The sequence below is a fragment of the Clupea harengus genome, unplaced genomic scaffold (genome assembly GCF_900700415.2).
Source record: "Clupea harengus unplaced genomic scaffold, Ch_v2.0.2, whole genome shotgun sequence".
Taxonomy (NCBI): domain Eukaryota; kingdom Metazoa; phylum Chordata; class Actinopteri; order Clupeiformes; family Clupeidae; genus Clupea; species Clupea harengus.
The window spans coordinates 1-124879 of record NW_024879633.1 but is presented as its reverse complement, the minus strand read 5'-3'; the positions used below and the strand labels follow the sequence as shown (position 1 = coordinate 124879).

General features: G+C 41.3%; 1 pseudogene; it reads left to right on the top strand.

Moving 5' to 3' along the window:
* Nucleotides 1–11933: 11933 nt before the first annotated feature.
* Nucleotides 11934–61481, top strand: LOC122129335 (annotated as a pseudogene).
* The last annotated feature ends 63398 nt before the right edge of the window (nucleotides 61482–124879 follow it).

Genomic DNA, 124879 nt, shown 5'->3' with positions numbered 1-124879 from the left:
AGTATGCCAGCACACAGACTAAAAGTAAGAAATATTGCCACTCTTGTATTAAACCTAAACATTGACATTGCTGAGTCTTCACTCGTAGCTTCTTCTGCTGTATTTCAATCTGAAAATATAAAGAAAAAACATTTATACTTTTCATTGAAGGTCCCTTTTCCAGTGTCTACTGATATAGCTGTATGGTTGACCAGGTGAAGGCAGTAAAGCAATCATTGACAGAGTGATGTTCTTTTCTAATCCTACCACTGCTACTATCTAACCCTCTGCTCTATCTAACCCTAATGTATATCTAAACAATACCGCCTGTGCTCTATCTAATCCTAACGTATATATCTAAACAATACTGCCTGTTGTTGTTTCCTTTGTTTTCTCTTTTCCAAACAATTATAATTATCCAACAATCTTCTTAATAGCAGCAGCTTAATAGTAGCAGTCTTCATTATAAGGCACATCTACTGTGGTTAAGGATGTTATGCTTCCTCTTTACGCTAGTATGTATCTGCACGGCTCACAGTTCAGCCTTTCACAAACATTGGCTAAGTAAATATTCCTGAAGACTGTCCATAACCATTTGAACATGAACATATGCAGATAACATTTGTATTTATTACAACTTCAGTCAAAATTGTTCCCCGTTCTTTTTTGTTTGTTTGTTTCCGTCCATTAGTGCTCCCCTTTACTTATTTGTGTAAAGGAGCGGGGGCACCACTGTGTGACCAACTCTTGTGCTTACATGCAGTGGTGGAATGTAACGAAGTATTTTTACTTCGTTACTTACTTAAGTAATTTTTACGTATCTGTACTTTACTTAAGTAAAAATAATAGTGCATACTTTTTACTTTTACTCCATTACATTTTTTAGCTATTATCTATACTTTTACTCCGCTACATTTCTACAATATGTGTTACATTTTATGAACACAGTTTCGCCAAAATGTTGCCTACACAAAACTATGGATTGCGTTGCTGTTTTGGAAGTTTAAACCAATCAGGTGGCTCTACTCCAATGATATCAGAGTGCGCGTTTGCCAGCAGCACTAGCGGTAGCTTTGCCTGTTATACCTGAACATTCAACAGACAGCCTGACTACTGCCTATTCAACATGGATCCAGAGTCGGCCTGAACTGAGCCCTCTGATATGAGCCACCCTTGGCCCTATTTAAAAGATATGTTCGAGTTCAAAGGCCCCAAGAATGACTCCTGGAGGTTTCAATGCGTTTCCTGTCTCCCTCAAAAAAAGGAGTTGCTAGCCTTCAATAATTCGCCCTCAAATTTAAAGTAGCATATCGAGGTAAGCAGAGTGATTGCTATGCTAAGTTAATGTCCCTGACTTTTGAATATATGTATTCTACTGAAATGCATGTTGACATACAGCAATAGCATCAAAAAACATGATTGTATCTTCATTATATATTTAACGTAGTGGTAAGATAAAGCTGGTAGGTTAGCTATGTCAAGCTAGCGTGCCTTGTTCTGTCCAGTTTTACAATTACATTTGTTTTTCATGTTCCATGTTTCCCTTTTTTACACAATTAAATAAAAGATTTAAAGATATCACATGGTGTCTTTATTGGTTTGGCTTAATGGTATTAACTTTGCAAATAATCCCTGGTAGATAACTTGTCATCCGCAGAATTGTAAGATATAGTGTGAACAGTATTACAGATGGTAGGCACAATAAGTACACCAACCTTTCCAATTAACAAATGTTGTTGCTTATAATTATTACTAGTGACATCTGTAGAGGCATTTATTACCAGTAGCTATTTCTTTATCAAAATGGCACAGCCTAGACATTGAGAGACAACCCATTGCGTGAGTACTTTTACTTTTAATACTTAAAGTAAATTTAAAAGTAAGTACTTTTTACTTTTACTTAAGTAGGATTGTTGATGTAGTACTTTTACTTTTATTTTCCTGGGTACTTGTACTTTTACTTAAGTACTAAACTTCAGTACTTCTTCCACCACTGCTTACATGTTCCCACCACTGTGTGACCAACTCTTGTGCTTACATGTGTGTTCCACCCACAAGTGTCTCTGGTTGTGTTTTTCTCAGAGACACTGTGACAACAGTCTCTGGGCCTCATTTACTAACATTGCGACCGCAGCGCAATCAGCGCCTTTGCCAAAGCGCATATAGCGCACAGTATTTTTCATCGTATCTATCAAACAAGAACCTCGTCTGAAAGTGTCGACGCCTTACCAGCGCCTAATCCCGCCCATTAGTGTTAGTAGCAGGGGCGTAACTATAGGGGTGCAGAAGGTGCGGCTGCACCTGGGCCCGTGGGGTGTCGGGCCCGTAGCCGGGCACAAAGATTTACACACATCGCCCAACCTTAGTATAGCGTCAAATTTTCTCAGACATGCTTATGTTCACAGTAAAGCTGTAGTGTAAAATGCTAAATATACACTTGAAAAGGCAAAGTTATCTCAGTCATGGTTGTTATTATTTTTAGCAATGTATAACAAAATCATATGCTTATCCTACATACACTATAGAAACTATCAAAAAAACGAATCAATTAAATGAATAAGTTCTTATTTTCTTTGGTATTTTTGTGATTAGCATTGATGATTGCTGGGTAATATGTACAGTATGTTGTCCAATGTCAAGTCTCTATTTGATCATGTGACAATACAATACGCTATAGTTAAACCAATACGGCTTTTTAACTAGCCCGTCAACTAGTCGCGAGCCCACGGAGTCAGCAGGGATCAGCATCGCTGCTTCTGCCCTCAGTGGTGTGTCAGCAACCATGCAACAGGTAACTTACGGCTATTGTGATAGATATACATTTCAAGACAAGTTATAGCCTACATACATTATGGTAGGGCAGGATTACTAGGCTACAAGTTGGGTAAATAGTGGTCGCTATTATTATTACTTTCTAACTATTTTTACGGTAAGAAACGGAAATAAATAAGGTTGATTAATTAAACACTATTTATATCGATAACAAACACCTTTGATTAGCGTTTTTTTTAGACGCGGTTGCAGAAGTAGGGAACGCTACAAAATTATTATTTTTTTTTTTTTTTTTTTTGCGTTCGCTAGGGGGGCCCGTCATAATATCTTGCACCTGGGCCCGTCGTTACTACGTTACGCCACTGGTTATACCCTTATTTATACCACAGTCAACCAAATACACAGTTAGCTTGCATGTACTGCATTACTTACATTCACTGCAGACTGCAGCACTTGACCACAGGCAGGCTCAACACTTAAAGAACTGCCGTCACAGGATCTGCAGGGGAAAACACTTGAAATGACTTAAATATTCTATATTATAAATTCACAAGACAATATTAAATGATTACATTGTTTTGTATACTCTTCTTTGTACTAACCGAGTTGGGATTTTGGTGTAGATAAATAGATTTAGCTGTATTGGCTTTAAAATGTAAAAATAATTCGGTGTACACACACACACACACACACAAGTAATAAATACAATGTCTATAACTTCCAGTAAATCAGATCCAGGGACTTTCACCAGACATGATCCCGATAGTTAGAGAGAGGAAGTGTCTCTACCACCTCTAGTGACTCTCACTACAGTACTAAATACCTGAAACTATTGCTGTATCCTGCGTCTTTACTTGTAGCTTCTGCTGCGTTCAATCTGAAAATGTAAAGAAAATCGATTTCTACTTTTCATTGAAGGTTCCCTCTTCAGTGTTGTCTGATATAGCTGTGTGGTTGACCAGGTGAAGGCAGTAAAGCAATCATTGACAGAGTGATGTTCTTTTCTAATCTCTCCAATGCTAAGAACTTGTATTTTAGTTGTATGCATGTTAACCACTATAGCTTGGATTTAGATTGTTAAATGCTGCTCAAATAGATAGATGCAATGCATGCAATTAATTAGAGTTTTTTTGGTAATTGCTTGATAGCCAATAAAATATAACTGGCTTACAATACAATATTTTTTGACTGATAATGCCAGCCATGCATACCAACATAAATCTTGTTTTCAATAAATTAAGATTCCAAATATGACCACTCCAAATGTGATAACACATTTCCAAGATGTACTCTATATGGCTGTGTGAGGCAGGAACTGGAATGCATTAATGTCTTAAATGAGATATGAAAAGAAGATTATTAATAATGCATACAAATTTACAAAATCATGAATAGAGTGTGTAACTTACAGTTTATCAGGTCCAGGCACTTTTACAGATAAGGATCCCCTTAACGTGCAGTATGATGCACTTGGCTCAAGAGACAAAAGTCACCTCACAAGAAGAAAACTGTGGCCTCAATAAAAAGGAGGAAGTCTGCAAATGTACATAAGACCCCTGACTTTAAGGGAGTGGCTTTTGCAAAACTAGAAACCCAAAGCAATGCAATATAACTTGTACAATATGTTGTGCAATATGTTGTACAATATGTTCTTCTACAATATGCTCCCAAAACTGTTTACAAAATACAAAATTGAGTTTCTGTGTGATATGTCAGATATTAATCACTTTATAAATTAATCTATCTTGAAGAGGTGCTTACTGGAGATTCACACCGGATATAGTTGTATGGCTGCGTTCTCACCCACAAAAGGGAGATGCCCCTGTTTACAGGCCCATGTTTTTGAGCACACAGAAACTGGTTTTGTTAGATGACAAATATTTTTTGTATTAAAAGTATGTACATACTACAGTTTCATATTATCAAGACCGAGAGAGAGAGACAGAAAAATAAAAAATAAAAGACAACAAACCAGTAAAAAAAATTTGTTTCATAAATTTGCATCAAGGATATTTTACGACTCAAAGTGTGACGGTCCCAATGCGACCACACATGAAATACACTCTTCTAGCCAGATCCATGACCGCTGACGCACACACATTGCACTTGCATACAATCACGCACGCACACACACACATGGATATACATACGCAACTATTTCTCCCATTCTCCATGACCGCTAACGCACACACATTACACTTGCATACAATCGCGCACACACACACACGCACGCACACGGATATACATACGCAACTATTTCTCCCATTCTCTCTCTTCCTCTCACACACACACATACATGGAGATGCATACGGAAAGGAGGCTAGGACAACAATCGTGGTTTCAAACATTTATTGAGTAAACCGAGAAACTCGTGGAATGGATTACCAGCTGTTTGGGTGCTCGTGTTTGATTGTCGGTGCAACGGCTAAAGGCCCGCGCATACTTCTACAACAGCGTAAATCGTTGTGTAAATCGTTGTGTAATTGTTTGTGTAAATTGCTCGTTTCAATTCATAGTTCCTAAAAGGGTTGCGCGTGTTGCAAAGCAATTCACCGCCAGAACAATAGGTGGAGTAACGTTTTTTGTCGAAGACGACATAGAGAATGACGTCTTTGTGTGTGGGAGTCATTGGTTTGTTTATGTACCAGGTCTTGTTGTCCACACACACAGTGAAGGATGGCAACCGACAGATGATGGAGTTGTTGATCATTGGGGTCACCTCTCCCGACGACCAGCCGGGCCATGTTCGACAAATATTTAGAAATCATACAAGGGCTCAGGTCGGGCTCGGACGTCGGGGTATTAATTGCAGCGGGACAATGGAAAAAAAACGTTGTGTTTTAAGGCAGCTGCTATGGATTATACACTAAATAAATTGCGAAATGAAACAAAAACGCATCACAGTTTAAGTTTTAATAGTATTGATTGATTCACATCGATATGAATGGATGACATGACTAACTATGAGTAACGTTTTTTGTCGAAAACGACATAGAGAATGACGTCTTTGTGTGTGGAAGTCGTTGGTTTGTTTATTTACCAGGTCTTGTTGTCCACACACACAGTGAATGATGGCAACCGAGATCATTGGGGTTGTATAAATGTTCATATCTCCTCACCTCTTCCAACTGGACCCGACCAGCCAGGCCGTCTTCGACAAATATTTAGAAATCATACTAGGGCTCAGGTCAGCCATCAGCACGATAGGGCATTGAACATTTCATATTTAAAATATTGTAATAAGAAGTGAAGTCAACATGCCTGCTTCACATGATGTAGAAGTTCGTTTATTGACACATATTTTAAGGACAGCCACAGCGCTTTAAAACGACGTGTTTATAAGTTACATACAAAAGTGAAAGATAAAAGGCGAGAGAATTGCCAAGTGTACCTTCTCATTATGTAGGCTATGTGTGTTAACTCCACTTCCCAGGTAGGCTACACCTGGTGATTCTCTCGCCTTCTATCTTTCACCTTCGAATAATTTAACTTATAAACATGTCGTTTTAAAGCGCTGTGGCCGTCATTAAAAGATGTATCAATAAACGAACTTCTGCATCATGTGATCTGTCTTTTTCGCCACTGCTATTGAATTGCCAACTGATGGAGATAATTACCAAACACTGTTAATGACTTTATAATATACGAATCAAGTGCCTTGTTTTAATAAGTATCTTATATGCTTTTCTCTTAACAGTGACATGGCTTTTCTGTGTTCCTGTGTATATGTGTAATTTTGATTAACTGGCGCCACTGATTGTTTTCTCGACCCTGAGAAAACACAAGAAGCTCGGACGAGAACCTTCTTTTGAAGAGGTTTAGAGGCTTAGCAGAATTCTGTTCTTTTTGTGAATTTTGTGAATGTCTTATGGAATTGAATTGATGAAGTTTGTGAATGACTTATGGGTTCTTGAACTTTTGAAAAGTAATAAACCAAAAAAAGCTGAAAACTTTACTCTGACGGAGTCTTTGGTCATACCCACGGATAGACGGTAACCCGAGGCTCGGTCCATCACAATTGGTGGCAGCGGTGGGATCGGCCAACAGAAACAGGAGTGAGTGGATTTTTTTTTTTAACATAGTTCCCCGTCCCTGATTGCTTCATCTGTTTGCGGCTTTTGCCTTTTGGACGTCATGGGGCCTAAAAAGCCACGAGCGGCAGCAGCAGAAGCCCTCGGAGGAGAAGAGACTGGCGTAGAGCCAGAATTATCCCGGGTGTCTGAAGATGTCTCCCTTCAGGAGCTCAGAGACATGTTCCGGAAACATCTCTCCATGCAGTAGGCCAGAGATGATTGGCAGGAGCAAGAGGCGGCACGGCAGGAGGCCCGGTGGAAGACAATGCAACATCAGTTTGGTTTACTACAACGCAAAGTGCATGAGCGGACTACTCCAGATCTTGAAGTGGAACCCGGTTTGGGCGGAAGCAACAGATTTGGGCTACCACCAGAGCCACAGCGGCTGAGCAGCCGAGTCCGTGGTCAGGTGAGAATTGAGAGGGAGCCCCGACTGAACGAGACTGATGACATTGAGCATTATTTAATAACCTTTGAGAGAATAGCAGAGGCGTGTCAGTGGCCTACAGCTGACTGGGCAGTCTGGTTAGTGGCCCTTCTGACGGGCAATCCTAGGGCAGCATATGTGAACATGGATAGGGAAGAGTCATTGGATTATGAAAAAGTGAAGGCGGCCATACTGGACAAATACAACATTAATCAAGAAACCTACCGGTTGCAGTTTAGGGAAACAGAGGTGAGAGAAGATGAGACCCCAAAGGAACTGTACGTACGATTGAAAGACTTATATCAGAAATGGGTGCAGCCCCAACAACACACTAAAGAGGAGATTGCTGAGGTATTTGTTTTGGAACAGTTCCTTCGGATGGTTTCTCCAGATCTCCAAATATGGATAAAGGAGCGTAACCCCAGTTCCGCCGCTGATGCTGCTTCCCTGGCAGATGTCTTTGTGGCAGCCCGGCACAAAGCACAGGCCTGGACGTATGGCCAATGGCGAGAAAGTAGAGCCTTCAGGAAGCCCTACCGGCCTCCTCAGCCGCCCAGGAGGACCGACAGTGAGGGTAAGTTTGCCGGTGATAGGGGTGGTCCGGCCAAGCAGAGCCCTGCTTTTAGGTCTAGTGGCCCCAGGATTCTTGTGTGTTTTCAGTGTGGACAGAAAGGCCATGCAAAACCGCAATGCCCCAATAATCCAGCTAACCAAGCTAATGTCTGCTATATAACCTGTACAATATGTTGTGCAATATGTTATTCTACAATATGCTCCCAAAACTGTTTACAAATTACAAAATTGAGTTTCTGTGATATGTCAGATATGAATCACTTTATAAATGAATTCTTACTGGAGATGCTACCAACACCAGATATAGTTTTATGGCTGCGTTCTCACCCACAAGAGGGAGATTCCCCTGTTTACAGGCCCTGCTCTTAAAGCCACATCCACATGACATGTTTTTGAGCACACACCGAAACTGGTTTTGTTAGATGCCAAATTTATTAAAAGTACATCATATGTACATGCTACAGTTTCATATTATCAAGACAGAGAGAGAGAGAGAGACAGAAAAATGAAAAAGACAGCAAACCAGTAAAAAAAAAAAAACATTTGTTTCATACATTTGCATCAAGCTTATTTTACGACTCAAAGGCACAAGAGAAATACAAGAGAAATAGCAAGAATATAAACTCATTCTGATGTCTGAACAGTGTTGAGCTCTATGCCTGTGGGTGCCTCTGTGCTCAGTCTGATGTCTGAACAGTGTTGAGCTCTATGCCTGTGGGTGCCTCTGTGCGTGGGACACCCCTGCAGACTAGCACACAGAGCAGAGAGTCTGCAACCACCCGAAAACTCATAATGCAGAAACACGTAGAGCCAATCTGAAAGACATTTATCCATAGATAAGTAAGCGATAAACCATACCATACACTGTACGGGGCGTATAGGAACCAAAGAGTTCCCATTGCCACTGCAAGCACATGTAGACCTGTCCCACAGAAACATGATGCTGTATCAGTTAGCACACATGTAAGGACTGATGCAACAACAGCCACTGCCAACAGGAGACCAGCCATGACTACAAACAGGAGTAGTTCGAATGAGAGAAACACGGTGCAGATCCAGATGGCAAAACAGATTGTAATGGAGCAAAGTGGAGAGGAGAGGCGAGTGAAGCAGTGAGGATGTCTGAGAGGCAGAATGCTCTCTAGCGCCACCAGCTGGTGGAAACACAAACCACATAGCTTTGTCCCAATAAATGCAGCAACAGGAAATCTTGGCAAAGCATACCTAAGGTCTAATGCCAATATGAATGGAATGAGGAAAAACTCCACAACTCCACTGAGGAGGAGGAAGATGATGAAGATGGAGACTCTGCCGCCACCACGCACGTGTACTAACAACACACGGAGAGCCCAAGCCAGAGCAGGTATGCCAGCACACAGACCAAAAATAAGAAATATTGCCTCTCTTGTATGATACCAAAAAATTGACATTGCTGAGTCTTCACTTGTAGCTTCTTCTGCTGTGTTCAATCTGAAAATATAAAGAAAAAACATTTTTACTTTTCCCTGAAGGTTCCTTCTTCAGTGTCTACTGATATAGCCGTGTGGTTGACCAGGTGAAGGCAGTAAAGAAATCATTGACAGTGTGATGTTCTTTTCTAATCCTACCACTGCATCTGCATGTATCTAACCCTATGATCTATCTAACCCTAAGGTATATCTAAACAATATGGCCTGCACTCTATCTAATCCTAACGTATATATCTAAACAATACTGCCTGTGCTCTATCTAACCCTAACGTATATATATATATATATATATATATATATATATATATATATATATATAACAGTACTGCCTGTTGTTGTTTCTTTGTTTTCTCTTTTCCAAACAATTATAATTATCCAACAATCTTCTTAATAGCAGCAACTAAGGTCTTCATTATAAGGCACAACTACTGTGGTTAAGGATGTTATGCTTCCTCTTTACGCTAGTATGTATCTGCACGGTTCACAGTTCAGCCTTTCACAAACATTGGCTGAGTAAATAGTCCTGAAGACTGTCCATAACCATTTGAACATGAACATATGCAGATCACGTTTGCATTTAATACAACTTCAGTCAAAATTGTTTCCATCCATTAGTACTCCCCGTTAATTATTTGTGTAAAGGAGTGGGGGGCACCACTGTGTGACCAACTCTTGTGCTTACATGTGTGTTCCAGCACCACTGTGTGACCAACTCTTGTGCTTACATGTGTGTTCCAGCACCACTGTGTGACCAACTCTTGTGCTTACATGTGTGTTCCAGCCACAAGTGTCTCTGGTTGTGTGTTTCTCAGAGACAGTGTGACAACAGTCTCTGTGTCATAGCCTTTGAAATTTGGTGCATTTGTATTTGAATACTTGGCTCATCATAATAGCAGAGACTGACACAACAGCCCAGTGACAGGAAGGATCATGTAAAATCCCATCTGTGTCCTCAGCACTTTTCAAACCAGACTGACACCCAGGAGCTCATGTACATTGCAGTTGAGTTGCTGCAGTAGGTCTCTGCATTGGGTGTTCCCTGTCATTCATTATTCCTCCTTTGTGAAACATTTGTTATATTTAAATTATTATACGGCTCCTCAGAATGTTCCAAAGAGTTCAGTTGATTTGAATGGAACCGCTGTACGTCAGGGTCCTGTTTGTCTCGTCAGGATTTATTTCTTGTTAATGACCGCCGGACTATACATTATCCCTTACTTATACCACAGTCAACCAAATACACAGCTTGCATGTACTGCATAACTTACATTTACTGCATGTGAAGAGACTGCAATCCTGAGCAGAGCGACAGTTCAACACCCACCTGACCACAGGCAGGCTCAACACTTTAAGAACTGCTGTCACAGGATCTGCAGAAGAAAACACTTGAAATGACTTAAATATTCTATATTAGATTTTCACTACACAATATTAAATGATTACATTATTTTGAATACTCTTTTTGTACTAACAGAATTCGGATTTTGGTATAGATAAATAGATTTAGCTGTATTGGCTTTAAAATGTAAAAAATAATCAGGTGTACACACACACACACACAAATAATAAATACAATGCCTATAACTTCCAGTATATCAGATCCAGGGACTTTCACCAGACATGATCCCGATAGTTAGAGAGAGGAAGTGTCTCTACCACCACTATTGACTGACACTACAGAACTAAATACCTGAAACTTGCTGTATGCTGCGTCTTTACTTGTAGCTTCTGCTGCTGCTTTCAATCTTAAATAAATCTTGTTTTCAATAAATTAAGATTCCAAATATGACAACTTTTTAAACACATTTCCAAGATGTACTCTATATGGCTATGTGAGGCAAGAACTGGAATGCATTCATGTCTTAAATGAGATATGAAAAAAAGATTATTAATAATGCATACAAATTTACAAAACAATGAATAGATTGTGTAACTTACAGTATATCAGGTCCAGGCACTTTCACAGCAAAGGATCCCCTTAATGTGTCGTGTGATGCACTTGGCTCAAAAGACAAAAGTCACCTCACACGAAGCAAACTGTGGACTCAATAAAAAGGAGGAAGTGTGCAAATCTACTTAAGGCCTCTGACTTTTAATACGTGAAAATCTACAGGAAGTGGCTTTTGCAAAACTAGAAACCCAAAGGTTGCTCTACCACCTCTATTGACTGACACTACAGTACTAAATACCTGGAACTTGCTGTATCCTGTGTCTTTACTTGTAGCTTCTGCTGCTTTCAATCTGAAAATGTAAAGAAAATCGATTTATACTTTTCATTGAAGGTTCCTTCTTCAGTGTCTACTGATATAGCTGTGTGGTTGACCAGGTGAAGGCAGTAAAGCAATCATTGACAGAGTGATGTTCTTTTCTAAACTCTCCAATGCTAAGAGCTTGTAGTTTAGTTGTATGCATTTTTCTGTGTACATTTTACCCTCAATAGCTCAGGTGAGTGACCGTGGAGTTGCCACGGTGAGTCGGTACATTGGGCACTCATGTGTTGTACATTTTTGGTTTCATAAGTTTTCAATATAGCAAGATTTGATCAGTGCTTTAGTTGTTGGTGTAGTTCGACGTTACCTAAGTAAGTTAGCTGGCTAGTTTTAGACAAATTATGAGATGGCACATGATCATGAAGTGATCATGGGGGCGACAATGGTACAGGAGGTAGATAAGTCGTTTAGTAATCAGAAGGTTGTTAGTTCAATTCCCTGTCGAAGCGTCCTTGAGCAAGACACTGAACCCCTGTTGTGCAGTGTGCCATCAGTGTAAATGTAAAAATGTGTATACATCCTTGTAAGTCGCTTTGGATAAAAGCGTCTGCTAAATGACTAAATGTAAATGTAATGAAGTTCACTGAAGTGTTTGCTGTTTGCCATTAACACTTCCAGCCCCACGGCTTTTTTTTGACTATGTTAGGTAGTCTGCCATGCCTGATATTTTTGTATATTTCACCTAACTAAAAACCATGAGCAAAAGTGGCATTTATGATTATATTCTAGAACACCTCAGCAATAATAAAATGAGAGTAAAAGGAATGTAGTAAAAAACGTTTTTATTAAAATGAAATCTAAAGACACTAAAATTAAATCTAGTTTTAGAGGTGCTCAGACTTTGTAAAAAAACACATTGTTAATATTTTGGAAGTTTTCTTTTTTACTCTGAGCCCTGTAAACATAGGTGTTTGATAAACTCACCTATGTGGAGCATTCAGAAAGTGTGTGTGGTTTCAATACTAATTTTAAGTAATATACAATGTAACACTTTTCTTCACTTAGACCACTATGCATATTGATGAGAAAAGGTGTGAACATTCTGGGACACCTCGGTCAAGAACAATGGCCATGACGTAATGGGCCTGGAATGTCTTTGTTCCTACAAGTTTACTTGACACATCATGAGCCAATAGTGATCACTGAATTACCATCTCCTTATCATATGAATAGTTGTCATTTGCTAATGGGAGGGTCGAAACCTCACTCAGAGGCTGAAATTTGCAAGGGATTCGTAATATTGTCCTTACAAAGTGATTATTTATATTTTAGTTTCAAACTTTACATATTTTAAAAGAAAAGGGTTCAAGGTTGCTGTGGGTGTTAGTTTTATGTTTCTAGGACAAAAACTCGCAGAGATTTTTAAATATATTAATCAAAATACCAAAAGGTTCCCCACGGGGCACCTTGGGGCTTGAAGAGTTAATATAATGGTCTTGCTCCTATAATGTATAAACACGTAGGTTACAGGGTGGGTGTGAGAGAGAGAGAGAGAGAGAGAGCGAGAGCGAGAATGGTGATGCACACGGATATATCAGATTTAGCGACCGGAGCAAAGTTATGTTGCTGTAACGTTGAACTCTGTGCAATTAATACAATACAATACTTAATAGGCTAATTGATACAATATCTCCTCGTTTGAGTGTGGTTGTTTGAGTGCAATGGGAGTGTATGGTCGTTATTGTCTATAAAGCAGTGTTTCTCAAACTTTTTCAGACCAAGGACCACTTAGCCAAATATAAAAAAATTCGCGGACCATTTAACTAAATATCCCCGGAACACCATGCCTCCTACCCAAGACCTGGCGCCAGACAATTGTTAGCGCACACATGATTTTCGCGGGTGGGCTCTCCTTTTTTACGTACCAGTAGGCTAGTTATAGATGACAATGCGCAAGGCAAAGCATCTGTAACCCTGCTCCATGCGTGACTTGGTTATGTTACAAACTATAGTTCGCTCACAGCCTCATACTCCCATCACACAGTCAGACAGGCCAATGTATCACAAAACACAACGATGCGCATACCGACCGCAGTATTTCACTACCAACCGTAGGCTAGCCCACTGGCATTAATACAGCCATCCTAGTAGTCAACTTTTCATTATTAAGAGCTGTTATTATCCAACGTCACACAACACAGAATATAGTTATCATCTTGCTGTCTTAGCGGGAGAAAAACACGCTGTTTCGAATGCATCTCCGCGGCGAGATAATGCCCAATGAGGCTGAACCATCTCGCCGTTGCCCTTTCTCCTTGTCTGTCAGTGTTACATGGTACATTCAGCTGGCCCATTCAGCTATTATGATCCAAACATTGATTTAAATTGAGCTTTAAATGTGTGTTAAGGTGTTTGATACACTGCTGTACTGTGTGTGAACTTTGAATGTTTGATTCAGGTTTTTGATAACATATGACATAGATAGAGCACAGCGTGAGAATAAGAATTTACATCTGTTCAGCAGTGATGGTAATATTTCTTTATTTGTTACATGGTAAAAATCCAAGTAGTTGGCTTTTCGAGAATGTTAAATGCTTAAATGGTTTTAATGTGCCTTAGATATTTAATTCATTCAGCCAATACGATGTTTATGACAAAGTCATCAGTTGTCTAGTTATTCTGCCTTAATCCATGATCTGAGGATTGATTGTTTGAGTCTATAGATATTTAGTTCAGGGGAAATCGCGGGTTTCTCTCTCTGTCTTTTGGAGATTGTCGAGTAAACAGCATTCTTTTGGATGAAGGAAACTCTGAATGACTTTGTGGTTATTTCTCACTAGTTCAGAGGTACAACATCAGAGGCTTTCTCATTTAATTTTCTTTTCATAGTTCCTGTCTTAAGCCACCAATCCATGACCTTGTTAATATATTAGGCATCTTTATTAGATTAGGCTACTACTGGCTGTGTTCTCTTCGTTCTGAGTTGTATGTTAGAAATGTCGCAATAATTTACTTTTGGCCGTCGCGGACGATTACGGGCCACTGGCGGACCACACTTCATCAATTCAATTCAATTTTATTTACATAGCGCCATAACAATACAATTGTCTCTAGGCGCTTTACAGAGCCCAGAGCCTGAACCCCCTTAGTACAAGCACAATGGCAACACGGGCAAGAAAAAACTCCCTGTTAGTCAGGAAGGAACCTTAAGCAGAACCACGGCACATAAGGGGGTACCCATCTGCTTGAGGTCGGCCGGGTGGAGATAGGAAGGGGGGATGGGGGGAGGCTTGTGTGGCAGAAGGGGATGGGAAACAACAGGTGTTGTACACCTACCAAATGCAGGATATGTACATCATATATATACAGACATCCGGTGGTAAATACATGATACAAACAAGACCAGTTTAGTAGGTATACACTGTGCTCAAAGGTTTACTGTTACAGGGGTAAGGGGAGTAGGAGCAGAGAAACATGTTGATGGTGGCATTATTATATATTGTATATAAATGCTAGCATAGGGTATGAGGTAGAGTAAGTGTACGGCAGTGCGTGGCGGTGGGTGCAATTGGCCGAGGGTTTCTACGGGTAGACCGGGTGGAGAGACTACAGCAGCGTCCCATAGCTAAGATGGTCTGGATTAGGAGAGAAAGAAAAAGAACAGAGTGAGTGGGTAGAGTTTGGCTGTCATCATATTTGATAGAATGAAGAACAAATCAGTTGTGGATACTATCACCGAGTTCGAAAGGTATTGGTCAGGTAATAGCCGATTAACAGCTGATTTGCTTTCTGATTTGACAGTACTGCTGTGTGTTTTAAGCAAATAAAATGTGGACTGTTTACAAGCGGGCACCTGCTATCGTTGATTATACAGTAAATACGTTGTGAAATGAAACAAAAACACATCACAGTTAAAGTTGTATTAGTATTGATTGATTCACATCGATATGAATGGATGACATGACTAACAAGTGGTGGGAAATGAATATGAAAGTATTTGTTCGGTGAATTAGCACGTTCTGTCCAAACAGTCACAGTCAACGTTTTTGTCAACACAGTAGCACCACATAAGTATCGTCATTTGAACGTCCTTATACATTTTTAAGGAGGGGTTGTAAAGGTGCTCATATCTTCGGACCTCTTCTGTTATGTTTGTTCATAATCAACAAGAATAAGCTTGTGAGACAGTCTGCAGGATATTCATAAATAAACGTGTCATTAGTATGAACAGTTGAGACCAATTTATTGTCTCTTTCGACTTCCGGGTCAGGACATGGGAGGGAGGGAGGGCTGAGGCCAGCGGGATCTCAAGCATGCGCAAAGACGCAAAGTCCAGTTCCTAATCCAATTCACCGTTACATGCCGCGATAGTCGAATTATCAACTGGATCGGATCGAATTATCCAGGGGTGTTAATCGGATCGTAGTCGGACCGCACATAGTCGAACAAAGGTGTTTACATGAAACGGATATTTGATTTCAGTCCGACTAAGCCAGTTATTCGAATGCATGTAACCACGGTCAGTAAACTGTTCTCTGGGGGGGGACCCCGAATCTATATCATATCATATCAGGCCCAACCATATAACCTCCACTATAGGCTTTTTACAATTTGTTCTTCCTGTGATGATGATCAGAAATGGCTACACTTAAGTTTCTTTTCACATCTACGATTACTTAGCAAGCCAGTTTGACAGTTTTGATTGCATGAGATTATAACAATTTAGTTTTGAAGTGTGATCCTGTTGTAAAGTTGCTAATGTAGCCTATTGCGGCCAGGGTTGGATAGCCTATTGTTTATTCTTGTCTTAAATTGGACATGTTTGAATTCTACATCTTCAAACGCCTATTTTGTGTAATTGAGTGAGAGTCTATATCACCACCTCACCCACTCTCCCCACCCGCATGCTTCAAGATCGCTAGTCAGAAGTTAAGGCCGTGAGTAGGTGACTGTAACACAGTGTTATCTATGTTGAGTCCAAATGGTTCTCATACGTGGCAATGTCCAAATCTGAAGAAAAAACCCATAATGCTCAATGGTTGCACGGGGATACGTTATCCACTACCCCCCTGTTCAAGACACCATTAACATTTTCTCAGTTATTGGAGCATACCAGTTTAAATGCTTGCCTCAAAAGTAAATCCCACCAGTCAATTTATCATTTCATCTGTCAGTTTAGTATGAAATGTTGGCAAGTGTATTTACCACACGATGCAGTCCTGAAATACTCTTGAATTAATACAATATATAAACATAATATGCATTGATGATACTACTACTACTATTAAACGAAAAGCATGTGGCTCATCCGCACAGCAGCACTGCTGCTGAAATAAATCTTAGGGGAAACACTGTTGGTCTAATGACATTCATGATGTTTCTGTGCTTTTCTATGGTATTTCTGCAGCATGATGGTTTCCTCTTGAATTTGACATAGCCTAACTAGCTTATTAGAAAAGGAATAGAAAAGGTTATTAATTTTCACTTAATAATTAAGCCCAACCTGTGGACTAATGGACGTGACTGTGTACGTGTAGTAGGCCATTGGTCATGGCCGTTAAGGGTCCATGAAAAGTCGATGAAAATGGGTGGGAACCCTGGGTACATGTTATGTTGATCTTGATTCCAATCTTTATGTCACTTTTCCTTTAATGTGCATATTTTGAGTTTAATTACCGGAGCAATTTTGATGGTTTCATTGCGTTACTATGGTTGCATGACATGACATGGCTGTCCAAGGCAATGGCAGCAGTTGTCATGGAGAAAATATTTACATGCTTTCTAAATTAAATTAGCATTTGTGTACAAGATAGGCAGAGGCCTATATGAAGATTATTTCTGTGTGGAAATCGATTTTTATACAGGGAGAATAATGTTGAGTCTTAACCGTTATCACATGCGCTTGAATACGCAAATAAATATTCATACATAATATATATACAATGTTTGCACTAAAACAGTAGGGGTGGGAATCTCTTGGCACCTCACGATTCGATTCTAAACCGATTATCGATTCTAAACCGATAAAACGATTATCGATGCATCTCGATTTTTAAAACATTTGAGTTTGCTACTCAGAGGTTGCTAATCACTTCCTACTTTGTGTTTAATAATTAAAGAAAATCAACAGATGAATTACCTTCTCTATTTTTTGATTAGAGAAAAAGCTTTTCGTTGTCACAATTATGACTTTCTATGAACAATGCAATAATCGATGCAGCTTGCATGTAAAAAAAAAAACAAAAAAAAAAAACAGGGAGTTTTCCACTCTCTTCTAATATTTTTTTTTATTGGGATGGACAGTTGAAGGAATCCAACTTTGTTCAAATTATTAAATAGCCTTCCTTCTTAGCCTTACTAACACGTGTTCTCTGCAGCTAGAGAGGTCAAATACAATGGAGAGGACACTGTTCCTTTGCCTCTTATGAGCACTACACCCCTCCTACATCTGTAATGCCTCTTATGTTTGACCCCTCATTTAGCAAGTATATTTCTTGATTGCTAAACTTCTGTTTTTGTCAGCCTACTTGTCAGTCAGCGGTTGATTCCATTTAATTGTGCTGCAAATTATCCGGTGAGTGACAGAAGCACAGCGCATAATTTGACTTTTAGCAGAAGCTCTGCGGCTGCCAGTTTTCTTGTCATAGACCGGCGCCTGTCCACTGTACTACCACACCTGCATGATGTATGCACAAGGAATAAACCTGAATCTATGGACGCAATTTAAAAAAAAAATCATTTAAAATGAAGGGCAGAAGGACATTTGCGCAACTAAGGTCAAATTAAGTCAATTGTAGTCAATGAACACACTTAACCTAAGAATAGCTGTTCCATTATTTGTCAGATAGCTTGATGGCGGTTTCGTGGTAGCTGTAGTTACTTGATAAATGAATACCAGCACCATATGATTAATTAAAGCCTATATAAATGAATTTACCAGCCTCACATGATTAATTAAGTGTTTTGTAATACATCAGAGATGCTTTTATCAATCCATTTCTAATGTATGAAACCTTGGCCTGGAGGAGGGATCATCAGGTGGTCCCCAACCTTCTTAGAGTGTTTCGACCCTTAACCACAACACTCTCCAGTTGGCGGGTCAGCAGTGCTTGGCCAAGTCACTGCCCCCCTCCTTCAGGCTTCCAGCTAGTGTCCTCTCTCTTATGCCAGAGCCAAATGGAGGCTCTCTCTGCCGCTTCGCCCAACCTACGAACGGCTGTTTTCCTCTCGTGGCCTCTTAGTCCAACCCTTGTCATCAGATTCCAAGCTGATTGAGCTGGGAATCCTCGACAACCCACTTCCACTGTCATCAGCCATGTTGTCCACCCCTTGTCCCGGCAGTCCTGGACAAGTTGTTGGTACTTTGTTTTCTTTCTCTCTGCCGCCTCCTCACAGTTCTCTTCCCATGGGACTGTTAATTCCACCAGGATGATCTTCTTACCCTCTAGAGACCACATGATAATGTCTGGTCTCAGAGTTGTGGACAGTACCGCCTCTGGGAAGTGGAGTTTGCTCCCCAGGTCGACCTCCAATCCCCATCCCTGGGCTGACTGCAGGAGATTTTGCTTGGCTTGGCCTTAGATGACTGGTCTCTGACCCTCTTTTACAAAGGTGATGGTACTCAACAGTGGTTTTGTTTTGGCTGGACGTTTCTTTCTCCTCTCTTGCTCCGGGATGTCTGCGAGCTGTGCCAACACTTTGTCATGGCGCCACCTATACCTCCCCTGGGTCAATGCTGTTTTGCACCCTGATAGGATGTGCGCCATGGTTCCTTTACCGCCACACAACCTGTTAAAGTAACACTATGCAACAATTTGACACTTTTTGAGGTATGGTTTTATAGGCAACTAGTTTTGGTACTGTCCTCAAATTCATTTTGATAGCATATGGTCATGTGAAGGACAGATAAACACCTGTTTCTTTCCCACTAGCCATCCAGGATATGCCCTATGTAGTTCTGTATACCAGGCTGGAATATCCTGCAAAAATGGAACAAAAGCTTTCACAACATGACATTGCCAGCTTTACTGCCAAAAGACACCAGTTAGTGTGTTAGGAAGCTTCTATCAGTGTCAACTGGCCTGTTGATGGTGTTTGCAAGGTTTTTGCATGCCTTTTTGGTAGATAGCGTGCTAGTTTCGAAACAGAACTCCTTATTGCTGCTTTAAAGACTATATTTCAGCTTATGTTCTTCTTGTATTTATTCAGTGACGGTAACCTCAATAACTTCACTTTGTAAACTATCATTTATTTGGTTGTTGTTTGCTTCATTCACCGCATAACATCTGGTAAATCTGTCTGCTTTTGAAAATGGACTCTCTCTCCATTCACACTTTATCTGCCAGAGTTACTGTTCCATGTTTCATAACAGTTTGTATTGATAATGCTTTGGCACTCACATCAAGCAATAATGAAGTTGCATAAAACCCGCTACCTAAACGTCCGCCTACTTCTTTGTGTCTGGTTATCATGCCCCAGCACACATAAGGTGCTGTACAAGTAAGCCACCACATCATTGCCATGCTTCTCAATAGCAAAGATGACAACTGAGACCCACCTAATCTAGGCAAAAATGCTTGAGTGGAATGATTTAATCATCATTGAAACTACAAGCCACATTAACTCACACGGTTCTGGTCACGTTTCCCTAGCCTATCACATCATGCAGAAACATGGTAAGAACTTAGCGCAGACAGTGCTTGTGACCATGTCAGCGTAGCCATTGATATTCGTGACACACATTTTCTCTCGATTGCTTAACCAAAGATTCATAAGCGTTGCTGAAACAGACCCATTGTTAAGTCTGTGAAGATGCGCCTTTTTCCCAAAACCACAGGGTTAAACTTGATGGGATATAATTTATACCATATATTGAAGATTCAGTCTTAGGTTTTAGTCAGTCAAGATCCAGGTTTTAATCTTATACAGTGGTGGCCAACCAAGGGAGACAAAGCCTGAACGTCCACTCATGGCTTCACCTCAGACTCGTCTAACTTATTCCTTGAGGAACAGTCTGTTAAATACACTGATATTCAAGGGGTGTTACCGTCTATTCAAATGGGCCATGGGTGCAGGGTTCTTTGTCTCCACCTGGGGGGGAAGGTGAGAGTCTATCACACCTCACTCCCCAGGTCAGCCCAAGAGTATATTCACCCAGGAACTGTTTACATGCTAGTTAAATCCAAATAAAAGTAACAATTATAACTAGGTATAATATCATTGAATTATTGACTATGGCATATTCTTATGACCTATGCCGGTCCCTTCAAACTCATGTAACATGTTCTTAAACATTGGGCCTCATTCTCGAACATTTTCTGAAGTTTCTTCTGAAATGTTTCTTACAGACTTCGGAAAAACAACGTAAGAAAAAGACCTCCGCCGGATTCATGAACGCTTGAAAATGTGTTCCTACGCAGCAGAAGTGTTCTGAGCTGTGCTCCCCCGGAAGAGTTTTCTTAAATTGAAAGCGCGTTCTCGTGCACCTGGATTTGCATACATACACGCTCCGCCAGCTCCTTATAAGGGCACACAACCGTAGTGACGTGTGCAGTCGGAATCGACTGAATCTACACAAAAGCAACTTGTAAACGAGTCATGTCAAAGCGGAAAACGAGCACTTACACTAAACGCAGATCTAACTTCAGAGGTGGAGGTACTGTTGCAGGATGTAGATGTGTCCATTCAATTCCACTATAGCTATATCAACGCGATTGAGTTTAGTGCTTATTTATTTATTCACTTACATTTGCAGTGTTCGTGTAGACCTTTTATTTATTTTAGGACATCACGATGCCTCGTAGAATCATGACTATAAATGTGAAACATAATTGTTAATGATACAAATATTCCCCTTATTTATTATTATTATAATCCGAGGATGTCTGTAGAGCTGATGTGAACGCAATCACCAACGATTTCTCACAAATTCAGCCCTAACACGGAGAGTTTTCTTAAATGCGATTCCTCAAAAAACCTTTTTAAGGAATCGCATTTGAGAAAACTCTGGCCGATTTACGACTGCTATTTCACCGCAAGTGGAGTTCAGAAGAAATTCCTTCTTAAATTCTTCTCAACTGCGTTCGAGAATGAGGCCCATTGTTTTACATGTTCCATCAGATTTAACATTCAGCTATTACTACTTACTATATGTCACGGCTATGAAATTTAATTTTTTATAGCCCCAATTATCTGCAACAGTAACAGTATGTTTTTCTAGACTTTATATATGAAATATTATAAGCTTAGTAAGCAACCTGGAATAGCCTAGTGTTTTGAAACTGTTTGCCTAGCTATTTTCTGTTTCTGTGTAACACTGTTACCTGGTCATTACAGGGTTTTAAAATGTCTAAATGGGCGCTCATACAAAATAAAGTAACTTCTCTGTAAAAAGGATTTTTGAGAGCAATGTAGCTTTAAGAGCAACACATAGCATTCCAAAGCCCTGTCCTCCACTTTGACCTGAAGTGAAGAGGGAGCCCCACATGCCTAGCAAATATGGTGTGTATGCGGAAACATCTATGGAGCACTACACACAATGACATATGGGGGCGCTATGGGCTCCCCAGGCCACACTTGCAGCCAAGCCTCGGGACCTGAGTAGCGGTGGCAAGTTTATTGGAGTTCAATAGCAACTGTATATCCAGGTGATCTTGAGATTTGATTTGTCCTTTTGCAGGTGTAGTAACTCAGTGGGACTCTCAGCTCCACCATTGACAGCCCTGATCTCCCCGGAGCCTGTTCGTCACTCGCGTATCCCAGACCTCCCCTTGGACAGCAGTTTACTGTTTGAGTTCTTGCTCTTTCTCTACCTGTTGGTGGCTCTATTTGTGCAGTACATCAACATCTACAGAACTGTGTGGTGGTATCCCTACAGCCAGCCTGCTGCTTCTACCTCACTGGTGAGGCCACATACATTAGCAACATATTCTTATTCTGTGATACAGGTATTGCTAAATGTAGTTAGCGCTGCCTCGAAGAATCACCCACGGCAACGTGAGTGATATCTGCATTTATTTCTCCTCTCAGCAGTCACTTGTCTTTTGCGTGTGTTCGCAGAACTTCCACTTAATGGATTACCATTTGGCTGTCTTCATCACAGTTATGCTAGCCAGGAGACTGGTGTGGACTATCATCTCAGAGGTCTGTATGAAAACACAACCTGTTGACTTCTGAACAGCACATTCATAGTTTTTGGCATTGTGATTTTACCTTACAACAACCATAATAAAGTCATTACTAGTAATTATTTGGTTGCCCAAAATGAAAACAATCAAAATGACTGTGATTTTTGTTTGGGTGAGCAGGCTTCATTTTGACCTGTTGTTCTCTGAGAGGTCTGAGATCAGTTATTATTTATATAAGTAATAAACCGTTAATTAAAAAAATGAATCCTTTATTTCCATTTTTAATATGCACTACTAGTACTTTAATTGTTTATCCCATTTTTGTATGATGTTTAATCAAACACAAGAATATAAACAACACATTTAACAACATAATTTTATTTAGTTCCAGTGTTCTGTGTGATTCTGATTGAAACTGGTTAAAGAATTGTGAACATTATTTAAATACATGACTGCCTTACACTAAATAAAAAATATGTCAGTTTTTTCAAAACTGCGTAGACAAACATTGCCCAATCTTCACCAAATTTGTCACAGATTATCTTCAGACTAAGACTCATTAAAGATATTACATGGATTTTTACCATAACAGCACTTCAGAATCGGTGGCGATATAGACCGATAAATGTAGATGACGCATTGGCCCCTGGTTCGTACGTCTGTGGCACTGCCACATTGGTCTGGGCAGAAATCAATGGAAGTCACAAAATATAGTCTAAACTGGAAATTGGTGGAAAAATGGGCTGCATGGGGTTTGTACAAATCGTAGCATCTTCTAGACGTATAGGAATTACCTTTTTAAGAGAAGCATTTATTATATTTTTGTTATCTCGGTTAAATGTGATTTATTTGGTGGTAGTCCTCACGTCAGCCTGTAATTTAAAATAAGTTGTATAAAATAAGTGATCAGACTAACTAAGAATTAGATTGTGTTTGCCTACAGGATCGTGTTTTATTTACACACACACACCAACCCCACACACACCACACACACACACACAACACACATAATAAACACGATCCCATCCCCTGTATCTCGGGAGGCCTACGTCCTACATAACAGCACCACCAACACCACATCCTCCAAAATGATCATACAGTTGAATCACCACTTTGTAAACTGTTTCAACATAGACTGAACATTATAATAATCACGAAGGGGGAGATATTGCGTACTGTTGCATTAGACCTGCATTAGTTTTCACTAAGTGTACTTAGTGTACTCAAACTGAGTATGTTTCTGTTGGTAAATTGCATCCTAAAACTTGTACAGTGCTGCTTCGAAAGTATGTGAACCCTTGAGCAGTTTAGAGTTTTCCTGTTGTTGTTCTGACTCATTAAGCACCCAAATGTGTTTCACCGAATCTGTTACCTACTTGACTTTACCAATGCAGCTGGGGTTCACCTTACTTTTGCACATACACTATTCCATGTTTCATGTATATTTTTTGGCTACTCACACAATTCCCTCCAAACAAGTAATGCAATTAATAAACATGAACCTGACATTTCATGTATGTAGAACTTGTGGTGATAAAATAGGAAATCATTGGTAAAACCACAGAAAACTCTAAATGCTCAAGGGGTTCACATACTTTCCAAGCAGCAGTATTGTTGACGGTAATTATGAAAAATATATTATTTTTTGAAAAAATATTGGGAGAGAGTTATGTTCTGTTATTGGAATAGGTATTCTGGCCGGTTTGCCTAGCCACATTGGCATTTCTGCCACTTTAAAAGCTACTTTGGATTACACAATGTCAGCTTCAACAGTTTTTCAGGCCTCAAAAAAGTGTCCAGAAGATGGCGCTGTGGTAATACATTTCTAAGTTAGTACACAATAACATTAATAGTGCATTCCTGTGGATCTGTGCTGGTTTCTCCTTTTCCCCCATCCTTAAAATATACTGACTGAATTAATTAATTAAATTTAATTAAATTTAATTAAATTAAATTAAATTGAATTAAAGGAAAAACTCCCTGTTAGTCAGGAAAGAACCTTAAGCAGAACCACGGCACTTAGGGGGACCCATCTGCTTGAGGTCGGCCGGGTGGAGATAGGAAGGGGGGATGGGGAGGGTTGTGTGGCAGAAGAGGAAGGGAAGCAACAAGTATTGTGCACAGCATGCATGTGGTAGATGTACATAATATATATACAAACATATCATATGGTATATACATGATGCATACAAAAACAGCCTAGGGTATACACTGTGCTCATAGGGGTAAGGAGAGTAGGAACAGAAAAAACATGTCGGTGGTGGCAATAATATATATTGCATATAAATGCTAGCATAGGGTATGGGGTAGAGTAAGTGTACGGTGGTGATGGGTGCATGTGGGCCGAGGGTTTCTACAGGTAGATCAGGTGGAGAAACTACAGCAGCGTCCCACAGCGAAGATAGTCCTAGACTAGGAGAGAAAAAAGAAGACAGAGTGAGTGGGGTAGAGTTTGGCTGTCCCATATGTAGATGAGGAGGAGTGGTGGTGAGGAGCAATGTTTCCACATCCATCAGCAATTGGATCCATGCTATAAGGGGAGAGAGACATTTTTGTTAGTAGACATCAATTTGGGAAACAGATAAAGATATACTTTTAGGTAGTCAATTAACAGTAGGCGATATGGCCATTTTAACACTATTAAGCAGCAACAATGGAGGATTGCTAATCGCTAATGAGATGCTAGCGGCTAAACCTAGTGAAACCCTCTTGAAATTTGTTACTTTGACACTATGAACAACTAGTGAGTCAACAACTTTCCTACACAGTCAAACATCAAGCAAGGGCACACACAAGACAAAGCAAGATGGCAATAAGCTACTTACTTGTTCGTCAGACAGTAGTAACGGGCGGCTTCAGGCAAACCTACATAACGCAGTAATATGCCTACGGACCCCTGGTATGGATATGGCACGGAGGCGATTCTCCATATTAAACGTCATTGTAGCCCCCCAATTTTTTTTAAGATAAAAGTGCGGTCCCTAACCCTGTAGTACAATTCCTACATAATGCCACTTTAATATAGGCATTAGCAATGTGATATCAAATATTATAATCCAGTATGCCGAAAAAATTGTTAAAAACAGTAAGATTTTGATTGCAACAAATTGCATAACCGATTTACAAGGCCTATGAAATACAAATGACAAAATACTATTTATTTCAAATGTATCTTTTACATACAGTACCTGTATTAGAGATACTGGCCATCCCTGGTATATTCACATATCACCTTTTATGATAAGGGATCACCTACGTAACCAATAAACTGTCTAGCCTTTTTGAATTGCTTCAAATGAACCCATCTGATTTGTGAAAGTCCACATCAGATGTTATCCAATCACCTGTGACAGACCCATACTGATTTGTGATAACATTGACAAATGAAGTAACTGCAGCTCCCATTGACCTCCCCATTGCTGGTTTGCTGGTCAGACACGTTCACATATCCCACCCAACAGACTTAAGCAGGCAATGCAGTGTCTATGTTTATACAGTGGGGAAAATAAGTATTTGAACCCCTGCCGATTTCGCAGTTTGGCCACTTGCAAAGAAATGTGTGATCTATAATTGTAATGGTAGGTGTATTTTAACAGTGAGAAATAGAATATCAACAAACAAATCCAGAAAACTGCATTTTATAACATTTATGACTTTATTTGTATTTGATGCAGAAAATAAGTATTTGAACCCCCAAGCAAACAGCAAGAATTTTGGCTCCCAATGACCAGTTATGTGCCCAAGAAGCACACAGATTAGTCCTCATTAGGCCTAACAAGGTACACCTGATCTCAACTGGTGACGTGTATAAAAGAAACCTGTCCAAAGAATCATACTTCACACCTTCAACCTCACCACCATGGGCAAGATCAAAGAGTTGACCAAGGACGTCAGAGATAAGATTGTAGACCTGCACAAGGCTGGAATGGGCTACAAAAACCATCGGCAAGCAGCTTGGTGAGAAGCAGATACAACTATTGGTGCGATTATTCGTAAATGGAAGCAACCCCAAACAACAGTCAATCGCTCTAGGTCTGGGGCTCCATGCAAGATATCCCCTCTTGCGGTATCAGTGATCATCCAAAAGGTGCCGAATAACCCAGAACTACACAGGGGGAGCTTGTGAATGATCTCAAGGCAGCTGTGACCAACAGTCACCAAGAAAACCATTGGCAACACACTACGCCGTAATGGTTTGAAGTACTTGCAGCACTCGCAAGGTCCCCCTGCTCAAGGAAGCACATGTACAGGGCCGTCTGAAGTTTGCCAATGAACACTTGAATGATTCTAAGGAGGATTGGGAGACAGGATGTGGTCAGATGAGACCAAAATCAAGCTCTTTGGCATCAACTCGACTTGCCGCGTTTGGAGGGGAAAGAATGGTGAATATGACCCAAGAACACTATCCCCCACCGTCAAGCATGTAGGTGGAAACATTAATGCTTTGGGGCTGTTTCTCTGCCAAGGGTACAGGACGACTCCACTGCATCGAGGGGACTATGGATGGGGCCATGTACCATGGAATATTGGGCTCATTCCCTCATTCCCTCCCATTGAAAACACAACCTTAAGGATTTGGAGAGGATCTGCAAAGAGGCGTGGACCAAAATCCCTCCTGAGATGTGTGTAAACCTGTTGACCAACTACAAGAAAAGTCTGACATCTGTGCTTGCCAACAAGGGTTATTCCACCAAGTACTAAGTCATGTTTTGCTAGGGGTTCAAATACTTATTTTCTGCATCAAATGCAAATTAAGTCATAAATGTTATAAAATGCAGTTTTCTGGGTTTTTTGGTTGATATTCTGTTTCTCACTGTTAAAATACACCTACTATTACAATTATAGATCACACACTTCTTTGCAAGTGGCCAAACTTGCGAAATCGGCAGGGGTTCAAATACTTATTTTCCCCACTGTATGTCTGTGGGTGGCAAAGCTGCCAAACAGGATGTCACTACCTTTCATATCTTTGGTCTAAAATCATTTGAATTTGAAGTCATGCCTTGTTTGATCTTAAGGCCTGGACATGTTGCCATTTCCTGTTTTGTTGTTATATTCAACGGATAAGTCGCCAATCCGGAAATTAAGCTATGGCTCTTCTTTTTACTTGGTGAAATGACTCAAGACTCTGTCTTGAGGGAGGCCAGCCACAACTACTCAATTTCAAAGCTTCAAGTCCTTTTGTGATCCTGATCATGTCCTGTTCTGAAAGCGTATTCCATGCCAAAGGCAATTAACAGGACATTATGCCATAGTTTGGTAATTCTTTGATGCATCAACACTAAAACGGGTAACCCTATCTTGAGGCACTCCAAAATAAATTAATTCTGCCATTTTACCACTAGGGGGCACCAGAATAGGCAAAAATGCATGTGTTTATGAAAATTGGCAGACCAAGGTAAATACAGCTGACATAGTGGAGCTGTGCAGGTCCCCTGACATAGTGGAGTTTCACAGGTCCCAGCTGACATAGTGGAGTTTCACAGGTCCCAGCTGACATAGTGGAGTTTCACAGGTCCCAGCTGACATAGTGGAGTTTCTCAGGTCCCCTGACATAGTGGAGTTTCTCAGGTCCCCTGACATAGTGGAGTTTCTCAGGTCCCCTGACATAGTGGAGTTTCGCAGGTCCCAGCTGACATAGTGGAGCTGTGCAGGACCCCTGAGTGTTTCTACCTTTTTGGGGTCAAGCAGCATAACAGCGTTGGCAGTGTGTCTTTACTTTTTCTTATTAATCGTCATCTTCTGGCTAGGGTGTCTATGGCAGCACCTAGAACCATATGGCAATTTGTTTTTTTTGACACACTGATTGGGCACAGTCCCAAGATTCTTTTCATCATGTTTCATGCCGGCGCCTAAACAAATAATTTTTGTGTCTGCTAATCCGCGTGTCCCGTGTATTAGATTTTATTAAAAGATTTTAGATGTTTTTTTTATAGGCCTCATATTTTGTCCAATCTTTCCCCCAAGTTGGCACAGATGTTCTTTGGACCCAGCCTCTCAAAAGTTATTTGTTAGCTTTTCGATTTATAAAAGCATTTGTCCTTTATAGTCAATCAGACTTGGCAGCAAGGCCGCCAAACAGGAAGTGAGATCTCAGCAAGCGTTTTATGACTCTACACCAAACTTGATGGACTCTGCACCCGTTCCTGAGGTTGTGCAAAGAGATGCACATCACTTGGGGATGCTGCAATAAGCACAAATGTGGTTTTCCTAATACTTTTTGAGGTGTTTTTGTTGTTTGCTGATATTTTAGAAGAGCCCAAGGACAATGACAATGCATTTCTATAAACATTTATGTTACTCAATACTTTGAAGCAAAACTTCAAGTCAGCGGATTCATTTTTTTTCTTTGCTAAAATGCGATCAGTTTTTCAAGTTCAGTTTTTTCACTTGGCGGTGGTAATGCTGGCTTCACCACATTACCCATGGCCATATCTGAAATCCATGTGAAATGAAAGTACAAACTTCATCACTGCAATTCCAGATAAACATTAAATTGTCTGTGCTGGAAGTATTTGTAGTTTTTATGCAATGGTTGGTCAAGGTACTTTTTATGGATTTTCCCACCAAGTTGCCATATTGTTCACATGAACATTTTACCCGCTCCTTAACTTACCTGCCTAAATAAAAAAGTCAAAGTCAAAGTAGCTTTATTGTCAATTTCTTCACATGTTAAGACATACAAAGGAATCGATAGGACGTTTCCCACTCTCCCACGGTGAAACATATAAAAGTGCACAGGCACAACAGATAAGACAAGACATTTCCTAATACTAAGTAAACATAAAGATTCACGTACAGTTGTTATAAATACTATATATATATATATATATATAAATACTATAAATACTATATATATATATAAATAATATAAATACGTAATACAATTTTAAACAAGTGAATACAAGTGATTAAAGTGCAGAGTCTTGAGTTATTTTTTAGGGGGGGCGGGGGGATTTTCAGCTTCCTGTCAGACTGGAGGATATGGCTGGGGGGAGTGAGGGGAGAGAATTTAGCTTCCTGACAGCCTGGTGTATGAAGCCATTTCTGAGTCTGGTGGTGCGGCAACGGAGGCTCCTATACCTTCTTCCAGAGGGTAGGAGGCTGAACAGACTGTGTGCAGGGTGGCTGGTGTCATTCACAATCGAGGTAGCTTTCCGGGTGAGGCGGGTGGTGTAAATGTCTTGCAAGGAAGGGAGTGGGGCACCAATGATCTTACCAGCTGTGTTCACTATGCGTTGCAGTGCTTTCCTGCTGTGTTCAGTGCAGCTACTGCCCCACACAGTGATGCAGCTGGACAGGATGCTTTCAATGGTGCCCCGGTAGAATGTGTTCAGGATGGGTATGGGAGCTCTCGCTCTCTTGAGCTTGCGGAGGAAGTAGAGGCGCCGCTGGGCTTTCTTCGTCAGTGATGCAGAGTTGGTTGCCCAGGAGAGGTCCTCACTGATGTGCACCCCCAGGAATTTGGTGCTGCTCACTCGCTCCACAGCAGCACCATCGATGGTCAGTGGTGGGTGTACAGTGTGGCTTTTCCTGAAGTCAACCACAATCTCCTTTGTTTTGATGACATTCAGCAAGAGGTTGTTGTCTCTGCACCACGTGGTCAAAAGGTTGACCTCCTTCCTGTAGTGGGTCTCATCGTTCTTGGTGATGAGACCCACCAAAGTTGTGTCGTCCGCAAACTTCACCATGTGATTGGTGCTGTAGGTTGTTGTGCAGTCGTGAGTCAGCAGGGTGAAGAGCAGGGGACTGAGCACACAGCCTTGTGGGGCCCCTGTGCTGAGTGTGATGCTGCTCGAGGTGTTGTTGCCGACTCGTACTGCTTGTGGCCTCTCACTGAGGAAGTCCAGAATCCAATTGCAAAGGGGCTTTTTAGTAAGGGCTAGTAGTTATGAACCCTGTTGTAGACTTGTCAGATAAATAACGGCTGTAGAAGTGGATTGACTCTGATGGTGTGCAGAGATCTAATTGCATATTGAAAGTAATTAGGTGATGAGCTGGTATGATATGATAGGTTCGAGTTCTAAACCGTATGGTAAAGCAAGATCAATGGTGTGGATGCAGTAATGAGTGGCCTTGTTTTCATGTTAGGAGATGAGTCTATCAGTGATTGGAATGCTATTGTTTTCATTGTCCATGTGGATGTTCAAATCTCCCACTGTAAGAATTGTATTGGAGTTATCAGAGTAGAACTTTGAACTTCAAATAATTTAAACTTAAATTCAGGTCTTGGGGAAATTCCTAAGTTGGCATGGTAAATGAAAACGGCCTGTACTGTGGGGCATCTGGCAGTTACTTTACTTGGAGGGGTAGCGTCATTCAAGGCTAAACATTGCTCTGGTTTGTGGGGCATCTGGCAGTCACTTGACTTGGAGGGGTAGACTCATTCAAGGGCTAAACATTGCTCTGGTTTTAGCCATGTTTCAGTTAGAAAAGGTATTTAAATTTGGTTGTCGGTTATCAACTCATCAACCAGTGCAGCCTCTGATGTTAAAGACCGTATATTGATGAGGCCCAACTTTAGGTTTGTACTGGTAGGTTTTTGTAATAGTGAAGTTTTTATCTTTTTGTCTGATTTGATCTTTATTACTGTGACCTAGTCATTTTCCTAAATGTTTAGTAACACCCCTATACTGTTTGTATGTGGGTAAGTATGGGCAACAATTATATTGGGACAGCAGATATATGGGCAGTAGTTCTGCCTCCTGGTGTTCATTTTGGTTTGTCCGCAACCTGCCTCGGCTAGGTAATGTGTTAGATTTCAGGAATGCTCTCTCTCAGCAGAAGCCCAAAGCTTCCTCCAGTTTGTTTGCCAGTTGTCAGTAAAGCCAGTACATCGTTGCATGAAAACCATTCTAATAGCCAGCAATTGAGTGATGATAATATGCTATACATCGCATCACCATGGTTACTTGGTATGGGACCAGAACATTCTACGGAGTCTGACATTTATCTATGCTTAGAATTTGCAGTCAGTTTTAGGAAGGATTTGATGTTAGCTCTAACTCCAGGAATACAGTTGACATTGGCCGTTGGTGTTTCCAACTTTATAGAACCATCAACTAGCAGAACTTTCTCATCAGCATTGGTGTTGCTAATGGAATGCGTTGCAAGTGTGTTGCGGACCTTGATTTATGTCGACTAAGTGATCCATTTCATGTATCCTCATCTCCACACTAGCCAGTAACTTACATTTGTCACCAATTATGACTGCTGAAGGATCCTGATTAGTTACTACAACAACATGTATATAAATATATATAAACTTAGATGAGGCAAGTAGACCTATGTAAGTCTTCATTCAAGTTAATTCTGGCATTCTGAAAATGGATTGATGCTCTAGTTCCAAAAATTGGAGCATTCTATTTCTCTACGAATTAATGAAAACTTTTATTCTTTTAGCCTTTAAAATGGGTTTTTAGCTTGCATTGAGTTTGCATTTAGGCTGTGCTCATAAGAAACCTCTTTTTCTGATGGAAATCACATGACCAAAACATTTTTACTGTTGTAATGCAGTTGAGAGCGTCTTTTCTTAACACAACAACTTATTTTAATGCTAGTTAATGTTAAGAATTTACATTTTTTTTGCTTGCAACTAGCAATAAACACAAGCTCTAACCAAAACATTTTAGGACCCATCCACAAATGAATAATGGTGATTCACACCATCGGCACATTATCACATTCGGCACATTACTACCTCTTGTTGTTGCTGCCTTCCCCGTGGACTGCAAAAACCTTATAAAGTTGCGTTTCCGACCGTGACAAATGCTGACAACCTGAGTGAGGGTAGCGACATCGATGCAGTACAGCAGTTACTTTGTGGATGAGAACAATGAATTGGAAGATTCAATTTTAGACCCAGATAATGATGTGACTGCTGTTCATCTGACCAAGGCTCCGTAAATGAGACATGATTGAGAAAGAGAACGAGATTTCGGTGATTTTGTAGTGGCCCCTTTCTTACAGCTCTACAATATATTTTTGTAATTTATTTTTGTTTATTGATTAAAAAAAAGGGCTATGATTTCCAATATTTTGCCAAAATGTTTAAGCTCTCAATGGTTTTTATTTTATGTTTTTATCTGCTACAGTCTGCTGAGTAATAAAGGTTTTTAGTGAACGTTCTGTCAAGTTTTTCAGAAAACTCTCAGGTTCATTGTTTTCAAAGAATGCCTTTGGTTTTGGGAATGCTTTTTTAGAAGGCGTATAACTTGAAGCCTAGCAAGCTATGTATGGCAAACTACAGATTTGATTTCCAGATAACACTATGGGAAAAAAATGCTTAACAATATGACTGCATATGTGACTAGCTAGGGCCTTAACCTCTGTTCTAGGCTCGTTCTAGTAAAAGTGAAATCTTTTGAATTTTTGGCCAGGAAGCGGCACGTTTCCTCTTTCTGTCCTCTGTTTGTTGCCTTCAGATACTGATTGTTGTAACCTGAATATTAAGAAGGTAGCTAGCACCATCTTTCTTCTCCATGTTTCTATGGGTGGTCATGTGTCTAAGATGAAGTTGCTTCCACTCATTGATTGTCCCCAACCTAACAAAACTCTTCAGACTGAAATACACCACTAATGAAGGCTGGATTTTGCAGAGGCTGACCAAAAAGTAGATATAAGCCACTCATTGTGGTTCTTAAGATTCTCTGGAAGAGCATTTCAACTTTATCTTCCATTATATAGTCTGGAACGGCACATTTCCTCTGCTTGTTGCCTCCACATACTGACCGTCAGTGCCAGCTACATACTGTACTTAATATTCAGGTACCATCATCCTTATTCATGTTTCTATGGGTGGTCATTTTACCACTCTCCTGCATCACTCCTGCAAGGCTACCATGCAATGTTTGTAGAATATTCTGGAGAAATAGGATCTGTAGAGAATCATTCTGTGAAGTATATGTTTCCCTTTATAAAGGTTTTAAAGGGTGTTTGTCTGTTTTTTGATTTTGTATTTTGGGCATAGGCTTCTCAGACCAGCCCCTGTTCTCTGGTCCGGTATGTGTTGGTCATCGCCGCTCGTCTCAGCCTGCTGACCCTCTGTGGCTGGGTGCTGTGCTGGACCCTAGTAAACCTGTTCAAGAACCACTCGGTGCTCAACCTGCTTTTCCTGGGCTATCCGTGAGTTAGCCTGTCTACTACTACTACTACTACTACTACTACTACTACTACTCTCATTTACTACTGCTCACTGCTTATGGATCACTTACATACATTGATTGCCAGCCTGCTTACATGTCACTCTGTTAATGTGTGCTAGCCTGATTCACAGGTTCATATCCTTCACTTAACCTTACGATGGTAACCTTATACATACATACATATACATACATAAGTACAATAAAATCCCCACTATGCTTAAAAAAAAAAAAAGAGCATTGTTTTGAATACTGGCTGCTCACTTTCCCCATTTCTACACCCACTGGCGATGTTTGTATGTAAGCATATATGTCACTGTGTATACCCCTGACTGATGTATATATACAGTGGGGAAAATAAGTATTTGAACCCCTGCCGATTTCGCAAGTTTGGCCACTTGCAAAGAAATGTGTGATCTATAATTGTAATGGTAGGTGTATTTTAACAGTGAGAAATAGAATATCAACAAACCAATCCAGGAAAACTGCATTTTATAACATTTATGACTTTATTTGTATTTGATGCAGAAAATAAGTATTTGACCCCCAAGCAAACAGCAAGAATTCTGGCTCCAAATGACCAGTTATGTGCCCAAGAAGCACACAGATTAGTCCTCATTAGGCCTAACAAGGTACACCTGATCTCAACTTGTGACGTGTATAAAAGAAACCTGTCCAAAGAAGGGGGAGCTTGTGAATGATCTCAAGGCAGCTGGGACCACAGTCACCAAGAAAACCATTGGCAACACACTACGCCGTAATGGTTTGAAGTACTGCAGCACTCGCAAGGTCCCCCTGCTCAAGGAAGCACATGTACAGGGCCGTCTGAAGTTTGCCAATGAACACTTAAATGATTCTAAGGAGGATTGGGAGACAGGATGTGGTCAGATGAGACCAAAATCAAGCTCTTTGGCATCAACTTGACTTGCCGTGTTTGGAGGGGGAAGAATGCTAAATATGACACCATCCCCACCGTCAAGCATGGAGGTGGAAACATTATGCTTTGGGGCGGTTTCTCTGCCAAGGGTACAGGACGACTCCACTGCATCGAGGGGACTATGGATGGGGCCATGTAACGTGGAATATTGGGCTTGAACCTCATTCCCTCATTCCCTCCCATTGAAAACGCAACCTTAAGGATTTGGAGAGGATCTGCAAAGAGGAGTGGACCAAAATCCCTCCTTAGATGTGTGTAAACCTGGTGACCAACTACAAGAAAAGTCTGACGTCTGTGCTTGCCAACAAGGGTTATTCCACCAAGTACTAAGTCATGTTTTGCTAGGGGTTCAAATACTTATTTTCTGCATCAAATGCAAATTAAGTCATAAATGTTATAAAATGCAGTTTTCTGGATTTTTTTGTTGATATTCTGTTTCTCACTGTTAAAATACACCTACTAATACAATTATAGATCACACATTTCTTTGCAAGTGGTCAAACTTGCGAAATCGACAGGGGTTCAAATACTTATTTTCCCCACTGTATGTCACTGTGTATACCCCTGACTGATGTATGTACAACTGAACTTGAAATTATTCATACTTTTTAACTTTCAAGACCTTATTATGATTTGGTTAGAGGTTAATGAATGTCTGTAGGCCATCTTCCACTGCAGGAACTCACAGGCTGTTTTTAGGGTGGCTTGCACCTTTGTGTGTGTTCTGACCGAACTGCCCCTGTTGGACCTCTTTCAGGGCCATTTTTTGCGGAGAAATAGGTACCTACTCTGGGGGTAGGTGCGGCCCTGAAACTGCTGGGTGGTACTTGGAGTGACGGTTGACACTTATTGGTTAAAGGTGATTGGAGTGAAAGACAACAAGACATCATATTTTTAGATTTATTTTTGGGCTTTTTGCCTTTAATTGGATAGGAAAGTGAAGAGAGACAGGGATGAGCTGGAGAGATTGAGAGTGGGATCCGGAAATGACCACGAGTCAGACTCGAACGTGGGTCCCCGTGGGCGTTTAGGCTCATCCATGGTACGGGGCTGCTGCTTGCGCCACAGCTCCCCCACAACAGGCATCATATTTAAAACCAGCAAGTATTTTGAGAATTTTGTACCAGACCTTACGTAGTGAATACAGCAAGGGAATTTTAGCTTACAGAGGTAATGTTGAGGTTACTGTTACCAGTGTAGGAAATTTACATATTTTTTAGGGGGCAATTTTTGCCCCCACTGACTTAAATCCAGGGGCATTTCAAATAAAATTGGGGGCACTTTTTGAAACTTGTGAAATAACATTTAACTATGTTCAAAATAATAAACATACTTATTTAGGCTTAGAGTATATGGGGATTGTCATCAAAAGGCAATAATAAGACTATTAAGCAGTAGGCTACTCTACAAATTCAAAGTGTTTTCTTAGATTTTTTTAACAAAAAACTAACAGAAAACATAAATCAGACAATCATATTCAATTGTATTCTTATTTCTTTGTGGTTATTAACAATTATAAGTTTTGTCTTTCTTTTTTATAATAATAACTTATTATATTTCTTGATTTTTTTGTTACCTTTAATCATCTCCCTACCATAGTACAGGAAATACCGATGACTAGTTAGCTAGCTTGCAAGCAAGCCTTAACGCACTATCAGAGCTAGCTAACGTTTAACTAGCTGACTATTAACTAGCTAAACCGAACTAAATAATTAAAAAATATATTATTACTAGTTATCATTCACCGTAGGCGATGGCGTGTTGCTTAGTGCCTGGTGACAAAAGGCCATGTATTTCTTTATGTTTTCGCTCCCCTTGATCAAGTCAGTGTGCCTGTGCTGGATTGACAACGATTTGGCAACTCGTTGTCCACAAATCCGACATGCCCTGAAAAAAAATTGCGTCTTTTTTTTGTATCTGTGACTGAGCAGAGGCTTTTGCTACTCTCAACACTTCAGTCATCAGTTTTACTAGACTTGTCAGCAGCCTTTTATACAGTGAACCATGACATCCTCCTCTGTGCTGTCCGTACTGGGATTTTTGGGGAAAGCACACAGTTGATTTGAATCGTACATCAGTGGACATTAATTCAGTGTTTCTTGGCAGGGACAAGTATCAAAATCTCATCACCTCTCCACTGGTGTACTTCTGGGATCGGTACTTGGACCCCTCCTATTTTTTTTTTATCTCCACCACTTCCTTAGGTGAGATCATCTGTTCCATGGGTTCTTCTATCACTGTTAGGTGGATGATACTCAACTGTACTTGTCCTTCCCCTGGTTATTTTTTAACTAGACTCAAATCAGAAAATCAGTTTTAATGGGCCTGTCTGCATGTGTTGTGAGACTGGCTGATCAGAAATAATTTCTGAATAATCTGCAACAAAGAGGACACATGTAACTTCTCTGCTGGTCACCCTTCACTGGCTCCCTGTACTTGCAAGAATTAAATTCAAACCCCCTCACACTCGCCTATAAGACAGCCACTGGATTGCCGCCAGCTTATTTAAATGGCTCAGCACTGTTCGCATTCTCGACCACTTCGCTCCTCTGATGAGCGTTTGTTGTCTCAGCAGCAAGAGATTGGTGGTGGATTGATGATTGATTGATACATGAATGGTGGATTGAACATGAATCGCACAAATCTATGTGTATTCTAGCAGTACAACATCTACAAACTATTGGCTTCAAACTCCTAAATCCTGAAATTGTGGGCATCTTGGTTTTCTACCATTTTAGTTCTTCTTACTGTAGGTGGAAGACCTCAAATTAGCCAGCTAGCTAAAAGCCAGCAGACCTGCCTTGCAAAGACCAACAGCAGCACAACTGACACTGATAAAAAATAGCCAATGTATTTTGGCAATATATTAGCTTGAAACATGCTATAAACACTGTTCTTACACTTCCGTAGGGCTTCTGACCTGAAGCTCAAAACTACAAAGGAGTGTTTGTCTGTCCTTCACATGAGCATATGCCGTCAAAATTAAGTTCAGGTATTATGAAAATGAGTTACTTACAAAAACATACCTCAAAAACACATAGTGTCTTGGCTTGTTAAGATTTTGGACATGTTGATATTTTGGATTTGAATTAATGCTACTCATCATAATAGAAAAAAAGCACAACTCATTTTCACTAGCCTACTGGGTTGCATTATGTAGCCTAAGTTTTTTTATACCAGCCCAATGAAGATATATATTTTGTTTAGAAAGGTTTTGAAACTATTTTAAATGGGCCTGTATAGTTTTGTAATTCTGACTAAACAAGCTGAAAAATGGGCCTTGTTTACAAGCATGTGAAGACCACCGAATTGCCGTTAATATATGTTGATTATATTTGGGGAGCTTGGAAATAATTATAATATATATTAATATAAAACAAAATATTTTTATATTGTGTTCTATCATATAATATGGAAAAATATTTCCAATGATCTTTCTACGTGGTATGCTCCAAAAGTGAAACAGTGCAAGGTAGTGGATGGGTTGAGATGAATGGGTTGAACTTGTGATTTCGGTAATTGATTCATAGTGGTTTATGTAGAAAAATGAAACTGAAATCATTGACTGGAGTATGGAATTCTTAGACTGTTTTGTTTAACTAATTGGTTGGTTCATTTATTGGCAGGTTCGGTGTACGTTCCACTGTGTTGCTTCCACCAGGAAAGCCGGGGAGGTGGTGTGGCATCTCCAGCTGACTGCAGCCTCTCTGAAAGGGAAAGTGTTGAGTTTGGGGCCCTGCTCAGGCCAAGAGACTTCATGTCACTCCTGCGGGAGAACCTGCGTGAGCAGTTTAGTAGCCCTGCCCCTGTACCCACCCACAGTTGCCCACACTCCCTGAGCTCATCCGCACCGAGGTAGAAGAGCTGAAGACCAACTTCAACCGCCGCATCAAGGAGGTGCTCTTCAACTCGCTCTTCAGTGCCTACTATGTGGCCTTCCTGCCCCTCTGCTTTGTCAAAGTGAGTTTGATGTGGTGGTGGGTGTTCTCTTTTTACTGTGCACAGTCTTCCTATGTCTACTTCCTAGTTATGTGTCTGTATGCACCCTCCTGACTTCTGCTCTCTCTTTGCTAGAGTACCCAGTACTATGACATGCGCTGGTCATGTGAGCACCTCATCATGGTGTGGATCAATGCCTTTGTGATGCTGATGAGTCAGCTGTTACCACCTAGTTACTGTGACCTGCTGCATCGTTCGGCTGCACACCTGGGCCGATGGCAGCGTCTAGAGCACGGCTCCTACAGCAACGCTCCTCAACACCTGTGAGTTCTGCCCTCTCGCACATCCACATTCTATCCCTTTGTCTTTGTACCTTCATTTAATGGAATCTACACTCTTTTGGCGGGATCCAACATCCCCTGACATGGGTCTTTTCAATGTCTCCATTTGGCTAGCTTTCTATGCCAGCAAACTGATCCAACATCCCCTGACATGGGTCTTTTCAATGTCTCCATTTGGCTAGCTTTCTATGCCAGCAAACTGTGAAATGACTGGTACGGTGCAGAGACGTTTGCAGAGCATGAGCTTTATATTACAGGATAATGACCGGTGACACCTCAAACGCCATTATCTTGCTTTATGATTAAGGATAATGACCGGTGACACCTCAAACGCCATTATTGTGCTTATAGCTGTGTGTCCATTTGTATTCACATTTGACTACGAAATTTTGACAGAAATTAATTGAAAAAAAAACTGAAAAATAATAACTGAATGCTAAACTAGATGGTCTTATTTAGTGCCCACAAGTCTGTTCATGATGTAATTCATCGATGCTAGTGTGTAGATAGAGCCATTATAGTTGGTAGATCTCCACGGTTGAGGGAGGCCCTCTTCCAGAGACAGTGGAGCTCACTCCAGGACCAGAAGGAGGGTGGAGGGAGGGGAGCACACAACTGCGCACCAGCCGTAGACCTCCCATTCTAGAGGAATTGCCAACCATATCATTTGGGTATAGAAGGCAAAAGTGCAAAATCTGTTAAAATGTAGTGAACTGAAACAGCTCTCAAAATCCATACAAATTGCCTGATGAGATTAGAGGGTCAAGGTGTCAAGGCCACATTCATTATACGTTATCTTAAATGCATGTTGATGGTTGTTAGGCCTTTAGTGGCTATTGTAAGCACACTATAAGCACACAATCAGGCATCAAACGAACAAATGATCAAACTTTGTGTGCAACTGACAGTTACAAGCGGCGTGCACTTGTAGATGAGCTGATGAAACGTTGTATGTAATAATGAGGCAGTTTAGCATAACAATTGGGATTTATTAAGGCCGTCACACATGGCAAGCAACGGTGATGGACATGCAAGAATCTAAAGCCCAATTTATGGTTGTCCGTTTACAGAGAGCCCTCTCCGACATTGCAAACCCTCTCCGACATTGCAAACCCTCTCCGAGCATCTCTCTGTGGCCTGATGTGCACCTCCCAAATTTTTTAACTATCCGACTCCGTCAATCCGTCAGTACATCGCTGCTTACCTTGTGGGTAGTAGTATTCCAGCACTAAATAGCTGGCTCAGACACCTCACAAATCCCTTCAGAGATATTTTTCAGTTACAATAACGGGATTTTTACATTGCACAGTGTCTATTTCTCAGTAACTTAAACAAAATCCAAGCAAAAAAAAGTCAAACAAACAACCTTTATGTACAAATACGACCATCCGCCATCTTTTAAAAAAAATTACCTTTCAACACCCACAACCTTCAGAGAACCATAAATGAAAACGAGTCCATCGAGGCAACTGCGTGACCGCGGAGTAACGGAGTCGTAGAAGTATATTTCGGCCTTAAGGCAATGGTAAAATTCTGTGTGTTGCAGGTTGGTAACACTTGGTATTTTGACAATTTGATTTTTATAATTTTATTTAATGGTGTAATTCAGGGGTTTTCAACTGGTTTTGTCCCTAGGGACCACCATTCTGACAAAGTAATCCGCGGCCCACTGATGTGCCTGCGTGCGTGCGTGCATATGGATAGAAGGAAGTTTTAACATTTGGTTTTCCATGTTGGTTATATTTAAAAACCTCAAACCAAGTCTAGACAGATCTACTTAAAAACCTCAAACAAATCTAGATAAACATATTCCCACTGTGTAAAAAAACAACAAAAACGGTTGTTTTTCAGTGCTTAAGAATTGAAAACAAAATTTAATTGCAGTTTGTAGTTGTACTGCATCTCAGACTTAACCATATGTACATCAATATACATAACAGTCATGACTTAATGTACAGACATGTAGCTGACATGTTGAGAAAACGTTAAAATATAACTGATGGAGTAACGGTGATCAATAACAATCATGTCTGCTGCTGGCAAAATAAGATGCTCTGCAATTGTATGGGGCTCTTTGCATTTTGCAATCCTAAGAGCGACCAGATATGATGCTTTCAGTGCATCATCACTTATTTTTGGACTCTCAAGAAAACGTGATGCGTCTCCATATGCCGCAATAGTTTCGACAGCTTCATTTGACAGTAATGTTGAACACACGAAACACACTCGACTGGACTTCAAAAGTACACATAGGCTATGCTTAACTGCTTGTCAACTTCGCGGACGAGACTGTACGTTCTGAATAATGTATTATTTTAGTCATAGTTTTCTTATTTTAGATATTTTTCACAATATGCAAGAGTAATTTGGAAACGTGTTGAAATATCAAAGCGAATTTATTTTAAAAAAAAAACAATGGTGAACTTATGCATTCGTTGACCCCCTGCAAGGCCGTCGCGTACCACCAGGGGGCCGCGGACCCCCGGTTGAAAACCCCTGGTGTAATTGAAATATTAGTGGACCTTAGGCATATCAATTGCTGGATGAGCAGTAATGGCTGAAATGGGTGAGTAGAAATCTTCAGTATGTTACATCTCAATCAGCCAATAGCCTACATAGATAAATGACAGCTAGTTATAGTACTAGATAGATTTTCATTTATAATTTATTTTTTCTTCTTCTTTGTTTTAAATATAATTACAATGCCAGACAGATGTGCAGACAGACTGTTGCTACACCTTCAAACATAATATCTCCTCACAAACGTACTAAACCACAAACGTAATACAAATCTGCACTTTAGTTCTTCCACTCAGTTCCTACAAACATAATAATTATTACATTTGTAGGAAGTTATGACGTTTGTTGAAAGGTAACATTTCTGGAGTACATCAAATGTAATAAATCACTAATATAGTGAATCAGTTCACTCAGTTATAAGAGTATGTTTGTCAAACATCCTCAACATCTAATGATATTTCCTTTCTTTGAACTCATTCATTTCCGATTGATTGTGTGTTGTGTGTACTATGTCCAGATTATAGTTAGGGGTCAAGCAGCAAAGTTCAGAAATCACATATTGATATTGTCAGTTTTCAAATGTAATGCATCACTACCTGATAACATTCTGCAGCGCAGCCAGAATGGACGAATGTCTGAATTCATTGTGTGGTTTATAATCATACAGAAAGTTTCCTCTGCCATGTGTTGACATTCTGTCTTCACCAGTCTGACTAGTGCTTGGTTTAAGGAAGAACACACCCCAGCAGTCCCCCCTTTCTCTCCTTCCCTCACTCCCCCCTTTTCCATCCAGGAGGCTGAGGTGAGGAGGCTTTTTTAAAAAAACAAAATAAAATTGAGGTTAACAATGCTACATCATACCTTGTTACCCTCACTACTGGTACACCACAAAGCTGTATGTTCTCTCCTCTGCTTTTCTCCATCTATACCAATGAGTTCACATCACACCACAAAATATTCAAGTACACAGACTACACCACTATCCTTGGATTTATCAATAAAAGTGATGAGACTCCACTGCCAAGATGTGTATTGAGCTGTACATTGGTGCAGCAACAACTACCTCTGACTCAATGCTTCAAAAACAATGGAAATAGCTGTAGACCTCAGGACGAGGACAAACATATCTTTGACCAACCCATAAACCTGATGGACTCCTTCAAATTCCTCTGCAATTACATCAGTAACACTCTAAAATGGAACATCAACACCAACCACATCAAAAAGGCCCCAGCAAAGACTGTACTACCTCAGGCAACTGAAGAAGTATCCACCTCTTGGTCGCGTTGGTCCACTTCTATAAAGCCATCATAGAGAGCATCCTCACGTCATCTCTCACTCAGTGTGTTTACATGATGGTATAATTCGAATCTTTGCTTAGTCGGACTATGCTTTCTTTCGAGGGTAGGTGCTATTATCCCAATATACATGCAGTGAATAAATCGAATCATTGGCCGAAAGCCATGTCATATCCGATACGATAGGTGGCCGCTGTTTTTATTACAACTAGTGGTGATACAGCCCTTTCCGCTTGACCTCTTCACCACTACCAATAACAACAACAGTTGATTGAGCATGAATCGCGTCTGTTCATCGGTCCAGAAATGCGTGTTGCCTCTTGGTTGTTTTGTTTGTTTGTTTGTTTCTGCCAGGCCGATGTGTTTATAAGTTACATTATTCAAAGGTGAAAGATAAAAGGCGAGAGAAACGCACGCACATTCACACACGCGCCGCAAATAATGGGTTTACAGCCTAAACGCATTGCCCTTCTGCCAGTTGCATAAAATTGTTTTAGTACTTCTTCGCTGTCGATTTCCAAATCTGTGTGAATATTCATGAGAGCAAGTCCCAGTCAGTCTTTTCGTAGAAACGAACTCATTTAGCTGTTTCCAGCTCGGTATCTGCATCGTCAACGCTGGGCATTAGTTGTCTGTACTCCGATTTGATAGTTTCCCCATTTAATAAATATGCGTTCATGATATATTTTTCTTTCTTCTCGCGTAGCAGAAGGTACGCACAGTGCTACGGCTGCATGCCGCCACTGGAACTCTGTGCAATTAATACAATACATATAGGCTAATTGATACAATATCTCCTCGTTTGAGTTGTGGTTGTTTGAGTGCAATGGGAGTGTAATATCGATTTGTCTATAAAGGTATTTAGGTAAAGGTATTTACGGGAAAATATCTCGATCCACCTGTCACGTCTCTGTCTTTTAGAGGGCAGCGCCAAATAAACTGAACACAACTAAACTCACCGCGTGCCTCGCGGCCACAATACCAAATTTCATCATATTTGATAGAATGAAAGGACATATTAGTTGTGAATAGTATCACCGAGTTTGATAGGTTTGGTCAGGTAATAGCCCGAGTGACAGCTGATTTGCTTTCTGATTTAACAGTACTTATTCGTGGTTTTTTCAGCCCAGATAACTGAACACAACTAAACTCACGCGTGCCTCGCGGGCACAATACCAAATTTCATCATAATTTTGATAAAATGAAGGACAAATTAGTTGTGAATAGTATAACCAAGTTTTGACAGGTATTGGTCAGGGAGACGGCCCAGTGTTCCGAAAGCCCGATATTCCGAAATCTCAATATTCCGAAAAATAGTCCCCCTGGCAAAATTTTAGAAATATTTTAAGTGGCACAAAACACTCAAAGCATTTCGTTTGCACAGCAGAGCGGAGACGCTCACCGGGCTATCACGCATATAACTTTTCCTAGGCAATATTTGTTAACTAGCCTACTCTGGTTTTGAATATGGGGTAGGCTACCACTCATGCGAAGGAAATCACCGGCAGATTGTCGCAGGACATTATGCAGATCTTGTCAAGCACTGACAAAGCATGCATGCGTTGGCAATCATACAATATTTTTGTATCATCGCGATGCAAATGCATGTGTGTATAATAATATTTCTGAATTCAAGTTAATGCTTGTGAAATAAATGATTGTGTGATCCATTGGGATGTGCATGTGGGCAATAGTGGTTCACGTTGCTGTACTCACAATTTCGAACAGCGGGCTGTCGGAAAAATGGGCTTTCGGAACATTGCCATGGAACCTTGGTCAGGTAATAGCCGAGTGACAGCTGATTTGACAGTACTGCTGTTGTTTTAAAGCAAATAAAATGTGGAACGTCCTTATACGTGTTTAAGGAGGGGTTGTAAAGGTGCTCATATCTTCGGACCTCTTCTGTTATGTTTGTTCATAATCAAACAAGAATAAGCTTGTGAGACAGTCTGCAGGATATTCATAAAAAACCGTGTCATTAGTATGAACAGTTGAGACAACTTACTCCCTCTTTCGTCTTCCGGGTCACAACCTGGCAGGGAGAGAGGAGCATGCGCAAAGACGCAAAGTCCAGTTCCTTATCCCAATTCACCGTTACATGCCGCAATAGTCGAACTATCACTGGATCGGATCGAGTTATCCAGGGGTGTTAGTCCGACTTATGTGCGGTCCGACTACGATCCGACTAAGGTGCTTACATGAAACGGATAATTGCGATTTCAGTCCGACTAAGGCAGTTATTCGAATCCATGTAACCACGGTCACTGTCTGGCATGGGCACTCAGACAGTCGCACCAAGAGGAAACTGGAGATGAATGTCACTAAAGCAGGGGTCTTCAACCTTTTTCAGCCCAAGGACCCCTTGGCTGAGAGAGACACTGAGCAGGGACCCCCACCCCCGCCGCCCCAATTTAGGCCTGATAGTTCAATATATTTTGATCTGGAACTAAGTGTCAGTCACACACACACACACAAACACACTCCCCTACACATGTTTGAACATAATTATACATCATTTGTAACACACAACTTTATTCTGTTTATTATTGACATTTTTTCTCCCTTATAGTTAGCCATTACTCTGTATTCAATGAGGGAGGGACAAAGAATTGAGTAGCTTGAGAAGCTTAAGTATGGATGAAATATCTCATACCTAGTGAGAGATCTGACGTTTAAGAATTCATCATTCATGACTTTGGCAACAACATTCTCCCTATGAAGCATGCAGTGCGTCATGCATGGCTCTTGCACCGTCTGTGCGCATCGCGACACATTTTGGCGAGGGTATATCATGTTCACGGAAAAAATTGTCGATCACTTTGAAAATCTCGGAACTTTTTTGTACGTCCATGCAGCTGCTTACAGAATATAAATTCCTCCTGCATCTCATTTTGTTCGACAACCACACAAACGCTAAAAGCTGAGGGTCGTTTGACACGTCTGTGGATCATCTAATTGTAGTGCAAAATAATCTGCTTTCGGGAGTTTCGCGACTAGTTGTGCCCTCACATTCAGCTGCCAATTCATCAATAGGGCGGGCAAAGGGATGCTTTTCCTTTCCCAAACATTGTTTTCACATATTACTAGCTGCTGGCAGTATTAGACTTTTCCGCAATTATGTATGGCGTTTTGGTCTGAGCGACACGTAATGCAACTTGATAAGAGGGTTTTAAAGCTAGCTCGCCAACTTTGGCTGATTTGTCTGCTGGCCCTCAAAATATTTGAAACGGGCCTGGAAATATTAAATGTTTGTTTCTTTCAAGTGAACATGTGTTAAGTATAAGTGTTGTTGCAGCTTTGATGGCGTCATACTTTCGTTTTGACAGCACGGAAGAGCAAACCACGCACACTGGTAGTTCGTCACCATCGGTCTCTTTGTAAGGTGAAGCCAAACTTCAGATAATTATTTGAATATTTACGCGTTTTCTCCAGTTTGCGCTTCTGGGTATTAAGGCATGTTGGAATCCTCTGAAGGTAGATCATCTGAACCGCCATCAGTGCTGTATGACGTGGAGCTTTTGTTCCGAGAAATTACAAAACGATCCATCATTTTTTAAATTTTATTGTAATGGCAGGTAACGTGTTTTTGGCAAGAGCTAAAAGTGTATATGTTGCCATGGTGATGAAATGATCGCGTGAAGATTCATGGGTAGCCTATGTATTATTTTATAAACGAATAGAAAGCAATTGTTACGATCTGTTTATGTTTATGTAGCCTATTGGACGTTTTTAAATTTTTGGAAGAGGGAAAAAATGCTTCAGATGGAATTAATTTGGCGGACCCCCTGCAGTACCTCCGCGGACCCCCTGGGGGTCGCGGACCCCCGGTTGAAGACCTCTGCACTAAAGCCTCCAACATAATTGGTTGTGACCTTCCCCCAGGCAACTCACTGTATGTAAAGCGCACTGGGCAGCTAAAATAACCAGTGACTCCTCACACCCAGCCCACCACCTCTTCCAGCTTCTCCCTCTGGAAGGTGCTACATATTAACCAAAACAACACTAGCTTCTTTTCCTACAGCAGTTCAGAACATCCAACACCTCTTGGTAGCCCCCCCCCCCAAATACACCCATATACTGACCTGAATGCACTGTATGCACTGACTGAACTCAGACTGGACTTGTTTGCATTGGTACATCAATCATTGTAACTTTCTGCCTGTTGGGATACTTGAGTGTTTCCTTTTATGTGCTGTTGTAATGGTTTAAGGTGTTTATATACTTGTTTCTCTCTCTTTCTTTTTGCACTGGAACTGAGTTACTGTCCTGTGCCAAAACTATTACCACCAATAAAATTATCTATTTGGGGAATTCATCACTACAGGGCCTGGCGTGGACAGACTACCATCAGCATAAGGGAGTTAAGCCTGACTAGCATTGGATAGGTTGGCAGGTATAAGATTCTCTTTTTTTTTTTTTTGACCCTGTCAAACATCTAAAATGTGTGCCGGAGCGCCTTTTGTATCAATCTTTTTTTTTTTTTTTTTGTCAAAAGAAAATGGTTAATAACACCTTTGCGTCCAACGGTAGTCTTTCAACAGGCCACAAACATTAAGTGCATCTCTGATCTCCTCCACCAACTTAGTTTTTACAATAAAGCTTTCATAGTGATGTAAAACTTGACAGCTGGTACATTTCATAAACAACTTGTATTCTAGCCCTTCTAGAATGGGGTAAAATAAATGCTGTGGCACACATATTTAAAATTACAAACATTTGCACTATTCCAAAAGTATTTATTGTGAAAATGCATAGTAAGATGACGGGTCAATTTGATGTCATGTTAATCCTTACATGTCATGTTAATCCTTACAGTTTCTTTTCTTAAGAGGTGTATCTCCTTGAAAAAGTTCCCACACAATAGACTTGCTACAATGTAACATTTCCATAAAACACAGATGCACTAACCACACAGATATATTCCTCTCAATGTAGTGAGACAATAGTCCAGCCAAACCCTCAAATCCAGTGAGAAGAATCTCGTGCAGACACACACACACACACACACACAGCAACAAGTTTGCAGCTTGGCCTCTATAAACTGGACATAGCCTAATATGCACAACACACAATCAATCTAAAAATGAAAGAATGGAAAGAAATTGATTATATGGACTGCAAATTTAATTAATGATGATTTTTGACAAACGTTTGACAAATCACTGAGAAAAGTTTTTGAAAGAGAATCACAACTTTGTATATTCAGATAACCAAAAAATAATCTGAAATATAGTGTGGACATTGATCTGAAATATAGTGTGGACATTGATTATGTTGCAAATGACTTCCAGCTGGAAATGGTTGATTTTGAATGGAATAGTGAGCAAAATGAATAGATACCGGTGGAGTACTACAACTCTATTTAACATAAAATCATCGCTAGACCATATCCACAGCACTTGACTGGAGCCAGTATTCTCCTACAAACAAACAGACCCATTGCATTGCTCCAAATTATGCAAGACTATTTAAAGAAGGACCAGTCAAGCTGTAATGCTGTGAAGTTTGTAATAGCTGCTGATAGGTGAAAATTCACCTAGTTACCTCAGGACTCCGGAGCTGCATTTTAAGTATATTTATTAGACAAACAACAATTGCAATCGGGCTCACTCCCAGCACAAGGCTGAAAGTGAAGCAATGATAAACACATCGCATGAGGTTTATATATAGACAGAAGTTGAGCGTTCAGTAGGGGATAACCACGTGGTGGATCTCTGACGCTCGAGGCAAGGATGGAAGTTTTTCACAAGATTGGAAGAAGCACAGTTCGTCCCTTCTAATCACTTCTGGTCTAAACATGCTCTTGTACATATGCTAAGTGGCACCTAATAATCTAGTTACACACACGCACACAGAAACACAGAAAAGCCACGTTCCTGCTTTCATAAGCACATGATTCATACAAGGAATATATTAATACAAGGCACTTGATTCATATATTCTTAAGTAACAGTGTTTGGAAATTATCTCCATCACTGCAAATGGAGGATTATTTGATGAACAGAAATCATTATTTCTAACTTTGACCAAAGTCTTGAGTATATTTTTGATTGATTTTGTACCTTATTTGATGGTTAAAAAATATGAGATTTCCTGAAATATTTCATTGCCTGGGTGTTCCAAACTTTCAAAGGGAAGTGTATAATTTCACTATGTTAGTCCATGTCTAGCTTGATGTAATAAAACAATTACCTCCCCACAAACATAATAATTTCCTGCAAAGGTAATTAATTATTACGTTTGTGGTGGGCAACCGTTATTTCGTTTGTGGGAAGCTATTACGTTTGTAGGTGTAATCATACTTTGGGGACAAACAGACAGATAACATACTTGGGTACAGACAGGCAAAACAGACTGATAACATACTTGGATAGGTAAAACAGGTAGACAGATAGACAGCATTCTTGGTTAAGAAAAAGGTAGTGGTGAGGGTAAAGGAAATTTAAAAAGTGTCCATCAAGCAATTTCTATCTTTTAGATAGATGGATTAAAATAGCTATTTGCTTTTTTGGATCAGAGGAAATTGCTACGTTGTAGAAATGTAGGCCTACATATTGTTCACATATTGGCCATTCATGTTACCATTTTCATAGATAATGTTTTCCCGAGGACAGCAGAAAATAGTAGTGCTCGTGCTATGTCTGTGGTGGAGAGAAAGAAACTCAAGGAGGACATAGGGACATTAGCTCTGCCCCAACCTTTGTAGCTTGACATGGAGAAGCGTTACCCACGTGACCTCCTCATGACCCCCGAGCAGCTTGAACCACTTCTGGTGATCGTTGGACCAGACCTGACAAAACATTCTACTGCTTGCCAAAAGCCTATGGAGCCAAAGCAGCGGCTTGCTGTCATTTTAAGGTAAGCTCTCAAAACCATCTACATACATTAGGCAATGATAGTAGGATATTTAGTTGAGAACATTCAGGTGTGTTGGAATGAGGATAAAATAATTTGGGGTGACATTGTTCCAGTGAGGTAATGCGGTATGGGTATCCTTCGTTGGCTCAAGTAGCGCCTTGACTGGCCTGTCCCTCATTTCCTTCTGCTTAGCCAACACTTCCAGAACCAGTAAAATGTGTTACTACAGTGGGGAAAATAAGTATTTGAACCCCTGCCGATTTCGCGAGTTTGCCCACTTGCAAAGAAATGTGTGATCTATAATTGTAATGGTAGGTCTATTTTAACAGTGAGAGACAGAATATCAACAAAAACATCCAGAAAATTGCATTTTATAACATTTATGAATTGGATTTGCGGCAAATAAGTATTTGAACCCCTAGCAAAACATGACTTAGTACTTGGTGGAGAAACCCTTGTTGGCAAGCACAGACGTCAGACTGTTCTTCTAGTTGGTCACCAGGTTTACACACATCTCAGGAGGGATTTTTGGTCCACTCCTCTTTGCAGATCTTCTCCAAATCCTTAAGGTTGCGTTTTCAATGGGAGGGAATGAGGTTCAAGCCCAATAGTCTACGGTACATGGCCCCATCCATAGTCCCCTTGATGTGGTGGAGTCATCCTGTACCCTTGGCAGAGAAACAGCCCCAAAGCATAATGTTTCCACCTTCATGCTTGACGCTGGGGATGGTGTTCTTGGGGTCATATTCAGCATTCTTCCCCCTCCAAACGCAGCAAGTCGAGTTGATGCCAAAGAGCTAGATTTTGGTCTCATCTGACCACATCCTGTCTCCCAATCCTCCTTAGAATCATTCAAGTGTTCATTGGCAAACTTCAGACGGCCCTGTACATGTGCTTCCTTGAGCAGGGGGACCTTGCGAGCGCTGCAGGACTTCAAACCATTACAGCGTAGTGTGTTGCCAATGGTTTTCTTGGTGACTGGGGTCCCAGCTGCCTTGAGATCTTTCACCAGCTCCCCCCGTGTAGTTCTGGGGTGATCCCGCATGTTTCGGATGATCACCGATACCGCACGAGGCGAGATCTTGCATGGAGCCCCAGACCGAGGGCGATTGACAGTTATTTGGTTTTTGTATCCATTTGCTAATAATTGCACCAATAGTTGTCTGCTTCTCACCCAGCTGCTTGCCGATGGTTTTGTAGCCCATTCCAGCTTTGTGCAGGTCTACAATCTTATCTCTGACGTCCTGGACAACTCTTTTGTCTTGCCCATGGTGGTGAGGTTGAAGGTGTGTAGTATGATTCTTTGGACAGGTTTCTTTTATACACGTCACCAGTTGAGATCAGGTGTACCTTGTATGGCCTAATGAGGACTAATCTGTGTGCCTCATGGGCACATAACTGGTCTGTGGGAGCCAGAATTCTTGCTGTTTGGTAGGGGTTCAAAATACTTATTTGCTGCAACAAATACAAATAAATTCATAAACCGTTATAAAATGCAGTTTTGTTGATATTCTGTTTCTCACTGTTAAAATAGACCTACCATTACAATTATAGATCACGCATTTCTTTGCAAGTGGCCAAACTTGCGAAATCGGCAGGGGGTCAAATACTTATTTTCCCCACTGTATGTGTTACACTGCAGCCCAGGGGAGAGGCTCTCCAGCTGGGTGATCTGGCTAAGCAGAAAGCTCCACTGCAGACTATGATGTCTTCTTTGAAGTCCACACTTACCGTCTTCTTCCTGGACCACCCTGTTTTTCTTTTTCTCTCCTCTCCCTTCTCTTTATCTGCTTGTACATTCTTTTCCTCAGATATAAATTAGATCAAATTAGTGTGTGAAAAGGAAAAGTATCTTTGCTTGCTCTGAAAGGCAAAGGTCAGTGCACCCCAATAATGTTGTAATATTTTTAAAGGTTCCTTGGGACAGAGGGCTCTTTTCAAGCCTTACCATCTGCTACAGGATGGGAGAGTCCATGGTGGAGTCCATTTTGTGTGAAAGAGGCCTACTCCGCAGTGGCAAGGCAGCTTCTGGCCTCCAAGATGTTCTCACCTACAGCAGAGGATTAGTAGAAGGTTGCCGAGAAGTTCCAGACCAGGTGAAGCAATAGATGGGAAGCACAGTTAGTAGTTATTATCTGAATTCTATTAAAAGCAAATAGTTGATGCAGACGACTGGTGTTATGTGGTCCATGTGGGGAAGGATGGCCAAATAAGTCATGGTTTGTCAGAAGCCAACTCCCCAAATCTGAAGACTTGGACCCCTAATCCCATTTGTGATAGTTGGGGATGTGGTGTTTCCTTTTATATAAAAATAATATATATATAAGGAAATCTCCTGTGATCATACCTGGGCCATATCCTTGAAAGTGGGTAGAAGACCTTCAAAACTCAACAACCTTATGCCTGTTCCACAAGTATCTGCAGCAGCAGCAAAGTCCCATCCAGGTATGGGTGGAGGGAAGGAGAGAACCTGTATGGCAATGTAGTGCCACCATTGCCTGTCTCTTGCCACACTAAGAAAAACTATGAATAAAAAAATAATGTCTATGTGGTTTGGTATGTATTTATTTGTATGCTGTTTACATGCACACAATTAGTTTTCCAGGTCTTTCTTAGTTTCTTGGTTGAATATATTCTTATTAAAAAGTGTTTATATCCATTTCTTACATCCAACTTGGCCATGTTTCATTTGCATATTGTATACAAGGTTTTTGGATATGCTCAGGCGTGGACAAGCATTTTTTGTATTGTTCCTCAGGCCTATTTGAGTCGTCAGTATTATTTAAAATATTCCTTCTCACAAAGTGATGTAGGAATGTATTTAATGCATTTCAGTGAAACACTACTTAAAATAGCATATTACAGGTGATCATTATATGCAGTTACATTTTGTACTGTACTTTAGTTCCTTCATATCACTTCATATCAGTGTCATCACTAGCATAGTGTGTATTGCAGAATACTTAATCTATACAACAGTAGAAACAGAACTGAAGGTCAAAGTGGAACACGGGTATCAAGTGAACCAATTTCTCATTTGATATGCAAAAAGGTGGAACTAACGAACCGAACGTGTAGAGATATATCTGTTCTGCCACCTTGTGGATGACTTGTCTACCCCAAGGCAGGAGAATAGCACACACATAATGTCACATACGCAGATAACCAGGCCAGTTTAGCGGTGTTGCTATACTTACAAGATTAGTTAGCATAATCACAAGTTTTCATTGCAAATTAGACCGCTAGCTGACTTGGATCAGCCAAGGTGCATTAGCACAAATATCCTAGGTATGTAAAACCTGAATGTTATCGTAATTTCCATTTGAGGTTACAGATTTGACTATTGTTTTGGTTATGAATGCTATTCAATTTAGTCACCTGCCATTGGGTGCTGTGTCATCGCTTGTTCTGTGTGGTTATAATATTCAGAAATGGTCATTTCAGATATGACCGAAGAACTAACCAAGGTCACCAAAGATCTTGGTAAGCCATATAATCGTGCTTGATGCAAATTAATTACTTTATCTTTCAAGCTGTACTTCCTTTGAAGGCTAGGCAGTGTGTATATCAAGTCGGGCAAGTTCAATTTGGGGCATTTACAAAGGAGAACCTGGTGGTGGAAAGAATAAGGTCCTTTTATGATCCCTTTTGTCACAATGCAAGGTGTTTCAAAAATAAGTCACTTGAATCCCCAGCATTTAATAGCTAGTGTGTCTCAACATGACAAAAGCCAATGTCTTGTCCTACAGTACTTTTTGGTGAAAGTTTTTGTCTTTTGTAAGCGGGAAAACCCAAATTATTGGATAGAGGATGATGTCAAGCAATCAGTCATATCACAAATGACTTCCACAATTTAAGCTAGACATTTAGTCCTTCTCGAGAATGTCATGTATCAAACACATCACACGCTGAACTGATTGGTTGTCACGTTCTAATTTGCATAAAGTTGGGGATTTGACAACTTAATTTCGCTTGCTTTGTCTGATTCATTCAGATTTCACCTAATCGGAGCGCATTTCGCCCCATACAGCCTGAATAAGAGCCAATCAAAATGTGCTGTAATGTAAGGGTACCGTAAGTCTTGAGACGATGGAAAGCATAGTAAACAGACTCAGTGCCAGGGTCATGAAACCAGAATGCTTACTAGAGTCATCTATGGCTTAGCGATATAGTCGTAAACATTATCACAATAAAATGTTTCATATTAATCCATATAGATAATTATTAATCAGAAAGATAGTTGTGCCAACATAAGTCAAATTTTCTGAATGGTCATGTATAATACTAATAGATCCAAACAAATCCCCATCCATAGTGATCTATGGGAAGCTGCCATTAGTTTAACTGAATTAAACTGAGTATAGGGGCTACTGTAGAGTTTAGCTGCAACCATTGGAGAGACATGCCGGCTCCAGACGCTATTTGCGAGTGGTCTGATATTTTATGAAGTTCAACAGCCGATATCTATGAATCTACTCTAAAGTTCAAGTTCAAAGTTCAAAGTACTTTATTTGTCATTGTCACAAAAACAACGAGACAGTAGAGGTAGCAACAGACAGCTAAAAATTTAAGTTGCTGTGGACATTAACTGCCACAGCTAAATAATAATAGATAACAATGAATAAATAGATAAATAAATATCCCTGAGTAAATTAAAAAAGAAATATATACATTGAGGTGCATCAATAGTTGCAGGGTGGAGTGTTAAGAGTGCAGTCTATGGGGCCGGGCCGGGCCGGGCCGGGCCAGGGGGGAGGTGGGGTGGTTTTGGGTGAGCTGTTGAGAAGCCTTATTGCACGAGGGTAAAAGCTCTTTGCCATTCTGGAGGTGCGTGCTTTTGTTGATCTGAACCTTTTCCCTGACTGGAGTAGCGGGAACAGATAATGGGCAGGGTGGGAAGGGTCCGTGAGGATGCGATTTGAACGCTGCAGGCATCGGGAGGAGGAGATGGAATAGATGTCGGGCAGCTCTGCTCCGATGATCCTGCCTGCTGTTTTAATCAGCCTCTGGATGGCTGCCTGCTCCGCCTTTGTGCAGCTGGAGAACCATACGTTCAGGCAGTATGTCATCACACTCTCTATAGCGCAGCGGTAGAAGTTGCTCAGTAGTCTCTGAGGAAGGTGTTCTTTCCTTAACTTCCGGAGGTAGAAGAGGCGTTGCTGGGCTTTCCCCAAGACGGAAGCTGTGTTGTTGTCCCAGGACAACTCCTCCGTCAGCGTTAGACCCAGAAACTTAAAAGAGGTGACTCGCTCAACCTCTTCCCCGTTGATGTAGAGTGGGAGATGGTGATTGTGCTGAGCAGACTTCCGGAAGTCAATGATCATCTCTTTTGTTTTCTTTAAGTTGAGACTGAGGTTGTGCTCAGAACACCAGGCTGCCAGGTTTCCCACTTCTTGCCTGTAGGCAGCCTCATCGTTGTTGGAGATGAGGCCAAGCACTGTTGTGTCATCTGCAAATTTAAAGATGTAGTTGGATGGGCAAGAGGGAGTACAGTCATGGGTGTAGAGAGTGTATAATAGTGGGCTAAGCACGCAACCTTGTGGGGCGCCAGTGCTGATGGTCAAATTCGAAGAGTGGTGCTTCCCCAGTTGTACTCTCTGTGTGCGATTGGTCAGGAAGTCCAATACCCAGTTACACAGTGTAGCACTGAGGTTTAAGTCCTGAAGTTTGGAGATCAGTTTGCCTGGAAGGATCGTATTGAAAGCAGAACTGTAGTCTATAAATAGAATACGGATGTAAGTGTTCTTTAGCTCCAGGTGCTCCAGTGCAGTGTGAAGCAGCAGGGCTACTGCATCCTCTGTAGATCTGTTCGCTTTGTAGGCAAATTGGTGTTGGTCAAAGGAAGCTGGTGTGATGCCTCTTACTCTGTGTAGCTATACATGCTATATGTTGTTATTTTCAGAACAATATGGGCTATCAAGACGTGCAGTAATTTGATATATTACCTGCATAATATACTTGCTTTATAATAGTCCCTTGTGAAAGAAAAAAGGTAATAATCATTTGGATTCTTATAAAATGTTTATATAACACTGACACAAGAGATATCTTTTCATATATATGTAGAGAGGAATGTGTGTATATCATGAAAAAATACATGTCTATGTATATATAAAATAATATCCATTACGCCAGAATTTCAAAACTGGATTTCTCCACAATACTTTGTCACAAAGATAACTGTCTAGCATCATTGGAAAGGGTGTGTCCTGCCATTTATTGTGATGTTACCCTTCAAGACCATAAAACCATTGGGACTTCAATGGAGATGCGCGGAACTGGCAAAGAAGTGAAAAAATATGATGTATTTCAAAACCATGATTTCTGTGTGACTAGTTTCGTTGCAACTGCAGTCTCTTTCCTTTGATGTGTTCTACTTGTATGTAGCAGAAGAGTATAAATGAGAAGAGAGAGCATAACACTTTTATGGGGTTCCCCTTTTTTATTGTCATAGGTCATCCCCAACAATTTAACAATCGCCAATTTCTTCCCCGCCACTTTTGAACTGAAAATAAAATCTCACTACAATAAAAGGCTTCTCATACAAAGCACTTCATCACCAGTTGATAGATGATTTTAATTGATACACAAAAAAACTAAACTAATCGACAGTGTGGTTTATCCAGTTTCATGATGATTGGAGGGCAGCTTAATTTCGCAACGCATCAAGACTGACTGACTGAGACGTAGGCCACTGGTTACGGCCCTTTTTGCTCTTTGGGGTGTCGGGAGAGCTGGAGAGTTTGAATGACTAATTGTTGAAAAAAACTACTGAGTTATGGATACTGAAATGGAATGACTGATAGGTTTGGCCTAGGTAATTGGATTATACCATGCTTTGTTTTATATTGAGAATTTTATGTTGATCTGTTCTGCTAAGGTAATTGGATTACAATGTGACAAGTTTGCTTCATACTCAGAACTTTATGTTTACTTGTTTGTCTGTTTGGATAAAACTACATAATTGTGACCTTATTATTTATGAATGTGACGTGTTATGTTGAATTAGAAGCATGCTCTCAGTTGACTTGGGGAGAAGGCCACAGGCTGAATGATGCATGCACTACAGAACTGAAATAACTCTTTACCCAACAAAACCATGTCCGCGCAACAACGCATATAGGGCTACGTAAGACAACCGACTGATTTCCGTGTATAGGGATCAAATTTAGGATGAATGGTAAATGCAATGGTGTTCTAGTTTCTACATTTGCTATGTTGAAAAAAGAAAAAAAAAAGATCTCCATTTACTAAACCCCCATACATAGCAAGTGAAATAAATGAAACCGTAAACATTCATTGTTACATTTATTTCACTTGACGAGGTTTCAGTAAATGTTCGTTGTGGATGAATTCCTGAATCCTTTGTTCAGGTGACTTCTGGTGTTGGTTGACGCTAATCTACTTGTCCAAATCTTGTCCCAAGTAGACAGACCTCTACACTAGACTCAGAACGTCGACTCTTTTGCTCTCCTGTCCACTATATTGTAAATCTGTTGTTTGAATTCTCAACCTTTCTCAAATTTTATTCACTCTATACTGCACTATAAAATTCCTACGTGCGCCACAAATTGAAGTGTACAAGCAATATGCACTACAATTTATACAGAATGCAGTTAAAGGTAGAGCCTCTGACTTGTTCCAGTTCACTTTGTATCCAGAGAGCTTGGAGAACTGGTTAATGGTTAATCCACTCATAACATCAGTTTCTGCACAGTCACTGATTTTGACTCCTGAGAGACTAAAGTTTCTACGCATCACCTCTACCAGCGCTCGACTAGCTAGCGAGAGTCCTACTTCTTGATGTGTCCCTCTACCCAGCATCAAATAATAAGAGATTACCCTGTTCGTTTGTACTGCTGTTTCTGGTTGCTTATACAAGATCTCTATCCATTTTATGAATGCTTATCCAAATCCATTGGCTCCCAGCACACTGTAAAAATACCTCCATTTAACTCTGTTGAATGCCTTTTCTTTGTAATTTCTTTCTTAGTGTTTCTTGGCCAAAGCAATTATTTTGTCCTGTTGTTCTTCCTCAGTAGTGGCTTCTTTGCAGCAATTCAACCATGAAGGCCTGATTCATGCAGTCTCCTCTGAACAGTTGATGTTGAGATATGTCTGCTACTTGAAATCTGTGAAGCGTTTATGTGGCTCTAATTTGAGGTGCTGTTAATTGCCAGTTTCTGAGGCTGGCAACTGTAAGGAACTTTCCTGGGGTGGTCCTCATGAGAGCCAGTTTCATCATAGTGTTTGATGGTTTTTGTGACTGCACTTGAGGATACATTCAAAGTTCATGAAATGTTCTGGATTGTCTGAACTTAATGTCTTAAAGTAATGATGGACTGTCGTTTTACTTAGTTGAGTGGTTCCTGCCATAATATGGATCAGTACAGTAGTCGTAGTAGAAGTAATAGGGCTATTCACTGTATACCAACCCTACCTCTGCACAACACAATTGATGGTCCCAAACACATTAAGAAGGCAAGAAATTCCACAAATGAACTCTTGACAAGGCACACTTGTTAGTTGAAAACCATTCCAGGTGACTACCTAATGAATCTGAGTGAGAGAATTGCCAAGAGTGTGCAAAGCTGTCATCAAAGCAAAAGGTGGTTACTTAGTCTAAAGTATGAAACATTTCTGGCTTGTTTCACACCTTTTTGTTTACTATATAACTCCATATGTGTTCTTTTCATAGTTTTGATGTCTTCAGTATTAATCTACAATGTATAAAATAATAAAAATAAAGAAAAACCATTGACTGAGAAGGTGTGTCCAAATGTTTGACTGGTACTGTAAAAGAGAGGTGGTTACTTTGTCTATTCTGTTGGCCAGAATCTTTTATAAGATTTTACAATCTGTAAAAGCTTCCGCCCTCATTAGCCAGATACAATAATAAGCACATTTACGTTTTGGCTCATATCTCCGCATCGGCATGGGTTAGAACAGGGGTTAGAACAAAGCCTCCTCTTTTCTCTGATTGCTTATCATTTCCTAAATCAAATGCTAAGCTATTCATTTGAAATTGGGTGTGTACTTATGCTAACATGTCCTGAGGTACCTCGCTCAACAGAAATGGCTGCCATTGGGCAATCAAATTTCAGCAGTCTATAGTTGCAGTGTGCTTCATGAAATTGAATATGCTCATTCATATTGGCTCATAGAAACTATAGGTGACGCTGCAAAATGTCAAGAACTGTTACTGTACAGTGTTTGAAATTGTGTGGTCTATTTGACTACATTTCCCACAATTACACCTCTTAATTCTCCTGTTGAAGTTGCTAAACCACTGCTAATTTAGCTTAATTTACTTCTAATGTAATATAGTTTATAATAATAATATTTATTATTATTAATATTTTTTTATTATTATGGGTCCAACCCTTGAACCCTATTTTCTTTTTTAGCAAAGCTGCAGGAACCCTATTGCTTTTGTTCTCATTATTATTATTATTATTATTGATTTTCTCTGCTCCTCTGCATTGTTATATGTCGGAGGTCCTCAGTTCGAATCCCAACAGGGCTCGGCCTTCTGAACGACTGTTATCAGGTCACCCACACTGCTGCGTTAGTGAGATTTGTTACTTTTGGGAAGCGTTTTTCTCAAATGTCGTCAATTGCCCAAGTTTTACCTCCATATCCCACTTGAATCCCAAGTGTGGGATGATATATCATCAATTTTCCGTACCAAATCTCAAATATGTATCAAATTGTGCAAAAAGTATCAATTTCGAGTCTGCACTTGCTTGGACCCTGTCCGTTGCCGCTAGTAGTTGTAGTTGTATTCTCTTTTTTTTTAAATGTTGAAAACCTTAAGGCCTAGAAACACCAAACTTGGCAAGTGGGTTGGTTCCACCTACTACTCAGGGCACATCAAATGACACTCATTGGCCTCAAGATAGCGCTGTAATTATGAAGGTTACATTTTTGTAATTATCTCAAACAGCTTCGCCTTCAGTCAAAATTCTTCCATTATTTCAATTTCTCAAGTCTCTTCACAAAAAAACTAATGGGAGACTGTTCGTCCAATTCTCACTAAATTAAACACTAACCTATGCCCAGGAAAACCAAAATTGGCAGGTGGGTTAAAAATTCCACACACTACTCAGGCACTTGAAATGACACACATTGACATCAAGGTGGCACTGTAATAATCTATTTCACGTTTTCGCAAATATCTTGAAAACTGCTTTGCTCAGAGTCTAAATTCTTTCATCATTGTAATCTCTCAAGTCATCTCATCTGCTCCTCTGCTCTTAAAGACTTTTTTACTTTCTCTCAATGTTCTTGCTGACATGAAGTTACAATGACTTTCTGTTAAGTTAAATGACCGGACTACATGCGGAATTATATGATTATTATATAATAAACTCAAAATCATTTGGCTTTATTTGTTTTAAAATGTTGAAAGCTATCTTGTGAACTCACTGTCATTTGATAGAAATGTCTTTACTTAAAATTTGCTTCTTAAATATTTGACGACTTTATTTTTTTGCAGTTGGTCGGAGAACACCATCTGGCCTCAGGGGGTGCTGGTGCGCCACAGTCGATGCTTGTATAAAGCAGTGGGGCCCTACAATGTGGCGCTTCCCTCTGATGTGTCCCACGCCAGGTTTTATGTGAGTTATCCCTGAGATTGTCTCTGAGTTTTAGGAGTTTTTTTGTGACATACCCCTGAAATTATCCCTCATCATTCATTAATAGACTACAGAAATCTCCTGTCATCATATCTGGTTGATTCGATACGAAATGACACGCAGGCACATAGAAAAAAAATTAAAATATCCAAACAATAACTATTGTTATTTCTTCTGTTGTAGAGTTTAAACTGCTTCCCATGAGTTTTACTTTTTAACCATAGACATAGCTCCATATATATTATTGTCTTTCACTTACAATAATATAAATTACCTTTCTGATTGCTTAAATATGTATGTTTAGCAAAAATGTTCTCTTAAATTTGGCTCTCTTGATCTATTTTGCATTTTTCTGTCTGCAGTTTCTCTTTCATAAGCCGCTGCGGATTCTCAACCTACTGATTGGGATTGAATCCAGTGTGATCCTGTACCAGCTGTACTCCCTGTTACGTTCAGAACGATGGAACCACACACTTTCTCTTGGTCTCATTCTTTTCTGCAACTATTACGTCCTCTTCAAGCTGCTCCGGGATCGGATTGTGCTGGGCAAGGCCTATTCTTACCCACTCAGCAGTAACAGCCTAAGCCTTAAGTCCCAGTGATGACCTGACCTGCAGTTATCCCAGGCTAACTGCCCTCCTTCCATAACCATCCTATGGGGTGTCTGGACTTGAGATGGAGTTAAGGAGAAAGGAAGGTTGTGTGGGGAAGCTTCCACAGAGAAGACTGTGAACTTGTGTGTTTTGATACGGTTCTATTTTCATAAAATGTTTATATCTATTTAAAATGATATATTTTATTTTGTATACTGTTACAAGATGGGGCATTATGACGTTATGTTATGATACTGCCCCCTTATGCAGGGGGGTTCTCCTCCTCGTATGCATGGAGATGATGCTGGGAATTGGGGAAGGGAATTCAGTCCTTTGTGGCATCAACAAACATTTATCGCCAAAGTTTCTTACAGGCCATCAGCATTAGCATGTCTTTGGCTCAGCTGACCAATCAAAGGAAAGGTTTTTTTTTTTGGTGGAAGAGCCAATCATTCATTGCCATCTCCTTTATTTATGAATGCTGTACACATTTCATGTGTTGCTGTTTATTACGAGTTTTTGTACTATCTATTATTTGTCCGCTGTGCTAACTAGGAACAGTTTTGTGTTATGTTTTTTATATATATATATATATATATATATATATATATATATATATATATATATATAATCTTTTTTTTTCATTTTTTTTTATTATTATTATTATTTTTTTGTTATGCCTAGCTTCCTTCCATTGCTTTCTTTCATCTTCAATTTTAGTGTTATGTCTGTTTGTTTTCACCTCAAGGAAACTTGGTGCCAAATCCCAGGTTTGGCTGTTTGGGAGTAGGAATTCACAGTCTGGAGAATTTGACAGGAAGCCATTGTTCCCAGAGCCAATAAACACTTCAACTGCCATTGTTCGTGTCTTTATTGTATGTGTATGTAGTGTATTGAAGTGTATGTATGCCTACAATGATTTACCTGAATTGACAATGAATACAATGAATTGACATTTGACCTTTTTGAAGGTACTGTCATTTCAGTCAGGACTACTCTCATCTAGTAACAATTTATTAGTGTATTGAGAAGCATACAACAATTATCTTTGGCAGAATGGGTTAGTTCAGAGCAACTAACTGCTCCTGCTGCACCTCATACTGCTAAGCATAGGTGTATAGTACAGTGGCTTTAACCACAATTAATTAAGAAATGTCTTATTAACTCCAGTCAGGGGCGGACTGGGGGAAAAAAGTGGCCCGGGAGTTACTGTCAATACACTGCGCGCGGCCCACTCAGTACACGGCGCGCTGCCCACTCAATACACGGCGCGTTGCCCATTCAATGCATCGCACGTATCGACCAGTCAGTGGCCTACTTGGAAAAATACCCATACACTTAACATTATTTTGGATGATTACAAAGAAATCACATCATATATCTTCTTTTTTTAATAACATTTGGATCCACCAATTTGCCTGGGTGGACACATGGAATAAAATGATACTGGCTATTGTAACACTCCAAGGTAGGTATAGTTTGCTAGATGAATAGGCTTAACTCTGGGCTAGTATCAGATGGTTATACGTATAACTACAGAACATTAAGGAATGAATATCCACACAATAAAGAAACTGGAATCAGAGGGTAGAATTAGTATGAACTATATTGTAGAAATGAACAGAATAGAACATACGATGGGGTGTGAACATCAGTGGTATCAGTAGTGTTGCATGCTGGGTGTGTGATTGTGTGTGTGTGTGTAGGGGTGTTGAAGGTGCATAACAAAACAATAAGTTAAGTAACAGAACCTAAACTAACTCTGCTGGCCCGGGTGCATTATAGTCAAATGATAATAAAAAACAATATCAGTATACTCATGTGTTATTATGACCTCACTATCTAATCTAGATAACATATTAACATTGTTTATAATGTTAGTGTTGTGTGTAACACGGTGATTTTAGCATAACAAGCTAGCTGGTTAACTTATTTTACATAAATTATTAGAAATTATAAGATTGCCCTCTTTACAACTACCACCATGGATAGCTTGCTCATCGATTGTAAACAAGTGACTACGGCTAACATGTTAAAATAGATCATATCGATGATGACAACAGCGCCAGCTTGCTTATTTTACCAGATCATAACGGTCTCAATTTTGGACATTTATCTACCTAACGTTAGCTAGGCTAGTTGGTAGTGAACGTTACCTCATCTGTGAAAGGCAAGCTAACATTGGACAAGTCAACGCCACAACTTACCTTGTATCACTGTCACTGTCACGCTAAATAACAGTCGTAAATGGCCCAGAGTTTTCTTAAATGCAATTCCTCAAAACCACCAGATGCCCCACGAGCCGCTCCATGTTAGAAGTGTTAGAAGGGCTGACGGCACACGTCACTACGGTTGCGTGCCCTGGCGGGGTGTGTATGCAAATCCAGGTGCGTTTAATTTAAGAATCCTCATCCTCAATCCGCACAGCTGAGAACACTTCGGCTGTGTAAGAACCCATTTTCAGGTGTTCATTAATAAGGTGGAGATCGTTTCTTACGTTGAATTTCTGAAGTCCGTAAGAACACATTTCAGAAGACACTTCAGAACATTTTCGAAAAATAGGCACCATGAGTGTGAATACAGATCGCGAGGAGGAGTATAAAAATCAGTCAGTGATTTGAGTTTACATAGTTAATAGAGGAAATTATACGTGTTCTGAGTAGTATGGAAAATAGTTGAAGGTGCCGGCGGTGTAAGAGGGTGGGCCGGTTGGTGATGGAAATGTGCCGGTATTTTGGACCATCCCAACCTCGTCGGCCCACCGGGGATTCCCCCGGTATCCCCGATGGCCAGTCCGCCCCTGACTCCAGTTACGAAGTTCCAGTGACAATTCTGGCACTCATGAAAGTTTTCTTATCTGGGATTCGTTCTTAGCTAAGAACAGGATTTAAGAACGCGGAAAAGCAGTTGTAGATAGGCCAGGTTGGAGTGCGCCCATTTTTTTTAAGGGCTGAATTTGTGAGAAATCGTTGGTGATTGCCTTCACATCAATTCTACAGACATCCTCCGATTTTAATAATTGTAATAATAATAGATACGAGAATATTTGTATCATTTACAATTACATTTCACATTTATAGTCATGATTCTACGAGGCATCGTGATGTCCTATAATAAATAAAAGCACTACACGAACACTGCAAATGGCAGTGAGTAAATAAATAAGCACTAAACTCAATCGCCTGGATATAGCCATAGTGGAATAGAATGGGCACTTTTGCGTTCTGCAACAGTACCTCCACCTCTGCACCGGTGAAGTTAGGTCTGCGTTTACTAGACAGGTGCTCGCTTTATGCTTTGACCTGATTTTTATCAGTCTGAAGTTGCTTTCGCGTTGCCTGTGGATTCTGTGTGCACGCAGCTCTATAGTTCCTTATAAGGAGCTGGTGGGGCGTCAATTTAAGAATCGGTGCACAGCTAAGAACACTTTGGCGGTTTAAGAACACATTTCCACGCATTCATGAATCCGGCGGGGATCTTTCTTAGGGTTGGTCTTACGCAGTTTGTATGAAAATATTTAAGAAGACACTTAAAAAAAAAAATCGAGAATGAGGTCCATTATTTATAAAGCAATTACATGCTAGTAAAGCAAACACAAATAACAAAACAACAACAAAAAATATACATACAGTGCAACAAATAGCACATTCAATTCAATTTTTTATACATAGTGCAAGTGACAATTGAAATCGTCTCTAGGTGCTCTACAGAGCTCTAAGCACTAAGGCAGCTGGGGAAACGAAAAACTCCTTTTCTGCCCATTCTAGCAGAAACTCAGCTCAAAGGGGGCACCCATCTGCTTGGGGCTGGCCAGGTAGAGAGATTGAAAAGGGAGGGGGCAGGGAGGAAAATAGAAGCAGGAGAAAGCAGATGGATTAATACATGTATCAGAGGATACAACATATTCACACACATTCGGCATATGTACATGATACATACATGATTCCATGAAACAGAGGAAGGTGCATGCATGAAATAGTCCTTATACTCACCCATACATGCATAAATGGGCATGCACCTCCCTACCTGCAAGAATTAATTACTCCCCAAACCTCCACCTGCACCCTCAGGTCTTCAAACAGCTCGCTCCTCCGCGTCCCCAAAACAAAGCTCCGCACCATGGGCGACCGCTGGACTCCTTTAAAGCTGGACTAAAAACATTTTTATTCAGGAAGGCATTTCTGGCCTTGTGTTAAATCGTATGTTAAAATGTTAAAAAGTTTTCTATTATGCTTATGTTAATTCATTTTTATTTTATTGTATTATTATAGTTAGTTTTTAATATGTTGGCACTCCGAGATTCTTTTGAATGAAGAGTGCATTACAAATAAAATAAATAATAATTATTATTATTATTATGAAATATACAGAATTAATAGTGGATAAAAATGGAGAGAGCAGGATTAAAAGTTTTGGCTGTAGAACAGTTTAGTGGGTATACAGTGTCCTCTTTAGGTTACTATTATAAGGATGAAGCAGAACACTGTCAATGATGGCATTGTTTATGTTACGGTTAAGTAGGCTGCCTCACAGTATTTATTATAAGCAGTAATTAGTATTGAAATAAGAGGTTATGGTGATGGGTAAAAATGTGGTCACAACCATCAGTATTCGTAGGTTAAGATCCTACTCTATGGGAGAGAAGAAAGACAGGTGAGAAACAATATCAGAAAATATTCATACATGATAAACAAACAATGCACTACCAGTCATTTGAACATCAAAGTCATTATACTTTGACATGCTGCAGACTAACCAGGGCAGGAGATGGTAATTCCCTCGGGATAATGAACCCAGGTTAGGGTAAGGGAAGAAATCGGGGATACGAACACTGGTCACTTTAAGCACCCAAAGAGAACAACAAGTAATATGACCACTTGATCTGTATCAACAACATAGTACAATATGGTATATAGAGAGAGGAAGAGCTAGAAAGGGAGAAGTTGCCTGCTGCGGTAATTTTTCATTTTAGTTAGATGTTCCATTCCGGTAACACTTTCTATGAAGCCCAGCATTATAAGGCCCTATAAGGGCATTATAAGGGCCTTAATAATGACTTATAAAGTAGCTATAAGTCATTGTAGCAATCATTATACCTACGTATAATGTCTTCATGATGACTCATAACCACCTTTATGATACATTATATCAGTTCATTATGAATGGTTATAATTAAAGACGGAATAATGCATTATAAATATGTGATCGTCAGTCTATCTGTCGGGTAACACTTCTATGAAGCCTGCCTTTATAAGGTCCTATAAGGACATTAATGATGACGTTAAAAAGTAGCTATAAGTCAATGTAGCACTCTTTATAACTATATATAGCATCTCCACAATGACTCATAACCACCGCTCTGATACGTTATGTCAGTTAATTATAAATGGTTATAATCTAAGATAGAATGATGCATTATAAATATGTGATCATAAGTTTGTGTGTGTCATCATGAATCCTATTGTCACGAAACGAACAGACTTCGAGATGTGTATAGTTGGAATTTATTGCAAACGGAGACAGCCAGGAACACACAGGACAGACAATAGGGTGCAGACACAGAGATGCTGATGCGAACACAGAGAGGCTGCGGGAGAATCCTCAACACACAGTCACAACCCTCGGAGGGGCGCAGGCTCGTAGCTCTGCCAAGAACTGAGAAAGCTGGCGATCTGAGCGCAGAAAGGAACTAAGCAGAGGCAACCTCTGAGCTAACTAAACTATAACTTAAACGCCGTTGCGGCAAACAAAACACGAGTCACACTCGGCAAGGCACAAACGAAACAAGACCAAAGACTAAAACAGAAACGGTAACTAAGGCTAAGAACGTCACAGATACAAACTCGGACAGGAGCAAAAGTAATCCACATGAGAGTTCAGTCAAGGTTAATCCGTTGAAGTGCGATACCAGACACCGCGTGAAGGGAGAGTGAGGTATATGTAGGGGCTGTGACAGGTGTGGGTGATTAGGAACCAGGTGAGTGTAAACGCGGTGCAGGTGAGTGAGGATACAGGTGTGAATGATCAGTACTCCGGTGACTGAGCGTGGTGCTGGTGAGTGAGGCGAGAGCTTGCAGCAGGGTGTGTTAGTGAGCTGAAGGGGGCGTGGCCGGAGCGGAGCTCCGCAGGAACCTGACAATCATGGTCTTCATGCTGTACCTGATGGGCCTGAGTTTGAGGAAGCAGTGGTGAAAGTATTCATTCTGGGAGAGGATTTAAATACAAAGGTAGAGGAAGTTGTGGGTTGAACACCTGTTTGAGTAAACAATGTACAAATGTAACTCATCACAATAATTAGATTCACTCCTATTGATGAAACCAGGGGCGGCGCCAGGGGGGGGCTAGGGGGTGCTATAGCTCCCCCTGGATTAGCCATAGCACCCCCATAGCACCCCCAAGAAAATAATGGTTTATTTATTATTGTTATTTATTTTAATTCTGCGTTCTTAATTTAATTTATTGTGTGATAATAATATTTCAATCACAAAAGAAAATAATAACAGATTGAAATGAACAGATTGTTCACGTAGCACGACAGAGACACGTCGCATGCGTGAACGTTGACGTTTCCTGACGATTGAAGGAGAAAGAGAGCTAGTGCACTGTCAAAGTCAAGCGGTAGTATCAACAAATTCACAATAATGGATCGGTTTTTGATACCCAAAATTCTACGAGTAGAAGAATCATGTGACGTTGAAGAAGAAGAAAAAAATGCAAGGGGTATCTGAATCTGATTTAGAAGAAGAGGAATGTCGTGGTCAAAGAGATCAATCCTACACCTCTACTGAGGGTGCTAGCCATGCTACACCTGGTCTGCTGGGTTGCCCGGATTTTGCTTTTCCAGCATAGTTTTGTTTGCATTTTTGCCTGTTCTTTAAGAGTTGTATTGTACAATGATACAATGATCTAGCTCTGATTATTGTGGTTTTGAGTGCCTACTGTTTTGTTTCATTCACTTTTAAAAGGGGCCTGCATCTTTACACCGTTTAAGATTTAAGGTGGAACGGTCTTGTTAGATGTGTAACATTAATGAATGCGGTCTCTTTTTGAGATTTTTCGGGATCCGCCTTAAAAAATCAGAGATTCTAGCCTAGGACGAGCAGTCTGTCTGTGCTAGCCAGTTATACATAAGCTTCTATGTTTTTATTGATTGTGACCTGAAATAATATATACTTTTTGAAAGCATTTCTGACTCTTTGACTGTTTAAGTTCATTCTATCTGCTATCTGCTATGTGCGCGTCTGTCGGAAGCAGCCTAATGATAATAATAATAGACCTACGATCGATTTGTATGGCGCTTTTCATGGACCACAAAGACGCTTCAGAGAGCAAACATGTAAACAGATATGACGATATGGTGGGGAGGTGTTGTAGTAGAGAACCATGTGACCAGGGGCGGAGATCCCATTTCATTGTAGGGGGGGACAATACATGGTCAAATTTCAGAGTGTTATTCCGGGGGGGGACATGAAAAAATTGCTTTCACGAGAGCTAGCATAAACTGCTAAATACCGAATTCTCTTATCACATTTACAAACAGAAATTCGAAGTCATTTTAGAATTATCTAAACAGCATTAAATGTACTAACACCGTAACACGAAATATCTATTCACAGACAAATAATGTCCAAAGTTCAAGAGAACTTGATGCTCAAAATAAGTTATAAAACAGCTCAACAGGGAATCGAACTAGCAACCTTTTGATTACAATACGACTTATCTACCTCCTACGCCACTGTCACTCCATATTACAATACCAGCATAGTTCATGCACCACAGAAAAAGATGACATTAATTTAACTTCAGATAATTTAACAAATCTGGAGAGGCACTGAGATGTAGACCTACGTTTATTAACTAGCATGAACCTGCCCCTGACAGGACAGTGTCCTAGACTGTCTAGCTAGCTATCTTAACTGTGTTAATTACCGGCAAACGTTCACGTTGTCATGCCAATCCATTAATAAACTTATGTATACTTGTGCATATCGATTGGAACTTCGTAAATGAAGTTTAGAAAAAAACTTCTTCTTTACATGTTCTTACTGCGTTCGAGAATGAGGTAAATCTCTTTACATATCGTGTATCATAGCGGCAGCGACAGGGGACAGAGAAGGAAACAGTCTGACAATCTGACCGTTTAGGCTACTGGGCTGATTAACTGAAACACGGAGCTGCCGGTAGCCCTGCCCATTGGAAACAGCATGTGAACCAAACCACTTTGAGGAATAGGGGGAACATGATTTTTCAACACTTAAAAAACACATTTTTTTACGTCTATAATTAGCACCGCTTGTGTCGTCGTATTTTTATTTAAAATTTTTTTTTTTTTTAAATCAAATTTTGTTTTTGTTTTCAATGATTGTTGGGGGGGACAACTTTATGGTAGGGGGGGACACGTCCCCCCCGTCCCCCCCGCGATCTCCGCCTATGCATGTGACACGTATGATATCACCCTAATTTCATAGCACCCTCGGTAAAACGCCGAGCACCCCCATAGCACCTGCAGCAAAAAATCTCTGGCGCCGCCACTGGATGAAACAGTGTGAATCTGAATAACCGTTGTAGGGTGTACTACACAACTCAATGCAAAATGCAAAGCAGTGGCATTCAATGCAAGACAGTCAAAAAACTACAAGACAATTTCACATGGAAGAAGATCATGCATTCCTTTAAAATAGTTTCACATTCAGGACATGAATGTCATCAGGGAGAGTGGGCTTTAAACACCGGGGTACGTTCGTCGTAGGATTGAAGCTAAGTTAATCAATTGGCCTTTTAGCCCGTTAAGATTAGCGAGCTGATTGAGAACAGCAAATATCGGTTCGTTAACGGCTGATCCGCATCCAAATCATGTGGTTAATTTCAACCAGGCTAAACTTACCGGGGCATTTGCGCGTGCACGTCCTACTTCAAAAGGCAGGAAAGGTCGATCACCAAAACAATGATTTTCTAGCGGTATAATGGTTCTAAACTCAAAGAAAATTGCTCTTTTTTTCTCCGCTGGCCAGCAGGAGATGAACATGAACGCTTATGAAGAATACAAGACCATAATCATGGCAAAATTCAACACCGCCACCGCTGTGAGAGCAAGGTGTGTTGGGATGTTTATAGGGTGATATCTATGTATGAATAACTGACGGCAAGTGTCAACTAGTACAGAGGTTCTCTCTACCGGTTCGAAACTACAAGGTTGCAAGTTCAAATCCCCTCACCTCCTTCCTCGATATAGTTCTACATATTCTTGTAAGTCGCTTTGAATAAAAGCGTCTGTTAAATGACTAAATGTATTAATAAGAAATGCAATAAATTGAAGCAGTGAAAATAAATTGTCTGTATTTCTCTCTATTCTTATCATGAGTCCACCTTAATCATTTTCTACAATAATGATATGCTATGGTGTAGGCTACTAATAACACTCATATAATTATGAGTGCTTTGTTCTCCGCATCACCGACACTACAAAAATGTACCACTCGCAAAAAAGCGCAAGACAGTCAATGTTCGACTGTGGTGTTTGCAATAAATGACTCGAGAAGGTCTTGTAAATTAATGATTCCTTGTCGGCTGAATCGGTAGCGCTCATACAAGAATAATTGATCTTGGCGATTGCAAAGAACTCTCTCCCTCCGCTAATCTTATTAACTATCTAATATCAGTCCTTGGTCAATGGGATCCCTCCTTTTTCCGGGGGTGTGGCAAGCTTATCCAGCTACACTTAAGTTAGCCTGCTCTGGAGCAGGTTAGTGCTAATCGATATGTAACTATGGTGATTTATCAAAAGTTGCTTCCACGAACCAAAAAGAGGGGCGTTTTTTATCTTAGCCTGAAAATTAGCTCGCTAAACCGCTTAGCGAGCTACGACGAATACCCCCCGGGTGTCTTTAGGATGAGCATAAGTAGCCTGGTATAAACAGACACAAATTCACTTCATGAAAACTGAGCAGTAGTTATGCAGAGAACATCGGCTACTTAAAGCAGCAATAAGGAGTTCTGTTCTAAAACAAGCAGGCTAACTACCTAAAAGGCATGCAAAAACCTTGCAAAAACCACCAACAGCCCAGTTGACACTGATAGAAGATTGCCATTTGGTAGTATAGCTGGCAATGTCATGCTGTGAAAGCTTTTCTTCATTTTTGCAAGGTGTTCCAGCCAGGAAACACAAAACTACATAGTGCATATCCTGGATGGCTAGTGGGAAAGACACAGGTGTTGATCAGTCCTTCACATGACCATATGCTATCAAAATGAATTTGAGGATGGTACCAAAACTAGTTGCCTATAAAACCATACCTCAAAAAGTGTCAAATTGTTGCATAGTGTTACTTTAAGACAACTTAAAAAATCAGGTTCAGTTTATCATGCAAACAGCAGTAATTTAATATCAAACTCATCGTATCATCTCTAACCTTTCACTGTGATGGTGTGGTAGACAGAAGTCTGAACCTGCCCTCCTGCAGTCAGCTAGCATGTCCAAGTATGAACAGGGGTTTGGACCTCTGAGCTCCTCAGTCAGTGTGATGGAGCAGGGAGGTGTGGTTCTGATCTGGAGATTGTTATTGTTCTGCAGGTTTTTCCCTCCCTCATCCACCCAGCTCAGACTAACTCCTTTATCTACCACTGATCTGCTACAGTTGTCGGGTGTGTGCAGGAGGCTGTGGAGAATCACCTGACTGTCTGCCTCCATTTCAGTCTCACTGGGGGAGGCAGAGACTACAGGAGGAAATGACATCACACTACATCAGATTTAACATAAACCGACATTCAAACCCAGTAATGTGAGTTTAAGTGTTAAGTTAAAGAGGAGCTTTATTTTTTGTGTAGTATTAAAGGAATTATTTTTAAATGTTTTCATTATTTAGGAAATATTTACAATTATCAGACACTTTTATCCAAAGCACCTTGCAGTGTCGTGCAGATATATCATTTTCCCCTGACAGGATGTGTACTCCCTGGGTATCAAACACATGGTGTTGGTGCACTTAGCTACCACCTACTTTTATGGAGTTTTGTCTATAACTGGTGAGCTAATCCACTGAAAACCAGCCTTGCTTTGCTAACAACAGCAATAGCAGAGTTGGCACTAAGAAAAGCAAACTAGCTTGCATACTGACTGATTTCAGTGAGTTCATGTCTCCTTCACATGACCATATAAGATGAAAATGAATTTGAGTATGTCATTAAGAATAGGTTACATATAAAACCTTAAACAAAACAGTTAAAACCTAAAGGTTACCTTATAATACAGACGTAATATATCCAACAAATCCCTTTTATTACAGTGCATGAAATGCCCTGTATTGTTATTCCTTCGTTTCTTATTACAGTGCATGAAATGCCCTGTATTGTTATTCCTTCGTTTCTTATTCTTCATCTTATTATTATTCTTTGTACCGAACTTCTGCGCTTAATTCAGCTCGAACCGCTTAACTTAGAAACTTTGTTCAAACTTTGCTGCGTAGGTCTTGTAAAGGACACTTATGCTATGTATTTTTCATTTTTCTAAACTTTATACTTTTTAAAATATTAAATAAAAACTAATACAATTTCTCCCATTGACTTACATTGGGCCATTATGACATCATAATAGGGTCTTTAAACTGGCTTGCACCTGTGCTTCACTGACACCTGCGCCAAGGTTCCAAGGCTCCTCTTCTCTCTGTCCCTCTCCATTCAACTGTATAACTAGGAATATTATTCTTTCCTTCTTCCACTCTTCTTCTTTCCTTCTTCCACTCTTCTTTCCTTCTTCCACTCTCCTTTCCTTTCTTCTTTCCTTCTTCCACTCTTCTTTCCTTCTTCTACTCTTCTTTTCTTTCTTCACTCTTCTTTCCTTTTACTCTACTTTCCTTTCTTCTTTCCTTCTTTCTTTTCTTCTTCCACTCTTCTTTCCTTTCTTCACTCTTCTTTCCTTTCTTCTTTCCTTCTTTCACTCTTCTTTCTTTTCTTCTTTCCTTTCTTCACTCTTCTTTCCTTCTTCCACTCTTCTTTCCTTTCTTCACTCTTCTTTCCTTTCTTCTTTCCTTCTTCCACTCTTCTTTCCTTCTTCCTCTCTTCTTTCCTTCTTTTACTCTTCTTTCCTTTCTTCTTTCCTTATTTCACTCTTCTTTCTTTTCTTCTTCCTTTCTTAACTTTTGCATTTCATGCACTGGTATTTCCTTCAGGAAATGCATTTTCTAGTTCTTCTTCTTCTTCTTCTTATTCTCTTTAGAAATAGAATAGAATAGAAAAGCCTTTATTGTCATTGTATTTATACAACGAAATTTTGAGTGCTTCTCCTGTTGGTGTGACGAGGGACAACATATAACACAACAACAACATATAACATGACAATACTACAACTATCCAAAAACAGTAGGAACAGCCCCCCCAAAAATATATATATACATTAAGAGTAGAACAAAGTGCGGTGGCATAGACTAAAGTACTTCAATAAATACATCAATTAATACAGCTTTGTTTATGCACATGTGTAAGGTGCCTGAGATGGCATGTGACTTGTAGTCAATAAAGTGCTTAGTGTTTAGTGCATGTCGGTATTTAGAGTTCTGATGGCTGTCGGGAAAAAACTGTTCTTAAGACGCGTGGTCCTTGCTCTAAAGGATCTGTACCGTCTGCCTGAGGGCAGAAGAGTAAACAGGTGGTGGCCTGGGTGAGAGGAGTCTTTTAAGATGTTATTGGCCCTGCTAAGGTAGCGGGAGCGGGCAATGGATTCCAGGGAGGGCAGTGAGCAGCCAGTGATTTTTTGTGCTGTGTTGATGACCCTTTGGAGGGCTCTCTTGTCTGCTGCGGTGCAACCGGAGTACCACGCCGAGATGCAGTAGGTTAGTACACTTTCGATAGTGGTGCGGTAGAAGGCCACCATCAGTTTACACTCCAGGTTGTTTTTCCTGAGTACTCTCAGGAAGTGTAGTCGCTGCTGTGCCTTTTTTACTATCTCTGAGGTGTTGACAGACCATGAGAGGTCATCTGATAAATTGGCTCCTAGGAATTTGAAGGTGTGGACCTTCTCCACACAGTCCCCGTTGATGTAGAGTGGGGCCGGAACTGCACTTTGCCTTCTGTAGTTCAGAATGAATTCTTTCGTTTTTGTGGTGTTCAGTGACAGATTGTTGTCTGAGCACCACACTGTCAGTTTCTGTACTTCATCCCTGTACGCTGATTCGTCATCTTCTGATATGAGCCCGATCACGGTGGTGTCGTCAGCAAATTTAATGATGGTGTTGGTGGGATGGGTTGGAGTACAGTCATGGGTGTACAAGGAGTACACCGACTTCTGCGCTTAATTCAGCTCGAACCGCTTAACTTAGAAACTCCGTTCAAACTTTGGCGCGTAGGTCTTGTAAAGGACACTTATGCTATGTATTTTTCATTTTTCTAAACTTTATACTTTTTAAGATATTAAATAAAAACGAATACAAATTTTCCCATTGACTTACATTGGGCCATTATGACATCATAATGGGGTCATTAAACTGGCTTGCACCTGTGCTTCACTGACACCTGCGCCAAGGTTCCAAGGCTCCTCTTCTCTCTGTCCCTCTCCATTCAACTGTATAACTAGGAATATTAAGAGACACATTCCATACTCTACTTTTTTTTCTCTCTATCTTTCTCTCTATCCCTCTCACTCTACTTTCTCTCACACTCCATCTCTCTGATTCACTCCATTTTCTCTCCTTCTTTCAATATTTTCCCTCTTCACTCTCTCTTCTTTCCTTCTTCCACTCTTCTTCCCTTCTTCCACTCTTCTTTCCTTCTTCCACTCTTCTTTCCTTCTTCCACTCTTCTTTCCTTTCTTCTTTCCCTTCTTTCTTTTCTTCTTTCCTTCTTCCACTCTTCTTTCCTAGCTTCACTCTTCTTTCCTTCTTCCACTCTTCTTTCCTTCTTCCAATCTTTTTTCCTTCTTTCACTCTTCTTCCTTTCTTCTTTCCTTCTTTCTTTTCTTCTTTCATTCTTCCACTCTTGTTTCCTTTCTTTCACTCTTCTTTCTTTTCTTCTTTCCTTCTTCCACTCTTCCTTCCTTCTTCCACTCTTCTTTACTTTCTTCCACTCTTCTTTCCTTCTTTTACTCTTCTTTCCTTTCTTCTTTGCTTCTTCACTCTTCTTTCTTTTCTTCTTCCTTTCTTAACTTTTGCATTTCATGCACTGGTATTTCCTTCAGGAAATGCATTTTCTAGTTTCAGTTGCTGAGCCACTGAGTGCCTGAAAACAACAAGGAATAAAACAACAACAATAACACCTACCCTTAAGAACACCACCCTTGCCTCCATCGCCTCCTGCTCGTCCACCAGTCTGCCGCACAGGGTGACCCTCTACCAGCAGCGGAAGGCAGAGGAGAGGGACAGGGAGACCCTCCATCTTGAGGAGGCTGAAGGAGGCAGCCTGAACAGGCCTGGGGGAGCCTGCTTCATCTGCGGCAGAGCCCGAACCCTCCAGGGTGGCCACGCTTTTTTCAGGGGGCAATTCTTCTGCCCCCTGAAAGAAGGCCTTGGAGGGCGGACGGTTCAGCAGTGGCTGTTGGACCAGCAAGGACCAGAGGTTCCGCCACCGCCAAAGGTTCCCCGAACCACAGCCTGGAACCGGCTCAAGAGAGAGTTAAGGAGATAGGGGGGGGGGGGGGGGGCAACTTTTGTGCTCTTCACAGTGGCATAACTGTGGAGCTGTGGCTGGCTGAAAAGAGGAGGACATAAACATGTTTTTTTGATGTATACTTTTATTTTTTTATTTTCATTTATTTTATTACATTCGTTTTGGTTAATTGGTGTGTTTTAATTATTAAAATGTTGTTGGTTTTTCCCAAAAAGTATGACTTCCTTGTTCTTTCTTTACCGATTCACAGCGTGTTTGTCTAGCCGGGTGCCTGCCTTTGTTTTGAATTTTAAAGTAGCCATGTGCCTGTGTGCCGGAAACAACAGAGATTCCGCTACTGGTCTCACATTTGTCCTTTCTACAGGTGTAGCGTTCCGTTTTAACCACAAACGTTCAGGAAACATAGATAGACGCGTTCTGCAGAGCTGATTTTTCACATACTTTTCCAATTGGGTCTCCCCTCAAAAGCAACACAATTTTTCTGGGGTTTCGAGGTTCAAAATCGCCACATCAGCGCAGGCTTGGAAACCGAGTAGAACGTGCACCATCCATCCACTTCATCGCTATATCTCCGTCCCATCTGCCTCACCTGTCTCATCTGTGAACTTCCTGTGCAGCAGGAAATTCAGGATGTTTCATTGGTCTGTCCTTTCTGCATCTCTCTGCTGTGATTGGCTAGAGCAGCCCCCCCCCCCCCTATTTTCCCCGGCTGAAGTCTGGAGTCAAACTTTTTTACTTGGCAAGCAGACCAGAGGTAAACAAAAAAAAGGTAAATAAATTGTTTGTTCGTTAAATTCTGAACGGAAAAAAAAGTTTAATCTATGCAAAATGTATTGTGTAAGGGTATTGTATTAGCAAACTGTGTTAATGTATGAGCAAACTGAACCGTTAGCGAATTTCATAGACACGTTGGATTAAAGGTAATTAATCGGGAAAGGTACATCGAAATAGTTTGTTCGTTAAATTCTGTGCTATGAAGGGGAAAATAAAGTTTAATCTTTGCTAAATGTTTTCTATAAGTGTACTGTATTAGCAAAATGTAAATGTATTAGCAAACTGAACCATTAGCGAATTTCGAAGACACGTTGGATTAAAGCTATTAATCGTAAAAGGTATATTGAAATTGTTTGTTCGTTAAAATCTGTGCTATGAAGGAAAACGATACAATACACGTACAGAACGATGAATACATTCTGTAAGTGTATTGTATTAGCAAACTGTGTAAATGTATTAGCAAACTCAGGTTTAATTTAGTAAATTATGTTAGGTTTCAAAGGCTGTAAAATACGTTAAAACATAAGATCATAGTATTTGTGTAGGTTGCCTGCTGTCATTCATGTAAGGTTAACAAGCTCAGGTAAGGCAAGGTTTAAATTTCATTTCTGTTACAAAGGACTGATGGTTTGGACTGTGCACGTGAACAGCCCTTTCGCTGCTGCTGGGTCATCCCGTTAGTGCATGCACCCCTTATGGTTCCACTTGTACAGCCAATCAGAGTGCAGTCTGGGGATGCTTGCACTGACGGTACCCAGTGGCGGGAATAGTAGAGCAGTGGACTGACGAGACAGACGTATGGTGTTGAGATTTCAGTTTAAAGATTAGAGTGAGAGAGTGTTGGAATTGTGTGCGTTCAGATACCTGTAAGTATTTATAATGCTCCTTGGTTATGTTTAGTTTATACTATTATCAGTCTGTGTTTGTTTGACAGGGCATTGATGTTTAAATGCGTTGTATGATCGTGGATGCATATTTAATTAATGCCGGTGTCGCGGTTACATTATAAATGTGGACGTAATCTTTGTTAGCTAACTAGCAGGGACGTGCGGTCCTATGAGGCAAAGTAAAAAGTAAAAAACATTTTTTTTTAAATTATAAAATAAAATAAATATAGATATTTCTCTACTAATCTGTGCTATAGGTGTAATTTCTGCATGATTCCAATCATTTCGAGCATTTTTATAATCAAAATAGCTGAATTCGCTGAATTTGCGCATGTCCTATTCAAATAGACGGGAGAAAACAAGGGACGTGCGGTCAGGTTAGGCACCATGTATTGTCTATGGTAGCTAGTGAGGCAGTGCCTCACCTAGGATTGCGCAATCGCTCCAAACTGGGTTTTGCGCATGCGTAGAACCTTTGAGCTGAGCTCAAAACGCATTGAAAAATCATGTAGGTGAGGCACACAGTACCTCTGCCTCAATGAAGGGGGCGTTCAAGAGCGCACCTGTCGGGGTTATGCTGGGAAACGTTGCTCTTCTTCTACACTTCTACTTGACGGCGCAAATGGAAGCAGTTCTCAAAACTGGACTTTCAGTCCAAACGTGAAATGATTAATAATGGGAGACCAATGCCGGAGTTAAAAGGTATGCTTCAAGCGACGGGACAGAAGATAACTCGATCGACTTCTCACATTCAAAGCCAAATTGCTTTGAACATGTTTGGAACCTCAAGAATAAATTTGGTTTTGAACTTACAGCGGCAGCTCCGTTGATTTCCCATTATTTCTATTGGGATTGTTTTATGTCTATGTGAAGCCATTTAACATCACTTGGTTGTGATCACTTGGAACCCAAGACTGTTTTTTATTGGTGAGCTGATTTTGAGAAATTAAACTTAAATTGTAGGTAAGTTGTGTTTTCTGGTTGCAATGGTTATCCTGTTGCTACGTTAGCTAATTAGCTACCTAAGGACACTTCATAACCTAACTTGTTTGGATTTCAACTGAAACGTGTTTTCAGTTTTTTTTCCGTTGTGTAGACCGACACGCAAAATTAGCTGATACAGGAGGTGGAACCCATTAACAGCCTTTCTGTATATATGTCTATGGAAAGCTCTATGACCCTCACAAATTCTCATTGCGAAATCGAATTCGTTCAGTTCGTTCCATGAGGGTTTGTACACACAGAAATAAATCGCTGTCTAGTACACTAAATAACGCTGTACTGCAATTTTTTGCACACAAGTTAAATACCCCCTTTGGGTAGGAGCGTATGGTGTTTAAAATCCGTTATCCTGGTTGATATAGAAATCAATATTAAGTAACATGTACCTGCGTGAGGCTGTTAATAGGTTTCGGGCGTTAATAGGCGCCGTTACTAAATTGGGTTTATGTATTTGTAAATTTGACTCTGAAAAAGTCAGTGCCTCACCTCCACGAACCTCACCGCACGTCACTGCTAACTAGTGACATGTTTAACAATTACCTGTGCTGTTTAGCAGCTAGAATGTCATAGACTACGTGAGTTATGTAGGAAGTAGTGTCACTTCAGTAATGTGAGAAACTTGTTTGAATATTGCTAGTATTAATGTGAGGTTGTGACTAGCCTTATATTGTGAGATGCCTACTAGCATGGTAATTAAGTATTTCTGTTGTATTCTGTTTCATTTGCAGAACCACACACACACGCAAATATAACCACACACATACACAAATACATCTACTTTGAATTCCATTCCATTCATCTCAACTGCGTAATAAACCTCACCTTGGATTGTACATCATCTCAGGCATTTTAATCAGATGCACCACAGTGGCTTCTAAGCATTTCTTACCAGACAACATAGTCTCCACAACAATTTCATTTAAACTTACAAGCGCGGTGAAATGCATTCAGAATATGATTACCTGGCTAGCTAGCCTCCTATCATGAATGTAATTGGCGAACTCAGGTAAGTCAAGTTTAATTTAAACTTTCGTTCGTAGTTAAATCGTTGAATTTTCATTCATTAACAGCGCAACAGCAAGACGTGGTTAGACAAGAGTGTGTGTAGGCTACTGCACTTGGCTATCACAACTCTACGAGGAATGTGTATTAGTTAATGTGTTAGAATTAGTTAATACAGTTAATGTGTATTACCAGTGTTAAGTATTAGTTCATCAGTTCAATCATTGTCACTCATTTTTAAATGCATTCTGTATTGTATTTATATTCTATACTTTTTTTCTCCAGAAATGTATGCGCCTGCCTTCCAATTTTCAGCCCTCGTCCTCTGAGCTCACCCTGCAGCCTTCAGCTGAGGCGCGGGCGGTGGCCCTGAACTACCACCAGCTGGGGCCATCGTCTGCAGGGAAGGTGAAGTTGCCTGCCAGGGTGTGCGAGGAGGCGAGGACTCGGCTGAGCGAGAGGGGAGACAACTCCCCAGGAGGTACTGGCCGAGAGCGAGCTGCAACTCGGCCAGTACCGGGGTCAGACGTTCCGGTGGCTGCTGGGGAACGACGTGGGATACGCGGTTGGGGTCATCGCGTCCCACGAGAGAGAGCGGGAGAGTGACCCCTCCAAGACGCCCCTCATGGAGCACAAGGATGCCCTCACCTCCTACGCCAGGCTGTTCCCACTGATGGTGGCAGCCATCGCCAGGCGTAGGATGGCTGAGGGCTCCCAGTCTGTGAGGGGGGCCTGGACGGCATGCTGGTGGGGTTTGGGACACATTCCCAACTGTCCTTCAAGTCCCTGTACGAGGCAAAGGAGGCACAGAGTCGAACGTATGCCTTGCCATGGCTGTGTGTGTGTGTGTGTGTGTGTGTGTGTGTGTGTGTGTGTGTATGTGTGTGTCAGGCACTGTAATGTGATCTTCGCTATTAATTTGTTTTTTTTTCACGCTGTCTTATCTATATAGCTACTTGTAGTGGATCAGGGAGCAGACGTAGAGGGCAGGGTTTAGGATGCAGACCTTGCAGATCTATGTGCTGGCTCGGGATGCAGAGAGGAACACTCCCGTCGAGCCAGCACATCGTCTCCCACATCCAGGTAAGTGCTTTATCCACGCACAGCTCTCTGCAATGTTTATGTACTTGTGAAAATGTATACATGTATGCATGCATGTTGTTCTGTGTGCGAGCAGGATCTGCTGCTGCATCTTTGGACCCTGATGATCCGTCTGATGCCGACCTGCTTGCCGCTGCAATTGAGGTCGACTCTCCTCGTGAGTGCACGTTATTATGAAAACTAAACTATACAATGTGTAATGACTAGGTAACACTAAAACTTTCACATGTTATAGGCAAGTATTGCATGGATGGATGAATGAATGTTGATCAAATATGTCACCTGATTAATGGATAAGTGTGATTTCCATCATTTGTAGTCGTCAGGGACACCCCACCAGCTGTGCTCCCCCCGCTCTCTCTCTCTTCGTACCCAGCAGACGCCGGAACGTCATCTGGATCTGGATCGGCCTGATGTTCTGCAGTCAGTCTCCGGCGCACAGGTATGCTCAGTGATGAACGGTGTATGTACAGTATGTTTATGTGTATATGTGTCTCTTACATTTAGAGACATTTACACTAACAGACTGGTATTGCTGTGTGTTTCATCCGCTGCCTCGGCCCTGGAGACTGACGCTGCCTGTAGAGCAGCAGGAGTGGGTGGGCCGGGCTCTCTTCAGGAGGGCGGGCAGGTTATCCTCAATGACCCCCGCATGTAGTGGTACCCGCCAGGAGCCCAGCCCCCCTACACCGAGCCACCCGCCACAGCCCACCCCTTCCTCCAGCGCCCATTCGTCCTGTGGTTGCCCTACAGGATGTGGGCATACCACTTCCGCTGCCCTGCCTGTGGGGGCAAGCTGATGGGCACTGGACTCTACAAGACCGTCCGGAGGGTCTTGGACAGGAACGGCTGATACTTCCTGGCCACCGAGTGCCTGGAGTTCGGTTCCTGTCACAGGAAGGTGGCGCGCTGGTCGCAGGCCATCTTAGAACAGCTGGACATAGCGCACCGTGAGCAATTTCCAGCTGTTCTCACGTACAAGTAAGATATTTTGAGATGTTTTGAAACAGCAATGCAGCAAAAAAAGCATGTTATTTTCTCAGTGTAATTTTAGTTTGACGTGTGACTACATGTTATAGATAGATAGATAGATGGATACCTTATTAATCCAGAGGGAAATTTAGGTCATCCAGTAGCTTATACACGTATGCACTTATACACCTCACCGACATACATACATAAATCACATATACATAGGGAGAACATATTCAAACGGAGTGGGGGTGTTTACGGATACAAGAATGGGTCTGACCCTATGGTACAGAATACAATGATTGTGACAGTGTCGATGTCTAGGAGGAAAGTGTTCTTGTGCTGCTGGTGTGGATAGGGCAAAAAAATATAGTGTGCTTGTGTGGAGAGTGCAAAGATAGTGTTCTTGTGCTTGTGTGTGTGTGTGGATAGTGCAAAGAACAAAGTGATATTGCAGAACATATAAGTGCTTAGGTCTGTGCATGTTATGTGTTTCTCTGTTGGGCAGGTCACCAAAAAGCTTGCGGTCGGTGCTGCTGGGACGGCCCCCTGGATCACAAACATGGGCAATGAGTACGGGCAGGTGCTCATGTCCGTCCTCACCGCAGCCGAGGGGGGCGGACTTGCCAACATTGCGGCCGGACTGATGCGGCGGAACTGCGAAGCCGGAAAGGCCCCTCCGAAGGTCTTGTACGTGGACCGGGACTGCTGTGTCATTGTGGGACAGTCGAAGACGGCGGAGATGTTCCACGAGTGGCACGGGCTGGAGGTCAGGCTGGACGCGTGGCACCTCATGCGACGCTTCGCGAGGGGTGTCACCACTGACAGCCACCAGCTCTACAACAAACGCTGGTTGAAGATTACACCAAGCCCAGGGAGTACACAGGTAAATTGTAAGATTACTTTGCTGCCACCTTGTGCAGTCTTGTCATGTCAATCAGCTGTAACATCTGTGTGTGTGTGTGTGTGTGTGTGTGTGTGTGTGTGTGTGTGTGTGTGTGTGTGTGTGTGTGTTGTGCAGGGGAGCTCATCCGGCTGGAGTACCTGTTGTTCCAGATGGGTGCTGTGCTGCAGCAGGATCTGGGTTGGCATCCGGATGGGACTGGAGAGGCCGAGGAGGACTGGAAGGACGGCGATGAGGGCTTTGAGGAGGAGGAGGAGGAGGAGATTCGTCTCTCCTCTCACACCACCCTCTGTCCTCCGACCAGCAGAGCCCCGCGGTGTGCCTACCACCGCCGCCGTCGTCGCAGAGGCCTCGACGTCCCAGTCAGGACCCACCCACACACCTCCGGCTGAGGAGAAGGATGACGTGAGTAGAGGAATCCCCGTTTTCATGTCCCCTGTGAGGGTCCTCTTGCGGCGTAGCTTCATGAGCCGTCTCTGAAAGTATCTCCTCACCGTCTCCCCCGTGGCACAGGAGGCCCTTCCCCGATCAATGTTTTCAGAGGTTGCATGCTTAGCACAGCCGCATGCTAAGATTAAATATTAACAGACAAACTCCTGATTATGATGGCCTAGCTAGTCTGCAGGGTTGTGTTGCTGTCATTATAAAGTATGTTGAGCTGCTTTACAGTCAAGCGCTCCTGTTTGGAGATAACGTTAGCCTTTGCCAGATCAATGTTGTCAGGGGTTTGCATGCTTAGCATAGCCGTGTGCCTCCTCCTGAAGCAGTACTTTTGTCCAAGTGGTGGCTGGTCTAATGGCGGGTTCCTCTTCTTCCTCACCGCGTTGGCACACGCCAGGAGCCGGGCCCTGGTGCGTGGGAACCCATGGGCTGCACAGTACAGGCAGTACTGCACCAGAGCATCCTCGCCCTCTGGTGACAAGACACTGCCTGTATGGCAGCCATGGGTCACCTGCCCACTCACCCTGTCCCTCAGGGTGTTGTGAGGGACATTAAACCCTGCATGCCTGGTGCACCTAGATACCAAGATGCCACCTTTGTGGCTGTTTATGAAACTGATGGACAGGTCTGTCAGTCTCTCGCTCCCCATGATGATGCCTCCTCCACCTCCTTCGGCACCGTGTCCTTCTTCCCTCCCACACCTGTCAGCTGCTTCACCCAGCAGCTCCACCCACGCCCAATCCAGGTCCCTCTTCTTGTGTGTGTGTGTGTGTGTGTGTGTGTGAGTCTGTGTGTCTGTGTGCGTGTGCGTGCGCTCCACCCACATCCTCTTCAGGTCCCTCTCCACAACCAGCCGTGCCCCAGGAGCCTCGCCACGGAAGAGTTGCCGTCAGGGGAAGCCACCCAGGCCCCAGCGTAGAGGAAGAATGGGAGCAGCCCACTTTGAACAAGCGCAGCTGCTGCTCAGTTACATCCAGTACAGTTCACCTTTTGCTCTGTGAAAATAAACCATAACCCTCATCTCTCCTCCACGCAGGAAACCGAGCCAATCAGAGCAGAACAGGCACAAAGTGTGCAGTTGTGCAGGTCTGTGACACTTGGATGCGGCGACCCTGCTCAGCAACACATTTCATTCCCCAAGTGAGGAGGCCTATGCAGGTCTTGTGCGTCAGTACCTGTGTAGAGGCAGGGTTTGTGTGTGTGTGTGTGTGTGTGTGTGTGTGTGTGTGTGTGTGTGTGTGTGTGTGTACGTGTGTACATTTTCACCTTCTGAAAGGTATGAAAAGAAAAACTGCCAGGGGTGGAATCTTCTGGCCAGTTGAGGTGCAGGTGTCACTGTTATCGTGTGCCTACATTCTTTTTTCGCAGTAGGTGAAAATGATTAGACCAAGGGGCATCCTCCCAGGAACTCATGAGAGATTCTTCCCACCTCAAACAGCGTATCCCATACATGATGTGTTTGTTGTGCATTATTTTATGTAGCAGACATGATCATTAATGATGATTGAACAGGATTTCACACAAAAGATTAGTCACCAACCCTGTCGTGAACACACAGGAGGCTATGCATTGTCTTAAAAGTTTGTGACCGTAATATGGACTGACCTTTCATCTTCTCAAATATCAGTTTCAAGTCTTTTATTGTCAGATGCACAGAACAACACATATAAATACATATAAATACTCTGAACATATAATAAACCTATACTAATGTAGAAAACTATAAATATGCTAAATATACAATATACTAAACAGTAGTTAAAAGTGTCATGTTTAAAGTGACAAGTGAATAAAGTGGCGAAAGTGAATCACTGTCCGGAAAGAAACTGTTCTCGAGACCAAATGCTCCGGTATCAACGGTAGCAACAGAGTAAAATGGGTGGCAACAGTCTTTTAAAATCTTGCAAGCTTTTCTGATGCATCGTGTGTGGTAGGTGTCCTGCAGGGCTGGGAGCCCCTTGCCGATGATGAACTCTGCAGACCTGACCACACTGCGTAGGACCTTGCGGTCCCTGGCTGTGCAGCTCCCGCACCACACTGTGATGCAACCAGTCAGAATGCTCTCTATCATGCATCTGTAGAAGTTTGTGAGGATGACTGACTCCATGCCAAACTTCTTCAGTCTCCTCAAGAAGAAGAACCGTTTCCGGGCCGCTTTGACCACCTTGTCAGTGTGAGCAGACCAGGAGAGATCATCACTGATATGCACCCCGAGGAACCTGAAGCAGCTGACCCTTTCAACTTGAGATCCGTTGATGTGTAGGGGTGCAAATATAAGAGTTTGACATGTACCTCAAAGTGTACTGTTTCTACATATGCAAGGGCATTTAAATACACTTTTGTTTTAATTTAATTTAATTTAATTTAATTTAATTTAATTGTAATCTCTCACCTGCGTAGAGACACTCAATAAACACATGTTCAAACGTCATACAGTTACTGTTGCACACATCAATGGTAGGATACATAGTCTGTAGCCACCAGCAATACATATGGTCCTGTATACCTCAGAAAGTATATTTTAAAAGACTGCTGCAGACAAATATGGAGTTTAATGCTTTTGCTACACAATTATAACTTTTTTTTTTACTATTTTCTTTTTATTCAACAATAAGAACACCAATACAACAAGTCATCAACAACATTGACAACCAGAATTAAAAATTAAAATAGAAAATAAAAACAAAAGGGGGAAAAGAAAAGTCCACTTCCTCCATTTACTGTCCATCTGTGATCCTGTCAGCCGTAGCCTGTGTGTCAGTCTTTCCATCATATGTATTTCCCCCACTGTGTCCACCCAATAGGTCTGAGTGGGTAGATCCTCAGTCCCCCATTTCCTTGTAATTACCTTTTTCCCTGCAACCATGAGTATCTTGAATAGATACGAGTCCCCATCATGCACAATATTCTCTGAGTACATATACAGATACATCAGCTCATGTTTCATAGGAAATTCGTATCCCAGAATCTCTTGTGTTATCCTATGGACCATTCCCCAAAACTCTGTTATTTTGTGACAACTCCAGAATATATGTGCATGGTTAGCATCAAATGACCCACAATTCCTCCAACATGACTTTCTTGTTTCAGAATAGTTATTTGATATTTTGGGTGTGATAAAGAACCGTATCAGATTTTTCCAGGAAAATTCTCTCCAGGCTCGTGAACAGGTTGTTGTCTTATGTTTTTCCCACATCTTATCCCATTCATCTTCAGGTATTTCCATGCCAAATTCTCTTTCCCATTTTTCTTTTATATACCCTGTTGTGCTTTTGTCATCCATCAATGCCTTATATAATGTAGTTATAGTCCTGACCCGGTTCCCTTTATATGTATCGATCATCACTTGTACTACCTTGTAGTCTCATTTCTAGAGAGAGCTCCTGTCCAATCCGTTTCCTATAATAATCCGTATCTGTAGATATTTGTAAAATTCCCGCCAATCCAGGCCATATGCCGTTTTCAGGTCTTGAAAGCTCATTATCTTCCCCTTATTCACCAGCGTGCACCATGCCGTAATGCCCTTATCCGCCCACTGTCCGGGTACCCCACGGTGCCCAGCTGATTTAAAACTGCTATCAAAAGCCACCCATTTTAATACATTTGCATCCTTCTCCGCCTTATTGTGTCCAAGTATATTGAACCATAATTCCAAGGTAAATTTTGTGATCGAATCCATTTGATTTCTAACCTTCTTAAATGTTTCCCTATCTCCTAAAATACTCTGTATCGGACACATTCCAAATGACTTTTCCATTTCTTTCCATTTTGCTTCGTAATCCAGTTTACACCAACAATGTACATATCTCAGCTGGGCCGCATGGAAGTACTCTTTCAGGTTCGGCAGACTCAGGCCCCCCTTCTCCCTCTTTAGCTGGAGAGTTCTGAATCTCACTCTTGGCCTCTTCCCCCCCATATAAATTAGGTCCATAAATATTTGGACATTGACACAATTTTCATCAGTTTGGCTCTGTACACCACCACAATGGATTTGAAATGAAACAATCAAGATGTCCTTTAAGTGCAGACTTTCAGCTTTAATTTGAGGGTATTTACATCCAAATCAGGTGAACGGTGTAGGAATTACAACACATTTTATATGTGCCCCCCCCCCCCCTTTTTAAGGGACCAAAAGTAATTGGACAAACTAACATAATCATAAATCTAATTGTCACTTTTAATACTTGGTTGCAAATCCTTTGCAGTCAATGACAGCCTGAAGTCTGGAACCCATAGACATCACCAGATGCTGGGTTTCGTCCCTGGTGATGCTCTGCCAGGCCTCTACTGCAACTGTCTTCAGTTCCTGCTTGTTCTTGGGGAATTTTCCCTTCAGTTTTGTCTTCAGCAAGTGAAATGCATGCTCAATCGGATTCAGGTCAGGTGATTGACTTGCCCATTGCAGAACATTCCACTTCTTTGCCTTAAAAAACTCTTTGGTTGCTTTCGCAGTATGCTTCGGGTCATTGTCCATCTGCACTGTGAAGCGCCGTCCTATGAGTTCTGAAGCATTTGGCTGAATCTGAGCAGATAATATTGCCCGAAACACTTCAGAATTCATCCTACTGCTTTTGTCAGCAGTCACATCATCAATAAATACAAGGGAACCAGTTCCATTGGCAGCCATACATGCCCACGCCAAAACACTACCTCCACCATGCTTCACTGATGAGGTGGTATGCTTTGGATCATGAGCAGTTCCTTCCCTTCTCCATACTCTTCTCTTCCCATCATTCTGGTACAAGTTGATCTTGGTCTCATCTGTCCATAGGATATTGTTCCAGAACTGTACAGGCTCTTTTAGATGTTTTTTGGCAAACTCTAATCTGGTCTTCCTGTTTTTGTGGTGAACCCTCTGTATTTACTCTGTTGAAGTCTTCTCTTGATTGTTGACTTTGACACAGATACGCCTACCTCCTGGAGAGTGTTCTTGATCTGGCCAACTGATGTGAAGGGGTTTTTCTTCACCAGGGAAATAATTCTTCTGTCATCCACCACAGTTGTTTTCCGTGGTCTTCCGGGTCTTTTGGTGTTGCTGAGCTCACCAGTGCGTTCTTTCTTTTTAGGAATGTACCAAACAGTTGATTTGGCCACACCTAATGTTTTTGCTATCTCTCTGATAGGTTTGTTTCGATTTTTCAGCCTAACGATGGCTTGCTTCACTGATGGTGACAGCTCTTTGGACTTCATATTGAGAGTCGACAGCAACAGATTCCAAACTCAAATACCACACTTGAAATTAACTCTAGACCTTTTATCTGCTCCTTGTCAATGAAATAACGAACTCCCTTTATGAGGGAATAACATACACCTGGCCATGGAACAGCTGAGCAGCCAATTGTCCAATTACTTTTGGTCCCTTAAAAAGGGGGGGGGGCACATATAAAATGTGTTGTAATTCCTACACCGTTCACCTGATTTGGATGTAAATACCCTCAAATTAAAGCTGAAAGTCTGCACTTAAAGCACATCTTGATTGTTTCATTTCAAATCCATTGTGGTGGTGTACAGAGCCAAACTGATGAAAATTGTGTCAATGTCCAAATATTTATGGACCTAACTGTAAATCTGGAAATCCTCCTGTCCCATGTTACAAATTGTGTTTGAGGTATCTCTATTGGTAATGCTTGGAACAAATATAAAAGTCTGGGTAATACATTCATTCTTATTAATTCTATCCTTGAGCTAAAATCCAATGTTAGGGTGGTCCATCTATGTATATCTTTTAATAATTCTTGGTTAATTTGATCATAATTTGCCCTATATAGTCCTGATATGTTTCTAGTCACTTCTACCCCTAAATAGTAAATTTTCTTTAGATTCCAGTTTAAATTGAATTTTTCTCTGATCTCCTTGGTTGGTGTATAATTGATAGTGAGTACTTGGGTTTTGGTGATATTTATTTTGTATCCTGATAGTTGTCCATATGTGTTCAAGAGATCTAGCAATTCTGGCAACGACTCACCAGGCCGTTCAAGGAATGCAATGACGTCATCTGCGAAGAGGCCGACTTTATGTTCTACCCCGCACACTGTCACTCCTTGGATTCGTCTATTTTCGCGTATGGCTTGGGCCAATGGTTCAATAAAGTATGCGAACAGGGTTGGTGACAAACAGCATCCCTGTCTGGTTGATCTCTGTAGTTCAAACTTGTTAGATAGGCTTCCGTTTATTTTGATTCTAGCTGTAGGTCGTTGATATAGGGTCCGAATAATCTGTATTGATTTATCATTGAATCCGAATTTCTCTAGCACTCTCTTACCCTGTCAAACGCCTTTTCGGCATCTACGCTAACCAGTATCGTGTCTCTTTTTTGTTTGTTTGCCTGGTCTATAATGTGCAGTGTCCTCCTAATGTTATCGTGCGTCTGTCGCCCGTTCACAAATCCTGTTTGATCCTCGTCGATCAAATCCCGTGTAAAGGCATGCATTCGTCTAGCAATAATAGATGTATATAACTTGTAATCCAAATTTAGTAGCGATATTGGTCGATTATTTCCGCATATTTCCCTATCTTTCCCCGGTTTAGGTATGAAAGGTATTATTGCTTCTGTCCATGTTGGTGGTAATTTGCATTTTTGTAATGTCCAATTGAAAGATTTAACTAACAGCGGAGACAGTTCATCTTTGAATGTCTTATACCATTCCCCCGGGTAGCCGTCACTTCCGGCCGCTTTCGCATTTTTTGTATCTGTTTATTGCCTCCACCACCTCCTCTATAGAAATATCCCTCGTTAGGGTATCGTTCTGTGTCTGTCCTATCTTTGGTAGGTCTAGTGTGTTTAAAAAAGACTTAATCTCCTCTCTTTGTGCAGACTCTGTCTGTGTATATAATTCCTCATAATATCTCTGAAATGTTCTTTCTATCTCCTCTGGCTCTGTTATCAATTGGTTCGAAAGGGGGTCCCTAATTTTATGTATTTGACTAGTTGCGAGTTGCTTACGGGTCCGTCTCGCCAGTAATTTAGTGGCTCTCGGGCCTATCTCATAATAACTTTGCTTATAGAAGAGAAGCTTCCGTTCTATCTCCTCTGTTAGGTGCTTGTCTATGTCTAATTTTACGAGCTTAATTTTATTTTGTGTGTCCAAGTCAGCTGAATTTTGGTAATCTCTTTCCAATGCTCTCAGTTTTTCTATATTTTCCGAATACGTTTTTAATTTAATTTTTTTGGCGTAGGTCGCTTCCGAAATTAATCTGCCTCTCATAACTGCCTTCAAGGCGTCCCAAACCATCGTTGGCTCCGCCATCTCATTGTCATTTTCCGTAACATATTTTTCTATTTCCAATTTGATTTTGTCCTTCCTTTGTTCATTATTCAGTAGACCCACATTCAATCTCCAATTGGTTATTCGTTTACGGTTACTAATGCCTATGTCAAGGTACAACGAGTTATGATCGGACACATCTGCCCCTCCTATACGGCATTCATTAACCCTGTGGACATTTCCTGAATCCACAAACAAATAATCTATTCTAGAGTGTACTTTATGCACCGCCGAATAATGTGTGAAGTCCTTCTCTAGTGGGTGTAGATTCCTCCATATATCGACCAATCCCATCTCCTCCAATAATGTATTTACGTATCTTGAGATTTTTATTTTCGATTTTTTAAGGCTCGTTGTGTCCATGTTATAATTTAAAACTACATTCATATCCCCCCCACAAATTAAAATACCCTCTGTTTCCGCTGCGATAACATCAAATAACAGTCTAAAAAAGTGTTTGTCACAGTCTGGGGGCGCATACACATTCACCAGAGTAACCTTCACATTGTCGAGCTTCCCTTTCACAATAATATATCTTCCCTCCCCATCTCTTATCTCTTTTTCGTATTCGAATTGTACCTGATTTGATATCATAATCGTCACACCTCTTCTGGGACCTCCCTTAAACGAACTACTGTACAAATTTCTATAACCGTATCTCTTTAGCTTGTCATGTTCTACTTTGTTAAGGTGAGTCTCCTGCAGATATATGATTTGGGCTGCATCCTTCTTTACTTTAGTCATAACCCTGTCCCTTTTCTTGGGGGTATTCAATCCATTAACATTAAGTGACACCAGTCTAACAGTCGTACCCATCTAATCCTAGATCAATAACCCTATTAAGCGACCTGAACAGCAGTAGGTTAAGTATATAAGGAACGTTTAACATTGCATAACGTGCAATAAAACATAACATGAAATTATAAAATGCAATAAAACAAAAAACAAACTTATTCCAAAGAAGAGGATGTCGTCTCCTCCAAGTCCCGTTGGTAGGTTGAGGGGGTATCCTCCCTCTCAGAAAGGGTCCCTCCCTAGAACCGAAATCAAACCCATTCCGTAGGGTTCCCCTCCGTCTAGCTATGTCCAACTCTCTCATTTTAGTCTCTCTCAATCGGCAGTTACGTTGGATTTGGTAGAGGTCCTACCTTGTAGGCCGTCAAACTGGGTTCCATGACACATCCATTCAGGTCAGCGAGGCAGACTCATTTCCTTTGAAACCCCCTCAGCTTCTCCTTGGCAGCAGCCGCTGCCATCCTCCCCGTCTTGCTTCGGGTGGTCTGTTGCCATTCTGCCCGGTCTCGTGTCTTCTCCCTCCCTGCGGTCGCGGTGCCTTCTCCCGGGAGATCCACCTCGTAACCTCTCTCCTCCATGTCTCTCGCCACGTCCTCTGCACTGTCGTAGGTCTTGACTCCGCTTGCCCAGTGTATGCGCATCCTCGCTAGCGGGGTCTGGAAGCGGATCTGTTCTTCCTTTAGTATTTTCTTAATCCTCTTCCCTCCCACGTGGATTTTCCTCTTCCATGCATGACTGAGCACAATTTCCTTGGTCTCGAGTTGTAAAAAGTTAACTACCATTGATCTGGGGGGTGCGTTCGGAGGTGGTTTCTGTGCCAGGGCCCTGTGTGCTCTCTGTATCTGGAGTGGGGTGTCTTTAGGCAATTCGAGTTCAGTGGTTAGGAAGCGCTCCAGATACTTGCTTGTCGAATTCTCCTCCGTGCCCTCCGGTATGCCAAAAATGCGAATGTTATTCCTCCTCGACCTCCCCTCGAGGTCCGTCATTTTCTCCTGCATCCTTAGTGTCCGGGCCGTAATAGTTAACATCTCACTCTTAGCTTCTAACTGCCATTCTTCCAGTTCAGCTATGCGTGTTTGGGCTTCCTCCATGTGGTCATGCTGCGTTTTCATGTCGGCATTAATCCCTTCGAATTTGCTTTCAGTTTCTTTCCGGAATCTGTCGAATTCTTCCTTTACCTCTCTCCTCACATCGATTATCCCTTGTTTGACTTCTTTAACCTCATTTTTCACCTCATCCAGTTGTTTGCCTATGGGTGCTAGCAAGTCAATCAGTTGGTTTAGGCTAGCTGGTTCTGCACCTGCCCCGTTCTTCTCACCCCGCTTTCCATTGTCAGAATTTGAATCCATTTTCTTCCTTTTTTATCTTCACTGACTTGATTTTCTTTGTATATTTGGCCTCTTTATTAGTTCCCTCCTATATTATATTGAATTTATTTGTTTAAATTATGATTTTTGAGGGATTATCGTCGCCGAGTTGAGAGAGCTCAAAATTACGTGACTGTTCACTCTAACATCTTACCGGAACTCCCCACAATTATAACTTTGATGACAAAGCATTCATGTAGTAACACGAATATATAATTTACATTTTCAACCGACCAGAAAACTGGTGATATTACCATGGTCAATATTGCCCTCTGGCGGCAGGTCATTGTACTAAAGCGACTAATAAAGACAACCATAGTCAAAGGCGCCCTCTGGCGGCAGGCTGGTGTGTTGCAGCTACAAATGGTCGAAGGTGCCCTCTGGCGGCTGGTCGGCGTACTACAACCACGAAGAACGTGTTTTCAAAGGAAAGTAGGACAGAAGAATGGCCAAAAACCTCAAAATGAGGAACGCTTCACGAATTTGCGTGTCATCCTTGCGCTGGGCTACTGTTGAAGGATCTACTCTACATCTACGTAGTACATTGTTGTACATTGCAACTTCCGCTGTTGAAGCGAAAACCACAATTCACAAGGCTTTATTGGTCTGTCCTACCCAGCAAGTCTGCTGTGATTGGCTGCCTTGCCTGCCGGTTAGCTGCCTAGAGCCCTCCCCCTCCATCTTGCTCTGCCGTATTTCTCCCGTCCCGTCTTTCAATCACTCCGTTTTCACTAAACTTACAGTGAGTTTTAATTTACAGTCTTTGAAAATTGGAAAAGGTGAGTTAAAATGATTTGTTCGTTACATTATGTGTTAGAAGGAGAAAACAAAGTGTAATCTATGCTAAATGTATTGTGTAGGTGTATTGTATTAGCAACATTTAAACGTTTAGCAAACTCCGCTAAGTCAAGGTTACATTTTGTCATAGTAAAATGCGGTACAAAATAATATCAAAGTATTTGTCTAGAGCTAGCCTGCTGCCATTCTTTTAAATTAACAAGCTCAGTCAAGGCTTAATTTACACTTTCGATCGATCGCGGTGAAATGCGTTAAGAATTTAAGAGTGCTAATTACATGAATGGTAGCTGCAATCAAGTTTGCATTTAAGCTTTCGATGGCGGTTAAATCGCTTTAAAAAATATGATTAAAGTACTTGTGTTTTCTAGCTTGCTGTCATTCATTTAAATTAGTAAATTAGTGTACGCTGGCTTTTGGCAAGGCTTACTGTACGCTTTTGATCGCGGTGAAAGGCGTTTAGAAAATAACGAGAGTACTTGTCTAGCTTAGCTGACCATAATTACGTGAATGATAGCTGCAATCAAGTTTGGATTTAAGCTTTCGATGGCGGTTAAATCGCTTTAAAAAATATGATTAACGTACTTGTGTTTTCTAGCTTGCTGTCATTCATTTAAATTAGTAAACTAGTGTAGGCTGGCTTTTGGCAAGGCTTACTGTACGCTTTTGATCGCGGTGAAAGGCGTTTAGAAAATAACGAGAGTGCTTGTCTAGCTTAGCTGACCATAATTACGTGAATGATAGCTGCAATCAAGTTTGGATTTAAGCTTTCGATGGCGGTTAAATCTCTTTAAAAAATATGGTTAAAGTACTTGTGTTTTCTAGCTTCTTGTCATTCATTTAAATTAGCAAACTAGTGTAGGCTGGCTTTTCATTCATTAACGTCGCAACAGCAATACGTGGTAAGATGAATGGGCACACTTCCATGAATTGCCATGACAAAAGAGACACACTCACACACACAAAAGAGTGTGTGTACTGCACTTAGTTGTCACCACAACTCTACATGGAATGCATACAGTTAATGTGTATTACCAGTGTCATCTCCATGAATTGCCATGACAAAAGAGACACACTCACATACACACAAAAGAGTGTGTGTACTGCACTTGGTCATCACCACAACTATACATGGAATGCATACAGTTAATGTGTATTACCAGTGTCATCTCTAAATTAAGCATTAGCTCATCAGTTCAATCATTTTCACTCATTTAAAAAGTGCATTCTGTTGTATTTATTTTCTATACTTTATAAAAATGAATTCTATACTTTTACTTGACTTTTTCTTTCTAGAAAATGTCTGCCCCTGCATTCAAGATTCAGCCCTCATCCTCCGAGCTCACCCTAAAGGCTTCACCTGAGGCTGAGATGGTGGCCCAGAAAAGCCGTCGGCAGGACACACTGTCTGCATGGAGGGTGAAGTTGCCTGCCAGGGTGCGTGAGGAGGCGAGGGCTCGGCTGAGCCAGAAGGGAGGCAACCCACTTGTTTTGGAGGAGATGCTGGCGGAGTATGAGCTCCAGCTCGGCCAGTACCGGGGTCAAACGTTCCGGTGGCTGCTGGAAAATGATGTGGGATACGCCTGTGCGATCATTGCGTCCCACGAAAAAGAGAGAGAGGGGGAGAGCGGGAACCCCAACCAGGCACCCCTCATGGAGCATAAAGATGCCCTTACCACCTACGCCAGGCGCTTCCCACAGATGGTGGCAGCCATCGCCAGGCGTAGGATGTCTGAGGGCTCCCGGTCTGTAAGGGGCCTGGACGACAAGCAGCTTGGGTTTGGGGCACATGCCCATGTTACCTTCAAGTCCCTGTATGAGTCAAAGAAGAGAGCGAGTCGATCGTAAGTCTTGCTGTGTGTTTGTGTGTGTGTGTGTGTGTGTGTGTGTGTGTGTCAGGTACTGTAATGTGATCTTTGCTATTCATTTTGTGTTTTTCGCGCTTATATAGCTACGTGCAGTGGGTCAGGAAGGAGAAGGTGACAGCAGGGACCAAGATGGACAGCTTGAAAAGGTATGTGCTGGCTCGGGATGCAGCCAGTACTCCCGTGGTCGAGCCAGCACATCGTCTCCCATATCCAGGTAAGTCCTATATCCACACACAGCTCTCTGCAATGTGTATGTACTTGTGTATAAGTGTATGTATGTACTTGTGTATGTGTGTATATATGCATGTTCTATGTGTGAGCAGGAGCTGCTGCTGCTGCATCTTTGTACCCTGCTGGTCCCTCTGATGCTGACCTGCTTGCTGCCGTGATGGAGGTCGACTCTCCTCGTGAGTGCACGTTTATTATTAAGACCAAATTATACAATGTGTAATGACTAGTTAACGCTAAAACATTCACATGTTATATGCCACTATTACATGGATAAACGAATGTTGATTAAATATGTCACCTGATTAATGGATAACTGTGATTTTCATCCTTTGTAGTCATCAGGGACACCCCACCAGCTGTGCTCCCCCCCGCTCTCTCTTTCTCCCTACCCCAGCAGACGCCGGAACGTCATCCTCCTGCCACGGCCACGGCTCGGCCAGATGTTGAGCAGTCAGTCTCCGGCGCACAGGTATGCTCAGTGATGAACGGTGTTTGTACAGTATTTTTGTGTGTGTGTGTGTGTGTGTGTGTGTGTGTGTGTGTGTCTTTTACATTTAGGCCATTACACTAACAGACTGGTTTGCTGTGTGTTTCAGGTGCTGCCTCTGGGCTGGAGACGGACGCTGCCTCTGGAGCAGCAGGAGTGGGTGGGCCGGGCTCTCTTCACGAAGACAGGCAGCGGGCCAGCTGTCCTCAATGACCACCGCATGTGGTGGTTCCCGCCAGGAGCCCGGCCCCTCTACACCCAGCCACCCGCCACAGCCCACTCCTTCTTCCAGCGCCCATTCTTCTTGTGGTTTCCCTACAAGATGTGGGCATACCACCTCAGATGCCCTGCCTGTGGGGGGAAGCTGATGGGCGCTGGATGGTACAAGACCGTCCGGAGGGTCTTGGACAGGGACGGCTGGTACTTCATGGCCACCGAGTGCCTGGAGTGCCGTCCCTGTGGAAGGAAGGTGGCGGGCTGGTCGGTCGCAGGGCATCTTGGAGCAGCTGGACCTAGCGCACCGTGAGCAGTTTCCAGCTGTTCTCACGTACAAGTAAGATATTTTGAGCTGTTTTGAAACAGCAATGCAGCAAATTAACCTCTGTATCCTCTGTAACCGCTGATTCCCCCTTTCTACCCAGGTTGTCCTGCGACAAGGTGGTTCTGGGGTTGATGAAGGAGCGCACTCTGGGCAATAGTGCGTCTCGCCTCCGTGCCTCTCTGGTGGAGCAGCACACCAGGGAGTGGATGGCGCGGTCGATCCAATATCTTTCTGTGCTCCGCAAGCTTAGGGTGCCGGGTGCGACAGTGCCGCAGGCGGTGTCTCTACCACCGATGCACCCGGTGCCCAGTGTACCCTGGCTCATCTCTGTCTACGCCAGGGATGCCATGACAAGGCTGGTCGAGACCAAAGCCAGGGTCACTTCAATTCAATTCAATTCAATTTTATTTATATAGCGCCATAACAATACAATTGTCTCTAGGCGCTTTACAGAGCCCAGAGCCTGAAACCCCTTTAGTGCAAGCACAATGGCAACACGGGCAAGAAAAAACTCCCTGTTAGTCAGGAAGGAACCTTAAGCAGAACCACGGCACATAAGGGGGAACCCATCTGCTTGAGGTCGGCCGGGTGGAGATAGGAAGGGGGGAAGGGGGGAGGGTTGTGTGGCAGAAGGGGAAGGGAAACAACAGGTGTTGTACATAGCCTGCATTTGGTAGATGTACATAATATATATACAGACATCCAGTGGTAAATACATGATACAGACAAGACCAGTTTAGTGGATATACACTGTGCTGATAGGGTTACTATTACAGGGGTAAGGGGAGTAGGAACAGAGAAACATGTCGATGGTGGCAATAATATATATTGTATATAAATGCTAACATAGGGTATGAGGTAGAGTAAGTGTACGGCAGTGCGGTGGCGGTGGGTGCAATTGGTCGAGGGTTTCTGCAGGTAGACCGGGTGGAGAGACTACAGCAGCGTCCCATGGCGAAGATAGTCTAGATTAGGAGAGAAAGAAAAAGAACAGAGTGAGTGGGTTATTATAGGCATTAGCAATGTGATAAGAAAGGAGAGGGAGAGCGAGAGAGAGAGGCTGCCTGGCTGGGTGTATGGGGATTTTATTTAATATTTAGTTGGCTGGCGACAGTCGCAATACGCGCCGTGTGCTGTACCCGGGATCTTCCGCACTCCTTCACGGTACAACATACGCTGTCTGTAGCCCAGTTATGTTGATTAGGGGGGTATTGCATGTGTTTTAGATGTGTTTAGCTATGCTGGCATTTAGCATTTAGTTTGGTTTGGCATTTAGTTTGGTTTAGCATTAGTTATGTTTAGTTATGCTGCCATTTAGCAATTAGTTTGGTTTGGTACATATGGAGATTTTAGTCGTAAGCTTTGTTAGGGTTGCAGGGTACAACATACGCTGTCTGTAGCCCAGTGATATACTTTTTTTTATTTTTTATTCTTATGTGTTCAGTTATGTCTAGTTATGCTTGCTGACTGGCTGGCCCAGCAGGTGATGGGTTTGTTGACGCAATTACTTGTGGCTATAGGATGCACTAAAGAGGAATGTCTTTAGTCTTGATTGGAATATAGGTAGGGTGTCTGCATCTCGGATGGAGGCAGGGAGATTGTTCCAGAGCAGGGGGGCTCGGTAGCTAAAGGCTCTGCCTCCTACTGTGGTTTTTGATATTCTTGGAATTACAAGGAGGCCTGCACTCTGGGAACGCAGCGGTCTTGGAGGGCAGTAGGGGACAACTAGTTCCTTAAGGTAGTTTGGAGCCAGGTCATTTAGGGCTTTGTATGTTAGCAGGAGTACTTTGAAATCAATTCTACTTTTGACAGGGAACCAATGCAGAGAGGCAAGTACAGGTGAGATGTGCTCATATTTTTTTGTTCTGGTGAGTGTACGGGCAGCAGCGTTCTGTATAAGTTGGAGGCTCTTTATTGAGTTGATGCTGCATCCGGACAGGAGAGCATTGCAGTAATCTAGTCGGGAAGTAATAAATGCGTGGATTAGTTTTTCTGCATCTTGGAGGGATAGGACTTTTCTAATTTTGGCAATATTGCGTAAATGAAAAAATGATGTCTTTGAGATCTGTTTTATGTGTGAGTCAAATAGGAGGTCTTGGTTGATAGTTACACCAAGGTTTTTGATGCTAGTATTGGGTGTTGGGATGCCATCGAGTGTGAATAGATGGCTAGATAGTGTCATTCTCAATTGATCGGGACCTACAAGCATAACCTCAGTTTTATCAGAGTTGAGGAGCAGGAAGTTGTTAGCCATCCAAGATTTTACATCTTGCAGGCAAGTTTCTATCTTGGGTAAATGTACAATTTCATCAGGTTTCATGGATAGGTAGAGTTGGGTGTCATCAGCATAGCAGTGGAAGTTAATGCCATGGTTCCTTATGACAGCACCTAAGGGTAGCATGTAAAGGGAAAAGAGCAGTGGTCCGAGGACAGAGCCTTGGGGAACACCGTAGCTTACTCTAGTGTGATTGGATGATTTCTCATGGACATGAACGAATTGATGGCGATCAGAGAGGTAAGATCTAAACCAGGATAAGGCACAGCCTTTGATGCCGACATGGTGTTCAAGTCTCTGTAATAGGATATGGTGATCTATAGTGTCGAAGGCGGCACTAAGGTCTAGTAGAACTAGTATTGAGGTGCACCCATGATCGGATGCAATTAGTAAGTCATTCAGGACTTTGACTAAGGCCGTTTCAGTGCTGTGGTGGGCTCTAAAGCCAGATTGGAGGGTTTCTTCGATTTTGTTTTGGTGTAGAAAGGAAGTAAGTTGCTTAGCTACTATTTTTTCAAGTATTTTTGACAAGAAGGGGAGGTTAGATATGGGTCTATAGTTAGCTAGATTATCAGGATCAAGGTTAGGTTTTTTGAGAGATGGTTTGATCACTGCTATTTTAAATGATTTGGGGACGTATCCGGAAATTAGTGAATTATTCATTACATTAAGTAATGTCTCACTTAATAACGGTAGTGCATGTTTAAGAAGTTTTGTGGGGATAGGGTCTAGTAGGCACATCGATGATTTAGATGAGAGGATCAGGGAGTTTAGTTCAGGGAGGTCAATGGGTGCGAAGGATTCAAGGAGAGCACCAGGTTTAGGGGGTGTTGCCATAGCCATAGGGCATTTTGGAAGAGGTGTAAGGTCATAGAGGGGGAGGAGACTATGAATTTGTTCTCTTATTGTTAGAATTTTGTTATTGAAAAAGGTCATGAGATCATTACCACTAAAGCTTATGGGAACAGAATGTTCGATTGTATTGTGGTTTTTTGTTAGCCTAGAAATGGTGTTAAATAGGAACTTTGGGTTGTTTTTATTATTGTCAATCAATGAAGAATAGTAAGCCGATTTTGCCTCAGAAAGTACTCGTTTATAGCTTAGAAGACTATCCTTCCATGCCAGGTGGAATACCTCAAGTTTGGTGGAGTACCATTTTTTTTCTAGTTTTCGTGTGGTTTGTTTAAATGCACGAGTCTGATCAGTGTACCATGGGGCCAGTCTTTTCAGTTTTCTTATTCTCTTTTTTAGTGGCGCAACAGCGTCAAGGGTTGAGTGGAGCGCATGTATGACGCCATCCGTTAGTAGGTCGATATGGGGTGGGGGTGTGCGTACGTCATTTACTTTGCCAGTGGCAGGAGCTGTGGCAAGAGCGACTGGAAGTTTTGATATGAATTCTGCTGTAGTCCTGTCGGATAGACAGCGGCTGTAGAAGTAGGTTAATTCCGTTGTTGGACGGAGATCTAATTTCATGTTGAATGTAATTAGGTGGTGATCTGAAAGGGCAGTATTTTGAGGTAGAACTAGAGGGCGGTCAATTTCTAGGCCATGTGTTAATGGTGTGATTATGGTGGTGAGTTGGTGTGTTTACATGTTGGGAGAACCCGATAGAGTCTATTAGTGATTGGAATGCAATTGTAAGGCTATTATTTTCATTATCCATGTCGATATTAAAATCTCCCACTATGAGGATTTTATCAGAGTTTACAACCAGGGCGGATAGGAAGTCGGAAAATTCAGATAAAAATTCAGTGTAGGGGCCTGGTGGTCTATATAGTGTCAAAAGAGTGACCGGCTGAGTGGCTTTTGAGTTTGGATGCATAAGATGAAGTACGAGGACTTCAAATGATGCAAATTTAAATTTAGGTCTTGGGGAAATACATAGGTTAGCGAGGGAAATTGTAGCTACTCCACCTCCACGCCCTGTGCTGCGGGGGATGTGACAGTTAACATGACTTGGAGGGGTGGACTCATTTAAGGCTAGGAATTCATCTGGTTTTAGCCAGGTTTCAGTTAGGAAAAGTATTTGAATGTTGTTGTCCGTTATCAGCTCATTTATAAGTGCACCTTTTGATGTTAAGGACCGAATGTTAATAAGGCCCAGTTTTAGGATTGTACAAGTTTCATTGTGTGCTGATAAGGTTTGTATCTTTATTAGATTTTCCTGATTAATACTTCTTTTAGTGTGATTTGCGTTGGGTTTGTACGTTCTGGCTATAGATACCGTTTGTATATGGTTTAATATGGGCAAAGAGTGTACTGGTGCAGCCAAAGTTAGTGTGGTCTGCCTTCCAGTGCTAATTTTGGGTTGTCAGTAGTAGGTTTGGGCTAGGTGGTGTATTAAGTTTTGATGGTGACATCTTAAAACTTGACTCCACTAAGAAGGTGAGCTTTGTCATCCACTGCAGCATGTTATTTTAACAGTGTAATGTTAGTTTGACTACATGCTATGTGTTTCTCTGTTGCGCAGATCACCAAAAAGCTTGCGGGTGCTGCTGCCGGGACGGCCGCCTGGGTCACAAATGTTGGTAACGAGTACGGGCAGGTGCTCATGTCCGTCCTCACTGCAGCCGAGGGGGACGGACTTGCCAACATGGCGGCCGGACTGATGCGGCGGTACAGAGAAGCCGGAAAGGCCCCTCCGAAGGTCCTGTACGTGGACCGGGACTGCTGTGTCACCGTGGGACAGTCCAAGACGGCGGAGATGTTCCACGAGTGGCACGAGCTGGAGATCAGGCTGGACGTGTGGCACCTCATGCGACGCTTCGCGAGGGGTGTCACCACTGACAGCCACCAGCTCTACGGCCTCTTCATGGCGAGGCTGTCGTTCGCCATTTTTGAATGGGACGACGGCGACGTCGCCCGCCTAACAGAGGCCAAGCAGTCCGAGGAGGGGAGGGGCGCCTTACACCTCCAACTACTGCTCCTGACTTTCGGGTATGAGCCATAATTTGGATTCAGACATCCATGAGACGCACGTAAACAAAATGTCTTTGCACGAATATGCAGGTTTTATTGCAGAGAACAGAATAAATGGAATTTCTCAAAAACAGCTCACCAATAAAACACAGTCTACATGGTTCAAAGTGATTACAACCACTTATGTGATGTTAAATGACTTCAGATAGCCATTAAACTATCCTAAGAGAAATAATGGGAAACCAACGGAGCAAGAGCTTACTCTGATAACTATCAATGAAATGTGAGCGAATACTGCTATTGCTAAAATTTAGTCTGCGCTGTTCGTCCAAAAGCCAAATCTATTTTTGAGGTTCCAAAAATTTTCAAAGCAATGCGAGTTATCTTCTGTCCCATCGTTTGAAGCAAACCGTTGAGCTCCGGCATTGATCTCCCATTATTAATCACTTCACGTTTCAATTGAAAGGCCTGTTTCCATGCTTTCACACGCCCCCCTCATTGAGGCAGAGGTACTGTTTGCCTCCTCTCTCTGGGCTTTTTTTTTTTTTTTTTTTTACATAAAACTGCAGTTCAGCCATTCTAAATAGGTTCTACACATACGTGAAATACATTCCCTATTCAATGGGTAGAGACATTACCTCCCAGCAAAGAAGTCCCTGACAAGGCACCTGCTCAGCACACCACCTCCGCACATTCGCGGTGATATCGCCACAAGACATTCCATTTATTCTGTTCTCTGCAAGAAAACCTGCATATTCGTGCAAAGACATTTTGCGTCTCATGGATGTCTGAATCCAAATTATGGCTCCAAATCAATTACACCGCCAACTACTGCTCCTGACTTTCGGGTATGAGGCAAGAGGCATACTACTTACGATAGCTTCCGGGTCACAACACAAAAATATATGCAAAATTGAGAAAGAAGATTTCCACACAGTATTTTAATTCCCGATTTCCATGTTTGAGCACATCAAAGAAAATCAGATAACGGGTCGTTTTTTCGTTTTCCGTTTTATATTATCAAAACAAAAAATGGAAAATGGGTCGTTTCCCGATTTTGGTTTTCTCATTTCAAAACGAAAATCAATTGGCCGCAAAGTACCCGGACCCGGTCGAGACTAGGTCGTTTTTTCGTTTTCCGTTTTCTATTATCAAAACAAAAAACGGAAAATGGGTCAATGGGTCATTTTCCGTTTTTTGTTTTCCTATTTCAAAATTTCTAAACAGCTCGTTTCCGATTTTGGATTTCTCATTTCAAAACGAAAATCAATTGGCCGCAAAGTACACGGACTGTTCAACTGAAATTTAGGTGTTTTAAAATGAAAAATGTATTTCTGATTATTCCAACGGCAGAATACAAGGCCCAGGGAGCTTTGAGGTGCGTAAACGCCACTTACAGGTGCGTAAACAATATTTAGAGGTGCGTAAACGCTATTTCCAAAATTCCAGAGGTGCGTAAACGGCGTTTACGTGCATTTACCCTCAACTACAGCCCTGCTTGGAATGTTGGATGGCGAGCTAACCCAGATTGAACAGATTGAACTGAGGATCCGGACTGGAACCAGCTAAGCAACACATACACTGATTTCACCATACACGATTACACAGACTATTTGTTTCGTTTGGACTGTTTAATTGTATTTTATTTGATAATTAATAAAGCTCTCTTTTCTTTTGTATTATTGTCTTATTGTTATTATCATTATTGTTATTATTATATCATTATATTTATTAAAACTATTGTATTTATTATAAATTGTATATGCTTTTCTTATTGTCAGTTTTCTCCCCCCTCCAATGCCGAGCCTAAAACTAGCCTAAACACACTATAACTACGAGAACCCGAAGCACCTCTATCCTGGCGATAGAGGTCATAGATTGTTCCGCTCCCAGTTGAGTACAGGGGCGCTACAGTAGCAGGAGTGATTTATTTCAATAAGACACTGGAGTGGAGTTAACATACTCTCGTAATGTAATTATGCCGGATTGCTCTGTTGTATTATAAATATAAAGGCTGAAATTATCTTTACCACGGTAAAAGCAATAGCGTACTTGACTGTAAAAGGAGCTTGTTATCGTTCATTAAACTATAACATTATGCGTACTGAAACTTTAATATTCAACACACGGTAGGTCAACCACAACATTTATTAGCTTGTAGCTAAATAACATTTTGACATTTTGATATTAAATGAAAACCTAACCTAACCTCCAGTACGCTTAAAATAGTTTTTTTTCTTTCAATAATTTTACTTCAATGAAAAGGTAAGTTTTTTGTGAATATTTTGAGTGAAAGACCATAGCCTGTTTTATTTTATTTATTTTTTTTACATAAAACTGCAGTTCAGCCATTCTAAATAGGTTCTACACATACGTGAAATACATTCCCTATTCAATGGGTAGAGACATTACCTCCCAGCAGAGAAGTCCCTGACAAGGGGTGCCAATAATTGTGGAGGGCACTGTATATGTATCTTATTATCATTTATCTAAACCAGGGGTTCTCAAACTTTTGCAAGCTGGGCCCCCCCAAAGCTAATTAGGGGTAGTTGGGGCCCCCCATCCCACATCCCCTACACCCCCGCCCCCCCTCCTGACATGTCAAGGTTAGGCTATTGTTATTGTTAGGCTCATACAGACCATTATTATAACTATTTATTATTATTATTATTATTATTATTGTTATTATTATTATCAGTAATAGTAGGCCTATTAGTAGGCTATTCATTATTATCACCATCATTATGTTGTTATTATTATTATAAATAATGATTATCGACCAATTATTATTATTGTATTATTATCATAATAATAATAAGTGTTATTATTGCTATCATTAGGATAATGTTATTATTATGGGCCTCTTGTGATCTTTACAAAAAAAAATCCTACAGGTCTGTCAATGTGAGACATGAGCCTGCTTTGCACTGCAAAGGTCCTCAAATTTTGGGGCAATGTTTGACAAACATATTTTCAGGTCATCCTCGATCTGTGCGCGGTTGCGGTATTTAGTCTTGAAAAGCCTGCCTCGCACAAATATGTCGACGCGAAAAGGAGGAGCATTTTTAAGGCTATGTCGCAAAGCTGATCATTGCTACCCAGAATGACGAAAGAGGGGAGATGCTTAGTCTACTGTCACTCTTTAGCTGCTCTTTCATGTCTATTGACAGCTCGTCTGCTGAGCAGAGAAATGGATCCCGAACTCAGGCGAATGAACGGTAGTACTCTTTGAAATAGGACCCAAACTGATTTCTGATATTCGGCGTGATACAGTGTCATTTGACATAGGTATTGCGCTGAGTTTAGCTCCTATCATTATTCTACACGTCAAAATCAGTGTTTCGGCAATTGTATGGGGCTTGCCAAGCTTAGCAATTCTATGAACAACTACATAAGATGCCTCCAGACACTGCTTGGAGACAGTGCTATGCTTGGAAATGGTGGTTCGTTGTTGCTGGAGGCCATCACGTTTATGTTTAAAGAAGTCCACAGGCTTCTCTTTCTGACTTTTACGAATCAGAAACGTGTCCATGTTGTGTTTGTTTGCTGATACAGTGTGTGTGAAGTTAATAAAGTTCTAATTTCGACGTCGTGTTCTTGGGGCGACAGTGGTACAGGAGGTAGAGAAGTCGTTTAGTAATCAAAAGGTTGCTAGTTCGATTCCCTGTCGAAGCGTCCTTGAGCAAGACACTGAACCCCTAATTGCTCCTGATGTGCAGTGTGCCATCAGTGTAAATGTAAAATGTGTATACATTGTAAGTCGCTTTGGATAAAAGCGTCTGCTAAATGACTAAATGTAAATGTAAATGTAAATGTATGTGTGGTTGTGAGCGACTTGCACACGAATAATGGATAAGGCTGTGCTAGGCAATGATTCCTAACAAAACGAACTGTAGGCTACACAATGTAGACAGGGACAGCACAAAATAGTATTCAAGTGCTGGTGTTTTATTTGTTGCAACACGGTGGATGATCAAAAAATTTAAAGGTAGGTGTTAAAGAGAAAAGGGCTAGCTGCAGTTGGAAGGAGGTAGCTAGCTAGGCTAGCTCTCGGGGCTACGAGCTTTTTTAAAAGACTGTGGAGCAAATTACTCCTTAGAATAGGCTACGAATAGACCTACTGCAAGTGCAGGAAGGAGTGAGTCTTTAAAAAGACTGTTTATAAAGCAATGAATGATAGAGGAAACAAGAGAAATTGAACAAACTGCAGAGTGTCGTCTCAGGGTGAGTGCTTACCATGCCTGCGTTTTTTTTTTTTACTCGGAAGCTTGCAACTCGCGTTCAAATGATAAGACTTCGTTTTGATTGGTGGATCAGGAGCAAAACAGTATTTTATTTGTTTGGGTCAGTCCAGCCCCTTGCATTTCGCGCCACTGAGGGAGCTTTCACTAACCAGTGACAGGTCGGCGGTCGTTTTTTTTTTTCTCCGTCTGTGACATCGTGCCCCCCCCTGGAGAGTGTTCGCGCCCCCCCCCCACTTTGAGAACCACTGATCTAAACATGAAACATCTTATCATCATATAACACATGTATCTAAACATGAAACATCTTATCCTCATATACTACAATGTATCTAAACATGAAACATCTTATCCTCAAATACTACATGTATCTAAACATGAAACATCTTATCATATACTACATGTATCTAAACATGCAACATCTTATCATCATCATATACTACATGTATCTAAACATGAAACATCTTATCATCATATACTACATGTATCTAAACATGAAACATCTTATCATCATATACTACATGTATCCAAACATGAAAAATCTTATCATATACTACATGTATCTAAACATGAAACATCTTATCATCATGTATCTAAACATCTTATCATCATATACTACAAGTATCTAAACATTAAACATCTTATCATCATGTATAGATAAACATCGCATCATCATATACTACATGTATCTAAACATGAAACATCTCATCATCATATACTACATGTATCTAAACATGATACTACATGTATCTAAACATGAAACATCTTATCATCATATACTACATGTATCTAAACATGAAACATCTTATCATCATGTAGTACATGTATCTAAACATTAATGATGGAGATAATTTCCAAACACTGTTAATGACTTAAGAATATGATAATCAAGTGCCTTGTATTATTAATTACCTTATATGAATCATGCACTTATGTAAGCAGGAACATGGCTTTTCTGTGTTTCTGCGTGTGTGTAACTTAGAATATTAGGTGCCACTTAGTCTGCACATGTACAAGAGCATGTTTAGACCAGAAGTGATAAGAAGGTTCGAACTGTGCTTCTTCCGACCTTGCAAAACTTCCATCCTTGCCTCGGATATCAGAAATCCACCACGTGGTTATCTCGCTGAACGCTCAACTTCTGTCTATATAAACCTTGTGCGATGTGTTTATCATTGCTTCACTTTCATACTTGTTTTGTGAGTGAGCCCAATTGCAATTGTTGTTTGTCTAATAAATATACTTATATGCAGCTCCGGAGTCCTGAGGTAACTAGGGTGGATTTTCACCTATCATATTTGGGGGCTCGTGTTGCTAAAGACCTCCAACTTGAATTGGAAGGAGGCCAGGGCCTGCCAGCATGGAGAGCCGAGAGTGAAGGAATTGAATTAGACTATAGGGATTGGACTCCGAGCTGTTTGTGAGTATATTGTTTGTTTGTTGAAAATTAACACCACTATATGGTTCTTGTTTGTTTTGGTTTGTATATACTTGTCTTCAAGTGGGGTTGAGACTAACTTTTTGCATGTTTGCTGCGGGGTGTAAAGGGGAACAACGGTTTCGAAGGAGGACTTTTCTTGCATGCCTCGTGTGTTGAACGAATTGCTAAAGTTAGAGAGACTCCTGTTTTGTAGTTTTCATGTTCTTGGAGCGCTAAAAGTGCTGAATGCTATACTCCTCTTCACCTTCTTGTCCCCTGATAAGGGAAAAGAGACAGAAGGGTAGCGTTCATTTTGGAAACGACTAAAGGATATAAGTAAACTGAAGCCTGTTGCCAAGAAAGGTTAGCGCGCGCTATCGGTAATAGTACTGTTCACCTTCTTGTCCCCTGATAAGGGAAAAGAGACGGAAGGGTATCGTTCGTTAAGGGAACGATAAAGGTGTACACAGCGCTGAATCACCTTAACCTTTCAGAACGTAGCGTCACACCAGTGTGACAGCCCCCAACTTTCCTTAAAAGCGTACCGTCACACCAGTGTGATTAGAATGAGGCAAAACGAGCGTTCCAATAGCAGCGTAACAATTATCCTGTGTGTGGCTTACTACTTACTTCGCTAACGTGAGCTAACATTGTACATTCAGCCACCTTCTCCCATTATGCCTCTTAAAATCGTCTTGTCACTATCATTTTGTTTACTATATGTAGTCTCATGATATTTGTGTGGTCCACGTCCAATTATACATGACAAAGTTACAACTTTGGCAAGTATAGGGAAGACATGACCTCCGGTACAACAAGACAAGCACAACAAGTGATTTTTTTCATGAAACTTTTATTAATCCCCGTAGGGAAATAATGGTACTTACATTAAATATACATAACGGAAAATAAAATGTATGGTACATTACACGATGTTCAGTCAAATATCATGGCCAACGACAGCTCGAGATGAAAACCAGCATCGCAGCGGGATTCAGTTCATACGCTTCAGTTCATACCGTACATGAAATGCTTCACGAGAGCTGACTAGCTTAGAGGCATATTCTCCTCAGGATACGCAGAATTGTAGTCTCATCATTGATGCACACAAACTGCGCAGACGGCCTTTTCACATTACAATCACTTGGCAATCACAAATCCTACTTGCGCATTATCAGCGCATTCACAACATGCAACACTTTGAAAAACAGTGTTGCCTGACAGATACCGGCATCTCATTCATTCATTCTCGAAAACAAGTAGCGTAAACACGAAATAAACATGGCAAGTAATTTTGAAGGGAGGAGGCGTCAGTTTACTGATGAGGAGATTAGGGAAATCTTCACGAACGATCCTGAAGATATGTATGTTGATGCCGAAGAAGATGTGCCTGAATCAGACGACTCGTCGGACGAGGAGCTGCCAGAAAATTTGACAGCTTTGGACGAAGTGGACGAGAGGCTGGACCTGGAAGACAGTGAGGTGTCATTTGAGTGGAAAATGGGTAATCTCATCCCACGGCCAGTAAACTTTGCCAGGGGCTGTTCTGGTGTAAAAAGGCTTCCGAATAACAACAAGGAGGCAGATTGTTTTAAAATGTTTATGACAACCTCAGTAATGGACATGATTGTGGCTGAGACCAACACCTATGCTCAGTCACTCAGAGAAAAAATTAGCAATGGGAAGCTAGCTAAATGGGTAGACACAACTGTCGCGGAACTGTATGTGTTTTTGGCAGTTTTTTTTTCCATGGGTCTCATAAAAAAAAACAATATTAGAGACTACTGGACCACAAATCCCCTCCTTTCCACTCCTTTCTTTGGAACAATGTTTTCCCAAGACCGCTTCCTCCTGCTCTTGAGGTGCCTACATTTTTCTAACTCCACCTCAAACGACCCCCTCAGAAAAATTCGATCCATTATCACCCCTATAGTTCAATCTTTTAATGAAATGTTTTACCCTTACCAAGACCTTTGTATAGATGAGTCAATGGTTAAGTGGAAAGGAAGGCTGTCCTTCAAGCAGTTCATTCCATCTAAGAGGCACCGTTTTGGCATCAAATTGTTTGTGTTGTGCGATGTCCAGACCGGGTATGTCCAGGACATTATTGTCAACACTGGAAAGTCCACTGACATTTCAATGATCACAGAACTGGGGATGTCGGGGTCAGTTGTGAGCACATTGATGAAGCCTTTCATTGGCAAGGGTCATATACTATATGTCGACAACTGGTATACCAGCCCTACCCTTTTTCGCTATTTGTTTCGAAATCAAACTGGTGCCTGTGGCACAGTCAGGCCAAACAGAAAAGGGATGCCGAGATTCAAGGGAAAAATGTCCAAGGGGGACGTGGAGCATTTCAATAATGGACAGTTGTTGGCCACAAAATGGCACGATAAGCGTGACGTCCACATTTTATCTTCAGTTCATTCTGGGACCATGGTGCCAACAGGAAAAGTGGACTATGCCACAGGGAGAGTGGTCAACAAACCCTGCTGTGTGCTCCAATACAACCATAAAATGGGCTCAGTGGACAATCTGGACCGACGCAACACATTTGTGGAATGTGCGCGGAAAACCCTGAAGTAGTACAGGAAGCTGTTCTTCTATGTTTTGGACGTGGCGGTGTTTAATAGCTTTGTTGTCCACCGCCAGCTGACAAGGCAGGAACTGACCTACCAAAGGTTCAGGGAAAACTTGGCGAGCCAGTTGATTGAGGAGTTCCACACTCCCAGAAGGCCCTCATGTGGTGGACGGCCCACGCTGGACGGCCCACTCCGTCTCTCTGCACGCCACTTCCCAACGCTGGTGACCCAGACAGATCAGCAGGGTGGGCGAATAAGGCGCCGTTGTAGGGTCTGCCAAACAACAACAAGGCGTCAACAGATGCGGAAGGCCACCAAGTACATGTGCGTACAGTGTGATATCCCACTGTGTGTCACGCCATGCTTTGAAGAATATCACACCCTAAAGCATTACTGACATTACTTGAAAAAAAAAATGTGTTCATGTTCATATGTTCATGTGTGTGTGTGTGTGTGTGTACATGTTTGTGTGTGTGTGTGTAGTGTGTGTTTGTGTGCGTGCGTGTACATGTTTGTGTGTGTGTGTGTGTAGTGTGTGTTTGTGTGCGTGCGTGTTTGTTTGTGTTCTAACAATAAATCTTTCTGGTTTCTTGAATCAAATAGTTTGCTCTTGAAAATAATTACTGACTTTACACAGTTGTACACACTTTTTGTCATTTAGCCTAACTTTCCCTCAAAATTCAGTATTTACAAATGTACATCACAATTACTGTTCGACATTTACCATGTTCCGAAATCTAAACTAAACTTCCTTCTATTTGAGATTGATTATAGTAGCTTCACAAAGTAATAGACCGATATGTGATATCTGTGTACTTAAAGAAATGTTCACCTTTGGCACGGAGGCAGGGGGAGCAGGGTGGGGCTGCAGGGGTGAGGGTGGGGAAGCAGAGTCCATGCTGAAGTGAGCTGATGCTGCACTCCAGGCACTCGGTGTCCATGAAGTACCAGCCCTTCCTGTCCAAGACCCTCCAGGCGGGCTTATGAAGTCCAGCCTTTGAGGTGAGATGCAGGGGTGGGGGTGGCATTCTTGGGATCATGGTGCGGACTGGCAAAGTGGACTTTGCCACAGGGAGTGTGTCTGAAAAAGACAAAAATTGTCATTGTTCATGTGTTTGTGCATGCCCACATAAATGAATCAAAAAGTTTGCTCTAGAAAATAATGACTGACTTAACACAGTTGTACACTTTTTGACTGTAATAGACTGGTATGTGATATCTGTGCACTTAAAAAAACAAAATCACCTTTGACACGGAGGCAGAGTGTTTTAAAATGTTCATGACGACCTCCACAATGGATATTGCAGAGGTGAGGATTGAGGAGCAGGGGTGAGGGTGGGGGTGCAGGGGTGAGGGTGCAGGGGTGAGAGAGCAGGGGTGAGGGTGGGGGTGCAGGGGTGAGGTGCAGAGGTGAGGGTGGGGGTGCAGGGGTGAGAGAGCAGGGGTAATGGACAGTTGTTGGCCACATTTTATCATCAGTTCATTCTGGGACCATGGTGCCAACAGGAAAAGTGGACTATGCCACAGGGAGGGTGAGGTGCAGGGGTGGGGGAGCAGGGGTGAGGGTGGGGGTGCAGGGGTGAGAGAGCAGGGGTGAGGTGCAGGGGTGAGGGTGGGGGTGCAGGGGTGAGAGAGCAGGGGTAATGGACAGTTGTTGGCCACATTTTATCATCAGTTCATTCTGGGACCATGGTGCCAACAGGAAAAGTGGACTATGCCACAGGGAGGGTGAGGTGCAGGGGTGGGGGAGCAGGGGTGAGGGTGGGGGAGCAGGGGTGAAAAAGGCGTCCAAATAACAACAAAGAGGAAGAATGTTTTAAATTGTGTATGACAACCTCCACAATGGATATTGCAGGGGTGAGGATTGGGGAGCAGGGGGGGGTGCAGGGGTGAGTGTGGGGGAGCAAGAGTGAAGGTGGGGGAGCAGGAGTGAGGGTGTCCCACAAAATGGCAGGACAAGCGTGAAGTCCACATTCTGAAGCCCAGCCTTTCTGACTGCTTCCCCTTTTGTGTCTGGAAAAGACAAAAAAAAAAAAAACCTGAGTAATGTCTCAATACGTATGAATCAAATGAGAACTGTCATTGTTTATGTGTTTGTGCATGCCCACATAAATGTAATTTGCCTCTTTTTACTAAAAAGGTTACTGGTTTCTTGAATCAAAAAGTTTGCTCTAGAAAATAATGACCGACCGAATCACAATTACTGTTCGACATTTATCATGTCCCCAAAATCTAAACTAAACTTACTTCTATTTGGGATTGATTACATTAGCTTCACAAAGTAATTCACCGATATGTGATATCTGTGCACTTAAAACAAAAAAATCACCTTTCTTCTCGTTCGCCTCATCTGACTAGCTGTGAATTTGTGCTAAATAGGATGAGCTGGTTTGTTGAATGGACGGAATGAGACGTTCACTTACTGGAGTATATTTTAACATTTCTTTCACATCTAGCTAGCTCTATTGGCCTACAATCGGTTCGACATCGATTGTATTCACATTTGTATTATTTTGCATTCACACGATTGCATTGCATTCGCACGTGTCATATTCAGCTAGCTAGCATTCACACGATTGCATTGCATCCACACGTGTCATATTCAGCTAGCTAGCATTCACACGATTGCATTGCATCCACACGTGTCATATTCAGCTAGCTAGCATTCACACGATTGCATTGCATCCACACGTGTCATATTCAGCTAGCACTATTGACCTACAAACGGTTCGACGTCGATTGTTATAGCCTAATTTACAACTCTGATGTTTTCTGGATATCATAAAGAAATAAATTATAAGGTCACTTACCCTTTGTTGAATCCATGTGAGGAAAGGAAATAGTCGATGACACTCATCAACTGTTTGGGCGAGGTCGACGAGGACAAATCCACGTGAGACTGCCTGGTAACAAACTGCCACAACGTTATCATCGCTACAAACGTGCACGCACCAGTCGGCCTACGTTGTTACGATGACGTCACACGGTTGAGAAAGTACCACTTGTCAAGATAGCAGATCATATCAGGCAAACTCTGCATAATAATTTTCTTGCAGCCTTAACAATGACTGTAGAATGTTCCCGTAGAACATTCTGTAGAACATTAGTGAAGCAGCCAGAAAAAACACTCACCCACTGCGGTAGGTTGGTAAAACAAAAAACCTACGTTCTGAAAGGTTAAAAGAAGGTGTCATCTGAAGTTGAAAACTCTCTAGGCCTATTTCTCCGGATATTTCTGTATATTTTCCTGTTCGCCTTGTTCTCAATTTCTGTTTTCCTGTGGGGTCCCCTGGTGGGCCTCTGGGTGCATTGTTAAAAAGGGCTATAAAGAAGGGTATAGTCCGTTACGAATAGATATATTCCTGAGGGAGACGAATTAAAAGGGCTATCTCCAGTCTGCTTAAGAGATAAAGAAAAAAGAGAGAGTCAGAGATACTCCTGTGTGTTATTTTTCTGTGGGGTTGAGACGAACTTTTTACAATGAGTAAAACACAGATAATGTAGTCATAATTTATGTAATTAAAGATTTCGCATTACTGAGATGCCTTGACCCGGAACCAGTAGGGGACTGATCACCCCAGGGAAATTCCCTGGCCTCAACCTCCTCACCAAACGAGTGAGACGGGGGCCCTCTGGTCGGGCTCGGGTTGACTCAGCATTGCGATCTCAAGAACAAATAATGGGAAGGTAAAATGGAAAGTAAAAAGGAGAAGGTAAAATAGAAAGTAATAAGAAGGTAAAATGGAAAGTAAAAATAAGGTCAGTGGGAAGTTAAGAAGAAGAAGAAAAAGAAAGTGAGGAAAGTGAGGAAAGTGAAGTGTTAAAATAGAAAGTAAGAAGAAAGAGACAACTAAAAGCAAGTCTAAAAGAGTCTGAAAATAGAAACATAACTAACCCTAGTGTGAAGAATAAGATAAAGGTAATTTAAAAGGTTTCAAGATCAGTTAGAGGTATTAAGAGAAATACATAAAATAACTTTAAAAAAATGGGAAAAAGTGCGTCAACATCAGAAGACGTACATGATAATGGCAATAAGAGGTGATTTAAAATGTCTACAACAAGAAGAAAATTGTAACACTGATATGAAAATGTTTTTACATTATTGGTTGCGCCAAACAGAGCAAAGCTTACGGTAATGGTGGCAAGAAAGCCAATGATTTTTTGTTTTGTTTTGTTTTGTTTTGTTTTGTGTGACTCTGAATACTCTAATTAGATGCCCAGAACAGTAAGGTTGTAAGAAGAAAGAGACATCTAAAAGAGTCTGAAAACAGGAGAGATATTTAAAAAATACAGATTATGTTTAAAAAACATGCCCTACAAACTTATTAGGAAGAGATGTGATATGGGTTGGGCATTAGAATTGTTCCAACAATACATGGGTTTTAGAATAAATTAAACAATGGTGTGTCAAAGAAATGGTGTCTCAAAATATCACTATGTATAGAATATACACTGTTTAGCCCCAAAAAGATTTAAAGAGAAATTGAAGCCTGTCACACTAACTACATTAACCTAGACTGATGCATTGGACTAACACAGACTGGGTGGGGGTTGAGTGCTGGCTCAAAAGAATATGCTGTTCCTCCAGATGAGAAGACCTGTAAACAACATACCCTGGTGTTGTTAAGATTTTTAGCAGAAACAAGGCCACAAAATGTGCAGCTATGGCCCACTAAAATAAAGCTATCTTTAAAAAGCACCACAGCCACAGACAAAGAAATAAAGTATGTCTTAGCACATCCAGGACATGACAAAGCCATTCGTACAAACTGTAGACTGTAAAAAAAAAAAAAAAAAAAAAAAAAGGGTTATATAACATCTGTGTTAATGGATAAGTGGGGACTTAAAGTTGATACCAGTGGCATACTATTCAACACGGCTAGATCCAGTAGCCCAAGCAATGTCTGAATGTTTACAAGCAGTAGTGGCTGCAGTCCTCTGCTCCTATTGTACTAAACAGACACTTACACTGAAAGTTACTTATTTCTTTTAAATTTAAAAAAATTTTTTTGCTCACTCAGCCTCATATCGATATTGAGCGCTGCGTGACATTAACCCAGTTACACTTTTACTTACGGCAGAGAACAGATAAAACTATGGCAGCCAGAGCTGACCTACAAGATATGCCTTTTCCAGAAGCTGATTTAACTATTGTTTGTTGATGGTTCAAGCAAATAAACCTTGAACGCATAGCCACTACTTCCACACTATTCCGCACAAGCAGCAGAACTGATTTCCCTGATTGCGCATACACACATGCAAAAGACCCGGTTTCATTAGGAAACCAAAAAGCTGACAAGGCCACAAACCAGGTTGCACTACAACAACCATCAGACACGTACACAATTGAAGAATTAGATCTCACAATACTAAAGGATATGCTGTAATATTGAGCCATGGTGAAAACATGCCTCAATAAGTGGGGATAGTAAGCATATATTTATACTTCTTATTTATATTTCATGAGAAAGATGTTTAATCATTCATTATTGATTTTATTGAGTTAAATCCCAACGAAAGAAAGAAATATTGTCTAGCCATAGACAGCCATTGTTCATACAACCCCCAGTCAGCAGGACTGGTAGAAAAGAATGAACCAAACTATTAAAAGTTAATTGAGAATCCAAGAGTGAAATTAGTGAAATTAAGCATGCATGTTGTTATCACTGTTTGAAATGATGTATGGAAGAATCTACACTGCCTAAACTCTCAAACCATTTGCTGAAACAGACTAAGAGATTGAATATACATTTGCAGAATATATGGCAAAGATGATGTCCAAACTAAATGCTCTCAGACTTCTCTCCCCTACACAGGAACACTGTGAGGCTGAATTCAAGGTTGGACCAGGAGATTGGGTCCTAATCAACAGCCTCAAAAGAAAACACTGCCATTCGCCCAAGTGGGACAGACCATAACAAGTGCTACTGTCAACACCTACCGCAGTCAAAATAGCTGAGAGTGACCCGGCAAACGGGTAAGCCTGCACACGGCTGAGGCAGAGGAATAAAGATCATCTTTCTTTGCTGTTTCCAGGGAGTGCCCACTGTGACAGAAGACCAGCCTACAAAGGGGTTTAGATGTTTAGATTCTATTCGTCTCAACCGCTGGCAGAAGATACAGTACTGTCCTGTGGGATTAGAACCTAGTGGAAATTGTGGAGTGAGAGGTCTCTTCCTCTGCAAAGTCATGGGAGGTTACCAAAAAGTGGGCCAAAGGATGTGGGGGACTCTTAGCAACGACTGTTGGATTTTACATTGTTGTTCTAGTAACATACTTATGAATACAGCAAACACAGGCCCTGGACGAATACCCACGATGGGGCCTGGCTAAAGATCATCCTTGATGGAAATGGGTAAATCAGACCGTCAGAACGCAAGTACCACAAGTTAGTTTAGTCTGTTTAGTCTGTGCAGGGCCCAGGATGCCGACCAAACCACTCCTGGCGACCCCTGTACCTTATGACATAGATCACTGCGACAAAGAATTTAGAGAAACTGAAGCCTGGAAGAAACATGTCAACTTACTCTTAGCTATCAAGTGCACGTGTGAAATGTGCCATCCAGCAGACACCTCGTGTCGTAGAAAAGAATGTTCATATCTTCCTGCCCAATGTAACTACATACAACAGCCAATGTGTTCTGCAGAATGTTTGCTGATGATGGGAAGTCGGGCGTTTAATGATACAGCTATACAGCATGACTGTTCACATTTTAACTGACCCTACATGCCAGACAATGTTGCCCCACCTCCACACATTATTAGAAAAGATGCTCTGTTTGAATGCTATTTAAAACCTGGGGAAAAGAACGATCCACACCTAGGACACTGGACACAATGTAAAATGTGATAGATAATGGGAAAGAAATACAGTTAAATACTTCCACTGAATGTAGAATAGCGGGGATGTGTTTGAATGGCAGACTTCTTGAAGTACAGGATATAGCCATAGCTGATAAGTGGGGATGGTGAATTAAGAGCTACACTACCTGTGGGTTGGTCTGGGCCTTGTGCTAGAACAATGTTGGTACAACCTTTTCAGATTTCCCCCAGGTTGTGATTTTGATTTGAATTGTGATTTTGATTGTGATTCTGAAGTATCCATTGAAACGGATAAAAGGAGGGACTGATGGAGATAATTTCCAAACACTGTTAATGACTTAAGAATATGATAATCAAGTGCCTTGTATTATTAATTACCTTATATGAATCATGTACTTATGTAAGCAGGAACATGGCTTTTCTGTGTTTCTGCGTGTGTGTAACTTAGAATATTAGGTGCCACTTAGTCTGCACATGTACAAGAGCATGTTTAGACCAGAAGTGATAAGAAGGTTCGAACTGTGCTTCTTCCGACCTTGCAAAACTTCCATCCTTGCCTCGGATATCAGAAATCCACCACGTGGTTATCTCGCTGAACGCTCAACTTCTGTCAATATAAACCTTGTGCGATGTGTTTATCATTGCTTCACTTTCATACTTGTTTTGTGAGTGAGCCCAATTGCAATTGTTGTTTGTCTAATAAATATACTTATATGCAGCTCCGGAGTCCTGAGGTAACTAGGGTGGATTTTCACCTATCAATTAAACATCTTATCATCATATACTACATGTATCTAAACATGAAACATCTTATCATCATATACTACATGTATCTAAAAATGAAACATCTAATCATCAGAGGTGTAAAGTAACGAATTACATTCACTCACGTTACTGTAATTGAGTAGTTTTTTTGTGTACTTTGTCATTTTTAAGTAGTGTTTGAAATCGGTAATTTTACTTTTACTTAAGTAGATTTTGACTGAAGTATTGTACTTCGCTACATTGAAAATTACATCCGTTACTGAGTAAAAAAAAAAAAAAAACATAGTTCAAGGTGGGAATCGTGCACGACAATTCTCGCTGCAGTGGTGGATGCTGCATAGAGTGGATGATGGAGTCGATGCAAGGCACCGGTGCCGAGTCACGAGAGATAGATGGAGGAAGATGATAGTGCGGACTGCCAACAAGCTGCGGTCAACCAACAAGCTGAAGCACCGAACTTTCCGCCAGTTGAAATTAAAGAAGATGAAGAAAACCCGTGGCCACATCTCAGCAAGCAGTTTGCCTTCCAACGTAAAAGAGGCAACAGCTATATAATGCTGTGTAAACTGTGCCTAACCCGCCAGTCAGAACTTTCTGCTTATAAAAATTCATCTTCAAATCTGCGCAAGCATGTGTTGGTAAGTACAGCATTTGTCCCTTTCCATTAGTAGTTCAGACAGCATTTTTGTCGTTTAGTTAGCTTTGCTCCATTAAGCAAAATATGCGTTTCATGGCACTAGTAGCCTAATTTTGGCTAGCACTTGCAACCGCCCTGAGTATGCTAACGTCGACAGCCGTCATCCAATAGACTAATAATAATTCCATTGCTGTCTTCCATTCGTTTCAGGTCATAGCATTATTATGTTCAGTCTCTCATATTGTGTTAAAGACTGCAGATCAGTCATCAGCAATGAAATACACCTCATTAACTGATATTAGGCTAATCATTTGGCTGGCTCCCATGCCTTGAAACAGAGCAACGTGAATGCGCACACCATCGTTGTCAGACAGTTGGACAAGTCAATATGTATGTCGTTATCTGGAATTTATCACGATGTTTAGTCAGATAAGTGGTGGCTTTGCAACGTGCAGGTCTTTCATGTTCATGCTCAGGGGTCTCGGTTAGCAAGAATTGAGGATTATGAATTGTGATGCATGTAGAAATAGAAAATAATGCTATAATTCTGTATATATACTGTAGGTCTGTCATCTCAAGTTGCTATTTATAGCTATTTCTGTGTTATGATGCACTCTTGATGGCAGCTCAATACTTAATTGTCAGAAATGTTGTTTGTCATTCTACAGGTCTAGTCTATGTCAGACAACACCTTGACCAGATGTTGGAGGCTGGAGCAAGTCGGACAACATTCATCAGATGAAGATGATTTATTTTCCTCAATGAAGTCCAAAAGGTCAGAAGGTATAGGGGAGTTAGAAGGGTACCTAGCCTGTGTCTCAGTCAATATGGATCTGCTGAACGCCTTTCAGAATACTGTCAAAAAACTGTCCCGGAAACTCAATACTGGCCTAACTGCCTCGGCCGCCTGCGAGCGACTCTTCAGCTGTGCTGGATGGCTGTTCAATGCAAAGCGAGCCCGGATGAACTCTACTCACCTTGAAAATCAGCTGCTGCTCAAACTCAACAATAAGTTTGTAGACTAATGTTCTAAAGGTGGACATAAGTAAAGTAACCAAAGTTTACAGTGGGGCAGCGGCAGCGGCATTTTAACTTTTTATTTTAGCTGTCATGTGGTTCATGTCCTCCCAAAAGTTCTTAAATGTTGTGTTGACATGTTTAATGTTTAACATGTTTAATGTCATTGCACCTATATTCCTAAAGATTCTCCTTTAATTAAAAATAACTAGTTTTTGTATTGGATTTATGACTCCTTGTCCTTTTTTGCACTATATAGGAGCGGCCCCCATCAAGTTGTTGAAAGTAACTAAGTAACTTTTACTTAAAGTACAATTTAAATGAACTACTTTTTACTTTTACTTGAGTAGATTTTTAGATTGGTAATTTTACTTGTACTTAAGTAAAATTTCATCAAAGTAATTGCACTTTTACTTGAGTACAACATTTTAGTACTTTTTACACCTCTGCTAATCATCATATACTACATGTATCTAAACATGAAATATCTTATCATCATATACTACATGTATCTAAACATGAAACATCTTATCATCATATATACTACATGTATCTAAACATGAAACATCTTATCATATACTACATGTATCTAAACATGAAATATCTTATCATCTCATACTACTACATGTATCTAAATATGAAACATCTAATCATCATATACTACATGTATCTAACTATGAAACATCTTATCATATACTACATGTATCTAAACATGAAACATCTTATCATATACTACATGTATAATCCATGTACTACATGTTATAATCCTATAACATGAAACATCTTATCATCATGTAGTACATGTATCTAAACATTAAACATCTTATCATCATATACTACATGTATCTAAACATGAAACATCTTATCATCATGTATCTAAACATGAAACATCTTATCATGAAACATCTTATCATGTATCTAAACATTAAACATCTTATCATCATATACTACATGTATCTAAACATGAAGCATCTTATCATATACTACATGTATCTAAACATTAAACATCTTATCATCATGTATCTAAACATTAAACATCTTATCATCATATACTACATGTATCTAAACATGAAACATCATATACTACATGTATCTAAACATGAAACATCTTATCATCATATACTACATGTATCTAAACATGATACTACATGTATCTAAATGTGACGGGAGGACGGCAGTGTAGACCGACTACGCCACCCAGTTTATAGAGATGGGCCTCTAGTTTAAAGTTCTAGTGTTTAGGTTCTTTGTTTGGTGGGAGCAGCACTGCAGATTCTGATACAAAAATATACAATTTATTACAAGCACTAAAATATAAATACAACACAAGTCCATATGAATCAGGCCGTAGGCCACTGCCGAAGGAACCACAGTCTACAATGTCCAAGAGTCCGCCGTATCCAAAGTCCGCAAGCAAAGTCCGTCAGCATCCACCACCGCACCACAGCTGCTCACGTTGGTCTGTCAATCACGCACACTCGCACGCACACAGAGAGAGAGAAATCGCCAGTATCTCCACAAGTAGCAATACACACTCACAGCAAACAGAAAATAAATAGCCAACACACGAAAAGGTAATAATATCAACCAAAAGTAAATCCACCCAAAGAAAATAGCTACTTGTGATAGTCCGTGAAACTCTACTCTGTATGGTGCTAATACGTAATTCTTCAGTTTATTAGCGGACAAGGCACACTCACCATTGAACCGAGAGCAGACGAATCTCGCTCTCAGTCAATATTTAATCAGGCTTCTCTCAGTCAAACGGACGACTCCGGTCAGCTCTTTCCTGGCAACCCACGAACGCAGACGACGGGGATCTCACCGGCCTCCACTCCAAAGCAGTAGGGAAACAATCAACTTCGGATCTTGGTTAACAGACGTCCGGTAATCCAGCAACGCCAACAACTACAAAAGCTCTGTCCCAGACTTGGTTCCTCCGTCCTCTCTAGTAATCCTGCTTTTACGTCCAGCCTTCACAGACTATTCAGTGTTCATGTTAAAACAGTGGCGGCGCCAGAGATTTTTTGCTGCAGGTGCTATGGGGGTGCTCGGCGTTTTACCGAGGGTGCTATGAAATTAGGGTGATATCATACGTGTCACATGCATAGGCGGAGATCGCGGGGGGGACGGGGGGGACGTGTCCCCCCCTACCATAAAGTTGTCCCCCCCAACAATCATTGAAAACAAAAACAAAATTTGATTTAAAAAAAAAAAAAATTTTAAATAAAAATACGACGACACAAGCGGTGCTAATTATAGACGTAAAAAAATGTGTTTTTTAAGTGTTGAAAAATCATGTTCCCCCTATTCCTCAAAGTGGTTTGGTTCACATGCTGTTTCCAATGGGCAGGGCTACCGGCAGCTCCGTGTTTCAGTTAATCAGCCCAGTAGCCTAAACGGTCAGATTGTCAGACTGTTTCCTTCTCTGTCCCCTGTCGCTGCCGCTATGATACACGATATGTAAAGAGATTTACCTCATTCTCGAACGCAGTAAGAACATGTAAAGAAGAAGTTTTTTTCTAAACTTCATTTACGAAGTTCCAATCGATATGCACAAGTATACATAAGTTTATTAATGGATTGGCATGACAACGTGAACGTTTGCCGGTAATTAACACAGTTAAGATAGCTAGCTAGACAGTCTAGGACACTGTCCTGTCAGGGGCAGGTTCATGCTAGTTAATAAACGTAGGTCTACATCTCAGTGCCTCTCCAGATTTGTTAAATTATCTGAAGTTAAATTAATGTCATCTTTTTCTCTGGTTCATGAACTATGCTGGTATTGTAATATGGAGTGACAGTGGCGTAGGAGGTAGATAAGTCGTATTGTAATCAAAAGGTTGCTAGTTCAATTCCCTGTTGAGCTGTTTTATAACTTATTTTGAGCATCAAGTTCTCTTGAACTTTGGACATTATTTGTCTGTGAATAGATATTTCGTGTTACGGTGTTAGTACATTTAATGCTGTTTAGATAATTCTAAAATGACTTCGAATTTCTGTTTGTAAATGTGATAAGAGAATTCGGTATTTAGCAGTTTATGCTAGCTCTCGTGAAAGCAATTTTTTCATGTCCCCCCCCCGGAATAACACTCTGAAATTTGACCATGTATTGTCCCCCCCTACAATGAAATGGGATCTCCGCCCCTGGTCACATGGTTCTCTACTACAACACCTCCCCACCATATCGTCATATCTGTTTACATGTTTGCTCTCTGAAGCGTCTTTGTGGTCCATGAAAAGCGCCATACAAATCGATCGTAGGTCTATTATTATTATCATTAGGCTGCTTCCGACAGACGCGCACATAGCAGATAGCAGATAGAATGAACTTAAACAGTCAAAGAGTCAGAAATGCTTTCAAAAAGTATATATTATTTCAGGTCACAATCAATAAAAACATAGAAGCTTATGTATAACTGGCTAGCACAGACAGACTGCTCGTCCTAGGCTAGAATCTCTGATTTTTTAAGGCGGATCCCGAAAAATCTCAAAAAGAGACCGCATTCATTAATGTTACACATCTAACAAGACCGTTCCACCTTAAATCTTAAACGGTGTAAAGATGCAGGCCCCTTTTAAAAGTGAATGAAACAAAACAGTAGGCACTCAAAACCACAATAATCAGAGCTAGATCATTGTATCATTGTACAATACAACTCTTAAAGAACAGGCAAAAATGCAAACAAAACTATGCTGGAAAAGCAAAATCCGGGCAACCCAGCAGACCAGGTGTAGCATGGCTAGCACCCTCAGTAGAGGTGTAGGATTGATCTCTTTGACCACGACATTCCTCTTCTTCTAAATCAGATTCAGATACCCCTTGCATTTTTTTCTTCTTCTTCAACGTCACATGATTCTTCTACTCGTAGAATTTTGGGTATCAAAAACCGATCCATTATTGTGAATTTGTTGATACTACCGCTTGACTTTGACAGTGCACTAGCTCTCTTTCTCCTTCAATCGTCAGGAAACGTCAACGTTCACGCATGCGACGTGTCTCTGTCGTGCTACGTGAACAATCTGTTCATTTCAATCTGTTATTATTTTCTTTTGTGATTGAAATATTATTATCACACAATAAATTAAATTAAGAACGCAGAATTAAAATAAATAACAATAATAAATAAACCATTATTTTCTTGGGGGTGCTATGGGGGTGCTATGGCTAATCCAGGGGGAGCTATAGCACCCCCTAGCCCCCCCCTGGCGCCGCCCCTGTGTTAAAAAGGGGCTCAATCAGACATAATTATCCGCACCTGTACCATGCAATCAGATGTTTGCGAGGCGCACCAGTCAAGGGGGCGTTGCCCAGCAGAGTTCTGAAAGTGAGCGGTCCTAATTAAAAGAAACGGCAACTGCAGAACACAATAAGCAACATCATAACAAACATACAGTCACTCAACACCCACATAATACTCACATATGACATAAACATGAAACATCTTATCATCATATACATGTATCTAAACATGAAACATCTTATCATCATGTAGTACATGTATCTAAACATTAAACATCTTATCATCATATACTACATGTATCTAAACATGAAACATCTTATCATCATATACTACATGTATCTAAAAATGAAACATCTAATCATCATATACTACATGTATCTAAACATGAAACATCTTATCATATACTACATGTATAATCCATGTACTACATGTTATAATCCTATAACATGAAACATCTTATCATCATGTAGTACATGTATCTAAACATTAAACATCTTATCATCATATACTACATGTATCTAAACATGAAACATCTTATCATGTATCTAAACATTAAACATTGTAAGATTCTTCTCTATATTTAGGCTATTACACTTAATTCTAAAGGGTGGTCTAGTTGGTTGTCTCAATCAAGGAAGCTGGAGCGGTTCGGATCAGAGGCAGAGATATTTATTGTCAGACAAGAAATATCACTAAGTACTTTTCTGAGTCTAAGTATTTCTAAGTGGAGCAGAGTTCTGAGAGTCGTCGGGGTCCGTCTTTCTTAGGAGATGGTCCAGGAGATGGTCGTCCATCCTCTGCAAGTCGCTCTGATCCCCGTCGCTCTGATCTGATCCCCTGAGCCTCGGGCACAGGCTAATTTAACTGGTGGCATTACGTAACCGAATGGAATGCATAACAATCTCTAACACACACACATACACTACGTAAACCGACTGAAATGCATAACAATCTCTAACACACACACATACACATACATATACCATGACAGTCCATCAATGTCCTTCAGTCTGAGAACCCAGGCGCCAGGAGGAATCTTGCACAACATAATTTGGGCCTACGGGCCTGGTAAGGGTGGAGGGACATACACAAGATATCTGTACATGAGAAATATCACTGGAATCTAACATTCCTCCCTTTTGATCATTCTTAAACATAGTTTAAAACATCAACAACAACAGTGTATTTCTGGAAAACCTAAACAATAAACATCTTTCATGGCTCTGACATTTTTGTATGATTATATGGAAAGAAAATACAAAACAGGGAAGGAGGGTGAGGAATTGGAAAATAAAGGACAGGAAATAATAAAACAAGGATACTTTGTCATACACTGGGAAATCCAGTGTAGGTTCTTGGGTCACTTGGGGGAAACCCTACTGAAAGTTGGGGGGAGAGGGGAAGGGAAGGTAAAGTAAAAAAGAAGCGTAAAGCAGGATTATCCTAATCTAGACAATTCTGGGGAGATGGGTCGGGGAATGGGGAGTTCCATTCTCAGGTATGGCCTTTAGGGCGGCCAACTTGGGAGTGGGGGAAGTAACAGTCGTTTCAAGAGTCTTCTCCTGGGACGGCTGATGGAGAGGGTAACAGTTCGTGGTCGGGAAAGTTCAGAAGATGGCAACACAGTTCAGATGGTGCAGATAGCCAAGCTACCTCAGGATCTCGGTCGTGATGACGATCCTCAGGTTTCCAGCCACGGGGTACATAGGATTTAAAGAACAAGAGCAGTATCAGTTGGGGGGGGGCAGTGTTAATCTAACACAGTTATGTTAATCTAGCACAGTTATGGCATGCTTTAATGCTAAGCAACTAAACATTTATCTTGATTAAAGTAACCACTATTATAGCAATAAGCAAGTGTGATTCTAATCTAAGAAGTTGTACCACCAAAAACCTATACCAACATCTCACCTGTTCGGTTTCGACAGAGGAGAAACCTGAGGAGAAACCTGCACTTTAATTCCCTAATCTTCCCTTTGTCGCTAATCCCTCCGTAAAAATAAAAAATAAGAAATTAAAGTCTTCCCGCTCTCTGAC